At 41.8% G+C, this 142,698-nt stretch overlaps 2 protein-coding genes across 6 annotated transcripts; both read right to left on the bottom strand.

The window, feature by feature from the left end:
• Positions 1-21,074: 21,074 nt before the first annotated feature.
• On the bottom strand, positions 21,075-48,244 carry TCAIM (T cell activation inhibitor, mitochondrial). Of its 5 annotated transcripts, XR_012672615.1 has the most exons (15): positions 48,070-48,243; positions 45,910-45,985; positions 45,718-45,780; positions 42,474-42,609; positions 41,764-41,917; positions 40,315-40,561; positions 38,593-38,715; positions 35,826-35,923; positions 34,082-34,173; positions 31,552-31,784; positions 30,866-30,997; positions 29,199-29,461; positions 27,068-27,761; positions 23,889-27,027; positions 21,075-21,804 (listed from the first exon to the last, which is right to left on the bottom strand). XR_012672615.1 is itself a non-coding variant. In XM_075143351.1 (12 exons), the coding sequence occupies exons 2-12, from the start codon at positions 45,936-45,938 to the stop codon at positions 29,236-29,238; spliced, it is 1,533 nt and encodes a 510-aa protein (XP_074999452.1). In that variant the 5' UTR covers positions 45,939-45,985; positions 48,070-48,243; the 3' UTR covers positions 28,855-29,235. The 5 variants fall into 5 exon arrangements, 4 of the variants coding, with proteins under 4 accessions (XP_074999452.1, XP_074999455.1, XP_074999454.1 ...); XM_075143351.1 differs by lacking the exons at positions 21,075-21,804; positions 23,889-27,027; positions 27,068-27,761 and having other exon boundaries at positions 28,855-29,461; XM_075143354.1 differs by lacking the exons at positions 21,075-21,804; positions 23,889-27,027; positions 27,068-27,761; positions 38,593-38,715 and having other exon boundaries at positions 28,855-29,461; positions 48,070-48,244.
• A 5,498-nt stretch (positions 48,245-53,742) lies between these two features.
• Positions 53,743-98,150, bottom strand: TOPAZ1 (testis and ovary specific TOPAZ 1). The gene is made up of 21 exons (XM_075143350.1): positions 98,082-98,150; positions 96,261-97,443; positions 92,257-94,726; positions 87,761-87,828; positions 85,349-85,479; positions 83,261-83,322; positions 80,800-80,912; positions 74,933-75,018; positions 74,071-74,208; positions 69,551-69,614; positions 68,279-68,430; positions 67,973-68,065; positions 67,584-67,699; positions 66,028-66,094; positions 64,828-65,002; positions 63,147-63,247; positions 58,880-59,045; positions 57,832-57,996; positions 56,595-56,798; positions 55,326-55,509; positions 53,743-54,041 (listed from the first exon to the last, which is right to left on the bottom strand). Exons 1-21 carry the CDS (start codon positions 98,148-98,150, stop codon positions 53,828-53,830), a joined length of 6,021 nt encoding a protein of 2,006 aa, XP_074999451.1. The 3' UTR covers positions 53,743-53,827.
• Positions 98,151-142,698: the final 44,548 nt, after the last annotated feature.

Below are 142,698 nucleotides of genomic sequence, written 5' to 3'. Positions count from 1 at the left end.
CACAAGCCTTCAAGAAACCCGAGGCCAGCCGTGGCTTGCCAGACATGCCGGGGACTCGGGGGTGAGCCGAGGTGGTGGGCGCAGCAGCATCTGGCGTGAGAAAAGGCACGGCTGGAGCCTGGAGCGTGTTGCAGCCTGCGCTGCCGCAGATGGCTTTGCCACTGGTGCTGCAGTCTCACAACCTCCTGCCACTCCCCCCAACGCTATTTTTATTTAATATTTGCATGATGGCAGTGCTAGGAGCCAGGACCTGCTTGTACCGTGCACCATATGAACATACCACAGAGACAATCCTTGTCCCAATGGTTTGCTCCCTATTACTGTGATTTTCTTATAAATTAATCTATCCTTAGATAGGAGAGGGCACTACTAAAGCAAGAATATGCTAATTCTCATCAGCAAATGCATATGGGTTTTTTATGGTTTGGCTCTGTTGACAATATTTGAAGTTTTTTATATCGGCCCCTTTTCCCTCCTTTCCAGCCTCCTCCATGTTTGGGGTTTTTGCTCTTCGTTTTAATTTTCCCATTCCTTGAAACTGTATCATGTGCTGATCATTAGGACTTCTGTTCAATGCATACTTATCCTTTATGGTCACCATTCAAGAGTTGGAGATTAGTGATCAAAGAAAGAGTGTACCTTATCTTCCAATGTTATTCTGAGAAAGACAAAGCAAGGAGATAAAAGTAGCCCGTTTGGACATGCAGCTCTGCTTAACAATACCTCCACATCAGTGTCAGACAGTCAGGATTGGGCACGTAGTTAAAATATAACTCGCTGGAGCAAAAATTCTGCTAGTGAGTTCTGATTCCATAACATGGCTGCTAAAAAATGAGAAGAGGTTCACAATTACACTTTCGACTGAGTGAGATGAGTTTGATTTGCAGGCATACATACATCATGGCATCCAGCATCCACAGGGTAGTCAGCAATCGCTGGAAATCTCTGAAAGTGTCTGTGAATACAGTCAGCTGAATATGTTTGTCCTTGAAACGCACTGTTTCTTATTCAGTATCCTGTGTTCATTTTTCCTCTCTTGCAAACATTTCAGTCATTCAGCCCAGGAACTGATTAAACCACCCAGTAAACACAGTACAGATGTCAAAGTGAAAAATTCACAAGCTATTCATAACAAGCCATCTGCTGAAAATAATTTGTCTAAACTATTTGGGGAAAATTTATGAAGTAATGAAAACGCTCAGAGATATTTGGGAAGATTCTAATTAACAAAAATCAAGAGAAGGCCTAATGATATGTTTTGGATACAACCAAAATCTTTACAGCTCATTGCAGGATTTGGGATAATAAATGCTCTTTGGCCTGTGGTGCTAAGTACTGGCTGCTCAATTTTGAAGCACGTAAACCTGTTTCACGTTCATGATTACCCTACAAGAACGAGCAGTTTGGGGGTAGTCCGTGGTCTGATTTATATTCCCAGGGCGATAAATGGCCAAACTCCCACTCAGGCTATATTTGGACTATATCGGAAATTCAACCTTCAGAAATTCAAACCACCCAAACAATAACAAACAGTCTTGCTCAAGAAAAGGCATACCTAACTTCCAACAATTTTTCATTCAGGTAAATCATTGTTTCTTTGGCCATTCAAACTGTTTCGCTAGTGCTGTATCCTGGTTTTCAGAGCTCCTGCTGAGTCCTGGAGACAGACTCTTTCATCTGCCGTGCCTCCAGGAGCACGTGTCTCCATTCACTGCATCTCTTCTTTACCTTGGTTTACACGCTGGTGCTTTGACAGACGTCTGAACTGGCTAAAGTGGTTTTTGTGTATGAAATGCAGATTCGGGCCCCTGGGAGATGTATTTGCTGATAGATCAGAGATCTCACCTTTAAACCGCAAGCAATTTCCTGGAGAAGGCTTAAAGTGAAATGAGAAAGAAGGGGAAAAAATTAGTATCTTCAGGGGACATTTTCCAGCACATCACTTAAATCCTCCTCCCCAGCATGCAGGCTGAGTAAAGGTTAATCCTACAGCATATAAAATCCCATACAATCCACACTCTCTCAATATACACATTTCCAGGAGGCATTCCTCTGGCTGAGCATAGTTGGCAGCCACACAGAAAGGTATCTCAGATCTTAATAGCCACAAGTCAGTGGAGATCTAGGTCCATCAATCTCCAGTGGATCTAGAAGTCACACGGGGACATTGCTGCTCTGCACATGCGGGATGGGGGGCTTCCTTTGTGGGGGAACCACGTAGACCAAGAAGAAAGACCTCTCCGACAGCCCACACCAAGAGGGAGTTGTCAGGGCTTTCACTCTGGGATTAATGGGCCTGGGGTCAAACTCATAGGTAGGTACCTAATGAATTTTTCAGTAGATGTTACATCTGAAGTCTGTACTTACTGAGTCATTCCCATGTCCTGTTTTTTCTTTTCTTTGGAAACTGTCGGTGTAAATATTCCAAATAGACTGAAACATCCATGAGTACAGCGGGTACTCATGAGTACATTGCTGAACTTCACCAATGATGAACACAGGAAAATTTGTTTGATGTTTGCAGTAAGAACTTGCTTCCCATTTTTAAGTCACTTCTGATATTGAAGTCCCAATTATCTACTTTTAAACAGACATGAGCTAATGCATTGTCCAGCTGCTCTTGCCACTACCCTGTTCTTGTTGATAGTTGCCCATCTGCTCTTTGCCAGCTTAAAAATAAACATTCACAAGTAATATGAAAAGATGTTAGAGTATTATCCTGATGCTACACAATTTAGCATTTTCCATCTAAAAGTTCATTCCATTCAATAAAAAACATGAAAAAATGCGTTAGCCTACTTCTCTTTTATTGGTGTCATCTAACACTCAGATCCACAAAGATATCTGTGTGTCAAACTCTTATTGAATCCCATGGGAGTAAAGCACCTAAATACTATTATAAAAGCTTGGTCTGAGGGTCTCCAGCTTTGCATTGCGCATAACCCTGATAGGGCTTCGGCACATGGTTTGACACCTACGCCTGGTCAGCATTGCCTAGTGCCATAGCCTGCGTTTCGATGGGGAAACGGTGGGTAAAGGGGGACCACCGCCGCGGGTCTTTGGGCAGACCCACCTGTACCTCGCGGTGGGGCTGGGAGACCACGGACTCCACCGCGGTGCAGGTCAGTGACCGCAGAGTGCTCAGGCTGGTTTCGGAGGCCGAAATCGGACGTACAAAGAGGAAACACCAGGCGTGAACCCGGCAGCGTGCCGATGCCCGCCGCGTCGCCGGACGGCCGGCGGGAATATCTGCCTGCACCGCAAGCGCTCGTCTGTGCACCCTTTCGAGGAGAGGGGCTGCTTTTGTCCCCAGTTCCGCAGGTTTGCTTGCTGAGGTGGAGGCGGGCGGGGAGCCGGAGGTGAGGGCGGGCGGGATCGGCTCCCGCAGCCCGCCGGGCAGGGCGGCCCCGGCAGCGGCTGCTGGCGGCTGCCTCCTCGGCGGCGGTTTCGGCGGGGTTTGGCAGGACAAGAGTGGCACCCAGCGGCTGGTGACTCCATCACAGGGATGATCCCCCTCGCCCCGGTCCCGGGCTGCGGAGAGGGGCCGGCGGCCAGCGCTGCCCGGGTTTGGCCCGGCGGGGAGCGGGACACCGCCGGGGACAGCGGCGGGCTGGAGGTGGGTCTCCAGCCGAGAACTCCCAGCCTCGGGAAGGACTTGTAAACTGCTTTTTTTTTTTTTTTTTTTAAATAAAAAAAACACACACGAAGGAGTGACAGAGGCCTGGGGAAGCCAAGTCTGGGCTTGCTGCTGCTGTGCTGAGGGGGAGAAAGGGAGCTACGCGCTTTGGGACCTTTCTCTTGCTATTACAAATATCAGAGAGCAGGGTTTCTCCACCCTCCAGTTTTGCCCGGAGGGAGTCCTCCCAACATGGGGACAGCGGTGCCCCAGGGCTGGATTGCATGAGGCAAACCTCAACTTTCTCTGCCAACAAGGGAAATGGAAGAGGAGATGAAAATCTGTCAGACTTAAGCCCAATCCCAGTCAGTGGCATTTCGGTGGAGTTGCTGAGCCTGCCAGAGCGCCTGGGTTGGGAGTACTGCACTTAAGAACAGATTTTTGGCAAAAATAATTTAATCCATTGCCTTAACAAAGACCACATTAATCGTGCCTAGCAAGTAATGGTCTGCATGCTCATGTGAACCAGCCCCAGAGCCCACAACAAGCACGGGTGGTGTTTGCTGTAGATGGGGAAAGCAGCCGGAGCAGTGCAGCTGTGGGAACCCATGGGCCACCAAGCCCAGCCAGGAGAGAGCAAACTGGAGAGTGGGAGGCAGCCCGTCACTCAGCTTCCTCCTCTGGGTCTGATCCAGAAGACAGCTCCAACAAAAATGGTGCCAGGCTCTGCCGGTTCTGCTCTGGCTGAACTCCTAGGGCGAGCCGATCTTAACCCTACCCCTGTTTAGAGCACTGAACATCACTGTCTTTGTAAGAAGAGACTGTTGATAAGGATGATCCAACTGCGGTTTTGAAAATGTGCTAAATAAATGGTGCTCAAATGGCTGCATTTCAATAGAAGTGGAGTTTGGTGGAAAGAATATTTTAAGAAAAAATTGTATTTATTATTGTTTTTAATCTTTTTAGCATGATTACAGAGCAGGCAGACAATCTACTTTTCTTGTGGTGTAAAAGAATCCTCCTAAATGAATAAAATATGGGTATGTTAGAGCTCAGCTTAAAACCTAGAAAAAAGAGAAAAGAAAAAAGCAGAGAGAACACAGGCAAGTCCCCGTCTCAGCTCTCATTGCCATCTGAGATTTCGTGGTTGGGATCCTATGAAAGAACAACCCCTGGTGGGACAAGAATTAAAATTAGAAGAAGAAGAAAAAAATAAAAACCAAAGTGACCCATGAAACCTAGCCCAGAAAGAAGGAGGGCCACCAGAGGAAATGAAGTTAAGGATATGTTTGGAGGGAGTTTGTTTTCTCAAAGCCTTCCGTTTCACTGCAGCTGATTTAAAACAAGGGTTGTGTTTCAGCAGCAGCAGCTGTAGGAGTGCAAGAGGGGAGCCTGCCGCCTCGGCCTCTGCCGGCACGCTTTCGCACGGAGCTGTTCCTGGGACCAGACCTGGAGGAAAAGATGCCGTTTCGCTCCTGTGGACCACATGACGCTGTGCAGAGGCATAAAAGGGGTCCCTTAGCCTGTTGCAGACAAACATGCAAGTTTGTTGTCCAGCAGTTTTCCCTGCTTGCAGAAATGGTCAGCAGTGATGCAGGCCAGTGCCTACCAACACAGTGGTTTGAGCAGTGCAAGAACTGAACCAGATTTTGTGTGCTGAGGAGCTAGTGCCATGCCATTAAACTCTTTCACATGATAAACGCTTGCGGAATCATCATTCCCCCATCAGCTCAACTTCTTCCCTCTCAGATTAATGGCCTCACAAATATGCCTATTTGCTTATTTTATTTACTTCTTGCCTTCATTGTAAAGACAGCAAATCACCAAAGAACAATTTTTTTTCAGGAGAATTTACCTATTCAGCTCACTTAGTGTCTTGAAAACATCTCTGGAGGACACCTGAGGAAGCCATCACAGAGCAGAACTGACCCTGAGACCTCATGCCAAAAAATTACCCCCAAGCTGGTGTTCAATACAGCAAATTCCCACAAGGAGATTGGGGATGGATGCAGGAGCAGAGAAGGGTTTTGCCCTGGAGGAGATGGGGTCCCGGGGCGGAAAGCCAAGCATGCCGTGTGGTGGTGGTGGGGAGACAGCTCTACTCCTGGTAGTAACTTCAGTGCAGATGAGATTTTCATGTTGTGGCTAAAGTAGTTTTTTCCTCATGGCCAAGTGTTTGTTAAGCAATGCCCTGACTGCCTGTTGCCTGCCTTTCCTAAACACACCAGGCAATGGGACAGGCAGGACATCAAGCCAGGCTCAAAAATCATGTTTTAGCAACTTCAGTGAAAATTTCACTCCTTCTGCAAGCGTACCTGGCCATGCAATGCACTCCATTCCCCCGGGCTGGCTGTTTTCCAAAGCCTGGGGAGTCATAAACCGCTAACTGCAGCACTTTTCATCTCAAACTGCTTCTCCAAGCAGGCCACATCTGGACTGCCCTCCACCTCCAGGCACGGTCTGGATGCCCATCACAGCCCTGCTCTCCTCAGGGCAATCCCACTCCAGCCGGAGAAGCCTCGCTCCTCCGCACGCTCTCCCTTTTACCTTCTTCTTAGCCGCAAAATGCTTCCCTTCTCTCCCCTCATCGAGAAACTCTGTGGGGACCATGGCAGATCTCGTGGCCTTCGGAGATTTTGTAGCTCTTTGCTGGGTCAGGAGGCTTGGACTGAGAGATGGTCCTGCAGTGGCAGGTGGATGACGGTGTGGTGGTCCCTGCTGCTCCATCTTTCCCAGTTGATGGCAGGAGCAGCCACCTTTGTCTCCCAGTGCCCCACGCTCCAGCCCTCCTTGAGGGCATGATGGGGTTCCATGATGTCCAGTGATGTCAGCTGGAGGTTGCTGACACCGTTAAGCAAACACATTTCAAGGGATGGTTTAAATATTAGATAAATTACGGGGAAGTTTCTGCTTAGCAAGGAACTTTACACTTGAAATACTAATACTAACTGTGTCTGAAAATAGCAGTGTGAATGGGGAAAAATAAATTACATTGTCAAAGCTGAGCTGAGTAAATGCTGCAGCAGAGATATTTCAAGTTCATTAGCTCTTTACAAAGCCATACTTATACCGAATCGAATAGAAAAATATCTCCAGCGAAGGGATGCAATCCTGCCATCATGGTCCAGGGACCGAAGAGCCCGGTCGTCCCTCGCCGCAGTGCAGGTGCCTGGGTGCTGAGCCTCACTTCGGAGCGCAATGTCTAACTGCTCGTCATGGCTGAGGACACTTTATTGCTTTCTGTCAACACCCTCGCACCGAGCTAGGAAGTAATATGTGCTTCTAGTGATGTGATCCCTCAGATGACATTTTAAATCAAGCTTCTGTCTGCGGGGAGGCATGAAAGATCCCATGACACCATTTTTATTTCAAGAAGAATAAAGGCATTCATCTCCGCAACATTGGCTAGATTCACTGCCTTATCCCAATAGGGCATCTTCACATAAGCAGCTGAATTAAACTGCAGTCTGGAATAGCAGTCAGGGGTAGGAAACTCAGGCCAGAAGCTCAGGAACTAATTTTACTTCTTCACTAAAACTATCCGTGTTTTATCGCTCTGAAGGAGGGTAGCCGGCAGTTTGTAGTATGGCTTCCAAATAACGGTACCATTTTTCCTTGGACTCCAGAGCCATTTTTATTTGAATGCTGATGGCTGGTATTCATGTTTTCAAGCCCAGTCATGGCCAGGAGTGTGAGAAGAAAATAAAAAGCAAGCTCCAACCCTATTTTCAAGGAATCTGGGCAAGCTGTAGAGGTCAAATTGCAGTTTAAAGCTTTAAAAAGCAGTTTTAGTTCTCAAAGGAGAAAGATTGCACCAAGGCAGCCAAAAGACGAACGGTGATAACAATTTTAATACCAGTGGAGACAGCTGATTTTAATTAAGCCTTTTCTCTCAAGAGGGAGACAGCAGCCCTTATAAGGTCCACATCTCTGCCATGGTGGAGCTTCTCATGACCATTAATAGTCACGACCCTCCCAAAAGCCGTGCAAGCTTTGAAAACATTATCCCCATTTTACAGATGTGGGACTGTGGCCCAGGACTCGGCCCAGGACCTCCCCCAGAGCACTCCGCAATCCTGCAGTTGAGCCAGTACCCAAAATTGTGGGAGTCACTCCCATGCCCTGCTCACCTTCTTTGCCCTACACAAGCGTCCTCCAGGCTGAACCTCACCCTCTGCCCCTTGGGCTGATCAGAGCCCCCAGATGGTTGTTCATGCCCTGGTGAAGACTGGCCCAGCCACTTTGTGCAAGGGCAGAAGAACCAGAAAGCTTCTTTGGCCAGGCTGATTTCATTCTCCAAGCAGCAGAAAATAAAGACACGGAGAAAAAAAATCCGTGTGAAGGGTAGAAAGCAAAGTCAATGAAGGATATAGATATGTATACTCACCACAGTCTATGGTGTACTTAAACGACGTAGCAAGGGTTTTAAAAATCCAATCTTGATCCTTTTATTTTAAAAGTAAGGATCACTTGTGAGTATATGGCTGGATGAGTTAATAATTTTGTGTTATTTTTAGATCTTTGATTTTTTTTCTGCATTTTGAAAGTTGCTTCAGCCTCAGTAGGTCTAACAACCCAAGAGGACAGGGAAATGTGAAACACGTTGTTCTTATACCTTTTCTTTTCTTTTAGGTTTTGCATCAATTTGACTGAATTTTTTTCAGGTCAGTTTATATTACTGTTAGTTTGGATCTGGGTGTGTGCGTTGCCACATTGTAAAGATCCAAAGCTGGAAAGCCACGATTCACAGATCGTTGCTACTTTATAAGCATACATTTAAGAACCACTTTGAGTTTTTTCATCTCACCTTTTCACAGACTCAACAATTTCTCCTGTTGTTGGCAGCAACTGGGGATAAAATGTCTGGATGAACTGCTTACAACATGACCTGCCCTGTTGCCCCCATGGGATAGGACTTCCCTGCCTTCTCCCTGCCTGCCCTTTGCAGGGTTTTCCATACAGCATCCGTGTTTCTCCTGGCCCCCAGCAGGTCAAACTACTGGGGTAAGGGGAGAGCTCTGCTCCGTGCAACCACTTCTCCCTCCGGCCAAGCAACGCTACTGGGGAGACACAGAGGTTTAGCATGTCCCACCCGGCTCCAGAGATGTTGATGTGAAATACCCCCTCTCCTTTTGTCCAGAGAGCTGCATCCCTCCCTCCCCAGGTCTGGGGTGACTCCTGAGGAGCAGAAATCCAAGCCTGGGGCGTTCATCCCGCAGAAACCATACGTTGCTGGAGACAAGCAGCTGATGGCTGCAGCTGCTCGAGCCAACTGGGACGGCAGCCACCGGCCCCCACGCGCCAGCCCCGCGGCTCAGGTGTCCTCAGGAAGGAGAGAATTAGTGAGGACTTTAATGCTGGATTAGGCTGCCCCAAGTTTTCCCTTTCTCTCCTGCCACCAGCTCAGCCCATGGAAGCGAGCAGGCGGTCTCCGGTGTGAGTTACAGCCTGGGACTGCCCCTTGGGGTGGCCACGTCCTCTCCTTGACCCGCAGCCCTGCTGCCTCTCTAAGCGGCTCGAGGGTGCCGATGCCACCGATGCCTGGGGGTGCACCCCGGAACGCCCCGAGGGCACGGGGACGGGAGCTCCTTGGGGTTACGACTCAGAACCTGCCCTGTTCTCTGCTGTGCAAAGCCTGGGGCCGAAATGGAGCATTTTGCAAAGGGGTCCTCCCCGCTCCGTGTGCTGGGTGAACATTAACTGGCTCCCAGGAGCCCATTTTATTCAAAACCCATCCACCAGACCATGGGTAGAGATCCCCTGCAGACAAAATGTTCTTTCCTATGTTTTTAGGCATTTTACTTTTCCACAAAACCTTTGGGATGTTCAACCAAGCTGCAGCCATCCCGGCAGACCTTAACATCCCTTTAGCCCTGGAGGACTGAGCAACACAAGATTGTGGCCTTGCTTTCACGCCGCAGAGCAATACGCACCATTCCTCCTGTGGTCAGAGTTGCAACCATTAATGTAACCACTAGGAAACTGGAGTTGACGTGACTTGTTGAGTGGTATTTGGTAGGCTTCCTGGCTGGATTTAGATAGCCTGGCAGGCTGCCCTTCCACAGCAGTCATGTGGAAAGCCGCGCAGAAGATCTGGCTATTGCGATAATGCCATCTTTCTGAAAAGCCTGTTCAGTGGCTGAATGAGCTCATGTGGATTCAGGACAAAAATCCCATAGTTATGCATCGCAGAAATAAGAATTAAAAAAGATCTCATATATGATTTTTCCCTGGGACTTGCAGATTTGTCCAAACCACTGTGTGCCGAAAGCTGGGAGGACGTATAAGGAGAAGGTCACTTTGCATTAAGCCTGTTTCTCATCTTTCTTTGAACATCTGCTACTCATTGTTGCTAGAGGGAGGTTTGGGGTGAGGAGACACACCAGATCTGACCCACTGTTGCCATTCTTTTACTTTCTGCTACGTATTGTTCACTTTTTAACCCCAGTTGACTTTGAACAGCTCAGCAAGGCTCGTCCGCCACCCTCCTTGGGCGCTGCTCTGCACCTTCTGAGAACGCCCAGTTGAGAAGTTTTCCTTCTCATAATTAACCAGTATTTCCTGAACGGTAATTAAAAAGCTTTTGTTAAAATATGTCAGGTCTGTTTTGCTGGATTGGACACACCTTGGAGGCATTGGTTTGCTGCATTGTGGATTACAAATGTGTCCATGTCAAAAGGCCAGAGCATGATGACCCTGCTTTGGCTCTCAATTTCAGCAAAGGTGCCAGGTCCTGGGGAATCATACCTCGAGAGAGTAGACCCCTCCACTGATTATACAGTCTCAGGTAACCAGTGCTGTCCTCTGGGTGCCTGTTTAACAGAGATAATCCCACTTCTGCAGACTGGAAGAAAGTCCCCTCGTTCTAAGCCAAATGGCAAAGCAGCAGAAAGAGATGTGAGCTCCGTGTTTCAGAGGTATCGCGCTCCCCCCGTCAAGCATTGGGAAGTTACCCATGCAAAATGGATATTTCTCCCTGGTTCTTCTCTTAAGCACAACTCACTACCAGATCCTTTCCAGCCTCCGACCAGTTCCAACATGAGGAACTAAATACACCAAGTCACATTTTAATTTGCTGAGCAAGGGTCTGCATACATGAGAAAGCCGTATCGCCTTCGGGAGGGCATGGAAACATGGCCAAACTACCTGAGCGGGCATCGCTTCGTGGTAACTGCCCATGGTCATGCCTCATACACCCCCCCGCCCCCGAGAAAACCAGTCTAGCCAGGGACTGGGAAGAACGATACCTTATATTTGCTATGGGTAAAACCAGGCATAGAGGGATCAGCAGGATGATTGACAAGCCAGGAGGAATTCAACTGGTGACCGCTCTTTGTGTGGACACAGCTTCTAATTTGCTGCTCTACAAGTGCAAACCATTCATTAGGGAAACTGCACCCAGGCTGATGGCTCCCGACCCTCCTGCTCGAGGTGCCAGGCAGCAGGAGCCTGAAAATCCTGGTTGCAACACATCAACTAGTAGAACTCCATCTGCCACAGCAACGGCTGTACTCTGTGCAGCACCACTCGGCTGCTGGGATATGAAGTTTCTCAAGGACAGCTGATGCAAAACTCATAGCTTGGAAAGCTGGTGGAGCTTAAGGAGTTCATGCCAAAATGGCATGAGGAATCAGTGTTTTTCACAAGAAATATTTTGAAGTGAGCTCAATTCTCCTTTAGCCAATGTGATTTATCCCTCAGTATTTTCAGTCTTGTCTAAACCAGGCTTCTCTCAGGAAGTTTTCATTTCCAGCACACATTTTTCTCCATAGGATGAGTAAAAGGAGGTGGGACAATCTCATGGTATAGCCCTGGGCTGAGTCAAGTCATAGCTCAGGCCACAGACCCTGTCTGCGTATAATTGTGCCACTTGGAACAGAAATTCAAAGCAGATGGGGCACAAGCATGTTGGGCTTCTCCTGAATGTGTCAGAAGCACTGACACAGGATTTACACTGGTGCACGCCGTGGGCACGTGGTCCATGTACCAGAACCCCCTGCACCGCATGCTGCCATGTTCTTGTTCCCCTGCCGTATGCTCTGCAGTGCTGCTGCTGCTGCTTGTGGGTAAATGCCTGAGGGTCTGGCCAAGGTCATCCAATACTGTGGAAAAAAACCTCAAGAAAAACATCCGGAGCTCGGCTCGCCAGCGTGGCTCTTCGTCTGCCTGGAGAGGTCACGCCGCGCATCACGAGGTTTGGGTCCAGCCTCCTCAGGTAGGCTCGGTGCCCGTGTTCAAGCTGCTCAGCTAGGACACCTGTAGAGGGAAGTTTTCCTTGCACAAGCAAGCCAGCTTTTTGGAAAAATTTTCGTCAACTTTCAGGAGAAGTTGCGATCTATGCTCATACAAATTCATAGATTTTTTTTTGGACCAGACACAAGGTAATCCTGTGACTCCCAGCACTGACACAGCCCCATGCAATTCGGCAGTCACATGGCAGACAAGACACAGTTTGGCGGACAACCCCCTCCGACTCCGAGAGTCAGCAAGAGTGAGCCTGTGACAGCCCCCCCAGCTCGGTAAGAGGAAGATTTCGATCCCCAAAATAGCATTCCCCGCTCACCAGCAACACGGGGCTGCTGTGCCAGGGCGTGCTAAGCCAGCACACGCAGTGCTCAAGACCATAAAACCAGTTGTCAAAGTCTTTGGGGTGCTGCTCCCTGGGGGGTCCCGGGAGCCCGCAGGGGTCTTGCTGCTGACGTCCCCATCAGCTGAGGCATGGTGTGTGGGAGCCCCGCGGGAACGGCACCCCCTGAGCCCCCACGTCCTTCCCTGGGACTGCACCTGCTCTGGCATCGAGTGGTTTTATTTCTGATGTCCCAGAGGTGGATCTGGGGGAGCGAGGGGGAGGTGCATTGGCATCTATAGTTCTAGCAAGAATTGATCGGTATGAAGAATAAAAAAAAATATTCAATGGATCCCATTTTACAAACCTCCAGTCAAGAGGGTGCGAGTGCATTAAACCTGCGGTCTCACAACACTGCCTCGCCTTTCCTCCTCCGGGTCACGTAGCACGTTTCGTAGACGATGGCCCACACACATCCTTTTGGACCCCGAGCAGGCGTACCTGCTGCCTGGAGACACCTCACAGGTCTGAGGATGCCCATGGCCATCGATTTTCTTGTGCTTAACTGGGATTGCCAAGAGCTCGTGCAACACCCGATGTCTCCAGGTACCACTTGGCACCACCCGCCGGGCTGAGACAGTCTCCTAAAGAAGTGTTTTCATCAGTTTGCACGGCAGATCCCATCTGGGACAGGGAAATTTCATACTGTAAAGGCTTGGTTTTAATTTTTTTAAAGCAGCTCTTTGGTTTTTTTGCTGAACTAAAGTTTTCTAAGGATCCTGAGGCAAATCCTGCCTCGGATGGCGGATCCTGGTGTTGCAGATGAAGCAAATAACCAGTAAAATGACATGCACCAGGTTTTCCACACGTCATTATAGAGGAAGGCATGTGCCCAGAATAGATTTACAATGTACAGAAGCAGAAAAATGCAGAAGTAATGAACATTTTAAAGCAGAGAATATGCCTGTTTAGTAGATATTTCTTCTTGTGTAAAGAAAAAGGGGGTATTATTCTGAATATATCCTTTCAGAGTGATTTTCTAGTATTAACATTTTGGATTTTAAACAAGTATCAACTATATTGTTAATATATAATATATGATATTTATATTTATGTATTGATCTATTGTATCAATATAGTAAAAATATTTAGTTGAAAAGCAGAACAAAGCAATCCTGTCTCATCAGATGCAAATTCAGTTCTAACTTGTCAGCTTCTTCACTGTTTTTAATTCTTGTTTTCCACTGCCTCTTCTCATACGAGATAACTGTTTTATTTAGTTATTTTCATGATAAACTTATGCAGATTTTCATTCAACTTCAGCACATGGCGGGAGAGGATGGGGGCAGCTGTGTAGGATGCAAAAGTGGAGCCGAGGCCTCGCCGGGAGGAAAGGGGTTTATGTGGGGAGCTGAGCCCTGGCAGGAGCAAGCAAAAGGGGAAATTTGGCGAGACCCCCGTGCATCTGTCCGGGACACTATCTGCTGGCAGGACGGCTTGTGCAAAGTGCGCGCACGGCTACTCGCTGCTCCTGGAAAACAGTTATTTTCTGTACAATAGCCACCACCTCCCTGTGTGCCATGGTTATTTTGGGCAAGGTTGGGTGGACTGGTATGGAGGCAACCGGCTTTGAAATCCTCCGCTGCACTTTATAAGGAAGGATCCCAGGTATGCAGGGTGCAGGAGGAGGGCTGAGGCGCAGGCAAGCCAGAGGGAAGCGCTGGGAACGCGGCGGCTGGACCTTTTTAGGATAAAAGCAGGGGACAAGGACAAAGCGAGGGGACAGCAAGGCGCTGAAGGCAGAGTGCTACAGTGCTGAATATTTAAAGTGGTTATAATAACCATTCACACCTCAGAAATGTTTATTTAATATGCCATCTTTTTGCCCTCTTGCTCCCAGCCCTGCAGAGGAGGGAGCAGCAGCGCTTTGCACGTCTGGCGGAGAGCGAGGGGCTCTCCTCCCACGCCGATGCTGCGTGGCATCCTCAGAAACCCAGACACCCCCCCTCCCCTCTGCAGAAGAAATATGTTATTGGAGCTTTGCCTGCAGCAATTGCGCTTCACAAGCTCCTGCATCCGCAGGCACCGGCCAGGATGCGGTGCAGATTTTGTCTGCCCCTGGGATGCACTGAGCTGAAAGCACCCGAAGATTGGTTTTGCTGTGCTATTACATTCTTCTGCTGCAACAAAAATCAAACCATTGAGTAAAATGCTCCCAATACGAAACACAAAGATCTGCAAATGGAAAAAACAGGAAAAGTTTTTGTTACCGTGCCAGCCCAGTACACCGATAAACGGTGAAATATGGTGTCTTCTGCTGCAGCTTTCATAAATGCAGACTGCTGGGGCAGACTCGCTGCTGGCGGAGGCAGAGGATGGTCTACGTGGCTCTTTGGTTGGACCTGGAGGGACTGTGTGCTCCTCACTGCACCAAAAGGAAAGAGAAGGCAAAGCATGAGTCCTGACTCATACCTGCACAGAGCACATACACACCAAAAACAATTATCCAAAATTTTCAGACGTTATTTGAGCAGGGAAAAAGCAAAGGAGGATGGAGGGATTTCTCACTAGCTGGGAAAAATGAGACCATAATTGCAAAGACACCGTATCCTCTGCCTTCCCCGCTCTGCGTCTTGAGTTCCCAGCATGAAATGCACCACGTTATTCTATTACGATTTGAACAAAATCAGACGGAGCAGCGCAGCCACGTGGGCCGGCCATGGAAACCCAACGCTTGTGGGCTCGCAAAGGGAACACGCTGGGTGACTCCCTGCGCCCACCCGGCACGAAGCGGGGCTCAAGCACCCCAAAATCAATGTGGCTCTGGCAGGAGCCCCGGTGGAGCAGGTCGGCCCCATGAGGCGACCGCAGCAAGGAGCCGGGGATGGAGCCCCGGGCGCCCGCTGGTGCTTTTCCCCAGGCGAGGAAGGAGCCGGTCGCAGGCGGCAGGAAGGTGGACGGGGAGGGATAAAAAGGAAGAACCCCCCGACCAGAGGCCACAGCTGATGGCCGTGCCCAGGGCGCGCGCCCCGGCCGCTTCTGGTCCGGAAACGCCGGCGGGAGGCCCAGCGAAGGCGAGCCGCGCGGGGAAAAAAGCAGCCTCGGAGCATGTCTAAGGTCATGACACTCGACCTTTTCATTTCTTTTCCTCTTTGAAACCTGATTACGTCTATTTTTAGGCCCGTGCTTGGGGAAGGGAGGGGGGCAGGGGTGGCCTGACCCTGCCCGATAGCGCGGCTCTGCTGCTTTCCCTCCCCTGCCCGTGCCCCTGGTTGCACGTCGCAGCAATGGCCCCACGTGCCCGCGCACGCTCCGAGTCCCTCAGCAGGCCGGGTTTGGCACCGGGGCGCTTTCACCACCCCAAATCCCCTGCAGACCGACGTCCGCCCCGTCCGCTCAGCGTGTGCGAGGAGAAGGAGCACGTGCCGCGGCTGGTTCGGACAGGGAGCGGCGCTCGGCCGGGAGCAGCTTCCAAGGGGATTCGCTCTGGGTGGCGGGGGGAAAGACAAGGTTTGGTGCAAAGGAGTGCGGCCGCTTCCAGATGTTTGTTCCATGTTGAGATAACCCTCTGTGCGCTGCTGGTGAGCGAGGGACTGCCGGGAAGGTACCGGAGTGGAGAAGGGACTTGGGGATGTCAGAGGCAGAAGACTGATTATTACAAACCAACCTAGGCTCTGGGTTTTTTCAATTTAAGATGGGCAAAATCACGCTTGCAGAAACAAGGAAAAGGGGGTAAAATAATCATGGGTGGTGATAGCAAGGCTGGCTCCCAAGACAACACCCCCTTCACCAAGCATAATGTCTATTTTATTTTACCATTTTAGCTTAGCTGAGCAATAAGAAAATAACAAAAAAACCCCATAACCTTCTGGCAGACTATTTTGCCAGGCAGACACCGGTTTTCTCCCACTCCAGCTAGCTGACTGCCAGGAACACAAAGGGGGAAAGCCGGCAGCTGAGCAGGACCTGTCAGCGTGGGAGGTGTCCCCAGGCAGGGGGGGGACAGCAGCGGGGGCTGCCGCGACCTGGTGAGTGGGTGTTACTTCACCCAGTATGAGTTTTGCGTCCTGCCTTTCCCACAGCTCCGGCCAAAAGCAAGCCGGGTGGGAATGAGGGGTGAGGGCTCTCCAGTGCTTTGCGCTGTTTTATACATTGGTGTTTTGAAAAAAATAACGCTGACGGCCACTTTGGTGACAGTGGCTGGGAGAGGAGGGACTTGGATCCCCAGGAATCCGTCCCTGTGACCATCAGCACGCAGCTTTTCAGGGGGAAGCAAGATCACGCCCTTAAAGGGACCCTTCAAAACCCAAGAAAGTGCTGCTTGGTCTTGCTGACATGGCAGAATCTCTCTCTCTCTCCCTCTTTCTTTTTGTTTTAAAGCAAAGGTTATCCTGTCCTCCCAAGGCCTGACTTGTTTCACATCACCCATGCAGCAGCATCTCACAAACACATTCAACAAAAAAAAATATTGGGGCTCTGTATGCTAATATGATATTTACACGTTATTTCATATACCCCTAACACACACACACACACAGAGAGCGCTTTCTGCTTTGTTGTTTTTTTTTTTAAAGGCCCAGGGTATGGTCAACCAATTCTCTTGGCTGCTTAGCAACAGGCAATTGAGAGTGCCTATCAATTCTCAGTTTATAATAACCTGAGGCAGACCTAGATTTTTGTTTTCCCTTGAGCTTTTGTCTTCCCTTCCCTCTATAATAAATACCAGAAATGTAGGGGCAGCGTGTGTCAGAAATCCCCCGGTGGAATATCTTTCATTGCGCTGGCGGGGCTGCTCCTCTGGCAGGACAGAGCTCCAGGTCTCACACACCCTCCTCCCCTTTGTTAAAACATTTTAGAGATTCATTCACCATTAGACCACACCTCGCAGTAGATTTATCTTTAAAATAGGTAAGTTAAAAACAGACATTTTCTGTTTTGTATTAAAAAGAAGACCCAAAGAGTTCACCTGGACAGACAGACTGAATGCAACCCTCCAGATATACAAATAACCTGGTTATTTCTGGTTTTGAATGTGCTATAAAACCAGACAGAATATAATTCATTTTACCGGCTAATGGAGCCCTAAACAGCGCGTTCTGCACTGCAACTTAAGGTGCTAGAGCCGAGGATCCCGGCCACGCTCCCGGGAGGACGTGGCGGTGGCAGTGCACGAAGGCGTTGGGAGCACGGTGCTGTGCCCCAGCCGGCGCTGGGGAGCTGCTGCCTCGTGTTCGAGGAGGGCAGCACTGGTGATGATGGAGAGGTGGGGTGTTCAGCCCGTCCTGAGAGGTCCTGATGGGCAGTGGAGAAGCGTGGCGGGGTCTCTATGGCCAGCTTTGCTGCCACAGCATGCTTTCTCTGAAACCCTTTTATCCTCCACTGGTAGCACCTTTGGGATGCTGCTTGCTGACGATCACTGCCCTTACTCAGGAAGGAAAAGCAACCCGTGAGGCCTGGAGATAAGGCAAACCTATGGAGATAAAGTGTGAGTGAACGGGGGGAGCCTGCTCACCCCCCTCTGCCCCACCAGCAGCCCCATCCCCAGAGCCTGGGGCAGCCTCAGGCTGGAGGGGACTGTGTGGTCTTTCCATGTGTGACCCCTCCATACTGGGATGACTACAATTCTCATAGTTATCCTGTACCAAACCTAAGCATTTCCATTATAAGAAGCATTTCCAGGAGACTGACATATGGTTTTTACCATATGCGGTGAGCAGGAAGAGCCCGGCCACCCCACATGCCCTGGATCACCCTAGCAAGGGACCGGCACCTCCGCAGCCCTCAGCTTCATCAGGGCCGCAGCTCTCCCGCTCACACAGCGCGGTGCAAAGCAGCTGCCTGCAGCCCTCCTGCCGGCAGCTGCCCGCAGCCGTGCTGCGCTCCCTGCCCGCAGTGGCCCTTACCCCATCTCCAGGCAGCCTCCAGCTCTCCTGGCAGGGCTCCCCGCAGAGGACAAGTGTTTTTCCCCATGTGGGGAGCCCCAGCTCTGGGCGAGAGGTTTTGCACCAGCCAGCCTCTCACCCTACCAAGACATACCTGCTCGCTGCTGGTCCCCGTGCTTCTGTGCTCCCCAGGCATCGCTGGCCCGCGACCCTCAGCAGCAGCAGCAGATGTAACATCAGGGGTAGCATCCTAATTGCAGATGATGTCCCTCACAGTCAGGCTGTCTGAAGGAGACCTGCAAACAAACCGCTGCAGGGATGACTGAAATGCTCTCCTTTCACTGAGGTCTCCACAAGTCCTGCAGACAGACTCTGATCCTTACCTGGTCACCACCATATGTACGTCACAGGACCAAGCACTGTTTCTCTGCAGAGCTCATGACCTGAATGATGGTCAGAAACTGCTGGCAATGCCTTTGCTTTCTTGATCTTTCTGTGCAGATCAATGGGTCCTCCAGACGCTGGTTCATGCTGTTCCCAGAGGTGGCAGAGATGATGGAGTCTGGGAAATCCAATAATATGCCTGAACCTCCTCCCACAAGGACCAGACTGAAGGATCGTCAAGACCTTCCCCTTGCAGCAAGAATGGAGGTGGTGCCGGGGAAGGAGGGCTGGGGGTCCCCATGGTCCCAGCGCAGCCTGTGTACTCACAGCCCTTCCCTCCGACTCTGGGCTGGAGGCCGCTGAACTGTTCTGAGCTGCCGTATCACATAATACCATCACTCATCTTCTGTTTGCTGGAAATTTAGCAGAGGATCCAGCTATTTAAAAATCAGAAGGTCTGGAAACGAATCATAGGCAGGGTATACGTGGGGACTGGCCTAGGTGTTCATTTAACCCAAGGGCCCTGTTGTCCCCACAGAGACTGCTCAGCAGCTTTCCTCACCTTGAGTGATAGGAGCATGCTGAATGCATGCGTTGCCCCAGTTGCATGGCTTTGTAAAGTAAAGATTAGCAAATAAATACACACATATTCCACGCATGCCTGGAATATAAAGGCACATCTGGAAAATGTGTGTGTGGAAAAGCAGTACTTTGGATGCTCCACTTAGTCTAAAAATGACGTTTTTGTCTCCAAATGAATTAGTCACAAGTAAAGTAAGTACAGGAACTATCATTAGCAGGACATTTACCATCCCAGGAGGTGATAAGTGCCCCTATACAAAGGGCAGGAGCATTTCTAAAGCTGGAAGGGACAGTCTGGCCAGAAAGATTAAAAACTCCTTCCCAATTTAAAGAGATCCCACATGGGAGGTGGTGGTGGGGGTTGTTTTGCATCATACCAATCTCAAATATGAATCTGGCTTATAAAAAAAATATGGGTCCAGAAATCCAGAGCTTCTCCCAGCAAATCCGCCTAAGCAAGTTAAGCAGGAACCACACCAGCGTTACCTCCAGCGTCTCAAGGTCCCCCCCCGGCTGCTGGGGGAGGCTGCACCCTGCCATTGACCCAGCCCTCCTGCCTTTGCGTCGATGAAGACAGCGGTCGATCAGCTCCCCTCAAGCCTGCAATACAGCGTCACCAGTCGCTCACCCTCCAGGTCACACATGTGCCACTGGGAAAGTGTTGGGTGCTGGGACGTGCCAGCAGGACTGCAGCAAAGCTGGTTTTGGAGGTCTCAGCGAGCAAACGCCCAGAGCAGACACAAAGGGAAAGGGCTGGGTTCAGTGTTCTTTGCAAGCTCTTCTGCCGCGGAAGCGGCACATCACTGGGAACGCGAGTGGCCAAGAGGAATCCTGCAGGAAAGCCACATCTCCACACGACAAAAACGCAGAGTCAAGTGACTGCCAAGGTTTCCAACACCAGTGCCTGCCTTCGCAGAGGGAGTTCGTCAGTGTGAAGTTTGTAGTATGCTATTCTCTTCTGAACCTTCTTACGGTTGGAGGGAAAAGTCACATTGCTTTTGTTAAAATTGAGTTATAATTGTGTTGAAAATTGTACCAGTCTATCTTCTCCCTACATACCTCTCCCTGTGCTCTGCCCTCCTGTTAGGGCAGTAAAATTACAGAGGAAAGCAAGCGCTGCCCTTCAAAACAAGATGTTGAGGAAAAAAATTTTTCACAAAAGCTGTGCATTTGACCTGTTCATAGCAGGAATTAAAAATCCACAAAAAGAACTCCAGGGCCCTTGGTGCACTATTGTTTGAACAGCGATTTCTGGATGCAAAGCATCCAACAGGGATTACAGAAACACCACACTCCAAAGCAATCCTTTAGGAATGGGGAAATATTTTAAAACACATCAGCTGCAGTGTAAATCAGAAACAGCTTCACCGAAGCCACACAAGGGTTTGTCATCACAAAAGTGATAGCATTATAAGCGTACATTTAACTTATGGTAACTCTGGTGTAATTCTCCACTGGGAACCCACTTCTGGAACAGTTCATGTACTTTTTAAAGTTTACTTATGGCTAAGAGTATATGTTTAAGGAAATACAACAACCAAAAGGAAAATGAAATACCGGACCAAGTATCCACACAAGAGGTTACACTATTTTAACCACCCTGAATTCAACTCTGGCTCTCAGGCTGGTGACATTTTCCCAGATACACCCTTCCCATAGACCCTTGTACATTTGTGCAACTGTACATCTGGTGCCCGGGGTGGAATGAGACCCTTTCCCAGAGTGAGGATGCAGCACTGGCAGCTCCGTAATTAAGCAGTTTCTTTGAGGAAAACAGGTTTGTTTTAAAAAAAAAGAATTGGCAACAACTACAAAGTCCAAACCAGAATAACATCGAAGAGAGAAGAAATGTAATCAGGAGTGCAAACTGCTGAGAAAACAGTTCTAATGTACAAGAAAATTATCCATACTGATGCTGTGTAATTTGTGTCTTAAACTATTATGCTCACAAACATGGTGATATATTAAAATTCTTGTTGGCAAAATGTCCATTCAAAATTAAATGATGCTTTAGCCTCACCACCAGGATTTTTCTCATAACAAGTCATGTTTTTAATAAACTTTATTAAATGCGATAAAATATTACACAGTTCAAACAGAGAAACCCAACAGGGAAATCATGTCCATTTCTGTTAAACTAAGTAGCAGAGCTTTGTTGCTGGCATTAGGAGAACAGCTTTGAGCGTCGCTAGAGATATGTTCTAGAAAATCCCCACAGTTCTTAATGAATAATTGAAGACAATATATAACCGAGACGCTTGTTTGCTACCTCCAGAGTTGGATCCTAGAGGACCATTAAATTAATTTTTAATAACGTATGCTATGGTTAAAGTTATAGGACACAAAATTTCACTCTAAATATGCCCATCGTATAAAGAATAATCCCAAGGTTATAACCCGGATAGCAGGAGGTTTACAATGACTAATAAAGCAGAAAGGGAAACATTAGGAGAGCTTACAGCTACTCCAATTTGTTTTTCACATAGAATTTGTTTATGCCTCTTACCTAAAGACATAGTCCGTGACTTCAACAGTGCACCGTGATGATAACGCTCGAATTCTCCAGCGCAGTTCTCCTCACTTACACGGTCACTTTTTCCCCCCTCCAGAAGCTAGGAATTGTGCAGGCTTTTCAAGTGTGCAGGGTCCGTGCAAGATCCTATCCATTTTAGTTATTTATCATGTGAGGAGGCAATTTCTGCTAGTGCCTCAGGGTGATGCTGAAAATGTTTCACAAATTCATTATCCAAGAAGAATTCAGTATAATAAGTTGTCTGCAAAATAAATTTGTACAGAAAGGAGTAATCATTAGGAAATCCGGCCCATTTTAAGTAATTGCTAACTGCACCTAGGCTTTCATCAATTGCTGCGTAATAGTGCTTCACCTAGTATTAACTCTGTCCTCAAGAAAGGCTGGTTTATCTTTGGAATAAAGGAACATAATAAAAGAAGGTAACAATGAAAGCATGACAAAACCAGCACAAACTTTAAACCAAAAAAGAACAGAGGAGTTACCAAACATCCCGTGCCATGGATGACTCAGTATTTTTACAGAATCTCAGGAGACTACCACCGAGAGGAGCAGCATGCCACAACGGATTTGAGTGCGAGTACATTTTGTACCTCTATGATGGAGCATGAGGGATTAAGACACAGAGTGACAGCCTGTACCCAGTGAAGCTTTTGTTTCGTCAGAAGCAGAAAGCAGTTTTGGAAACCCTGGTTTGTAATTTCTTGACCAACTCTTTGTCACCATTGCAGCCAATGGTCCGTGTTCACTCAAGGTGGAGAAGCCTTTGCCCAACGGCACTAATGCTCGAGACAACAAATGGAGGAGGGGAAGGAGGAAGACAGAGACATGCTCAACACCCAACCCCTTCATGGTCTCTTCTTAACCACTTTTGAACGCAGAGATTTAGAATAAACCCGCCTATCACGTGTACCTACCAAGAATAACCCGATGAAGGAGAAATTCAGGACACACGTACCTAGCCAGAACAGCAGCCCTTTTCTCCGAAAGAAACTTCTCGTGCTAATCAGCTATGCAGACATACTACACTCACTATACAGCCTTATACAGCTTTACTTGGATGAGAGATTATCTTTTCACAAGTGATTTTTCAAATTAAGCCATAATTGAGTTTCAAGGCTTTTAAGAGAGACCTGTGAGCTGAGAAGGTCTGTTAGGATCTGTTGACATCTGAAGATACCTGCAAAGGCAGTAAGGTCTTCATGGCTTTCAAGGGGCGGCCACCCAGGTAGTGATATGCTACTAAATTACACCTAGAAATCTCAGCTGGAACCTGCTCTTGAGATCTGCCATTCAGAGCTGGCCATGACAAACTGCATTAGGAAGGAGGTGGGCAAAAACTTAAGTGCCAAGCTGCAGCAATCCTAAACCTTGTTGTTCCTTTTCCTCATTTTTAGACCAGAGCATAAATTGTAGATGAAATGTGGTTCTTGCCAGATTACGGTTATGGTTTCCATACCCAGCAAAGATGGAAAGAACCGTACAGTAGCAAGAAAGATACATATATATATATATATAATTTTTTTTTTAAGTCCTGATCTTGGCCAGGAGGGGTTCAGACCTGCAGGGCCTTTTGTCCCACCCACTTTTCACCATCTCAAAATCAAGATAGGGGATCTTGGGCTTCCGGACAGATTTCTGGCTAAAACCGGAATGCATGTACATCCCCCAATTTACAGCACAGCTTTTTTTCCCCTCCAAAGTCTGTCATACCAGGACAGCAGTGAAAAAACATTTGCAACCATACATGCTTTTAAATTCTGATTCATTAATTTGACTTTTTTGGTGGCAATGCAGAGTACAAGAGGCCCAGCTACTCCAGGACAAATACTGACCAAGACAAGATTCCCTGTTGCTAAAACCTTCGTGAACTGGTTAGTCACATTTAGATTAATGCTTTGTGACCTTTGGAGAAAGGTCTCACAAGCTCAGAGATTCAACAGAGAAGAATGTGCATCTGATCATGCAATATACTAAACGCTCTGTGTTTAAATATCACCTGGCTACAGGGATTGTCCATTTTGAAGACAGCAGCATCATCCTCCAAGAATCTTCCCTTATCCAAAATGTGCAAAACTGCACCAGAGAATTGGCTCATAACACCATGAGCTGTTGCCCTCTCAACACTGCTACAAAACCAGGTAGCAGTTTCAGAAAGGCCATTCCTCACTTTTGTTTTTGTGGAGGTTTTTTTCTGGTTGGTTGGTTGGTTTGGTTTTGGGTTTTTTCTGTTTTTAAAATGAGCAGGGCTCCTCAGGCCACCCCACCAGAGAGGTTGCTGCGATCAGATGTCCTCTCCTGGGGCTGATGAAGACAGCATTGACTCACCCTTGGTAGCTCTGCTTCTCCGAGCCAGCATCACCTTCGCAGATCCCTGCTAGCAGGGTGAGCCCCAAACCATGCGGACTCTGTACAACGCTGCCCTGGCCGCAGATCGGTGACAGAAATCAAATTAAAGTTAGATGTAGTGCTCCTTGTTAAGTACTTTCTAGCAATTTTAATTAAGTGTGAAATTGAAGGATTTGCATTTACTCTAAGATTTTTTTTTTGAGCATTGTGTGATTGTGTAGAAGCTACAGCTCTCTCTCGATGGACTGTCTGAAATAAACGCGAGCTGAAAACAGCAGTTACCCATCCCCTTGGATTGCAACACAAGCAGGATTCAAAAACTCAGTCTACAACTGTGACCCACTGACTCCATGAACTTGAAACATCCCATTAAAAAAAACAACCCAGAACGAGAGGTTCCCAGGAGCATGACAAACTGATGGGTAAAATAACGTGTGGGTTGGACAAAGCACTATCAAGGAAACGCCTTGATCTTGAACTGTGGCCGCCAGATCACAGAGCAGTCGTGAGGGAGGACATCAGGTTCTCATCCGATTGCTGCTTTTAGTAAATGGTCCCAGAATATCCCATTACAGAGAGAGGGTGCACACAGCTACCACAGGCATTAGCTGACTGCTCAACTATGCAACATATAAAAATCAAATGACAAAGCAGATGATTAAAGAGAAACAATCAAAAAGAAATTAAAGCTGACTGGTATCTTAAGCTACATCAAATTGCCTTTTGTTCTCCTGAGCAGCTAGGTAGGGATGTTGGAACTAAATTAAGAAGAAAATTATAACCCTGCTCTTTTTATCTAACCTCGATGTTAAACACCATTTCATGTTGTCGTTGCAGCCGTTACATTTGGCACAAACTTGGCCACTCTCACTTTTCCGAAACCTTATTCCCTGTTAAAATCCAAGAAAAGTTTACAAGGAGGTTAAGCAGAGTCCACAGTATAGATGGGGCCAATTTAAACCTGTGTTCTTTTGGTAAACTTGTTAGGAAAAGCAAAAGGGTTAAAAATATTTAAACTTACTAAAATATGGAGCCACATAATAGCCAAAAGCTATGGAAATAGAAGATCACAGAAAAGACACTTTTAGAATATAAAAGCTGGCAAGAAAATATTAAATTTCAGCCCTACTAAATAAAATATCTTCAAAAGGTTTTTTGTTTTAAAGACATCACTGAGATCATAATCAATCAGTCTGGCTACTTAGACACGCAGCGCCCCATCGGAGGATTTAGCAAAAATGAAGTACTAAATTATTCAGCATTTAAGCAATCGTGTAAGGAATACGTAGCTGAAAAGGACAAACTGCAAAACAAGATTATTTTTCTGTTACTTCAGTATGTACTGCAGTCTTAACAGGGCCTTCCAGGGAGATATCTAAACATTTTTTCCATGCACAGAATCGACATCCCAGCTTTGAATCTCGTATTTTTAAGTCAAATTATTCTAGTATTTATATGCAACAGAAAAGCATGATCTCCATCTCTGATCTTTTTAAATTAACATTTTTACTGTATTTATAGCTATGTTTTCTCTTTCTCAGCTAGGCTGGTGTTTGTTTTTTTTTTTTTTTAAAAACTGCCCTGCTCTGTTACAAATCTGTATACTGTTAAGCTTATAAAGAAATACTAGGAAAGTCTCATCTTTACATATATGTACTACAAACACACAGTACACGGATATGTCCAAGGGATCACAGAGATAGCCCTGTTCAGACAAATACTATATATTCTCAGAAAGGCAATTTTAAATTAATAGGCTTTAAAGTTTCACAGTTTCCTCAGAAAGTTTTTTTTAGTTATAATGTACACAAACTAGGTGAGATTTTTGTTCTCCATGAAAAGTTCTGATGAATTTTGGATATGCTTTAATAGATCAGCTCTAATCTTCTAGAAGATTTTCCCATTTTAAGTCTTTCTCAAGATTCATTATCAACATTTCGAATGTCTTACAAAACATGAATACAAGCCTATTAGTCCCTGAGACTGTATCACAGCAGTTAATAGCCAAAAGAACAATGACAAAATGGGCATTATTTCACACAATTTCATACAATTTTCATACACAGCTCTAAGAATAAAAATCACATACCAAGCTGTTAAAACACAGGCAGGAGCCCGTAACACTGGTATTCATACAGAATTGATACTGTAAAACATTATGCCAACACCTGACAAAATGGAAATTGCTGTTTGCCAATGCGTGCATCTCAAGGTCACAGTATTAAACAGCATCAAAATAACTCGTTAAGGTGATAAATTTTGTCTTAAGTCCCCATCTCTTTTATTCTAGCATTGAATCTAGCATTGAATTCCCTTCTGGCAGCTGCACTAAAATACTAAACCATTCCCAGAGGCTGAATGACACGATCTGGGCATCACGGTTTATTGACTCATGACGGATGACCAGTACACGTTTCAAGTCTTTGATCACTAGTAGAGATTCTCACTTATCTTTCACAGGTTTGTTGCAAATCTCTAAACAGGACGAGAAAAATTCAAATCTAAGCCGAACAATAATGATTAAAACAGCAAGATATCAACTCCACCTAATTTAATATTAACGTTTGTTTTTAAAGAGAACACTTTTTGAAACTTATACCAAGCATGTTTTTGGTTGTTGGCCACAGAGCAAGCAGGAGTTCTGTACTGAATAAAACTACAGTAGATGTTAATATTAATTCAAATCTATTTCTACAGTGAGCTGATAGCACAGTCTGTTGAACAGAATTTGAGGTGTTCTGCGCAGTTTAAAAACAGACAAAAGTTTCAAATCGTTGTCCATTTCCATCCTGCCATTGTGACAAAAGGCTTTCAGAGTTCTAAACCTTTTTTTTTCCCCCACCTCATAAAATGTTGGAAAGCAAAATATAATTCTGACAGATATAACCCATACACATCTACCTAAATGGACAATGCCCTGTTACTTTTGGGACAGTCTTCACAGTAAGTCAAACTTGTCAAAACAAATACCTACAACATGAACATTAGGTTTATCCTTTTGGGTTTTTCCACTGCTTTTCTAGATATGTTAAAAAATCTTGGGAGGACCGTAAAGGCTACTCGACCATTCTGCAGTAAAACCAATTTACAGAAAGGCCACTACAAAATAACTCTAAGACTCAGACCTTACCATGCTGAATTACTGACCTATATGCAACCTTAATTTTTATATTGCTCAACTTTTAAACAGTTTTAGAAATTGTGACATGCATCACCTTCAGAACTCAGGAAAAACCCAAAACCTAACAGAAAAGGGAAGGACCTCCCCCATGGCACCTGAGCTGACCACCTCTCTGGTGGGATAGCAGCAGGACTGGAACTCTTTGGCTTATTGCACAGACCTGAGACCCCAGCCTGGAGGTAACCGTCAGAAAAGCAGGCTGCCACGCCACCCTTTGAGGGCTGACACATTTTGCCAGAGGATTTTGGCTACTCCCCCTTAGAAGGAATGGCGAGAATCTTCAGATCTATCCCAGACTGGAAATGTTTGACAGCAACTATTTTCACTGCTTTCACATTTAAGCTCAGTCCCATTCCCTCTTGCCTGCCCTGGCCTGCTCCGATCCGCATTCCAGGTCACGGTCTCCACTGCCCCATTTTACTTGCCCAAACATCCCATGCTCTGTTTCATAAAGGCTCTTTCTTTACAGCTTACATCTCCTGCTCCAGCCAGTTCTAGTGTTCTTCTCCATGCCGCAAAGGGAAGGTCCCTAGGTCTAGTCACTGCTTTCTGTGACATTAGCGTCAGTCCTCACAGAATCGCATCAGGCTCTTGATCGAGTCTACTCACCTTCCCTCAGACTTTTTATCTCCTCTACAGTCAAACTGGATAGCTGCTCCTTGCCTGAAGGCCTGCAAGGGGTCATTCAATTCAAGCAAGAAAAAAAAATGACTACATTCAGCTTTTATTCCTGAAGACACCCTACTTTCAGAGAGCTTACAGGGAATATTGCCGGGCTACAACTGATGGGACTGGCTCACTTGCTTAGCACAACTGGGACACGGACAGTATCATCAACGCTAGATGGAACGAGGAGAAGTAAGGTGCAATGGAAGTTAACTACTTAAAAGAAACTTAAAAGAAACTATCAGTATCATCAACTGATCTTCAGAACCTATACAGGAATTGCTAGTAATTCAGCTGAATTAAAGGCCTGAGAAAGTCACAGCTGCTGTCTCGATGTTTTAAAACGGACATGTTTGAGATCACAGTGGGGGTTTTTAAGTTTGGCAACATAATAAACAACTTGACATTGAGCCTTTTAACAGGAGAAGGCAGAGAACCACAACAATTTCCCTGCTCAATACAAATATAAATACAAGTCAAGTAAGCATCTGACAATTCCTTTTTTTTTTGCCAGTTGTTATAGGTGAATTCAAGTCCAGAAATGTTAAGCAGTTGGTTCTTCTCAAAAGATATTTTGCAAAGTAGCAACCCAAATATAAAAGGCATCTTGGCATGTATTACAATGAAAAAGTGTTGACATATATTCACACTTTATTTCATTCTTTTTAAGGAATAAAGTACCAGTAAAGATCCCTGTGTTTGCCTTACTGCAAACTCCTTGCTCTCACTTAGAAGTACTTACTCTTGCAGACAATCCCACACAAATCAAGGCTTCCTTTCCTTAGATGTCACATTAAACTACTCAGGTTTTAAGTGTTGTGAATGGGATTTGCATCTGTTATAGTGTACGTAAAGAGGATTGTCTGTATTTATGGAGCAAATGCCAGAAAACAGAGAATGACATCTCCTTTAAAGTAACTGCAGACACTACAACTGGCATATTTTGAAATTCTAAGGCAACAACATTGGACCAGCCCATGGAACTCTACTGTAGAGACCAAGTTAATATACTGCTTTCTTCTGCAAAGCAGAAATACTCTGATGTTTTTTCCCTTGTCTTTTTTTTTTATTCAGTAATAGGTAGCATGTAACGTCTGGTTTGAGTAGTACACTCTTTATTTAAGATGATCTATCTGGCAATATTTGTGTGTATTAAAAACACACATGCACATTTTTGCAGACTTGCAATTTAATGTATTTTCATAATTCACTACAAAAACGCGGTTTCACAACTGCTACCATACACTGGGACTCCTACAGTAGTATGGAGAATGTACAGATGTCTTTCCCAGAACTGGCAATACTGTGCATTGTGCAAATTATCTAGGACTCCAATCCTTTTTGAGCAGCAGTTAGAAGAAAATTTGTGGATTGAATACTGATATCAAAATACAGATTTAAATAATTTACTCTTAAAAACATTCATATTTATAGCCTCTTACAGAAAATAAACAATTCATCTGATTATCAGATATGTCCTCAGTTTTTCCAGTTCCAAGGTATACACAGGTCTCCATCGTGCAGCACAGAGTAGAAATGCGAAATGCAAAGGTGCATGCCTTGTAGATATGGCAACGATTCTTCTAGCAGCCGCTTACAACAATCTATCATCTGTGCACTGGAAACACTGGGTTCCTTATACAGCCGATCCAAAGAAAATTTTTCAGTGGAAGTATCGATTAGCTCTTTTTCTGAAATCATCATCCTAGCAAATGAAGACAATGTACAGTGACAAAATTAGAACGTAATCTCTTAAAAAAAAACCCTTGAAATAAGTATATTTGTAGGTTATATTCATGTAAACAAAGGTTTCACTTCATGTACAGCTATGGTACAGCTGAGATTTTTGTGCAGGTTGATACCCATGTCTAGCTCAGAGGCTAGACTGAACATGCTTCTGTGACTATGGGCAACAGCATGCCTACAGAGTCACATTTGAAAGCTTGCACCATGGTATTTGTTTGCTCACCAGGTAACAGGGAAAAATACCAAACTAAAAATCCTATGAGGCTCCATTTTTAATGTAATGATGAAATTAAATAACCTTGAAAGTGTTAAGAATAAAAGAAGCTTTAAGAATAAAATCATGTTAATAACTACTCTGTCTTCTTAATTAAGACCAGTACTCTGCATGTCATAAAAAACAACAGATGACAGGTACAATCACCTGATGCATATTAAATGCTAAAACCATAAAGCCTTCAGCAAGACCCATGCCTAAAATAACCTTCACAAAAAAAATCTGGATCTATACATCATGTATACATTCACAACAGTGTGATATTTCAACAATTCATTAAAAGCTTTCCGAAGCAGAAAAATAAACTTGCAGTAACAACCTCTAGAAGGACAGTAATAGCCAGTTACCTATCACAGTATTTATCTAAAAATAAAACCAGTATCTCCACTTCATGCTCTTGATCCTCAAAGACATATACAACATACAAATTCAAGAACAAAATTTACAGTTCTGATGGATATTGCAAGTCATGGACTTAATTATGGTACTATGACTCACTGTTGTCATCTCTCTCATCTCACTCGCATCTGTGAGAGAGTACCAAGGAGGTATTTCTCGTCATTCTATCTCAATTTTTTTTCTTCCCCTTGTTAGGTGCTAACTAATCTTTTCCTCAACTAACTGACAAACAACTAGAAAGAATAATTCTCTAGTCGGTCTCAGTAATTTTTAGTTTAGATTTTACTGCTTTCTTGTCACAATGTAAATAACATTAATAGAAGTTTGTTGTCTTCTTATTCAATAAAAAGGTCTCTTCCTTACAAAAAACCCACCTCTCCTTTGGGGAAGTAATTGTAAAAACACTATGTAATTTTGTCTTGTAAGCAAAGATCTTTTATTTCTGAATAAAATACAACTGTTTCTACAAGGTGAAGGATGGGTATTTTCTAACAACTGTTTGTGTTCACTGAATGCTGAAATTTTTGACTTAGTAAAGCTGATGGGTAAAGTTCTATTTTATAAGCAAAAGTTTTTTCTCACCAAAAGAGGATGAATACATTCTTTAAAGTTCTCCTCCTCCTCCAAATAAAACATATGACACGCAAAGATTTTCATGAGCTAAATATATTGAGTAACGTGAACACTTACTCCTCCTTTCTTTTCAGATTCTCTCTTGCTTCCTGTGCTTTGGCAAAAATAAACCATTGAAGGGTTGCTGGATCACAGACTGTTGGGATCATAAAGTGTCCAAATTCATGTAAGCTTGGTGCGTATCTGTCACTAATGAAACATGATGGAAGTAAAAAACAAGGCATCTTTTTTTTTTACGCAAGTATATACGTTAATTACTTTCAGAATGAATTCTGAAGATAAAAGAATATAAATTAATCACAATCAGAATAATTGGTAAAAAATTAATAAAGTTTGGCTCATGAGAATACAGAAGCATCATACATAAAGCTTTTTAAAATTACATTTCAAAAGCAACTGTCAACAATACTCAAAATATATAAACAGCAGCACCACCATACACAGCTGAGTGTTGACCTGACAGCACAAAGCCTTTGATTTTACCCAGCACAACACTGTAAGATAAAGACAGAACTTTGACTCTAACTTGAATGAAATTAAGCAGGATTTTCTTCAATCTGATTCCTTCTTAACCCATAAAAAGGCACTTAAAACCTTTAGAAACAAAAAGACTTCGACATAATGAAAATCTGAGATTTTATTACTTTTCTTCTCAGTGAGAGCAATAATCAGTGTAACAAAAAAAAAAAAAAAAAAAAGAGTAAAAGCTCTAAAAGGAAGAAGCCTTTCCTGCAAATACCTACCTTTCCAGAATCATTTGCAAGCCTCGCAGACTGCGAGGATGAAAAGGTAGTCTACTGTCACGCAATTTATTATAGAAAGAGTCCAGAGTCTCGTAGTACTCTTCTAGAGTCAACAGGGGTTGCAGTTCTTCAACATATATTACTTGTATGCCTCCCAGAAGTTGGCTTATCCGATCTTCCAAGAACAGCAGCCTTTTTTGAAGTTTATAATAATTTGGCAATCTCTCAAAAATCTGTGCACACACACAAACAAACATTTCCTGTGTTACAAAGCATAAAACTTAATTTTAAGAAATGAAAAAAATAACAAGAAACTATAAAAGAAGAGACACTTAACAACGCAAACATGGAACCCAAGGGAAAAAAAATAATCAAAGAATAAAAAAAAATCAGAAATATCAAGTATATACATTTTGGGGCAAGATATAATGGAATAAGCTCATAAGTATTTTCAGTATGTACACTATAAAGGCACCAAAAGGCCTTAACAAGATTGATTGATGTCCTCTTTCTCTATATATACAGAAATTAATAGTCCCAGATTAAAAAAAAATTATAATCTGAGGCCTACATAAAATGTCTATCACCACAGTTATATAGTGGTAGAACTATTCCAGATACAGTCAAAAGTGCTTTTGCCAGCCTAATTTATACCAATTCTCAAAAAAGAGAAGTCTCTGTTGCTGGAACTAGTTCTTTCCAAGGATTTGGATAATAACCTAGCTTGTCTTGAGTCTGAAGGGAGAGGAGAAAGGAGGAAGGTACCAGATCTCTAATCTACAAAACCTATACCAGAAAAGGTTAAGAAGTGATCAGACTTGTGAGTCGAGACATAGAAGGTGTGATAGGGAGAAGGCTGGAATAGGGCAACAAGTAAAAAGGGAAAGTCTGCAGCAGTAGTCACTACTTACCATCTACCCAGTTATTACTAGAACATAGTTTTCCATACAAAAAAATACTGCTGCTGGAACAAGTCAAGTGATTTCAGAATAATCTCTTTAGAAATCCCAGAGAGTAGTAGAATCAGAACAGCTTTTGGCACAATAAAATCCATTGGTTGAGCATTTGTATTCGTTATAGAGAAAACCAGCAAAAATCCTCTAAATATTGTACCTCTGACGAAGCATTCTACAGACTGATTTGAACACTATTCTACTGCTTCCCTTTTCTAATAATTAGTGACAAAAGTAATAGCACTTGGGACTGCTTTCTCAAATGGGTTAGAATTGGACAAAAAAATTCAGCTCTCTATAAACCAAGCAGCTAACCAACCTCATGAAGACTTTCACTGACTTTTTCTCTGTATCATTTAACATGATCTTCAGTGCATTTTAAAATAAAAAGCCTTTGATTTCAGCTTCAAATACATACTTCTCCTTTGTCTTCCAAAGCAAATACCATCACCACAACTAACTACACACATTGCCCCATCTGCAAAATACTTTTTGCGGATATATGACCCCTTCAGAAAACCTCTCAGCAAAGTTTAGAAAGAGAAAGCTTTCTCTTTTCAAGGAAGACAGTGTTTATTTTAGTATTAATCAGAAGAACACTTTTATTCCAATGACTATCAACACTCTCAAATCTCAGAGTAGAAAGTTTTGCATTAAATTATTTTTTCTCAGTTTAAGTTCTTTGTAAATCATTCACGTTAACAAACCATGGTTTGTCTTCTCCCTCAGCGGAACATATACAGGCAAAAATTTAAACTACCACCAGAGAAAGCTTTGGATTGAGTGCTAAATTTTCATATTATTCATTGATTGGAATACACAAATAGAATATTCTGATATTCTAGCTGGGTGAAATTCCCAACTATGAAATTCCACCAATTATCTCCTTGACAAAGAAATATTTTTGATAGAACTATCAATAATATTTCAGCAACCAAGATTCAACAAAATTTCCTTAACTGACTCGCTGATATCTCTATATATTTTAATTGTGTTCCTTTGCATATAAAACTTTATCATTTAGGATGCTAGAAAGCTTGTCAACTCTGAACTTTACACAAGCAGCAGCAGAATTCGCATAGTCACTAAAGATAAATTTCTGCAACATCCACATTATCTGCCTAAAAGAACAAAGTGGAGTGACAAGGTTGGTTAGCAGCCATTGAGTGAAATGATCACTTCACAACTCCCTTTAAGTCCCATTTTTACAAAAAATCTGAATAAAATTCCTAAATTATTCATAGGAATGAGTTCTTTATGGATCGTGAAATATTATGCCAAAGCTCATTGCATAGACTGGAACGCTGCATAACAAGTTAGTTTTCTTTATATCTAATCAGGGGTAGGACTCATTTGTTAGTGAAAGCAGCAGTAAAGATCTGACAAAGATTGTTGTTAGTAACAGTGTATCACAGGATTAAATTTAGAATGCAATGTACACAGTTATGCTAAACATAGTAGCTATGTGTTTGCTTGAAATTACTCATCAGTTATCTGCATCAATTAATTTTTTGGTTATAGTTTAAAAAAGGACGTCATAACAAGAGGCATTATCATTTACTTGAAAAGCTTCTTACTTTGGTCCAGTGATGGTGAACATCCATGGTCCCAAGCATTATGTGGCCTGCTGCACTCATACCTGAACGGTCTGTAAATACCACCGTGCGTCCTAAAGATTGAACAAAGCTCTTTACTAATTTGGGTTACTGCAATTATTCCCACAATTATTTAAGGCTTAACTATGCTACTAACACGTTACAAGCAACACACTTCTGCAGCACAGACACACATGAGTAGGTGCTTTCGTTATTCTCAAAATCTGAAAGAGTGATTCTTGAAAACTCCAGTTCAAGAACTTTTTTCATACAAACCTTACCTAGCATTTGCCTTTTCCTTGTTTAAACTCAATAGATTTTCGTTAACTGGACTTTTTTTCTCACAAAGACTACTTTTAAAATAAGAGAAAATCTCAGCAGACAGCATATTCAAAGAATCTGTACAAATCACGTATACAGAAGGAAATATATGCTATATGCTTAAAGTATATATAAATAAAGTAAAGGTTGGTCAAAGAACTATTAGCACAGCCATTCAAACACTACTTCCACAGAACTCCCTGCAACATGCAAGCTGTAAGAAATGCTTTCACATTAAATTTTTGCTCTTTTTTTAAAGAAAGAATACAGACAACATAAAAGGGTAACAACTAGGTTTACTTTTGGGGTGACAAACCAGTTTTGAGTCTGAGTATGGCTTTTAAGTGAAGTACAAAACTCCTCGAGAATTCTTTAGGGTAAAAGCACAGGCAACTATTTATCAAAATAAGCTTCCACAAAAGTCTTCAGTATGATGTACAAGACAAGGCTTAAATAGAAGCTCTGGCTCTCAGAAATCAGTTTTCCAAAATCCTTAAGAAAGAGCAACACTGACTTTAAGACATCTAGTCGATCCTTGTACCCCAAGGCAGTATCAATTGTACTTGTATAATTACTGACAGGTATTTGTCCAGTGTATTATTAAAGATCTTCAATGATGAGACTACAACAGGTTCACAAAACAGACTTCTCTAGCACTTCAAATCTTTAGCACGCTTAGGTAAAGAAACTAATTTGAAACCTGATACTATTTAAAACTACTACTTATTGTCCTACCCACTCTGTCTTTTGACAAAGGATTAGGTGAACCCTCAAATGAAAGCCACTCAAAACTGAGTATCTGCAGACAGGCATAAAATGTGGAGTTACAATTAAAGGCAACAGCTATTGCCACAGGTCAAACAGCTGTATGAGAAGAAAGGTAGGTCAGGTTTACAGAATATTTTAGTTTTTCGTGAGAAAATACAGACTTTAATATAGATATTCTATGGAACATGCACGATAAGAGAAGACGATACGATTTTAAAGGTATTCTAGTAAGGCCTCCTTATATTGACACTTCAGAGAGCTACTCGCATTTTTGTCTTTAATCTACCATGGGTAACAATCTATCGCTACCTCCACCCTTTCAGAGGTTCAGTCTGGATTTTTTTCTTTCATTGTTAGTACTAAGTCTAGTGCCTTCAACTCGCTCAGTTTGCATTTATTAAGAAGTAAAATAGAAGCTGAGTGTAGCGAATACACTATAAGGAAAGGTCACTTTAAAAAAACACTCAGTAGCTTAAAATGTAAGTTCTCACCAGCTTTTCAGTAAGCCTGGCAGGTTTGTTTTTGCAGTTATCAAAAGCATTTGTGAAAAGAACTAGAGCTCCCTTGTCACAGAAGACTCACGCTTATCTTTGAATCAATCCTATATTAGGATATATGAAACAAGCAACAGAAATACCTTTAACATTCTTTAATACTTCAGGTCTCTGTTGGACTAAGCGACCTAGACTGTGTAGTTGGCTACAGCGGTGAGCAATACCCCAGCTTCTCTGCCACCTAAATAAAAATATAATTGAAAGCATTTCATTCTCAACATTATTTAAAAAAAAAAAAAGAAATTGCAGAAGTTGAGATGCAGCTGAAAGCCTTATAACACAAATAATTCAAAATAGCACTCCAACAGCAATAAAAGCAAAGGCCTACTGAAAAGCTGTCTGTGTCATATGCTATTTGAACAGATAAAAAGCCTAAATAAAATTTCAGTCTTTCTTAAAGCGAGTGCCAAAAAAAAAAAAAAAAGGAATAAAACCAGATACAGGAAAGATACAGGAAAAATAAATATAAAACCTGGTAGACAAAACTTGCAAATCTCTCCCTCAACAAGGGGGTTAGTAAGTAAATAGCAACAGACAACCCAGTATTTGTTTCAGTCATGTGACATGCAGTTTCTATTTGTACACTGTGTAATGTTTGTCTAGAGGAGCAAATACTGTCCATAAGGACATTGCCTCTGTTTGTTTGTTTTTTTTTTTTAAATCTTTTGAGTTGCTAGCTCAAAACATTACTATGATTCCAGTGGTAACTTGCTTGTTAAACCATACAGGAGCCAGGTGTTACATTGGTGACTTTAATACACATAGTTTTGACATCTCTTCTATCAAAGACAGATCAGACAAACTCCTAAATAAATTTCAAAAAGCATTTAAATTGTAAAGTTGTCTCAGTGTATTGAAAAATTACATCCTTTTACAAACTTCTAGCTGATATAAAACTGTCTCAAAATGTGAAATTACCATTCCCTTATTGTACTGGGTCTGTCTGGGATGGAGTTAATTTTCTTCCTAGCAGCCCTGTGTTTTGTATTTTTTACTGAAACAGTGTTTTACTGAAACACCACTGTTTTGGCTATTGTGCAATGCTGGCAGAGTGTCCAGGCTTCCGCTTTTTCTTCCCACTCTGCCCCCCTCCATCAGTGAGTAGGCTGGGGTGGGCAAGAAGCTGGGAGGGGACACAGCCAGGACAGGTGACTCCAACTGACCAAAGGGATATTCCAGACCACGTGGTGTCATTCTCAGCAATAAATGCTCAGGGAAAGGAGAAGGGAGGACCCTCGGGGTTCTGGCATTTGTCTTCCCAAGCAAGCATCACACATGCTGAGGCCCTGCTTTCCAGAAGGGGCTAAACACCTGCCTGCTGATGGGGAGTAGTGAATTAATTCCTCTTTTTGCTTTGCTTGAACGCACAGCTTTGCTTCACTTCACCTATTAAACTTCTACCTTGATCCACGAGTTTTCGTGCTTTTGCTTTTCCTATTCTCTTCCCCCCATCCTGTTGGGGGTGTATGAGCGAGTGGCTGTGTGGGTGCTTAGCTGCTGGCTGGGGTCAACCCACATGATCTCATTTAAGGGAAACCTAACTGGCAAAACCGCATCCTTTGGGATGCAAAGAATGGCACTATGCCACAGCACTCACGAGGCAATTCAATCTATTATAATGCAAGTCATTCTAATAACTATTTACTGTTACCTAGCAATATCACTTTGCTTTCAGTAGCACCAGACAGGAATGTAAAAAGGTGGCTTATATACCCTACTTTCTCTTCAGTTGTCATAAACTTATACATGGAATAAAGGCAGTGACCCTGTTATTTTTTCAAACCTCTGTGAACACTAGCACCAGGCTGCAGGATCACAAGTTGTAGTTTCCTATTAAGATACTTGTCAGATTTCTGACACTCACATTCTTTTCTGAATCATGACAATGTAACTCTTCGAAGGTTAATAACTCTTCATGGAACACAATAGTTCTAGTGTATTTTAAAAGCACAAACTATAGGAAAATTAAATATAAGCCATGAAAAAAACCAAATCTACGCATTTAATACTGAAGACTGTTTCAGAAACTTAAAAACCCCCACCACAGCACAGTTGCAAAGGATTAGAAATTGTGTTCAAAAAACCTGGTTTCAGCTTAAAGGAAGCCAGGGTCTTTTACACGGTGAAAGGAACAAAAGCGTGATTTCAGAAGCTCCAACTCTCTTTTTCCTGGTTAAAAGAAGAACTTAACAGACTAGCCCTTGAAATAATCACCCAAAGTTTATTTTTCCATTGCTGAATACCCTCACTGCCATTTTCCCATCCTGAATATCCCACTTCAGAACATCCTCATTCGAAGGCAGAAAATTTAAAAAAGGATCGTAAATTATTTTCTGGAAAATATTCTGAAGAATCAAGATCACCAACTGCACTCAGCTCTTTCAAGCAAACAAATATCCTCCTCTGGAGTGTGGGAAACGACACTAGAAAGAACAACACTTTTATTAAGCCTTCACAGGATGTCAATATGTACCATATGTAAAGTTGCATTTCACTGCCAGTCTGGTTACCTTTGTAGATATTCACTTGAATTCAGGAAGAGCAATTTTATCCAGCAAAACACCCAAACTAATGCATACACGCAGGTCCTCGTTCAAGCGCTTACGTTTGTCTCAACTGGAGCCTATGTTATTAGTTACAAATACTAGGTCTTTTTGAGCAGATTGTACAGGAAACTTTTGTCCCAACAGAATTCTTCTAGAAAAATATTAATCAGTGCAATAACACTTTTACATACATAAAATATTACTGTTTTACTGGAATAAGCCTTTAAAGCTCATGACACAGTATTACACAACACTTCCTTGCTTTGACTGTCTTAAAGCAAGTCCTACTGATCTAGTTTATTACCTGATATCTGAGAGCTGGAGTTGATGAGAGAGTTCAAATTTTAAACGTTCTAGTTCTTTTCTAAGTGGCAAACTCTTTTTCAGCTTTTTTACTGCACTTGCTTCATTATAATCTAGCCAGGATCTGAAAGAAGAGGAGGGAAAAAACCCAACAGTAGAGGCATGCTATGTTACCTTTCATGCAAACAGTACAACTAACTTAATTCTTACCGTTAACATTAATGTTTTATTTCAAGTTACCAGGTAAAGGGATTTTTTAAAAGTAGAGGACAGAAACTGAAATTGCTAAATGCTTCACCTTAAGATATTTACAAAGGAAAACCTGGCGCTTAATGTCTTTGGGGGGGACTAGGGAATCAAACTGAACCAAAAGACACTGACAGTGTTACAACTGTAAGACTTAAGAGGTGTGAAAGGTGTAGAGCAGCAGATTACTGCGATTTAGTGGGGCTGCTTCAGAACTTAGTGCTTTAATGAAAGAAGTTCCCACACATCTGCCTTTTAAAAAAAATCAAACACAATCAAAGTGATCATAGTAGACTATCAAATAAGGGAGGTAGTACTAAAGGGCTAAGTTAAATAAGTCTTACAGAGCTGGGATGAACACAGATTAAGCAGGTCAAGGTTTTACAGTTCTTTCATCAATAATCACAACCAGGCTCATGGAGTTCATCTAAAACTTTCAACAAATAGATCATTCTATTTCCAGGAAAAAGCTACTCTCTAAGAGATTTAGCTTTTGTTCATAGCATAAACTTATTTTCATATTCTTGTTTTTACAATCAAATACTTCCATTCTCATACTGTATTCTAAGCAAAAAAATTCAAACTCAGAAGCAAAAAGAGAGGCCCAACGCCAAATGGCTAGGTATTAAAACCAGACTGTTAATACGTAACTGTTCATGGCATTTCTTGTAAATGTGTAAAAATAAGTAAAAATATTCTCTAGTATGTTAAATCTCAGTTAAGTGTTTTACAGTAGCATGTATTATAGCAGTTTTATTTGTGAGGTGCTAGGCAGGATGAAGGGTATTCTTTGCTCTGAAGATACTACCACCACAGTTCTGCATTTATTCTCATTGTTACAAAAAGTTTTTCAAGGCAGTATTTTTAACCCTTCCCCAAAATGAGCACATACAGATTTTACAATCAACTTTAATACAGCATTAACACGCTGTATTTAATGCAAGTTCAGTATTTATAATTGCCTCAATTTAAATATTAAGGTTGGTATGCTGAACAACAAATCAGAAGCACAACACTAAGATATCTGGCAAATTAAAACATTCTAACCTTAGTTTTCATGTATTATCTCCACCCCACTCCCAACAGAATGTGATAATGAAAAACTAACAATAAAGTTAATAGCCGTATATTTTTGCATTACAGAAGTCCTGTAAGAGGTAAGGAGCTATATGGAGCAAGTGCAACCTCTGCCTCCTGAGTCACCACCAATATTCCACAAAACTGAAAAACTAGATCAACCAAAACTAGATTGACCAAACATGACCCTGGGCAGAAATGCCTCAGCTTAGCTGGCACTGTAGTTATCCCAGGAGCTCATCTGAACTCTCTTTAATTATAAAAAGCATGACAGAATTACATGTTGGACAGTAAAGTTTTGTATTGTTCAGAATGTTTATTGATTGCCTTTAAAAAACTCAGCATTAGAATAAGACCAATTTAGGTTACAAAATACCAGTTAAATAAAAGCCTTACATACATTAAAGTTGTTTCCACTCTCTGGGCTTGTTCTAGTTCCTCCTCAGGATCCTTGAATCCAGTAAATGAATAATAAGTCTTATCCCATTTGATAGGTCTGTTCACCGTGCTTTTTGCTTCCTTGTGGGGCTGAGAGTTCACATTCAAACTTTGAACATGCTCTGTAGATAAACTGCAGGAGTTGAGAATATCTAATACTGTGCTCAGGAGATCCCTAGTATGTAATGTAAAACTGACTGCTCGAAACCCTGTAAAATACAAGTCCCACAAAATTAGTATTATTTAATTAAAATTATTAAAAATGCATTCACATTTCTCTCATCTTACAAGAAGCCAAACAAGGCATACATAGTTGGAAATTATGATGATATTGTTATTTCAATACTCACTGCAAAATTCACGTGCAGTTTAACCTTTAACACTGTTATGTGTCCAAAAATATAAATAGGGCTGTTTTAACTATCTGAATCATTGGGCAAATTGGAAACCTAGTTACAGATGCAGCATAACCCAAAAAAGGATACTTTTGCTTTAGCAGTGGCAGTTTTGTCCAACAGCTCTACACAATTCATGTTATTACTGATCATCACTTTGGATATAATTTACTATAGAAATGCAGAACTACAACAGCTCTTCACAGGTTATGAACACAAGCTTCAGAACAAAACATTACACTTGCACGCTGGCTAAAACTAAGTTCCATCACAGCTATTGGGCCTAATTGCACCATTAGAAAAGCAAGCAAGTATTAGACTCAAGAGCAGAACACAGCTGCCAGTTCAACTGTTATTTTAAGTAGACTGGACATAACACTACTATTTTCTTGAAAAACAGAATGATTTTGTTTTCTAGCACTAGAGTCCCTCACAATTTGCTCAAGTGTTTTGACTAGCAGGAACATAAAACTCATCTGTTAGATAAGGCATATTTGTACATCAGAGACAAATACATAGAATAAAATTAATTAAAACCAATATTCCAAACTCAGCAGTATTTTCTGTAGTCTCAAGGCTAAGAGACAACGTGGTAAAATGAAGCCTCAGATATTATACAACTTCTGCTTACGAATAAGTTCCTACTGACCCTACAAGCAACCTGACACTGTGTACTACACACTATCTGCAATGAAAACAAGGACCCAACTGTTGTTCCAGTTAAACATGACAATGATATTAAAAGCAGAAAAAATTATCATTTACATCAACCTATGTTTTTTACTTCCTCCTACTGTAACCTGACCTCAACTTTGTAATCTCTCATTCTTTCAATGCTTTTTAAAGCTTAAGATATTTAATTACTTGGGATAGTCCTAGCTGTCTGATCTAATACATATTTTCATGGTTTGACAGGATTTTATTCAGTTGAAAAGTCATTATGACTGCACAAGGTTAAGCAATGGTTTGAAAGAATTTAAATACAGGAAGATACATTCTGCACAATATAAAAGCACCTGAAGCACTGAAGGATTCTTGAACATTAGAAGAGTTTGGTTCTCTTTCTCTTACATAAAAAGTAAGTGGAGTTGGCTTAAAGGAACGAAATCCTGGTTTCTGTAGATTCTCCAAGTAGCCATTTAACCTCTTCAGAGAGTTTTCATTTACTTCCTGTTTAAAAAAAGAAAAAAAACCCACGTTACAGATGATGAATTTGGCCATTTTTCATCTAAACCTTTTTGATCTTACATGCAGAATTAATTTTTACAAACTGCCAGCTGCTCTTAACAAGTAGTGATATAGTTCATATTCTCAGCATAAATGAATAATTATCTTGGATGAATAAATTGCATGATGTACATACTTGTACATTCTTGTACATTCCAAAACACCACTTCTAAGGTTTTCAAGCTTAAAGAAATCCATTGATTAAAATATAATGCACAGCATTTCAAAGTGATAAAGCAAGTAACATGTATTATAAATTAGACTGGAAGGATTCAGTATTTTCTTTATAACAATTGAACAGAAAATATGACTAATAAATAACGGATGTTTAAGGGATCTATCCTTGTTAAAAATACAGAAAGTGCATCTTTTTGTTCTCTGGTAACAACCACATTAAATTCTAATACTACTTTTGTTTCTCTGACAGCAGGAAAACCAGAAAATTTCTATCCTTGATATATGACAGATTTACAAAGAAAGCACACTGAAAGATTTTTACCCTCTCTTTGGGATGCTGGCCAAAGAAATCTGGATGCACAGCAAAATAGAAAGGTCTGAGAGCATTGATGGCATCAGCTCCTGACAAAGTTCTTGACTGAAGAATGCATTGTAGCAATATCTTCTCCAGACATAACCTAATAAAGTAATAAAATGTTTATGTATGATGCAACCAATCAAGTGACGAACTGATATAAATTACATGAGAATGTGACAGAATGGAGTAAACATTCACAGTTGCAAATATAATCATTTAGAACTAGTATTAGAAGTCTGAGTGCTGAATTTTTCCCCTTGGGACTCACAAAGCTGTATTTATACGGAGCAAATCCAACAGGTTCAAGAGATGGTGGATGTTAATGGCTGATTAAAGACATGTAAATAAGTACAGTAACTTTTTCCTCTGCTTTTTCAAAGCAGGCTCAAATAAAAATTCCCCAGTCAAGCCAGCCAAGACTGGCTTTAGTGGTATTTTTTGTAGCTATTGCTGAACTGCTCTTAAAAGCCAACCCTTACATACTTTCGAACCTCCAAGTTAAAAAGCCAAACCCAATATTCTTCAAGCAGTGCCAAAAGAATATTAAATTCTACCCAGGAGTAATAATCACAATTCAATCAAAAGAAGTCCTGCATTAGTTTCTGAGGTCCACATACTTGTGCCTATTTTTTAAAAAAAAAAAAAAAAATCTACTTTCCCAAACATACTCTCTTATAGAGGACATCAAGTAAAAAGACAGTACTTTTTTGCCCTTTGATCTTCATTGAAAGAGAAGAAAACAAGGACTAAAAGAAATTTCAGTGGTAGGAAAAGAAGATTGTTTCACCTAAGATCAGAAGGAAAAGTTAAGTTGAAGAAGTTCTAGGAAGTTCAGAAAGTACAAAAAATTGAATACCTCCAATTACACACAAATTAAACAACAGTCCTGCAAAGAGCACACTTGTGTAACAGAAGACTGAAATGGAAGGAAAAACAAGTTCTCAATTAAAGACCACCAAAATTTCCTGCCATGGCTCAAAGCTGATATTCAGGTTAGCAAACTAACTATCCAGAGACAGTCTATATAAAGGTGGCAAGAAAATGTGAATTGGTAAATATTTAGTAACAGATTTCTCCTTTAGCTGGTTTCACAGGCTAACAAATTCAATCGGCCAACCATCTTCTCTGCGATTAATGTTCATTTTAGTTTGCAAGTCAGAAGGGTAGGATTCTGCTCTGTTAAGCAATACAATGCTGTTTCACTCCTCACAGCATCATTCATCCAAACTGCAAATCCCTAATAGGAAAATATATGGCGGATTGGAGGCAAAGCTGCTTCCAATTCACATAAAACTAATAACTTTATTAATAAAAAACTGTTTTATAAAGAGCTATTTGTTCAGCATCCTAGACCAAATAATTGTCCTGGACACAGAAACATGTGAGACTATTTCCTGACTGCTTTCATTAATAATAAAAATTTAAAAAAAATTGTAAAAAATCGAAAAAATCCCCAAATTTGTGCTCAGACAATAAGCAATATTTTTCATTTTGGGAAATGGTAGAGTAAATAACAACAGTTGAGTTGTCAAGCAGATGCAATGACCCTTATTTTACCTTCAGCTCTTCAATTAGAAACATGAAAGCAGTTAAAGCTAATGTTTTCTGCCCAAGAGGTGGGCAAATATTTGACTAGTAGGTCTTAAAAGTCAGCTTGCTGAAAACAGGAGACATTTTTCTAGAAACGTGGAATAGAAAAATCTGCAATGTAAGACGACTGATGGAATTTCAAACTGTTATGACTAAAAACAATTTTCATGCATGTGGATTAAATGGCAAATTAAAAAAAGACAAAATGTATTACTGGCAAACACTGCTACCTCCTTGCTGGCTGCATCTGAGAAAAACTCTAAGACTAGGCATCACTATAGCCCATGATCATACTCAAAATAGCAGGAGATGGTGAAGCACCACAGCAATATCATGTTTTTATGGAGAGCAAATGCTCTCCATGACAAGAACGTGCCAGAGTTGCTCGGTGATGCAGGGAAAAAACCTCTACCTGACCTGGCAAGAAAGAAAGCAAAGCACACTGGATAAAGTCCACTTGGTCATATGCTTTACCATTTTGCATCTGGAAACACCAAAATAGTCGTCTCACTGAGGAAAAAAATAGCAGAAATTTTCTTTTTCTTTTTTTTTTTTTTTGGTAGCAAGTGGCCACAAAGTGGTAAAAAGGAAGAAAATTCTTTCCAGCAAAGGAAAAAAAAATAGTAAATTAACCAGCTACCTATCTGATCGCAGTTTTGATTAACAGCCATGCAAGAAACCCACATCCTCCTAGACCCAGCTGCTAGGAGGAAGGAAGGACCTCAGTTCTCTCTTCACCTTATTCGTGCACCATTTCTCACATCCACTCTCGAGCTACATTGCATGCCGTTTCCAGTAATTAGGAAAAAAGTTCCAACACACCTGGAAACTATTAATCATACTTCCAAGTTTATTAATCATAAACTTCCATCTGGTATTCTACAAGAAAAATGGCCAAGTATGGTTAACTTCAGTTCCCTTGTTTTGTATTTAAACAACACTGTCATGCTAGTAGGAAGGCTCAGGATTCCAGCCAAAAGTCTATTTTGAACTTGCTTAAAAGAGAAACGCTCAAAGGCCAAAATTAGTCTGCGTGACAGAAGGAAGAATTCATTCACTGAAGGTGAAAGACAGAACTCTGAGGCATCCTTCAAGTGAAGTGACAAAATAAATGAATTAAAATGAAATCAGAGAGAGAAAATGCAAGAAAGATGCTTATGGCTTCGCTCACAAGGAGCAAGGATTGTTCCAAGAACTTCATTCGGATTTGAAGAGCAGAGAAAGGCTTCGTGTTAAAATCAAGGTCATAACCACTTCGAGGACAGTCGTCTCCACTTCATGAAAGATATGAAACACAATCTCCACTAGAACACATTATGCAATCGTACTCTAGGACAGATTTAATTTATCGATTAAATAATTCCCTCCAGCTTTCTTTTTACTTTTTCTTCACATCTCTCTGACGTTTAACTTTTTGGCTTACAGCTTTGGCACTGAAAAGCTCTGTTAAATTAAGCTCATTATTACAGATATATTCACTCATTTTGAAACACTGAGCTTTAATAACTCAATAATGCAGTAATATATTGGATATCACATTCAGATTTCGAGTATCACTTTCTCATAATTAAGCTATTTTAAAACCCTTGTTTTGTTGAGAGCCTTTTTAATATCTCACTCGAGGACAAGCATGTGGCTTTGGGGGATTTTCAACTGTGGATGCTCTGCTGAAAGCTTCAAGCTGTAAAGATGAGAAAGCCAAAGAAATAAGCATTAAACAAAACTACCAAACCAGTTTTACATATATGCAAGTCATAAGCAAACATTTAAACATATGCTAAAGGTAAATTAGGTCAGCAACATGCCATACCTTCTCACGGCTCTCAAGCAGCAAAACATTTCAGCCACTCAATGGTCAAGCTAACTTTCAGCCATCCACTAACTCACTTAAAAAAAAAAGAAAAAATCCTGTTTAGTAATGGACATGAGTATTTTCCCCTGTTACTTATCAGCGCATTCTCCAAATCCTAGGTGATAACTTTTAATAGTAATACAAAATTGAGAAATCACACATAAAACCTAAAGTTTTGCATAAGAATGTTTTCAGTTTCTTCTACAAACAGCGAGTCTTACAAATATCAAGAGTTGTTACCATATTTTGATTTGAAGATGAGTCTTTAAAGATGTTTCAGTTAGGGAAAAAAACCTAAAAAATTATTATCGCAAAATCTTTCCCACTCTTCCTGATGTTTAGTTTTTGTCTTAAGTATAGAAACAAAAAACCAGAGGCTTTCTTTAAGCACTAACATATACCAGCTCGTGGAATTCCACGTAAATTTTTATTCTGCTAAGTCCAAAACTATCAAACAAATGGTAATACTTGAAAATTTATATGCCAACTATTTTATGGGGGCACAATATAAAACCAAAGGGAAAGACCCTGTCATACAACAATGCCTGGAAATCTTTACCAAAAGTTTGCTGGCATTCATAAAAATGAATCAGCAACTTTTACCAGTAACTTCTGCACTATGCAACTGTAATTGAGCGTTTTCCAACAGGAGATAAACCAGTTGGCATATCAGAGTGCAAACATATACCTAATTATTAGGGATTATGAGAGAAGCTCCCTGTTGGCAATGTTTTTTCACATGTTTTCATGCACTTTTTTTTTAAGAATATACTTTTCTTTGCATGTTTCAAAATAAGATGTTCCCACTAAGTATGCCATTTTAAAGCATCTGGGATGAGCAATTACCAGAGAAATACCATCCCTGTTCCAATACAGCATGATAGTTCCTAATACTATTTTGCAAAACACTTACAGTTTTAGAAGTGCATCTTACTAATACAAATATACTTAACCAAGAATATAAATTGTTTACCAAATATTTTACTAGAGGTAAATCGGGGGAGAAAAAAATATGCTGAGCTAAAATATCCCCAACATACTTTACAATTTTTGTCTTCTGATTTTCAACTACATGGAGAAGACAATAATAATTTCATTTTTAGTGTCCTAAAAAAACCAGTCTTAATCATAAACTAACTTAAATACACTAACAAGCTCTCTGGTAATAAAACATCTTTCTCCCTCTGTAATTTTAGCTTCAGGGATTCAGACAGAGGATGGAAAAAACCAAGAATCTTACTAATCTGTGGTGACACTTTATATAACCAGACAAAAACATCATTGTTTCTTGTTTTAAATGCTCTATTAACTGCTTAGAAATTGTCACATTGCTTAGCTAAAAAATAAAATCGCCTGTTTTTTGGTGGAATTGATTGACACATTGCTTGAAAGAAAGTAAGCTCTAGTAATCCAACCACTAATAGTTTTAACTATTTAAAGCAGAACCCTGATAAAATTCAGTTTAAAATTCACTAACGGTAAGGACGTCGGTCCTTCCTACAGCTACTTGACAGCACAACCGTCAGGGAGGTGTGTCACGGGCCTTCCCCCCGCCGATTAGACGGCACGGCATAACGAGCCATCTCGCCCGCCTGCCTGCCGGCAGCAGCCCTCAGGCACGTCGATGCTGACCACCCCGGGCCGCACGCTGCGCCCGGGCAGGTGCCTCAGGACTCGGCTACCGGAGAACGGCGGCACCGACCCCCGGTCGCACGAGCCGGCGCCTGCCACACCGCTTTCCCAAGGCAGCCTGCGGAGGCTCCGCCACCGGAGGAGCCGAGCGAGGCGGCCCCGTCACCCGGCCCCCGCCGGCCACCTGCCGGGCCCGCACCGCCGCCGCCAACGGCCGCCCCAGGGCGGCGGCGGGGAGCTGCCCCTCGCCCGGCCCCGGCACCCACCCCGCCGGCGGGGGGCTGCGACAGTGCCCGGCCCCGTTTCAGCGCAGCGCAGCCCAGCGCCCCCCCTCCCCCGCCGGGGCTCGGCCTCGCACCGTCCTCCGGCTGCCGACGGCCGAGCCAGCCCCCCGCGGGGTCTCCCTGCCCCCCCCCGCTCTTTCCCTCCCCTCTTCCCCGGTGTCCCCCCTCACGGAGAAGCCCGAAGCTCCCGGCCCCCCCTTACCGCCACGGCCGGACAAGCGCCCGCCGGGGCTCGGCCCCCATCGCCTGGCGCAGTCACCCCCGCCGACGGCCCCGGGAGGGGGCGGGGCAGCGCCGCGGCGGGCGAGGGACTTCCCCGCACGCCCGGGGACGGCGGGGACACCGCGCGCCTGCGCTCCCGGCCCCGGCGCTTCTGCGTGAGCGGCCGCTCCGCCACCGCCTCCCCGCGCCCCGCCCCCGGCGCTCACGTGGCGGCCGCGTGCCCTCCCCCGCGCAGGCGCGGTCGGCCGCCGTCAGTCGCGCGCAGGGCGTCCCTGAGGGCCGCGGGGGCTTCCCCCGCCCTGGAGCGCGGTGGGTCGGGGGCGAAAATGGCGTCTGGGGCTGGCCGGGGGGCTCGCGGGCGTGCGAGCGCTTTCGCAAAATGTTAGGCGTCGGGAACGGGGGGATTAGGTGAAACAAACACTTACTAGCCATTGATTTCGTGCTTTAGGTGTTGCGGCTGCCCTTGGTTACAAACTGCCCCCCATTTTGTAGATGGGAATGATGCTACCGCAGCCGTTTCTCGAGGAGCGGTAACCCAGGATGCAGAGAAGCGGTCCCTTTTCCTGCCGGTGACTACCGCTTCTGGCAGCAGAGCGTCCCCACCGTTGTTACTTGGGGACATGGAAGGGAAATCCCGACGCAAACCCCTCCTCTCTTGCGAAGAGGCGGGAAGGGGTTGTCCAGGTGCTCGCGCGCGCTTGGCGTTTCCTTTGTTCTGCAGAAATGAGATGCCAAACCGGCAAAGAACCAACCGCGAGCTCTGCAGTCCCAGGGGGAAAAGCAAAAGCTATTTTCCTGCAATTAATAATGCTTGAGGTATACGTGCGTTTATACACCTGCTTTTCTTCCGAGGTAGTTGGTGCGAAGCAGCAGCTGGTGCAGAGACCTGCACCCTCAGAGCAAAGATGTCTATTGCTGACGAGTTTCAGAACAAAAAGAGATTAAGTGTTAGGGATTGGAGTTATTTGCATAGAATCTATTGCATTTCCAGGCAGAAAAGGTTAAAAAGAGGACTGACAAGGTTTAGGAACTATCTGTAGTTCGATGAAGCTTTAAATCAAGCTAACACTCACAACCCTTGGGGGATTTGCATAATTTCCATAACGTGCAGCATGGTTTTTGCCTCCTGATAGAAGCCATCAGTTATGTAAGCAAATTGGTTGCATAATTATGCAGATGGGAAAATAAATTTAATTGATTCAACAGAAAAGCGTGCTGTTCATTTCACCAAAGATTTCTTTTAACTCAGAGAGGAAGGAAATAAACTGGGAGAGGTAATCAGCAGGTGACACTGCCGACACCAGCTCCATTGCGGAGGGTACCCGTTTTCAAACAGAGCCAGAACAACCCGCCCCCGAGCACAGGAATGAATTCCTACTTTTTAGCTAAAGGTCACAATGCTTATTGCTTATGAACATCACCACAATATTCCATGGCAGTAGTACTGTGGCTTTATCTGGTCTCATTACTCTCTATCAGTTCCCAGGATACATCCTGCTGGCTCAGCAAGAGCGGCACAGACATTTCCGAATGGAAAGCTTGTTTTATACCAGAAAAAATTAACATCTGAAGAAGTTTGTATTTTGACTACCTCTTGTCCCCTAACAGGAGGAGAATTTTAAGCATCACAATAAAGTTGCTACAAGCAGCAACTGTGCCATTCTCTCCTTGCTCCTTTGTTTCTGTTCTGGTCCTCGCTCTGCAGATGGTAAAAAAGTGGCATCAGTTTCTCCAGTCCCATCACAGGCGATGGCACAGAAGCTCCAAGGCCAATAATGTCAGCATTGATTTTTTATACTAGTTGTCATACTAGTCATCTTAGAAAAGAGTTATGCAGAAGGGGTTAAGACTGAAAAATGTAGACCTGGCATTTGCCAAAAAACCTCCGCAAAGATGCAAGATGCATCCGGAGAATGTGAAAGGACAAAAATGTGTAATTGCTCTTAATGTGGCCATTTTACAAAGCTGAGGAGTATGGCATTAAGATTTTGGTAATTAAAAGTTTGATTACTACACCAGGGGCATTTAATTTTGCTATTTCTCCTCCTGTAAAACTCTCACTAACATCCATTAGAATTCTTCAGCGAATTGAGCACAACCCACAGGCTGTGGCTGTAGCCTCCACTCGAGTCCGTAGTTAAAACTGGAAGCTGGCCATGTCCACAGCTGGGAGCTTCAGCCCAATTTATTCATGAGCATTTGCTACATTATGTGCTATGGCGTGGTGCAAAACTGCATAGTCTGACTGATTTCACACATTCTTAACCTCCTCATGCAGCATATCATACTCTAGATTCTTGTAGTAGTTATGAGATATCAAACTCTCCATGTCGGCTTTGCCATTTGCCTATCCTCCTGCACACCGAAGAATATTAATTACAGGGATCTGAAAAGAATTAAATAATTTAATGACAATACTGACTCACAGATATTTTGCATACTTCATAGAAAGAATAAAAAATGTTTATTAACATCGTAACAACTCCTCCAAAATGATCCCCCCAATTGCTCTCTATAAAACATCATAAAACTATCAAGCTTCTATTTCCAGCTTCTCACCTCCATCCCCGATGTGGGTTAAGAAACTCTCAAAACTATCAATGCTTTGAAACAAAATTGAGGTAAGTCTTCCAAACAACATTATTCTGGTTTAGTTACAAGAAACTGTCCATACCTAACAAAAGTAATCTTTCCAAGAACATATCTTGTAATCAGTGAAAACTGAAGAAAGATTTTCACAAAGGGAATTTCTCCTGCATCTAATAACATACTGAAGGAGCACAGCATTGTGTAGCTACTGAGCGCAGCACAGTAATGTTTTATTTGCACATTTTCTGTCTCTGCAAACAGGTAAGCATACATTTTATTTCCTATATGAAAAATTAAATATATCAAACGAGTTGCTAAATCTCAAACACAGAAGTTCTTTCAGTTACTAAGAAACAGTAACTTATACATGGGAAAAAGCAAAAATATGGATTATTGTCTACTAAGTGGCTGGCTCTGCAAAACTGCATTGTCTCTGTTTTAACTTAACTTTATTCTTTGGAACATTTTTTCATTTTTCCAGGCTCGTTGGAGTTTTGTCCTGTTTAGCACATGGAATTTCTGTCACCAAAATGGTACTGAGAATGTTGCTCAAGAAACCTTCCTGGCATTTTGATACACATCAAAATGACCAGATTTGTATGGTATTTCAAGTGGACCCAGACAGTACAAAAATGGGAAAACCAGGACTTAACAGTAAAGTTGTTTAAATTGCCTACTGGTTTATCATGGTGACAGGGAGAAACACTGTATTGACAGAAACACCAGATGCACCAGCTGTAACAAAACTTCTGAGCAATGATGTGGGGAGCTTGCTTTGCTTGTTAATATAAAACATGACTGAGATTGCATGCCATCAGCTGAAGATGATACTCAGGAGATGGAACCAAAACATTGCACAAATTTTACACAGTTCCAAGTTAAGCTAGAAGGTCAATGATTAACCTCTGTCTGAAAAATAAAGCAACATTTGGAATTTTTTTCTGGAGATGATCTAAGTGAAAAATTCAAGGTTGCTGATAATGGAAAAAATAATGTTGTGTCTAGAACATTCCAGGCTTTGAAGCCATACAGATTACTAAGAGAATTTTGTCCTTCTGCGTCTCTCACCGTATTAGCCACATCTGGTACTGCTTACAGAAATGTGGGATTTAGCTGAGGTTCAGATAGCCTCTGTCTAATTCCAAGGGAGATTAAGCTACAAAGGGTCTTACAAAAAGTAATTAGCAAAAATGACTTAGTTTCTCACTGCCAGTTTTAGTTCGTTAAAACCTTCCAAAATTGCTTTCGCCACTAATGCTGGCGTGGCTGGAAAAACATCAGTTTAGATCTCTCATCTGAAACCTGATCACTTCTTATCCAGTCTTTCAGCTACTGGGAAACAAAAGCAGCAGAATGCTACTGGATTTGACCAGGTGGATAGCCTTACAAATGGCAGAGCCATCTTGGTGAATACCAAGTAGTGGAACCCAAAGGCTGTCTGAACTAGTGCCAACTGTTCTTCAAGAGAAATTTTGAGGTAAGGGGCTTTTACAGAAATGACATCTGATTGCTAGTACTAAATCTACCATTTTTTAGAAGGAAAGCAGATGAGATCCCTACAAAAGAATGATACCCTGTGAAAACACAAGAGCCTCTATCCTTGCATTTTTCTGTGCAGGTGGCACAGGAGGAAGGCAGTGATCTTGGTGGTCATAAGGTTCAATCCTCTCTTCCAGTAGTAACTCCCAGACAAACTGGATGAGCAGTGGTATCGAAAAGGGTCAGGACCTGACCCTGAAGAGGGTCAGGAATCTAACAACTGTTGATCAGATTAATGACATCAGATTAATGGTATGAACCTCAAGACTAGAATAGCAACATCCCCAAACAAAAAAACACCGACACCCCTCCAAAACCCTCCAGTGCTAAGATCATGATGGCTTTCATGATTCAAAGAACACTTGCAATAATGCTCTGGAACTAGGAAGAGACTCATGCTGCCCCAAAGGAGGGAAAGATTTTTCAAATATTGAGGGCTTATGCCACCATCTTGATCTCACTTACGATGGAACAACCTTAAAAAACCCATGAATTTCTATACCGAAAAAAGCAGAAATTTTCAGCACAAAAAGCTCTAAAGGGGATGGAGAGCAGGACCAAAAGAGCTGTATTATTGGCATGTTTGTGTAGGGTGGTACCGGAGATCTAAACTAACACTACAGAAGTGGGGAGCTCAGGCAAGTCTCAACTTTGTCAGAGGTCCCATTGATTTGCCACAAGAGTTTTCCGATATGAAATGTTTGGTTCTTCTTACTCAGGCTGCAGATCAGTAGATGAAGTGTGACTTAAGCAATTCATGTTCCAAATCTGATTCGGGATTTGCAGAAAAAAGAACAATTCCTGAAGAACCAGGAATGCTACAATCAGCTTGCTAGAAGCCTCCATCTCATCATGCAGTTGGCAGAAACTAAAAAATGGGCAGTAACACTTCCCTCTAAGAGCACAATCACGGGAGAAAGCAAGTTTTCCTTTTCAGTGGAAGTATGCATATATACAAATGTGAAGCCATATACAAGTTATTATCAAGACACAAATAAACCTTCAGCTGTGAGCAACTTGTGTAGACTCTCTCAGTTGTGTGAAGGAAGGTATGTCTCAAGTGATTTTGAAGTTATTTTATTCTCAGTGCTTTTTACTGGGTTTTTGGAGAAAGGAAATTAAGATCTAAGGGGCACACAGATGGGACAATATCCTCACAAGATACTGTGAGGAAGACAAAAGGAAACATTACTTCTACAGACTATGAAGCAATGTGGAAAACGTCTCACTCAAGAACGGTAGATACACTCAATCAATGCACTTATATACTGTCATCTGCTGGGACAAGAGTAACAGTTAGTGCTAGATTCTCCGTAAAAAAGGAGAATATAGGTTCTGAGGCTGCAGCTTCCTCATTATCTGATGTTGCCATTACAAAACATCTACGTAAGTCAGTGTGACAATCTATATAGTTAGGGAAAAAATTACTCTTTCTGAGCTATCTGCATTATCATCAATATAAGTATTTAAAAACACAACTTGAGTTTGAAGCCTTGCTGTAAATCAGTAAGGCACAGTCTGAACACAGTGGGAACTGCCTTTATTAATTTGTATTATTTTTAACAATGATTGCTTTAACCATTAAAAACTATGACTTTACTATTTAATGACTACTGAAACAGCCAGACCTTCCCAGCCCATTTCATATTCTCCTGAAGCCATTTTAGAGCAGATGTAAGCTCCAAGCTGTAAACTTCTTCCATATTAACATTCATTGTCATATGCTTAAGAAAAAGCTTTGGATCAGATACACGAGCAGCCAGGATCAGTCTCTCCACTGCCGCTTGATAGTCACTGTTATTCTGAACAGTCTGATCTTCACATCTGTAAGTGAATTTTCACAAATACAAAATTAGGTACCATACAGGCCCCGAGTCACTTGCCTGATGCTTTATAGTGGCAAGAAGATTACAAAAACATTAAAATAATGCCTTGTGTTCACTTCACTTATAATAGATTATGTTAATTTCTAGACAAATTTTAGCTGATTATTCTGAAGAATTAAAAAGTTAGAAAAAGTGTATTTTTAACGTATTTTACGGTAATGAAAAGTAATACGATTTAATGCCAGTGCAAAGTAGGTCTGCAATATTCACAGCACATTTCATGAAGAAATGTTCAACTCTGGGCTGGAAAATTCAGTAAAGGAATGTAAACCATTTTATAAACTGGATATAGCAAGAATTCATGTACATGCTAGAATCCAAAGGGATTACTGATTTTTGGCATGTCATCACTTTTGGAATAAGGATGTGCCTAACTGACATGCCTACATTTTTGCAAGAGCAGAACTTACTCTTTAAGCAAACAAGCAGAACTACAATAGCATACACATGAAAACAAGAGATAAAAACCTTCTCATTTATCAAAAGAACAAAATGAAGAGATGTATTCCTTGGGAAGGGTAGAGGGGAAGGAAGACAGGGTGCTCAAGTTTGAGATGCCTCTGTTAATCCTTCTTAACAAATGTAGCTTTTCTATGCAGTTTCACATTTTGATGCTGAGCCTGTCAATCTCAGAGAAAATGGGGTCTTGAAAAATAAATTATACGTATCATCTAGTGATGTGGTTGGTAGTTTATGGACAAAAGGCAAAAGCAACAAAACACATTTTTATCTGAAGGTATTAAGACTCCCAGAAAAGGGAAAAAAATCTAACAAATTTAATATTGAGATATCCCCTATAAAGGGAATCAAGTAAAATGGCTTCATGCCCCTTCCAAAAAACAGCCAAGAAATGTTAGAGTTGCTTTTTGAAAGGAGTAACGTTTTAACTGTACCCTTCTACTCCACTGCTTAACCACAACATAAGAATCTATATACCAAGATATCAAGCTATCCTGTTTTTGAAAATACAGTACACTCTTAGTGCGGTAGACACACAGGCCAGTATCACTCTCTAACAATTACTTTTCTGCTACACACATGTAAAAATAATAATAAAAAAACCCCAAACATTTAGTGTTCTATAACCAGTTTAGAAACAAGAATTAAAAACAAGTTTAAAACCAAGCATTCTCTTTCCCAGCCAATGGAAAATAAGATCTCTCATTAACTACATGATCACATGGATAAATACAATCAAAATGGTACATATCTGACAACAAACCTTTTCAGTATTATTTGAAGAGTCTGACTAGCAGCCATTGGACTTTGAATATCACTGGCATTTGAAACAAGAAATATTTCAATGGCCAACAGCATCTCAACCTCAGACAGATAAGATGGAATTGTCAAAAGTTTGTGATATAAATTTCCCTGCAGTGGTGGGTAGCAACCCAATGATAAAGCACCTGAGAGTAAATGCAGAAACATAAGGAATTAGGATTACCAACATGGAACATAGATCTGTTTTCTTCGGTATGTGGCTAAGAATGTGGGAAAAAAACCCCCAAACTCTTAATGGATTTTACTATTTCACCTGTGAAATGGCCTGATTTGAGAACACAGCAAATAGTATTCACTCATAATATTCACTGTTGTAAAATGTTATTTTTATCAATGAACAGCATCAGCGATGATTAAAAAGCTCTGTCAGAAATCCGGGACTCCAAGTGCATAATAACGCAACCACAATTTAGGACAGGTCAGACAGAAGCTTTATTAGCTATGATCACAGTGAGAGGACATTTGAACAGCATCTCCCCCTTTGCTCCCCTGTCCTCTGCCAAGTGATCCCAGAGACCCAACCTACATAGCATTTCAGAAAAAAAAAAAGAGGCGAGTGAAAACAATCACTTCAATGTTAACAAAGCTAAGCATCCATCTTGGGAGGGATGGACTCCTTACGTAGCTTGCTAACTGCCACAATTCTAACACGGAATCAAACAGCAAATAACGTGACAATATGGAGAGATGGCTCTTGGTGGCCCCTATCAGAGTGGCACACCCAGTATTATCTTAGCTCAGAAGTGGGGAGTTGAAAACAATCATAGACTATTAGCTTTTTGAAAGGAATTTTCTTTTAGTTAGCACAAACTTCTTAGCCAGACCTCTCAAATATTAATAATTTTACCACCACAGCTCTAAACAGAAGTATAAAGAAATCTAATTTGCCTAGATAAAAAAGTGAAGATGACACACTTTTTAACCATTTCAGGGTTCACGTTTTTGAAATTCTGAAATTGAATGTAAAAAAATAATTTTATCAGAACTACATTTATTTCATGCCAGGTAGTATGCACTGATTCATATTTTCAACTGTCACTATTTCCGGTTAAACATTTTGGTTACAAATAAATTCCTGATAGTGACATAAAGCACTGTTTTCTTCTTACAAAGTATACTCTTACCGATTTCTCCCTAATATACTGAGCTGTTACGAGCATACGTTATCCAAAGAACATAAGGGAAGGAAATTGTTTAAGAAGCAACTTACTTTTGTAATAGGTCCTAGCTTTAGACCACAAAGAACTTCTTCCCAAAGCTGTGATTAATCGTCTAAGTAAAAAAAAATCAATAGCTATGTTTTTTGAAAGCATGAAGTCTACTGCAGAAGATGAGACCCCAAGATTCTTGCTCTCAAAACAGGCATTTATCAGCTTGTTAAAAAGGCAGCTGTACTGAGAAACATCTAGAATATCTGAAATGAAATGAAGAATATTAACTACTGAATTAAGTCAAATGCAAATCTAATTGAAGAACTGCTTCCCAATCAGTACCTAAATCAGGACTCTTGCTTCTATCAGCAAAATGGAACAAGGTTGAGATAACTTATGATAATGCTTTATTCATCAATAGTCTTTTCATTCAGTTAGTTCATTCATGCTGTGAAAGAGAAGTGTTAAGGTCCAAGAAATAATTTGAAGCCAAAACCAACAGGATCAGATAAAAATATACTCACTTGCCCAAGCCCATAAATACAATCTTCACCTGATCTCTCAGACTTAAAATCTGCACCAATAAAAAACACCTTGGTGCTTCAAGTTCTGCTTCTACTCTTACTCTGAACTGTCCACTTCCTCTCAGCTGTCCTCTTCTTGGCCAGACTGAGCAGCCTTGCATCCACCTCATGCCTCAAAGGACTAGATCCTTTTAGGATTCTCTAATAGATGGTCTTCCAACTAAGCTCTCTTCGCATACCTAAAAGCACACACTGGCAATAGGACTGAGACCTACACACAGGAATCAGCTGAGGTTTCCTCAGTGGAGCCTAAGTAACTACACATCTTATCTTGAAGTACACATCCAAAATTTGTCAGATAAATTGAGCCCAAAAGAGCACTCCGTTCTTAACATGATATGTAAAAGAAGCCTAGGTTAGCTAGCTCAGTTATAGAAAAAAACAATGCATTCATCTGAAGTTAAGATAAAATGAATCGCCCCAATGATATCCCTATTTTATCTTATTGTATAGACTGTGTATGACCCTTAAAAATTTAGTGGGTCTTTCCTATTGCCCTGTGTAAGTGAGCCAATTGGAAAAAGACAACAGGTGTATAAACTCTGCGTGTGCGTAGAGTATGTATTTTAACTGACACTACACTCTTTGGAAAAAAAAAATGGGCTTGTCTTACTTCTTCAACAAATTTTAGCCAGAAAACAAACAAAAAGAACAGTACAGAATCATTTGTTAAATTTTTAGCTCTTAACACAGTACCTTTTTCTTTACTTACCAGAATGATTTTGAAAACCTGGTAGGTTCTGCAGAACTTCAAATGCCTGCCTATATAAACTCTTCCTCAAGTATTTGTGCACTAGTGTACGTAACAGATTATGTCGACTGAGGATGTCCACTTTATCACAGGGCCACAACGGTGCATTTGTGGTCCACTCTGACTCTGTGGCAAACAACAGTGCAGTGTTATTTTTATGAACTGAAACTGCTGGACACTGAGACTTTTGGTCACTAAGAATGTACTGTAAACTGTAGCAGAAAACAAATTTCAGAGTTTCACAGAAAATGCAGTTCTAGTTATTAATAGTTCGTCCCTTATCACCAGTACTTCTCAGATGGATTCTCTGAACCTTTATATTACAAATAACTCCTTTTATTAAATATCATGGTAGTAAAATGGACTGCAGTGGCATGTATAAATATATGTGTGTATGTAAATATGTATATATCTATGTACATACATAAAATTGAATAGCAAATTTTAGATCCTCAGTATTACTTTCTAGAACACCTTCTATTCTTGTTCTATTCTATTCTATACTTCTGAGTTTCTTCTGTTTTCAGCAGATCAGAATTCCAAAAAGCCAGTAATTATGCATTGTTTAATTGCAGAAATATGGTACTATTCTAAAGCTATTTTACTCAATGTGTATACTGTGAGGGGTAAAGAAACACTGCATTGACCCAAGCCTGAAAATTTTTTGACACTGAATGTCACCTGGCTCAAAGGAAATCTACATGGGGCAGGGTCACTTTCCAAGCTGCACCCCTCCCTTATTATGGTAAGCTTTTGAGTGGAATGGTGTTGATGGCAGACTATTGTGAAAACTTTTCTGAAAAAAATTTGGTATTAGTCATAGTATTTCTTATAAATATTAAGGAGAATATTAACCAGTGAGATGGATCGCATTTTATTTTTGTTGTCCCAGTATTATCAACTTTATTTAATAACATAGACCAGCTTGTAACTTTTATCTGAAATCTGTCATAGAAGGGGACTGTTCAAATTTAAGTCAAAACTCAGTTTTTTTATAAGACAAGCTTACCTCTCAATACCCATGTCGCTCCATCCAAACTTCCAGTTTTAAGAAAAATTTCTGCAGCTTTATTAACAATTTGACATCTTGATGCTAACCTCTCTGCACCTATAAGTCCTTTCAAGACTGTAAAATGTATCTGTAGCTCATGCAATTTATCCAAAACCTTCCTTCCCTAGCATAAGAGGGAGAAGGGAAAGGGGAAAGGTCAGAGAAAGCAATGGTATCAGTGAACACAGAGTATATTTACAAAAAATACAGCAGATTTAATTCAGTGATACAGATTTATAGGCATCAGTTTAGTTATCCAAACTGAGTCAGGAAAAAAAAAAAAAGTACAGTAAAATTTCTAATGAATAATAAGGTTTTTTTTGACTGTGTAAGCAAAAAAACCCCACCAACCCACTGTTGAACAGTTCCCAGCACACTATTCCCCATAACATTATTTCTACTATGTAATGTTCCTCTACAGTATTTTTAATACACTTTGTAATTAATTTGTATTTGCTTACTTTACTATATTAATATTTTTAGTCTTTTGATTCCATTCAGCACTACACAGTCTATAAAATTCTAAAAAGATCATACAGAGAGTTTTCATTTTGCAGCAGAGGCATAATTATTAAACCGAAATAATTACTCCAGTATAAGCCAAAGAAAACACTGATAGTTGTACCCAGCAGGACAATAAACTGGCAAAAATTGGGCCTATCCGGCCAACAGTATAACAACCAACAACTTTTATTATCATATTCCAGGTTGATATTTAGACTGGTTTCCTACAGAGGCTTCCTCTTAACTTTTTCGTTGGCCTTTTCAGTCAAAGATGGAAGAAAGGTAGCAGTCTCAAAGATAGTTAAGATCTGACCAATCTAAAAAAGATGATGATTGAGTCAAGGTGGGGCATCAAATTAATGCCCCCAGCAAGGCAAGGACAGGCAGCATTCGGCACTTGTCCTGTCTGGCTGCACCTTGCTGGCCAAGCAACACGAACAAAACTCCAAACTAGACACGTTTCAGCTCTTGCTTAGTGGGTGCATCAACAAGGAGGTGGCTTATTAAAAATCATGGTGATGTGTGTGCGTGCATTGTGGTGGCGGAACACGGGTAATGGATGTAGAGGGAAATGAAGGTTTAGGAGAACAGAGAAGTTGACGGAAAATGAAACTTACTTATTAAGAAGCTCATTTTTTGAAAATGCTTTGTGCATATGCACATACATACTATGGACTGGCATATGCTCAAAACTGGAGACTTTTGAAGGCCTACAGGTATCTGCAATGGTTTATCTCAGCATAACCCATAAAAGAATATTAACTACATCATTGCAGTTAATACTAAAGGTGTAAAGAACCCATTCAACTGTAGATGTATGTGGTTGAAGGGAAAAAATACATACCAGAAAGTTTCAGGTGAAACTTTGACAGCAGAATAGAAACTTGAAATCTAAGTGCAAACCAGAGACAAAATACAAAATTAAGGAGGATCTGCATCTATTCCATCCTTCTAGCAAAAGGAAGGGCCACTAAGAAGTGGGTCTTTCCATAAAGATGGTAAGCATGCAGCTATAAGCACAAATGATCTATAAAGGAAGGGCACCCAATTAAAATGCAGTTGTGGAATGAGAACCTTAATTGGACAAGAACCTCTGACCAATCCTCTGAAGTAATAAAAAGCTGGGTGAAAATAAACCTCAGCAAAGTCCTTCAAGATAGGAAGTAGCTGAAACAGGAAGTGGATGAAATAGTTGCCAAAGGAGCATTAATGTTGCAGGATTCTCTACAAGTAAATATCCAGAAAGTAGTCTAGTGTTGCTTGAAGAGCTGTCTCCATGGAAGACGTATTCACATTTCAAATCTGCACGTTTTTTCAAAGTACATTTGTTTTACGAATTTCCTTAGCTCTTACAAAGAATATTCTCTTCAGGACCAAGTAGCATACATATTTTACCCCTGAGAGCCACCAAGCATCAAAGCTATGTGATAAAGAGGTTTGATGTTCATGAAGGGAAAGTGATCTGAAAAGCACATCTAGAGCTTTAGGCAGTCCAACATATTCATAAAATGGCATAAGGCATGTCCTAAAGCCAAAATTACTTTGGGCACAGCAGGAAGAACAAATCCATCACTATCTTGTTTTCTGTACCACTTTTTGGAAGAAACAAGACATGGGATCAAGCAGATACTAGCCCATAACCACAGGATTAGGGACTTATCCGATACATATAATGGAGTTAAACTGGTTGGAGAGAGGTAGGAATGACAGTTCTAGTTCACCCCTGAAGCAGAGATCAATTTGGGATCTGCCAGTTCTGATAAAAATCAGTCAGAGCACAGCCTCATTCACACTCCCATATGGTCAACACAGGTTGTCTACAAGGCTACTTGAGGATCTTGGTGAGCAGTCTGTTAAGAGGTGTGTTTGATATCTAACACAACATTCTCAAAGAAGCAATGATCTTTTGCTCTAGACATGAAAAAAATCATAGTATCATAAGAACTGTCTATTTTTAGTAACTCCTATTATACAAGAGAAACACTACACATGCTTTTGACACCTTGCACCTCTGAAATTAGGACATGAAGATGAACCTCCTTGGAATATCAGAGGTCCTGCAACCCAAATATCAGGATCTCCCTCAAGATGGATCTGGAAAATAGCTAAAATGTATGAAGGCATTTCCAAGGCATTACAAACACTGAATATATGCTGTCTCTGCTGAAGAAGACAACCAAAACCCAAGCCAAACTAAGCTCTTTGATGGGCATGTGAGCACTGACCACTCCTCAATGCCAAAAATTTAGACTACCTCTTCTAGGGCCAGGAATATCTTAAATGTTCTAACTGCTGAGTTTTCTGGAACAAAAATGCTTCAAAAAGTTCTAGTGCAGTACTACAAAAGTGCTAATGCAAAGACTCTCTCTCCTTCTCTTTACTCCTAAACAGTACCACACTGTGCTGCAGCTTGATAGGGATTTGCTAAAGACCATTCAACTCAAGGAGCTGATGCTGCAAAATTAATGATTCATCAAAACAGGTGTATTACCTCTAGACTAAGCACCTCTATCAATTATCTCCTGGGACTTGGGTTGACCCTGGAAACAGACTGAGCAGTGCACAGGTTTTACATAACAGAATTCCTGAAGGTCATCCCCTAGAGACAATAGTACAAAAGACATTTCAATCCTTTGATGCAAACTAGAAAGGGTTTCTTGATGATAATTCACAAAAAATCCCCAAGAGACAAAAGGGGACAAGGAGATGTTTGCTTTTCTTCATAAAAATACATGCTGGAAATCATCTTGTATGGGATGAGGAACATCCCAGTACAGCATAATTATTAGTTGTAAGGATCAGGCCCATTGACACAAAGGTAAGTTCAGAATGTGATCACCGGCCAAAATACACCCCAAAATCATTGGTGGTTTATACTATTTCTTATGTTGTCACTGATCATGTTGCATTGTATAGGAGATCCAGCTTGGTATACGCTGCTTCCTTCCAGGAAATAAAAGACGAATTTAACATTGAAACGGACCTTGCTGCAGTGATCAATACTGCATGAGGCCTAAAGAGTGTAAAACATCCAGTGAAAGGTCTAGTCTCTTAACCCCAGCCCTTTGTAATATTTGACAGCAAAGAAAGGACTGTAAAGGGTATTTCCTTGTGAGGTCTGAGTCTTTGCAAGATTCACAGAATTTAGAACCCTAGATTCAATGGAAGAAAAGCACTTCTAGTGATGTTCCGGGGAATGAGCAGTTCACCAAGTGCAGTAGCAGCCTTGCTATGCTTCTCTTCTGTCTTCCTGGCCTTGTCCATTACATTTGAAGTCAGGTTCAGAAGCATCAGTGCAGGAAAGGGCCCACTCAAACTTCTGTAAATATTGCTTGAGTTGGGAGGTCTCAGAATACAACAGTATGGCCAGACAGAAGAAAGTGGAATTTCTGGGAAACAATCCCACCAGCGCCTCACCCCAGAATCTCAGGAAGACCTGTCTCCTAATCCAGATTCACCCTTAGCTCAGGAAAGTCAAAAGCTGAACCTGAACAATCAAGTTTCTAGGTTGCAAGTCAAAGTTATGATGGGCTCCATAGAAGACTACTGCTCAGAAAGGCACAATAAAATGCTTTGATCCAGCTAGACAATTAAGAAGTACTATGACGGTGGGGAGGCAGGTGGCACATCCAGCCATTCAACTAGAGAAATACAGTTTAACATCTAGAAAAGAAATGACTCATTCTTTTTCTTCCAGTCAGGTTCCTATAGTCGGGTATACCTTTATCCACTGCAGTACTTTGTGATAAGAACACATGACACTTATCCCAATTCTTCCAATGTAAATTCTGTCTGCTTCATTATGTTGTGAATTTTTTATTACTGGAAAGAAAAAAACCAATATTTTTTAAATTTTACATGTAAATGCAGTTTTAAAGAAATTACACACTTGAAAAACATGGTCATTGTGAAAATATTAAATATAGTTTCTGAAATATTTGCTATTAAAAGTAGTAACTTCCTAAGCCTTAACACCAGAAGTAGGGTAAATAACTATGGTTTATTCAGACACTATTTCATAGTAGTCTAATTCATCCGTAAGATGCTTGGACATGTAATGGAATAATTTAGTAACATCATTATTTGTAGAGTAAGCTTTGCATTTTCTGGCACCATGAAGAAATGTTGGCAATTATGGAGCTGAGTAATTACAAGTTTTTCCAACCATATTATACAACACTTTGGAAGCACTGTTGGTATTCTAGAGCAGTGGTCTCCAAAGTGGAGTGTGAGCACAACAATCCATTCAGATGTGGGGAGAAAGTATTTTTTGTACCATTCAAAAATAAAAATGAATAAAATAAAGTATTTCTAAAAGTAGTGTTTATTTCATCTTTATCTCATCTTTTTAATTTCTATTTTTGTGTATGTTTTATAATGTACTTAATATATTAGTGCAGTAGTACATGTATATAATTTATAATAAATAAATAAACAAATAAATTGGGGGTGAGTGCTCAAAAATTTTCCACTGATAGAGGTGCCTATCAGTTTGGAGACCACTGCTCTAGGTAAGACAGACTAAGTTCCAAGCCCCACCAAAATCTTCTGTCTGTGTCACAACTGGAAGCTGTGATAGCTGTTTTATAATATGAAAGTCTGTGGTCAGAAAGGTCATGCCACATATCCGGAATAAATATTCATCACGTTTCAGTAGGTAATACAAGTTGAAAGAGACCTGAGTCATCCATTATAAAACGCTTTAACATCCCACTGACATTTCACTGAGTCTCAGTTTTCTGCAAACTTATTAGGAAGAATGATACAGATATGTAAATGAAGGGGCATAGGGAGGAAAGGGGTAAGAAAACCTGCCAGAACTATTAAAAAACTAGAAGGTGTTTTGTGGATGCAGCCCTGGCAGAAATCCTTGGTTCTTTAGAGAATGAAATAATTCTGAAAATCCAAATTACTAAAAAAACCCAACCAAACAAAAAACAACAAAACAAATGATATACATGATGTAACCCTGTTCAATGTGTTTTGAAATATACAAAAATATATATATAGCTGTATTTACAGCTCTAAAGTTTATTTATGCTATTAAGAGTGTGACACTTCACATGACAATACTTAAATACCTTTGCCTTTGTCCTGAGAATAGGACATTCTTATTAAAAGATCAGCAGTTTTGGTTTCTCTTCTTAATTTCATTTCATTCTCAACTGTTCTTCTTTCAGCACTTTCTTTGACTGTAAGTGTGGATTTTACTTCTACTAGAAAATGGCTTCTATTGAGCATTTTAGCTGATTGTATTTGCACCTCAAGAAATTCTGAATATTGTAACATATAAAATTAACTAATATTCAGAAAACAGTATATGAATTTGGTTTTTTACCTCTTTTAAAAACTCTACAAAGAATAGGAATGAACACAAAGCATTTCTTGTGTCTTAATTTTACCTGCATCAGCAAAATCACAAAAAGGAACTCCTGGTCTGTCTGTCTCAGAATCTCTGGTTAGTGTTTCAGCAATACATAAAGACAATTTCTGAAGATCATCAAAATGTTCACACCCAGTTCTCGCATTAACATACAAAGCTCCCAGCTTGGTCCAATCACTTTTTTCCTTGCAATGCTGCGAAGAAGGCAAGGGATAAATATAAGCAAACCTGCTTCCAGAACACCAAACAGAAAATATATTGAAATTCAAGAGATACACCTGCGATAGACTTAAAGCAGAAAAAAGATGCAGATGAAACGCTACTGCCAAGCACCTCCATGTTCAATATGGCACAGTTACATTTTGCCTAACTTGCATGGACTGCTAATCGCTTTTGTACCTCAAGAAATTAAAAAACTTTTTCCATTTACATCATGACCCCAACTGGGGAAGCTCATAACTTATTCATCCAATTTAAGAACTGGCATTCATCCAGTATTTTACTATCTTTTTTTTTGCACGATGCATGCCAAATTGATGGTTATTTTCTATATGAATTAGTCTTTTGCTTGCCAGATCACTTGATGACTTTGGTGTTAAACGAGTAAAAAAATCAGTCCTGGTTCTTCCCTTCTTAAATTTTGGTCTCAGGATCTGTGTAGTAAGTGTAATAATATGTAAACTATATTATAATTGTGCATAAGTAATCTGTCCTTGCATATGAAAGATGCAATTGTCCAATTAAATCATTTTTTAATAATATTTTCTTATTCTTTAAAATACCTGCTTAGTGTTGCTAATTACAGCCTTTTACAATTGTGCCTTCTTATACTAGATATGAATTCTATCTGCTAAATAATATATTAAATAATTATTTGGTGAGGAATGATGTACCACTACCGATTACAAGCACAACAAATGTAAGGCATAGGAAATAATTGCTTAAAATTATAAAATCTTTGAATTAGGTGCAAAACCAAGATAAAAACCACAAATATAAATTAAAATACTGACATCACAGAAAAGCCAAAGACAGTTTTCCCCTGCACATTAATCTTTCCCAAACATGGCTTTGCATAAAAATATTTTATCATAATCTCAATATACTTAATAATAAAGCCCACTAAGTTTAAATGATGTAGAAATTGCTATTTCTTGTAGGTTTAAAAGAAGTCATGGTTTAAGTACTCCAACAGGCTTGAAGAATGCACATACTGTACCTGAATTTCAGCCACTGCCAAGTTGAAGTCAAACAGCCAGTTCTTTTCAAAATGTCTTTCCTGAAATCTTCCATAAGAAAAAAACATTAATACTTAATTTTAACACATCCTGTTGAACTAAACTATGCAGTAGCAGAAGGTGATCAACAAATTATCACATATGAACTAAAAACTGGTGTGATTTTTGATGCTATTTACTACATGCTATGCAAACTGGACACGGAAAACAGACATTTACAATCATGCCAAGGGAAGTCAGCACATGTATTAAGCAAATAATTGAGCAGAGCTATTCTCAAGAAAATATTCCCTTGTCTCAGTAGAAATGTAACTGAAAAGGTATGAAAAAGACTTGCAATCCATTAAGTAAATGCAGAACTGTATTGTATGTATTTCTGACATAAAGGTAAAAAAAAAAAAGTTAATTACAGGAAAGAAAGTGCTATGCAGCTTCAGACACCTAGGAGCGTAACACTTTATTCTGATGCCACCACTGAAACAATGGATACATCTACCCAGTGCGACGCTATCATGTAGACATACATAACCGACACATGAATGAGCTAACACATGTAACTGAAGTAGCACAGCTGCTCAGTCTTCATAGATACAGACTGTTTCTCTGTGCTGAAAACACATACATACTGAGGCAACCTGGAAGGGGTCATTCCTTTGTGAACCAGATTCCTGATCTGAAAATGATAAAAATTACCTCCAACATGTGTGGTAAGTTGCACTGGTACAACACTGAGATCCGTGGCTGAAAGGTACTCTATGGGAAAAGTATGAAAAGCAGCAAGTAATTTCTACAGTGCTTTCACTTGAAACAGTGGTGGTTTGTTTTCACACAGTAGATGCTGCATATTTGGTTTCCTCTAAGAATCAAAGGTTGCTTTATGAATCGCAAATTTAGTTTCTCAACTTGTGTGTGCGTGTATGATGCAGATGATACAAAAAAAAAAAAAGGATCACAATCTTATGCAAGTGATGGGGAGACATCAACAGTTTTGGAACAGATTTGGGCTGTGATTTCATGTTTTGCCCAGCATAATCCAGCAGTACTTAAAAAATGACCCTCCTACCTAGTTGTGCTGGCACAAGTGTTTATGCAGTCGCACAGTAAACGAAACCAGAAAACTACTTCAGATTATAACTAACAGTCTTATTGCCTAGAAGAGTTGTTTATTGCAGGAGTACTGTTTGCTTATGCAGGCCTAAATGGTATATTAAACCATGATGTTTCTAATTTGACTACAGTTATATAAACTTGTAGCACAGCTGGGAACAGATTGTACAGTGATGATCAGTATGGAAAAAACTAATCATAACTGTGGTCAGAATCTAAGTTTTTGCTTAACAATCCTTGATCTTTGAAGCACAGCAGATTGACAGCACTTTAAAATATAATTAGGCATAATATGATAGTATTTTCATCCAAAACACTAACTTTGCATTTTCTAATTGCCTTTTAAAGTTTTTACATAAATTTATAAAAATAGAACCTGAAGAAGAAACTAGACAGATATAATTAATAAAACAGCTCTTTAAAGACATACCTGGATTTTATGTTCAAAACAGTATTTATTTCCTGACTGGAAACTTGCAATTGGTGAAGGACCTTAATAATATAGTCAAAATGTTCAAACTCAAGGAACATACCAGCATCAATAAGCTGTAATATCAAGCAGGGGGAAGAAAAGTAAGCATACAAAAAATTGTGATTACTTATGTGTTTCCAGAGGCAAGTGGCAAACCACATGTTCACAGTGAATCTCAGTCAAAAAAAAGGGGATAAACGGAAACCCGTGCCACAAATTCAGCTAGTCACAATTTAACTTTTAAAAAATAGTACCAAAATAATATTAAAGTGATATGTTTGAGTTTTAAAACAGGCAAGGTATTTCAGAAATTCCAACAAGTAGCAGTAGTACAATCAAACTCATACCTTACAAAAAGTACTGATTAATGTAGGCACAGCGTCTCTTATATTCAAAGAAGCCACATGCTCAAAAACTTTCAGAAGAACATCTACAGCTGGCTAATTTAGACAAAAAAGCACAATCAGTTTTCCAACTCTGTTCAATTAGAAAGCTTAGAGTTTTTATAATAGGAACTTTTGAATTGCTCTCCCCACCTCCCCCAAGATTTGAGTACCAGAGTAAAAACAAACTTATTACTACAAATGGCATAGTACTCAAAAAACCAAGAAACTATGGATCAAAGATTTTAAAAATATTACAAGGTCACCTACCAGTGTATTGATTCGTACAGTTACATTCAATATCTGAAATACTTCCCGCAACAAACAGTTCTTGAGCAAAGAAACGAGAAGATCATTCAGCACTTGAGAAGCAAAATCCACACCAGGAGTAACTTCTTTGTAATATTTCACAAATATTTGGACTGAAAAAGCAATTAAATTAATTTCACTTTGGGGTAACTGACAATAACTATTTAAACAAGTTATTTCCTTAAATTTTAAATGCAGTGTAACAACCCTTAATTACCCAGGCTATTATGGGACAGGGATATGGAGAAAAATGGGTGAAAGGATCCAATCTGAATACAGTGTTAACTTTACTAGACCCAGACTGACTATTCTGAAATATCTCATGTCATTGAGCTGAACACCATAAGCCCTGTAGGTTTCAAAAAAGCTTGGCTGATTTGGTGCAGCACAAGAAAAATGCACAAAACCAGGTTAGATTTGATAAGCACATCAAGGTAGTAAGGCCTTTCCAGACATGAAGCTCTAGGAAATGCAGTGGTGGATGGTCTTACAATCTGTCCCAGTGCTAGCCTTGATAGATGTGTACTGTAGCCTGCTGGTTCCCAGTGTTATCTGCATTACAGTGCTCAGTATTTCAGCATGGGAACATTACTACACAGGGTGCAACTGGATCCCACGTTCACATTGTGCTACACTCTAATAAGCTTTTAAAAACTTAAAGACTGCTCCGGACAGGTACAAAAGGAATGACTCTGCAGAGTAAAATTTAGCCCTTTCTGACTGAACTCAAAAGCTCAGATGGATCCAAATCAACTACAGTCCCTAAAATGTGTTAATCGTAATTGTTTGCATATATGGTAATATAAAAGGACTAAACTAAAGCTGTTTGGGCGCTGTAACAGCACTTCATATCAAGAGCTTAATTATAAAGTTTTTGGATTTGTGATGTTTGGCTAGGGTGTTCAAAAGTGCCTTAACAAAATTTTGGTTCTGTTAAACCTCCACCCTGCTGCAGTTACTCATTTCTACTCTCAAATCTAGTTCCATTGAGGCTAAATTCATTTTCTGTGGAAGTACTATTTATAACAACACCCTGAGATAACTGCCTATCTAAATACCTAGTCTCAATGGGAAACTGGAACATGAAAACGCAAGAATTGGATGTATTCTTTTGAAATCAGAACTTCTTATTCACTGTTGAAGTGGCACCCATTTCTCTCCTGACAGCCTACTTAATTTGCTTTAAATAAGCTAAGTAGCAAAGATACATCAAAAGTTACTACTATATCATACCTGCACGTTTTAGAAGGCCTGATTCTTTGATACTAATGTATGTCCTAAGTATTGCCATGCAAATCTAGAAAAAGAGGTAAAAAAATCCATAGTAAAATGTTACCTCAGTTTATACCAAACAAAAGAACTACCCACAAACATGAGTTCTATAAGGAAACAAGCTTTACATTGCTTCTATTTAACCCATACATACTGACAAATGTGTGGGAAGGTAATGGGGTCTGTAGGCAAAAGCACTGTCAAAAGTGCAAAAAAAGCAAATCAAATAGAAAAATAATGTAGATGAAACGTTTGGGAAAGGAGCTGCTGGGACCACAAGTGCATGCATGTGTGTTTATATTCCCACAGCAAACAAAAAAAAGAATTTGAAAATACAGTTACTTTGGAATTAGTATAAATGTGGCAGACTGTAAACAGAGGAAGGGACGCAAAAAGGTGAAAGCAAAAACATGATAAACAAAAATTACATGAATGTACCAACTAAGAAGTCAAAAAATCATCTAGAAATGAAGTTGGTAACACTGATTGTCACAAAGAATCACTCATAAGGACATAGAAGAAAAAACTCAGAGCTACTCGATTTAATGAACTGTTTCACCCAAGACCCACTCGATTTAAAAAAAAAAAAATCCACACCTAGATATTTTAATATATTATTTGGTATTGGAACATTCTTGTCTTAACATCTTAAGCTGTCAGCTTTGTGATACTTACACATTTTGCTCCATCTCTGCAGATGAAGAAATAAAGACTACCGAGATTAAATCTCAGAATTCCAAGCTAGGAAAAAAACCACCCACCCTTTCAAATACCCTTTGTCACTTTGGGAACATTTACAGTCTTTCTGCACAACAATGTAAATGGGTCATATTTAATACTATTTTGTGAAATAATGAAAAATCAAGAGACAGAAAATGCCCTGAATTAGTAGTCATGTTATTACAGAATTGAGTCGGATTTATTTTTACATGCAACTTCAAAATTAGACAGGATCCACTCTGGAGTTTGTAACACAGCAAATGAATTATCATCAAAGCAGAAGATACTGGCTTGTGGCCAAGATATCCTTTGTTTTTTTTAAAACCATTAACCTGTTCAGATCATCAAGTCAAACAACACATAAACTGTACATGTTAAGTATGCTGAATAGAAATAAAGCTTATTGGTTTTTTTTGAAACAGTGTCATAATGTTGTTGAACTATAGTCTAAGATACACCTTTCAGAAAATCATGCAGAATCTTTGATCATTAATATACATGCAGTGTCACTTGGTAATGGGTTAACTCATTTAATCCAAATCTACAATCCCAAGTGGCTGAGGGCATTTCCAAAACAAACTTTAGCACGTGCTTACAGCATGTAAATTAGTTTGCTTTCTTTTGGAATCTGTTTTCCTCCTTCTTTGGACTGACTCCCAAAAAAAGCCAAGACTGCATCTGGAGGTCTGACTGTTCCAAGTATTAGTGAAATTGCTTGGAAAATCCAGTTGTAGTAGTATTTAATCATGGGACATGTTACATTACATTCATAAAGAAACTAAATGTGTTATTCATTTACAGCTTCCAGAAGACTTCAGTTGATTTAGTTGTTTCAATTTTAAAAGGTGTAACTGAACCTACAGACCATGTAAAAATGTGAGAATCTCTAAATTTTGAGTTAACCAGAACAGATTTCGAATGAAAATACATGAAACAGACAATTCCCATTTTCAAAAGGTAGTACAGATCACACTATTCTGTCACCTATCAGTTGATTCCACAATTCATTTAACATGACAATTTCATAAAAACCATAACAAAGGGCTGTGTATCTTATAGAAGCAACCAAGTGTCCAGTAAAACATAGTTTTACTACGGTAACACAGAGGTGCTTAAATCAGAAGAACAAGCACCAGAATTTATGAAATCCTTCAGCATCTCCCAGTCAGTGTGCACTATGATGTTTAATCAGGAGGAAAACCCCATGCTGCAGCCCTTCGCTCAGTGAGATCAAAACTAGGATTCTTTTTACAAGAGATTCTGTTTATGAACCCTGTGGCATCTTTGAGACACACATTCCATATTAAATGTGGCTGAAACTGACCAAAAGGTTCAAAAATTATTTAAAAGCCGTTAGAGACAGGAATAAAAGGACAGTGCAATTTTAAGTCTCATTTCTTTTGGAAGCCAGATTAAAAAAAACAAACCACAACACAAGCATACACCCAAGGCCCTGAAGTTGCAAGATGACATTAATGAAGACAGAAATCTTCCTATTTTATATCCTGTTTGTTTCCAGTTAGAGGTTCATAGGATCAAGTAAAAAGAGAGTAAGAAGTCACAAAATGTAAACATTTCTTTAGAGGATATGAGTCCAAAAAAGTTAATGAGTAAGATGCACAAAGCTAAAATAAAATCAGACAGAGAAATACAGTTTGCATAAAGACATGTTTTCAAACCGCTTACTTAACTGTGAAATTATTATCTGTGCTACAGTCTGAAGTGTCACTCAAGCCAAACTGAATTTCCTGTAATTTCAATTTATGCCCACTGTCTCTTGTCCTTTCACTGGGCACCACTGAGAAGAGTCTGGCTTCATCTTCTTTACCCCCCCCCCAATCAGATACTGACATGCATTGTTAAGATCCTCCCCCCCTTTAAATACTTTGGAGACTATTTAAAACACAGTCTTAACAGTTTTGTTTACATTGCCTAATACAAAAGAGATTTCACGGTTTGAAATTAAAGACATCTTTTAAAAAAAATAAAAACTGGTAACTTGTAGAACTTGCTGAGCTCAAGGGTATGCTGATTTTCAAAACATACGATGTTTTTATGAATTAAATCACTGCTGTGTTGTGTGATCAACCACAACTGTGAAGAGTTTTAAATCCTAGTAAGTTATGCCTTAAAGCACCAACCAGTTACTTAATGAAAAAGAAGGAATATCCATTATGGGGAAAGGTATTTCTCTTCAAAAATTCTGGTAATAATCATCACTGAAAACAGTACTAAGCAAGTGGACTATCAGTCTATGTAACAGTTCCTAAAGAGATTTATTTACCCTGTATTTGACTAGATGACTTTGTTGCTGCTTTACCTGTCTTCCATTTATGTACTTTGGTGCCACCATGAGGTGCTTGGCCTATTATCATTTTTAAATGGACAGTTCTAAAAAAATAAATAAATACACAAACAAACAAAATTCAAAGTATACTTCCAGACTACCAAGAAAGTTAGGCTAGGTTTGGTGAGCAGAACAGTAAGTGTGCTGGAGTGCTGCACCACAAGTAAAATAAATGGAATGGATTTTTAATAGTTTTAGGCAAGTAATTTAATTCTTTAATGTCCCTGTATATAACGAAAAACTACAAACCATGGTAATTCATACAAACTAGCTGAAAATTACTGATATTCACTATAGCCTGCCAAAGATATTTCACAATTGAGGAAAGGGAAAACGTCCCATACAAAATTACTCTCAAATGATCTTAGTATTTTTAAACTGTCACGTAAATTTTCAAAGGTGTTACAAAGCTTTAGGAAAAAAAAAAACCCAGCTCTTTTTTGAGACATAAAAAGGAAAAGAGAAAACATTAAGAAAAAATAAAACCAAATTACACTGATGTATTTTAAAAATTCTGGCACAGCATATTTAAGACATCAAGGGGGTGGATACGCTCCTTTAGATGCTACTTTTTTTTTACTATTTATGTCTAACAGGTTCATCACAAGTTATTTTTTACATTTTCACCCTGTAATTTCTTACTTACTGACACCAATGATAAAATTGTACTCATACCAATAAGATGGTAGATAAGAAATAAATCTTTTATGACCTGATGAGGACAAGTTTAGGCATTTGTCTTTGTTTAGTTGTTTTAATGTTTTTGTTTGCTTCCAAGTGACTTACAGAACCACGTAAGTCTTTGTTTCATGCAGCCAATTCCAAAATCTTATTACATGACAGCACAATTAACTTGCCTTGCACAGTTCTTGGAAGTATTACAGACTCATAATTTCTTTGTAAATGGTTTGAAAACACATCTACTTTGCCCACCACTGGAAAAGTATTTTTGCTTGCAAATATTATGAGAATTGTTGCTTGTTGCTCCATTTAAGGAGATTACAGCATCTTTAAACAAACATGCCCCTGTTGCACAAAACTTGCAGAAAGTAACATATTTTAGATGGCTTTTAACTTTAAGAATATATACAAAGTCTGGGTTTGCTTACAGGTCTCCGATGCTTGGAATAGAAATGTCTCAGAATCTCCCCATTGTACTACTCTATATTTGTACAGCCTAATTCTTGCTCTTTTGCTGATGTCTGTTCTCTTAAAAAGTCTAACAGTTCAAAATTCTACCATTTTTTCAAAAAAAAAGAACTTTAAAAGACCTTGAGAGGAAGAATTTCTGAACCTTTTTTTGATCCACCAATCTCTGAAATTTACTCCCTTTCCATATATAAATGAACAAAGTTTTGCATATAAAACCTGTTCACACTTACAATCTGTTCTTTTCTTCAATAAATCTCTTTACCTTTTCATCCCCTTGCTCAGGAACATGCCAAAACCAACATTTTGCTCTTTCACACCCACGCAAAGTCATGAAATAAAATCTGCAATATTTACGGGGCAATTCAATCATCTCGAGGATCTGCTGGACTGAGTGAGAAGCCTAAAATAAAATAAAATTAAAACAAGCAGAAAAAACCCAACATAATATGTTTTGAAAGCAAACATGCTAATATTTTTGAGAACTTCAAAATACCTACAAATTATAAACAAAAGCAAAAAATATGTGATCTACAATTAAACCTTTGAAACAACCCTCATCTCTATACTGTATTTGCAGCATTTCAAAGCAGACCAAGATCAATCCCTTGTCCTGTAGTGTTTGTGTCTAACACAACAAAAGTCTGTCTTGAAGACCACAGACAGAGAGAATGCAAGAACTGCTAAATGAGGCAAACAATGAGTAGAGAGGAGGAAGAAAGGTGACAAACTCCTGCATGGCTCTGGAAAACAGTCTGAGAATTCTGGGGCATCAATTTCCTTTACCCTTTTTCAGTGCCCAGCATAATGGACAATGCAGTCTATCTTAAACATGTGAAACCTTGTCTGCTTTTCAGTTCTACAAAAACAATAAAGCAAAAAGCATTATTTGATTTTGCTTAAGCTGGAAATGGAAATCAACAAAGCTCCACTGTGAATAGCTGTCTCCTCATCATTGATCTTGTTCTCAGAAATTGTATTTACTCAGTCATAACATCTTTAGAGGAGTAGAAACATAAACATACATAGATTCATAATTTCTGACTAGATATATGGAGAACTGTCTGAATATCCGTAACAAAATTAGTGCCAAAGGATCAGAAATCATTAAGGATTTAACAACTCACAACTGCATTTTTTTCCATCTTCCATGGCTCAAGATCTCCGTAATTTTGCAATGGCAGTAAAGGACTTTTTCCTGAAAATCTGTAATCTAAAAATTAGGATGAGGGCAATAAATGGATGATGTAATAAAACGAATCATACTGAAACCACTCTCATTTATCTTATTTTCCTTATATTTATAGTTCCTTCAAGTCACAGCAATGATTAATGAAAATTTGATTAATACAATCTAAAGCCAGTAATTTAAGTTACAGTTTTCTTAATTATCCTAAAACTGAGACTTCACACAAACTTCAAAAGCAAGCACATTTAAATTAAAAACTTCACTATTTTATCCAAGGTTTCTAATCTAACTTACAGAGATAAGAAAAGAAATGAAATAAAAATATCCAGAAGTTTTAATTTCAAAAGGAAAAAAAACCCACAATACTTTATCAGTAATCTTTGCATTCCCCAATCACTAGCCATAAATTTGAACTATTTTTCCAGAATTGAAATAAAACCTTTCATACTCTATGTTTTAAGCAGTGCAATATCAAGCTTAAGCCCAATGTAAGTTACTGGTTTCTTAACCATGAAACTTGGTTTTAGAACTTTAATTATTATTGATAACAGATTTCTTTCTCTGAAAAATGAATAATGTTAGTGGAAGATAAAAGTTCAAATTTTCAAATTCGTATCTAGAGAAATAAGAGCTTTTGAATGCCTTGCTTTGTAGAGTTCTCATCTGGCCCCTTGAAAGAACTGGGTATTCAAAAGGCAAGGTGCTTAGCCCTTTCTGACAAACTATAGTTACTAAAGAGCATCCAATAATGATGCATGTTCTACTAGAGACTTCCACTAGGTACATGGTTCTTAATCTGCATGTCTTTCTAAACAGATAAGACTATCACAGGATAGGAAGGAGAAATATAATGAACAATTAAATATCTAAATGTTATGTACTGTCACAGCTGCATAATTTTGTGCAGTGATGGTGGGCAATTTGATAAATTCAGGATTGGATAAATTTAGTGACAGCAAAAAGACTGAGAAAACTGTCAACCACTAGCTGCAGAGAAATGCTACTGAGAGCTTGAGCTCAGAAGTCTTTCCTCCAGATTCTTGCCATCCCCACAGCACAGAGTTTGTGACCAGGTCCTTTCAACAGTTTGTACTCTCCCTGCTGACTGTATGTCAAATTTGTAAGGGAGCAGGCAGTAAAGTGAAATAGCCAATCCTGCCAGCACAGTTCTGGGGGAAAAAAAGGCTGTTTTGCCCTCTCCTAGCACAGAAACTCTTGCTTTGGCAACCTTTTCAAATGATTTTAAGAAGGAAGATTTAGAAAAACTCTTCAGAAGGTTTATACGCTTTTAAGGCCAAAGACAGCAATTTCAAACTACCGTAGTCTAGAGATATTTCACAATTGCTTTTTATAGCATTTATGTTTCTTGCACTTACTGAAAATATTCGCAGAATCATAGAACCATTAAGGTTGGAAAAGGCCTCTAAGATCATCAAACACCAACACCACCCAACAACCCAACACCACCATGCCCACTAAACCACATCCCTAAGCACCTCATCCACACGTCTTTTAAATACTTCCAGGGATGGTAACTCAACCACTTCCCTGGGCAGCCTGTTCCAATGTTTAACCACTTTTTCAGTAAAGAAATTTTTCCCAATATCCAATCTAAATCTCCCTTGGCACAACTTGAGGCCATTTCCTCTCGTCCTGTCGCTAGTTACTTGGGAGAAGAGACCAACACCCACCTCGCTACAACCTCCTTTCAGGTAGTTGTAGAGTGCGATGAGGTCTCCCCTCAGACTCCCCTTCTCCAGACTAAACAATCCCAGTTCCCTCAGCCGCTCTGAGGAGGGCTTGCTCTCCAGTCCGTTCACCAGCTTCGTTGCCCTTCTCTGGGCACGCTCCAGCAACCCAATGTCCTTCTTGTAGTGAGGGGCCCAAAACTGAACACAGTATTTGAGGTGTAGTCTCACCAGTGCTGAGTACAGGGGCACGATCACCTCCCTGCTCCTGCTGGCCACACTATTTCTGATACAGGCCAGGATGCTGTTGGCCTTCTTGGCCACCTGGGCACACTGCCGGCTCATGTTCAGCCGGTTGTCAACCAGCACCCCCAGGTCCTTTTCCTCTGGGCAGCTTTCCAGCTGCTCTTCCCCAAGCCTGTAGCGTTGCATGGGGTTGTTGTGACTGAAGTGCAGGACCCGGCACTTGGCCTTGTTGAACCTCATACAGTTGGCCTCAGCCCATCGATCCAGCCTGTCCAGGTCCCTCTGCAGAGCCTTCCTATCCTTGAGCAGATCAACACTCCCGCCCAACTTGGTGTCATCTGCAAACTCACTGAGGGAGCACTCAATCCCCTCGTCCAGATCATTGATAAAGATATTGAACAGGACCGGCCCCAGTACTGAGCCCTGGGGAACACCGCTCATGACCAGCCGCCAACTGGATTTAACTCCGTTGACCACAACTCTCTGGGCTCGGCCGTCCAGCCAGTTTTTTACCCAGCGAAGAGTGTACCTGTCTAAGCTGTGAGACGCCAGCTTCTCTAGGAGAATGCTGTGGGAGACAGTGTCAAAGGCTTTACTAAAGTCCAGGTAGACCACATCCACAGCCTTTCCCTCATCCACGAGGCGGGTCACCTGGTCATAGAAGGAGATCAGGTTGGTCAAGCTTCCATGAACCTGCCTTCCATGAACCCGTGCTGGCTGGGCCTGATCCCCTGGTTGTCCCACACATGCCTTGTGAGGGCCCTCAAGATGAACCACTCCATAATCTTGCTCAGCACCAGGGTCAGGCTGACAGGCCTGTAGTTCCCCAGATCCTCCTTCTGGCCCTTCTTGTAGATATTGTTAAATAGCTGCTTGGTAGAGTCATGGGATAAAGCCCTGGAGGGAAGAGGTGCCCAAGAAAGCTGGCTAATATTCAAGGATTACCTCCTCCAAGCTCAGGAGAGATGCATCCTAACAAAGAGGAAGTCAGGCGAAAATGGCAGGAGGCCTGCACGGATGAACAAGGAGCTCCTGAATAAACTCAAACACAAAAAGGAAGCCTGCGGAGGGTGGAAGCAAGGACAGGTAGCCTGGGAGGAATACAGAGAAATTGTTCGAGCGGCCAGGGATCAGGTTAGGAAAGCTAAAGCCCTGATAGAATTAAATCTGGCCAGGGACGTCAAGGGCAACAAGAAAAGCTTCTATAGGTACGCTGATGATAAAAGGAAGACTAGGAAAAATCTGGGCCTGCTCCGGAATGAAATGGGAGACCTGGTTACCCGGGATACGGAGAAGGCGGAGGTACTCAGGGACTTTTTTGCCTCAGTCTTCACCAGCAAGTGCTCAAGCCACACCGCCCAAGTGGCAGAAGGCAAAGGCAGGGACTGGCAGAATGAAGAACTGTCCACTGTAGAAGATCAGGTTTGAGACCATCTAAGGAACCTGAAGGTGCACAAGCCCATGGGACCTGATGAGATGCATCCGCCGGTGCTGAGGGAACTGGCGGATGAAGTTGTTAAGCCACAATCCGTATTTGAAAGTCGTGGCAGTCCGGTGAAGTCTCCACCGACTGGAAAAGGGGAAACATGACTCCCATTTTTAAAAAGGGAAAAAAGGAAGACCTGGGGAACTACAGGCCAGTCAGTCTCACCTCTGTGCCTGGCAAGATCATGGAGCTCCTGGAAACTATGCTAAGGCACATGGAAAATAAGGGGATTGGTGACAGCCAACATGGCTTCACTAAGGGCAAATTGTGCCTGACAAATTTGGTGGCCTTCTAAAACAGGGTTACAGTGTTGGTGGATAAAGGAAGAGCAACTGATGTCATCTACTTGGACTTGAGCAAAGCATTTGACACTGTCCTGCACAACATCCTTGTCTCTGAATTGGAGACATGGATTTGATGGATGGACCACTTGGTGGATAATGAATTGGCTGGATAGTCGCTCTCAAAGAGTTGTGGTCAACGGCTCAATGTCCAAGTAGAGACCAGTGACGAGTGGCGTTGCTCAGGGGTTGGTATTGGGACTGGTGCTGTTTAACATCTTTGTCAGCGACATGGACAGTGGGATTGAGTGCACCCTCAGCAAGTTTGCTGATGACACCAAGCTGTGTGGTGCGGTTGACATGCTGGAGGGAAGGGATGCCATCCAGAGGGACTTTAACAGGCTTGAGAGGTGAGCCCACGTGAACCTCATCAAGTTCAACACGGCCAAGTGCATGGTCCTGCACATGGGTTGGGGCAATCCCAAACACGAATACAGGCTGGGTGGAGAATGGATTGAGAGCAGCCCTGAGGAGAAGGACTTGGGGGTGTTGGTTGATGAGAAGCTCAACCTGACCCGGCAATGTGCGCTTGCAGCCCAGAAAGCCAACCGTATCCTCGGCTGCATCAAAAGAACTGTGACCAGCAGGTTGAGGGAGGTGATTCTCCCCCTCTACTCTGCTCTCGTGAGACCCCACCTGGAGTACTGTGTCTAGCTCTGGAGCCCCCAACATAAGAAGGACAATGGACCTGTTGAGCCAAGTCCAGAAGAGGGCCACAAAGATGATCAAAGTGCTGGAGCACCTCTTCTATGAAGACAGGCTGAGAGAGTTGGGGTTGTTCAGCCTGGAGAAGAGAAGGCTCTGAGGAGACCTTATAGCAGCCTTCCAGTACCTGAAGGGGGCCTACAAGAAAGCTGGAGAGGGACTTTTTACAAGGGCATGTAGTGACAGGACAAGGGGTAATGGCTTTAAACCGAAAGAGGGTAGATTTAGATTAGATGAGGGTGATGAGGAACAGGTTGCCCAGAGACGCTGTGGATGCCCCATCCCTGGAAGTGTTCAAGACCAGGTTGGATGGTGTTTGAGCAACCTGGTCTAGTGGAAGGTGTCCCTGCCCATTGCAGGGGGGTTGGAACTAGATGATCTTTAAGGTCCCCTCCAACCCAAACCATTCTATGATTCTATGACATGATGATAAAATCGTTCTACAAGCTCAGACTGGCAGTATAATTTGAAACTAAGCAAGACCCTCTGCCACTGATCTCAATTCAGGAAATCCATGTTTATAAACATCCATATTAACCAATAATTCTAAAAACATTAATTCCCAAAACAGCTGTTGCAAAGAAACAGAATGCAATATCTATCCGTAAGTAATCAATTCCTGTTTTTCTCTATCTTGTACACCAAATAAAAATATGCATTTATGGAAGGCTAAATGTCAGAGTTGTTATGTGCAGAGAGAAAGAGAAGGAAACTTTGACTACAGTTCCATGACATTACGATTTCTCTGGCAGCAGAGATACTTAAGAGGTACCTGTCCTAGGTGTGAAATATACCAGGTCAAAATAAAGTGCTGCTTATTAAATCTAGATAATTTCCTTGATCCAGTCTTGTGAATGCCTCACAAACATTTGAATCAGGATAAACAACAAAGTTCTGGCCTTCGGCAAGGTGGGCAAATCCCTTAGCCAAGTTTTGCCAATAGATAACAACGAACCAAGAAAATCTGCAGTCACGTTCTCTGACCACAAATAAAGAAAAACAAGTTACTTGCCAATAACATGGCTTAAACATAATATGTCAAAATATTAAAAATGCAAGCATTGCTGTACCATTATAGTATCTGAGAACCATAAATACCAAGATAGAATGATTGCTATTTGACCCTACCAAATAGGATTCTGCTAAAAAACCCAACCCAACCCAAAAAAACTCACTACCCTATCATATGAGAGCTTGCATTTTTGCTTCTATGTATACAAACTAAAACAAATTTCAGCCAATGCCTTCAGGAATTGAGGAAATTCCTTAAGATTTTATAGGTAAATAAAACACATGTAAAAATAAATTCCGAAGGGTTCACCAATACAGCATACGATACCATTTGTCCGGGGTTTCATCACTGTAGCTTCACCGAGGACATTTACTTTCGGGGCATGCAATGGCAATCCTGATAGCAATTCACAGTTCACAAGATCTTTGTATTTACAGTCACTGTTGAGTATTAAAAAGACCAAAAATTTGTTTAACCAAATTAAACAGGTGCTTCTCCCATATACTAAATGCCTAAAAAGGGGGATTAAGTGTATAAAAGATGAGAATTTCTTCAACAATTTACACAACACTTAAAAACTTGTTGTAAATTTAAATAGCTAGCAGTCCCAACAACGTTACTTTCATTGTTCTCATTGCCTGGTCCAATCTGATTACGATCTTAGCTGAGATTATTCTGTCCTGAAGTGTAACTATATGAAATTCAATCAATAAGTAGAAAAGGCATCCGTGAACCACTTTGATTTTTTTTCACTATGCTGACAGGAAGACTGAGATGGTTTCTGTCAGCTCTGAAGAAGCATCTACTTTTCAGTAGTCTGTTTTGTAATGTCTGCCAAAGAAGTAATCCACAAAGCTTTTGAAACTACATTTGAAGAGACAACTGTTTTCTTTCCTTATAACTGATTCTACTCAGAGGAAGATTTAGGTGATTTCAAAGGGAACTCCAATTAAAGACTGTTCTGCTTTTAACTATTCCCAAATATGTACATTCCAGATAATTAAACTACTAAAATGTGATGTTTTCCAAAATAAGCTACAAATATTGCTAGCAAAATACTTATGATCTCTTTCTTATTTGTAAATAAAGCCACAGAAAAAAAAAAATACTCTCTCATGAGATCCTCCTCCCCTCCCCCCTTCAATTAAGAATCTAGGTTCAGTACAAAGGACATTTCATCCTGCTTGCTGTTTCGAGACTAAAACAGACTTGCTATCCTCCAAGAGGGGCACATTCTAGCTATATAATAGCCAGGATAATTCAAATCTTTCCTAAATTGCAGCTGGTTTTAATACAGTTTGAAATAAAAATGCTACGGCAGAGAAGAATAAATTCTATCTAATAAACCCAAATTCTTCAATATCAATCTTTTATTTTTATTCTAGTCAATGTATTGTATTGATCTCCACAGGAAAAAAATCTGCAGATCTAGTTACTCAGAATTTTCAAGTTACCATGTAAAATTTTTTTTATGCTTCCTTGTGATGCCAGCCTCAGATCTGACACAACAGGATTTTCATAGCAGCTTATCTTCAGGATAACAATCTCAACTCTCTTTTTAATCTAGACATGAAACTACACGCAATTTTGCCAGGAATGGTAAACTATATAGCTCTACAATCAATTTATTTTTTTAAGTGGCAGCATCACTAGAAGCGGAGTTTGCCAAATAAGAACAGTAACTGTGTTTTCTTCTAAATGAAACTTTGCAATAGTAACATTTTTGAGTAAAACTAGAGAAAGTAGTTTGACTCCAAATGAAGGAATAAATGTCTCTTCTCTAACCACAGTGTGTGCTGCATTTCAACTAAGGAAATGAAGCAATGCAGTATCACTTGCACAAACATATTTTATCCAGTATAATCTACTTATTCTATAGCATAAAGAACTATTTATGCTACTAAGGTAAATTTAAATATGGGTATTTCACCAGAAGGAGGAGCTTGGAGCTCTCTAGTGGATTAATGAAAAGATGCAATATTCTCCATTTAATGGACTTCTGGTACACTTCAAGTCTGTCACAGAAATGTGACTGGTGCTGGAAAAAAGCAATGCTCTCTTCTACGTCTGCTAAGGTTTCTTGATTATTGTGAAAATGACTCTGAAATATCATTATTTCTCTTCTAATTACTTAAGTATTCCATCAGTTAAGTACACTTTTTCTACAAAGTCTTATTCTGCTTCATTTTTGGGCTGATGTTGAATGGAATTTTCTTAGTCTGATACTTTAAGTCGTACGTGCAATAAACACTGTAAGCACAGCTTGAAGCTAGCAGAACAGTAAAGCATGTGCTTAATTCCACATGCCATGTTTTTAAGTGCCTTTTTCTACTGCTGTTCAAATATTTGTCAGCCTGAATTTGAATGAGATCTTTCAATTCTTTCATCAGTTTAGAAAGTCCCAAGAGGCAGAAAAGAAAGCTGAAAGTTTCATTGATTTTTTTTTTTTTTTTAAGTTCTGGTAAGTGCTATTGTGGCTGGAAATGTATCTTATGCTATACTCACATTGAGATGCCAAGGTGAGACACTGGCATAAAGTGGATATATTTCCTCACCAGCCAGAGGACAAAATAACCTGTATTGTCCTGTCAGGCTATGACTATACTTGTCTTGTACTTTGCACAGTGAAATTATATTATTTCACGTATTTATTTTCTTCATCACATAGTCACAATAACATAGAAAAAATAAATTAAAATGCTGATGGTGTTTCAGTAAAAACATCACATTTCATTTGTACCGTAACTGGGGAACATCACAGGTTACATGAAGGACACAGTATATATACCTTTTTTCAGCTTCACCCTTTTTTTCTTGTTTAACATCCGGCACTCCATCTGCAAACCTGAACTGTGAAGATATTTAAAATGTACTTTCAGATACAGCAAAGCACTACTAAGCCTGTTACACTTTACACTACAGACGTAAAACTGTTAGTGATCGTTGGAAGGTGTGATAATATAGTCGACTGTAAAAACTGTAATTTGGACTGTAGGGTTACTCTTACACCATCTTTTTAAATGGACAAACTGCCATTATACTCTGTGATCTTTAAAACCGTGATTTTTAATTGGAAAAAAGGTAACATGATTGTCTTCACTTCTCTTTGCTCCCACCGATAATCCTAGCAATTTTTAGGGCCACTGCCCAATTTTAACTGCACCTGACAGATGTGTAGAAACCCACAAAAGACATTCCATCAAGTTTAATGAAAATTTAAAGTGGTATTGAGGAGAAATCTAAGGCTTCTGCTCAGCTGTGGACCACGGTGTATAGGTGAAAAATCCCCAAAGATATGGAGAAAAAAGACAGCACCTAACATATTTGGGGGCGAGAATCTGAAAGGACTGATATAGAACAAAGCCATGGAATCCTGGCTTTGTTTTATCCATTATTCATAAAGTAACTTGAACTTCACATTATATCACAAATTTATGATAGCCAAATAGTTAGAGATGGATATGCTCTCATCGGACTTCCAAACTTCATTTTACCAGTTCCCCAAATATTTTTAGGGTTTTCTCCATGGGTAGTTTTTGTCCTTCTCACAGCATTATTAGTTGGAAAAGCTATCAGAAAAACAAAACCTCAAAATCACCCCAAATAGTACAATACTTGCAACAAGTGTTTTGCCATTCCACTCCCTCCCCAGGTCTGCACAGCTAGTTTTCCATCCACATACAGGAATAGGCTTAGCTCTGTAGCATGTATTTTGTGGCTTAAGTTTGGTTAAGTCTGAGGTTTGTGTGAGATTAGTTGTACATATTTACTGTTGTCCAACACAGCGCAGAAGATCAAACATTAGGACACTGATTTTATAAAGCCACACCAATACGAAGTAGCCCAACTGGGACTGACCTGGCAACAGTGCAAGAAGTACTATACCGCCAGTAACCGATACTACTTGACAGACCCTTTTACCCTCTGTAAGAGGTCAGGGAACAAAACGGCCCTGTTCACCTTGTGAATCAGATGTTAGCAGCCCAAATTCCATTTGCTGAAGGAAATGTTTCTATTCTGCTTTCAAATAATGATTTTGCCAGGAAACTGATTCCCTAGTGTTTGATTACCTTATCTATTACTTACCAGTTTTTAGCCACGTGAATTTTACAGTTTAACTTATCCAGTTAAAACCATTATCCACTCTTGAAGTAGTGGAAAACAGTAAATGCTATCAGCAGCTATGTCTGAGTGGCAGAGAGATGTAAATTCCAATCCATTATCAAAGAAGTAAATAGTATAAAACTTCAGCAAGTCTTAAAAGACCTAGACTTATTATCTAGAGGAAGGAGGACAGAGAGAGTAGAAAGGTCAGATAAAGTCAGTGTGCATGAAAATGGCTTAATGTTCCCTCTGAACTGCCAGGAATTCAGTATGTTAATGTAATGGCCCTTCTGCCCAAGTAATGAGCCACTGAATGATCCTCCTCAGATGCATGATGTCTGTGCAGCTCCTCAGCTTTCTAACACCACCCCATCCTTCTGAGACTGTGTGGTGAGAAGTATGTAACACCAACTTTTAAAACAAGGTATGTTATGTAAAAATGTCACATATGCACAGCAGTACTCTTAGGTGTTCACTGGAACAGTAATTTTCATACAACTGGTAATACAAAATTACTGTAACAACTGACATAACAGTATCTTGTTTCATTTCAAATTTGAAGATGAATTATTAGTGACAAGGTAAAAACAACAAGTTCTGTCAAGCAAAACCTACATTGTCAATAGCACAGTAATCTATGAAATGCTAATATTCTTTTTACTAAAGGAAATTAAAAATGTTGATAAAACAGAATTAGTAACTAAAATTATCCAATTACATGGACTATCATTTCTTAAACTATTTGGTGACAAACAGCATGATTTCTCAGTACCTTTTCATCCACGTCAAAACTCTTTAAAAGTTCATCTAGTTCTCTCAGTTGCCCATCTTCAAGAAAGTCCTCAGGAACACCTCCCAAAGGACTGCTTCCTCTGGAGGAGTTGTGGGTTTTAATATCTTTAGCTGCAAATGTATAAACACATTACTTTGCGTTTCCCATGCTACAAGACAACAAAGCTTTTATTTCCTAAATATTACAAAGCCTTAATATTAATGACATTTAAGAACTCCTAGGACTTCCTAAATGTGAAATTTGTATGTAAAATTATTTCACCTTTAAAGCACGAACCATTTCAAATAAATATTAAACTGAATCTGCAATTAAAATTCTATCCAGGCTGTATGTTCTGTAACAGTCCCTGTAGAACAGTACAACAGGTTTATTTATATAATATTGAATTCAATATTTTAGAAATAAATTCAGTTAAGCTTTGTTATTAAAACACAGCCAAAGATACGTATGGTAATTTGCTAAGCAAATAAAGACTTAGTCTTTGCTGGAGAAGGGGATAAGTTAATCGTAATGACATGATGCAACCCTGAACTAAATATAGACAGCTCTAAGGAACTCCAAATTCCTGTAATACAGTAAACTCAATGAGAATCCCGTGTCAGGAAATTTCGGCACCTTTTGCAGATGCCACAGGAAATGAACAGAACACCTGACTGCAGCTTTCTGAAGCAGCTGTTTATGCACAGTAGAAGAGCTCTGCATAGAAAAGAAATTCACTGTTTCATTGGATCACATGAATGAATTTCAACTGCACTGCGTTGTCCAGATACAGGAAGAAAGAATCAGATTATTATTGGAAAGGCTTTTATCTTATAGTCACTGGTCTCTGTATGATCATCAGTGCAAGACACATCTGCTTGAAGACAAGGTACATAAGATTTCCACTTGAAAGATGAAGAGGATTGATGTAATCCAGAATACCTTAACTGTAGCATTTGTTGCCCTGCTTAGACTGTGAAGCCACTGAAACAAGCAGCCATGACCTCACTACATAAGACAAGACACCAAAGCAGTAATACGCATTTCTAAATAAATACATAAATTGTCAGTAATTACCAAAAGCAGGCACCTTTCTTTTGTTCTGTACAGGTCTTTTTTAAGCATCACAAAAAGACCCAAAGACTTTTAGCCTCAAACTTCGTTAGAACATGAAGTAAAACAACGAACAGTCTAAGAAAATGCAGAAGTTACTAAATAGTACAGGACTTGCTCCCAGGTTTGGTTTCAATCACCTCAGTACTGCAGATGCCATGGCACGGGCCCCTCTGGCTCTTTATATCACCGGAGGCCTAACTGTGCATTTCCTCCCTACTCCTCCTCGGGGAACTTGGGTCTATTTCTTGGTGTCTGAGCTCTTAAACCCTCATCACCTTTTATTTTGCCTTCTAATCACTGAAGCCTGAAACTTTCTCTCTCCCAAATAGTTACTATTCACTCCTTTTTCTCCAGGAGGCTACATCTGCCCAAACCACTCACTCTTTCTACATGAACATAACACATTAATATGAAAAAACAGCACAAGAGGTACTGTCACAGACACTTGTCAAGCCTGCAGCAAAATCAATACATAATGGTAGAGTGCCAGATCAACAGCAAGCTGGCAAACTGACACCAGAAAGGGCAACACCAAGAACCTTCAAAACCAATCTCAGCACTCCGTGCGTTCTCCAATAACGGGCTTCTGTTCAAAGTCAAAATCCTGTTCCTCCAACCTATCTAAGAGAAATTTCCACATCAGACATACCTTGCATAGTAGGTCTGCATGCAAGCTGTAGAAAACAAAACAAATCACATTCAGATGCTGCCTAGTTGGACTATTCTGCTTAAAATAGGAAGAAAAAACCATTAAGTCAGAAGTACCCTTCTCTAAAAAAAATAAGCATCCTTAAAAAACAAAACAGTTTGTCAGAGGAATGGGCATAGCATCTGCAAAAAACAAAAGTACAACCTGGCAAAAAAAAAAAAATTATATAATTCTGTTTGCTGATGCACACACGAGAACAAACAAGTGAGATTATAAGTCAGGCTCCAAAGCAGTATCAGAGTACTATCTATCTATCATCTCATCAACTAACAGAATTCCTTGCCTAAAGTATCAGAGAGATGTCAAAAAAACCACAACCAAAAACAAACGAAAAAGCCCAGTACTACCAACAAATAAATACTACAGAGTAGTAGATGTTCCCTGCAAGGCTCAGGTTTGTACCATTTCAAAAGACATCCCTTTTATATGCATTAGGAAACAAATCGCTGTTACAATAAAAAGGTATTACTGAACTGTCAAGTTCTCATTTTATGTGGGAAGTAGAAAGCCTAGGTTTTGCCACTGAACATCTTTGTGGTTACTTTCCTCTCTTGATTACGCATGCAAAAATCTCCAAAGACTCTTACCTGTTAGGACCCAATCACAGGAATTTTCAGTATCATTTGACATTTCAGATTCTTGTATGGTAATGTGTCTGTTTTGAACAAAAAGTGTATTTAAGATTTCCGTCTTGCACAAAAGCAGAATTAATCTAACCAGTTACGTAAAATGAAAGTTCTCAGTAATACTTTTATCTATGGACAGAATCTTTACGTACAATACGCTGTTGTAAGACTGTTCTTAACTCTCTCTTTTGGCTTTCTTATGTCCATCCCTACAGATATACACCCAAACACATTAAGTAAAACCAAATGTCAAATCCCAAAATTTGTCAGTAAAAGCTCAATATCTCATTTCACCTTTGCCTAAAATACTGAGACGGGAAATCTCCTCTGTATAGCAGATTATGGAAATACTGTGCTAATGAGCGAATTAATCAGTTTCTACAAACTGTGATTTATAGTAATTTTATAGTCAAGACAATCTGCATAACAATGAATCTCAAAGAGTAACAAAAACATTTGTTCATAGAAAGATACTTATTTCACCTATTTTAAAGGTAAGTTTGGAAAAAAATGAGTATTTCTCCTTAGAAAAACTCAGAAGGTAAAAAAACATATTAAAATATTATATATAGAATATATAAAACAACAACGTCATCATCACAGATTTTGGAAGCTCGTACCTGGTGAATGATACCAAGTATAATGACAGCAAGTTGCCTAGTAAAATGGAACAATGAAAATTTGCAACAACCTAGTGAAAACGAAAAAGTTCTCCAGTATGCGTAACTTAGAACTATACAAACATGCGGGCACAGGTATCTATATATATACATGAGATACATTAAGAAGCAGAGTTTAATAAGTTACAGCAAGTTGCAGAGACAAGAGGGATTTTTATTACAGGCAGGCGCTCTGTAGGCTTATTTCCTCTCTCCCCCACATTTTATGTGAAAGGCAAAGTTTGAGTGACTCTGCCTACAACAACAATTAACTTTCTTTTTTGTAAAATTGCAGTGCTGTTTCCAGAAAGCTGTCATCTTCATAAACATTGCTTAAAACTGAAAATATTTAACAGCATCAAGAGATTGAAATCTTTGTGTTCAGTTCAAAAGCCACTTCCAAATCTTTACCAGATTCTGCCCTACTTATCCTAAATGTCAGAGCACACTAACTGAATCAAACCATTCAAGACATACACACACAGAGCCTTTTTTGAATCTTCCTGGATTAAGAGAGAGCACCTGCTTGTCCTTCTTAAGCCTACTTGTTGAGAGACATCAGTTCTGGGCACACGCACCATTACAGTAGTTAGGAAACTTTAAATCAGAGATGTGTAGCAATGTTAGATGCCTGTTTGGTTGTTGGGTGCCTTGTTAGTTTGCTTGGGGGGAAAAAAAAAAAAGAAACAAGCCTTATTTGAATTTGAACCTCAATCACTGTTGTGACCAGTATGTTCTGCTTTTGAAAGACATGTGCCCTCATTGTCTGAAATTTGGAAGCCAAAAATTATTATCCTTGAATTTTCTAAATAATAGAATAACTAAAATATAACTAAAATAGAATAACTAAAAATACCCCTCTGGCTTTTAAGGTCACAAACAGTCAAAGATGAAAACACGTCTTGGTGTTTAAATTCAAAGCTCAAACAAAATGGATCCACTAATAGTTACACATCCACAGTGGCTAATAGTTGTCACTGAACATTTGTCAGTTACTGAATCAACCTGGTACATCCTTCACACAGTTTCAGTGCTTTGGCTTCACAATGAAACTTGAATAAAAAGTATTACTTCATTATAGCAACTGTCATTTTGACAAGCTATTAGATCTGAGATTTTTGTAATTGGAAGAAAATCACAAATTAAGGCACCAATCGTTTTCTTTACAATTACAATTTAAATGCTATTAAACTCGTAAGTAACACTCAACACATTTTTAAAAGCTTTTTTTCAGAGTAACTTGCTGCTAGCAGAAATACAGTTCTTACTGCTCTGTACCAATGCCAGACTGAAAAATCAGTACACAAGAAGTAATGTACTGAAGTCCACCCCCATGCATACATGCACTAAAACAGTTTTAGCAAAGACCCAGATTCTTTCTATCATCATCTGCCTGCTCTTATTAATCTGAAGGGAAATAATAACAAAAGCTATGTATTGATACAGTTAAAGAAAACATTCAGCAACAATCACCGTGTGCAGCCATTAAGCCCTGGCATTGCTCTTCTACCTAAAATCACCTAATTACATTCATCTAGAGTGTAATGGCTAACATTAACCAAATGTTAAACAAAACATGCATATAAACTAACACTTATACAAGTTAGAGATGGTTTACAATAGTGCAGTTCCGACTTGCTGTTCTACGTGGACAGACTGAAGTGGCGTTACAAACTAATATTGCAATGAAGCAAAACTGAATATGCGTAAAATTAGAAGCCAAACAAGAAAACACAGACAATACTCTAGAATATCTCTAAAGAAAAAAAAAAAAGACATTAACGGACACAGTATTTTATTTTAAAATACGTAGTATGATGTGAGCATAACTCTACCAGCATAATCACTTTTTTTGGTTGGCCAAACAATGTTGAAGTGCCAGTCGTATCTGGTAAATACCAACAAAATAAAAAACAACAGTATGAACCGGCTATTATCTGGTATTATCTGGTGATATCATAAACTACCTGATAAAACTGTGGTAAGGTCTATTGCCTTATTTTAGTATTCTGATATTCAGTTCATTAATATGTTCCTGACTGTTACCAACTATGATTAGCCACTGTCTAATGATCTTTGCATCGAATTATGAAGGTAAAAAACAAGACAATTTTGTCTGCTTCTTTAGCAAATTAAGGGGAAATTCTAAGAAATAAGAGCGCTACATTTTTATTTTCCGTGGCTAATGGCAAGCAAATTCAGCAGATACCAGGAAGAAAGTTGAAATATGACTTCAAACAAGTTCAATTTTCATCTGTCTAATGGTTGTGATAAAGATACTCTAACTCAATGTCATTACTAATTAAAGGGAATATTTGTCCTCCCTACAAAGTACTTACAAGATCCAATAAAATTTTCAGTTAGTATTTATATAAATAGCAAACTTTACTACCATAACCAATACACGAGTGTAAAGTGCTCAGAAGTTCTGGTCTTCCATTCTGTGCAACAGCCGTCTGGACAGTCAGTTGGAAACCATCTCTGAACAGCCATTATTACCCTGAGGTAATATACAGCAACTACTTATTCTGTTACACAGTGTATATAAGACATAATATACACTGTACACAAAATGAATACTCATTCTCATAAATTTACTATGATACAGACTAGCTGCTTCTTAAGAAGTTGGATGCTCCTACTAAAGACTTGTCCTGTTCTTCAGAGGCTGGTTTTGGCAGAAGTTTTATTCTATTAACGTCTGAAAGTTTTATATTCTTATGTCTAAAAAACTGTTCAGCACCTCAAAGAGGATTCCCTTCCTCTTTTACACATGGGTTTAATGAAAGGGAAAGGATAAGGAGAGCAAAGGGTTAAAAAAATGAATGCAGTCATAAGATGGTAACACATTATTTAAAATAAGGATAACATAAAGCCACCCAGAAAGAGCAGAGAAAGAAAATTAAAACACTCCTCCAAATAAAAAAAACTAATCTTCAGAGGAAAATCTTGTACTATTTCTATCTAAGCTTTATGTTTTTCTTCTTAAGATGAAAAATTTAATCTTAAAACTCATTTATCAAACACAAGTATTGAAGCTTAGAGAGAAAACAGACTAGACAGTTGATGAGTTCATCTATCCCACGAAGGACTACTACCTCTTTTACAAAAGTTTGTCTCTACTTTAAACTTCTCTTCCCCCTTCACTGACTTTTACTATCATCTCAAAACCCAGAAAAACATTAATGCCTACTAATTTACGCCAGGAACTTGCTGAACGAAGATGCAGGATCATTAACATCTATAACGTGTTAGCCAAATTACAGATCTGAAAACTATTCACATGCCTGGGGATAGGAGAAAAGCAGGGAAGGAGAATAGCAGAACGGAATACTACTGTAGAGACCATTTACTCATACAGATCCAGCAAAAGAATAAGCTACACCTAGAAAGTAAAAAACATTTCTAAGTATTCTACTACTTTACAACTAAAAAAACTACCCTCAAAGGGCTATCTGCTATCTCAAATCGTCACATATTTAAAAATATTAAGTTATTTATTAAGAATATGACTCTTAATTAGCTTTTTTTATACTTTCATATTTCACTTCACTTGGTCTAAATCAATTCTTTAGGACTACGTTCTCCTTCGATTCAGAGTTTATCCTAGTTCTTATGAAGAACAAATTAATTTATTTGCATTCACAATACTGTCATACCTCAATCAAATTTTGACACTTAAAATCAACGCAAAAATTAGTGAAATTCTGTAACGAAGTCTAACCACTACAACTGAAGTATACTGATATGAGAACAAAGTACTTAGGATTATTGTAATAAAAAGAATTATATGCATACCTAAAATTATCATCTACTGAATCTCTATTTTCTGAGGTAACAGGATACTCAGGCTTAAGATCCTGCTTTTTGTCTTTAATGCAGATGCTAGTATAGGATGCCTTCACAGGACAATTTTCACAGTCTGCAAGTGCAAGCTCCTCTTCATTATTGGTTCCAAAAAGGTCAGGATCATCCTGAATCACATCAATGACAAGAACATCTTCTTTGTAAGCTTCCAGAAGATCTGGAAAATTTTGACTTTTACGTTGTGAAAGATTCCCTCTTGATTTGCTATCATCATTTATTTCTAATGCAACAGGGTGGTCAACTGCATTCCAAGAAAGATCAGGAAAATTAGGTTTTAGTACACATTCAGTACCACGGAAATCAGGCACAGATGACTCTATTTGTCTGTCAAGAAAAGGATGTGGATATAAAGAAAAATGTTCAGGGAGCGCAGACATCTCATTTGAAAGGTTTTCAGAACCATCATGCTGAAAGTCCTTACTGTCGATCTCATCCGCTTTTTTCTTCATGGAAGCTGTAGACGTAGCATCACTCGTGATAGAAAGAGGCTGCTGCTTGGAATTTACCAAAAAAGTCTCTTCACCTGTTTTCTGCCTTCTTGAAACACTAGTGCTGTCAAGAAGCTCCAGGGGACTACAGGATTTTCTTTCCAATGAACGGACAGATTCCAATTTCCTGGATTCAGGTTTGTTTCTGCATAAAGGAATTTTGAATTTTGTCAGGTTTCCCGTGTTTAATACTTTCATTAGCTTTAAATCAGAAAATGTCCGGTTCACTAATGATGCTTTACAGCTGAAGTTTATTCTGTTTGGGTTACCTGTAGATGTACCATTCTGGACTGTCACAGACAGGTTTCTTTTTGTTACAGCTCCTTTATTTTTATCTTCTTGTTTTGTTGTAAAATTCAAGGTTGCTTTAACTTCTTGCACATCGTCATGGCTAAAATCCATGGCACTTCTATCCATATTCACTGGTGATTCCACATTTTCATTGCTCATTCTCAAAGTCTCATAAGTATCCATGGAAGAGGATTCTGGTGTTTCAAGTGAAGCCAGACATTCAGCATTTGGATCCATTATTTTATGTGTAGATTCTTTGTTAATTTCTGCCAATGATGTATGCAAATCCAACCGTCTCAAATTCCCAGTCACAGCACTGCTTCCTACAGCTTTAACACTGCTTTTATCAGACGATTCCTCAAAGGCAGCCCTTAAAAGTCTTTTTCCTTCTGAGATAGACCCGTGATTTTTATGAACCCATTCAGAAGTCCTGGCACAAGATTCAAAGAGCCAAACATTTTTACCAGTCATAGGTATTGTTCTTTGACAGGTAAACTGCTGCAATTTCTTATTAATTTTGTTCAATTTTTCATCTGTCTTGCTTTTGTGACAATTAGAAACATCATGGACCTGAGCTAGCACCCCCAGGCTACCTGAGACAGCAGAATGATGTGCCACGCTGCTTGAAATTTCTCCTTTTGTTATTACAGAGAGCTGAGATGGCTTCTCAAAGCCATCTTCAAATGCAAGTAATTTGGTACTATTCTTTTTCCAGACTGATATATTTTGTGCTTCGTGAGTATTTTTTCCTATATGAAGATCTGATGTATGACCACATGAAGCTGACAGAGTAATCTCTTTACGATTTAGTCCCAAGACTGCAAAGGAGCTTGACACGGCAACTGCTGCTTCTGTTTGTAACTCACACTCACTGCATTCATTAGCCATGTCTGTGAAAGTATCCTGCACTGCTGATTTCTCTGTGATTTTCATCTTTTTTCTAGGCTTTCTACCAATATTCCACTTTTTTCCCCTTAAACATTTATTGTTTTCACTCTGACAGAATGAAAAATACCCTTCTCCGCTTTGAGTTTTTTCTTTATTAAATAATAAGCCACCTGTTGTGGGTGATCTCTCATTTTGCATTCTACTAGTGCTGCAATTCGTATCACACTGTTCTACAGTACCATCAGGAAAAACATGCTTTCTTTTATCCTGGGCTACATGGAAGAATCCACTTAATTTATAACTGCTGGTAGTTCCACTAGCTGAAGACTTCACAAATGTATTTATGTAACTACAGGCCTCTAATCTCACAAATGGATTCTTTTCTGTTGCACAGAGTAAGCCGTTACAATGATTTAGGGCATTTCTGCAATATTCAGCATGACATTTTGCAGGTACATTTCTCATTTTTTCAGCTGTAGGCACACTAAAACTTTGCAAGCACTTGATTTGATCAATTCTGGGTTTCCTTTTTTTATACTGCACATCAGACTTTTTTGTTACAGGTTGGCTTAGAAAGCTCTTGCTTTGAGTTCCACCTAAAGTAGCAACCATAGGAGATTGAGAGTAGTGAGGTTCCTTTTCCTTGGAATCTTCTGATCTGTTTCGATTTGTCTTAAGCTTCTTCACAGCCTGTGTACCGGAGTCTTGCTCAATTGCTTTCCATTTTTCCTTTGCTGATTTTAAAAAAAAAAAAAAGTGTCATTGAAGAATAAGCTAAGGGAAAAAGACTACCCTATTGCAATATTTTATAAAGAGAACAAAAAACATTTGAGGCTACTAAAGAACATGATACTGTGTAAGGCTAAAACATTTCTGTAAAGTTTTACCATTTTTTTTTTTAAAATGAGCACTATTAGCAGACTACAGTAACAAATGACATTTTGTCTTCAGAAACAAATGCGAAGAACAACAGAACCTTGAGGTGTCATAAGGACATTGGAAGTTGTATATTTAAAACACAGGTGGAAACCAAATGAGAGCAAGTCTGGCAAGAAAATGCAGATGCTGTTTGCATACTCGGCCTTAAAATCTTTTGTTTACACAGTAGATTCTCTGTAATAGGAAAGCTTGTTTATAAAAATAGAGTGATTTATTTCAGATATATAGTCCAACCAAATGCATCAGACTGCTCAAGATGATCCAGGAAAACTGCAGGACTTGCATTTTTATAAAGTACTACTTTTTATTTAAAAGCAAATACAGATTATGTAAAAAAATATACACCTGAAAATTTCGTTTGGAGAATGGACTCAAGAATGTACTAGTAGAATGTTGGATTTTTTAGATCTTAGTTTTCAAAGTACGTAAGATACAATTTTAATACATCAGTTTTTCAGAATATGGTTTCTAGTTACAATATTTATTAATAATAACCTAGAGCAAATATTTGTCATTTGAATGTACCCACTTTGAAAGTAAAAAGAATGTCTTTTAGACAATTGTCCTGAAAAAAACTTTAAAAATCCTCTTTCACAATTGTTCCAGTTTGATACCACACTCTCTTAAAACACCAAAAACCAATCTTTGTTTCTACATCTTTTAGGATCTTCCAGAGAACAGCAACTGAAAATCAAAAAGTTCTGAAAACAAAACCCAGCATCCTATAAAGGCAAGCACTAAAACAAGGCAGCATGATACATTATTCAAAAATAATCAAATAATATACAGATGAATGAAGAATTGACTATCTTTTATTTTGGCTTTGCTGAAACTACTACCTCCTTTCCTGCTTGTGCCTGACCTTCTACGCATAAATGAACTGACTGCTTTTGAGGGGGGAAAAAAAAAAAATTCTTACGTGGGGCCTGTTGCTGCTGATACCCCTTCTTCCCCCCAGCCCCCAAAAGGGTATCTGGTCTCCTCTCCTTTGTGCTAAAGAACTGCTTTTCTCCTTCAGGAAAAGCCTTTCTCTTCCTAAAAATCTGTTTTCTTCTAAGACTGGTATTCACAGTACTGTAAAGCAGACCCTAGTTCTTATCTCTACACTTCTTGAGTTAAGTTAGCAGCCACACACCAAGAGTCACTTTGAGATAGGGTACAGGCCACTCTTTCCTGCCCCCATGACTTTGTCCCACACAGACAATCTGCAAAAGAAAAAGTATCTCCTGTTTTTTCACTTTTTAATGGGGTCTTACTGCAGCACTAGTCCCTTGTCCTGGGAGCCCAAATTCTGCACCTGTATTTCTACGATGGGGCACAAGTGCTTACCACTTTCCCCCAAGCTGTCTGCTCCTTTCTGAGGGTTTGAGCTCTGCTGCTCCTCTTTCATACAACGCTTGCGCATCTTTCCTCTGGTTGTTAGTTCTTCTTGGCCACTTAGACTCTGTAGTTGCTGTGACACCAGTGTGTTTCTGTCCCTCTTCCTCAGACTTACAGCTCCTTTCTTGGACTCTTGACACTGGGTATGCAGATCTAGCAAGGCAGATCTACCTCTCTCTCTGGGACCTTGTAGATTTGGTTTTATCAAAGATGTCCCGCCTTTCTTGCTCAAGCATCTCTTTCCTTTCTGTGTCCCTGGCTTTCTTGATCCAATTAAAGAACACCCATGCAACTTCTCTGGCGTATCTACCTCTTCCTGAGGTTTTGGTTCAGATAAGGACTCCTGAGTCCCCAAATTCTTCTTAAGATCAGGGATTTGCATTTTCAGTACCGTTATGGAGTCAGTGCTTTTCATTGCAGTACTACATGTGCCCTTTCTGGGTTGCAGCACCTCTGGTTCTGGCAAACAGGAAATGCCATGTCTCTCTGTGCTCTCAATTTCCTCTTCTGAGGATGGGATTTGTAATTTTATTTCCATAAAGGAATATTTGCCTTTTTTCTCTGAGCTCCCTGAACCCTCCTGGAAACCTGAGAGGTTCAGTCTTTCTGAGCTATGTTCTTTCCTTTCAATCCCTGCTGAGAATTTATTTTGCAAAGTAGTTCCTGAGAAAAATAGCTGTTGACCTTGTTCTGTCCCTCTCCTTACAGTCTCTTCCCAGCACATTGCTGCAGCCGTGGTCGCTGCCTGCCAATCTTCACATACATCAGTGTCTGAAATTGGCAGAGCTACACCCTTGTTGCTTCTGGCAGCCCTCCTGCACTGTATCCCCTTGGTTTTTTTACCTGGGAGTCTCTGGCTGCTCTCACCTTGCTCCTTCTGCATGGGCACAAGAGGAGCAAATTGCTCACTGGAAACGCTGGAGAGCACGGCAGGTTGCAGACAGGAAGATAAGGGCTGCTCAGGTTTTCTCTTTGGTGATAGGTGAGGACTCTGCTTGACTACCAACTTTTTCCCTGGCTCATGTCCTACCCCCACACCCAGAGAGCTTGGGCTGGTGACCATCCTGTCAGCCGGCTTCACCTCGCTGGCAGTTACTACTTTCCCTGACCTTAACTGCGGCATCACAGGAGCCTAGAGACAGCAACAAAATCCACAAAATCCACTCACCAGTGAACCTTCAACAGCACCCCGGCTAGCCTGGCACCCCAGGCGGGCACAGGCCTGACCAGGAGGGGAGCACAACCTCCCTTGGGCTTCTGCTTCAGCGGTCACCCTGGGGGAGCCCAGCCTGACAGAAAGCAAGCCCAGGCCGCCTGGGGAAAGCCCACGGCCACCAGTGAGGCCCCACCACCGCCCCCCCAGCCTGGAGCAGCCCCTCACCGCGGAGGGGGGAGGATGAAGCAGCCCCGCGCCTCCCCCGCCTCAAGGACAGCGCCGCGGCCGCTCATGCCACGCAGCCCGCCGCCTCCCGTGCCACCCCCGCGGCCACAGCAGCCGCCCAAGCCGCCCCCGCGCCACCCTCCCTCTCCCCTCGCCCGCGTCTGTCGTCCACCGATCCGTCTCTCGACGCTTCGTCTAAGCCCCGCCAGCGCCGCCTGCCCGCAACGCGCCGCTCGCAGAGAGAGGCGGGCGCCTGCCGCAAGGGGGTGGTAATGGCGGCGCGGCCGGCGCAGGCGCAGGGCGGGAGGTGACCGAGGGCGGTGGCGTGAGGGAGGCTCCGAGGCGGGGCGAAGGGGGAAACCTGCCCGGCCGGGACTGCCGATACCCACGGGCAGGAGGAAGGGAGTCGGCGCCGCCTGGCTGTGCTCTTCTTGCCGGGTCAACGGTGCCACCTTCATGGCGGAAACCCCTCTCCTGAGGTGGGGCCGAGCACGGGGGTGGCAAACGCTGCTTCTCTGGGTGGCAGAGCTCAGCTGGGCGGTGTTTCTTGCTTTCGGCTGGGGAGCTGTCTTGCTGCTCCCTTGTTGCCCAGAGCCCTGTGCTGCAGTGGCCAGGGGTGAGAGGGCAGCAGGCCCGGCTGCAGCCGTGGGCTCACGGGTGGCCCAAGGTACCGGGGCCCTGTGTGGAACTACCAACCCTGCAAAGCGCCAAATGGCGGCAAACATTCAGCTTGCCCAGAGCTGAGAGTAAGGTAGAAAAAGACCCAGACTGCCTGGCTCGCCAGTTTCTTCAGGTGTTTCGTCCACCTCAATGAAGCAACATTACCTCCTTTGTCCACAGCACTTCAAAAGCTTTCCAAAATTGAGAGGCGATACACTTGTTTCTGTAACCGTAGTTTATGTAAACCTTGTATTTTAAATAACACAGTTTCTCAGGACTGGAGTTAGGAAAAAAATAGTTGAAATAGTTAGACTATATAGTCAGAAAACGGCCAAAGTTGGTGTTTGGGCTTCAAATGAAGGGCACCAAAGCTTCAGGACCATTCACTGAATGATAACGTGAACATGTAGAAGTTAGCTTGCAAAAACAATATTGTACAGAGATTGAATCTAAATGGCGAGTGCTATGAAAATCATAAATGATTAAACTTAATAAGGTGATACTTTAATGCCAACAATGTGGTCAGCAAAATCACACATGGTTGATAAATGACTGTGTCCTACAAGCGGTCCCTTTCTGTTCACAGGTGGTCTCTGAGGGATGAATTGCCTTATTCATATTCATTTCACCCTGACTTGGTGCTTGGCGGTGTTCACATTTCATGTGTCATAGCTTGAGACCTGTGCACAGAAATAAAGCTTTTTGTGTCTCTACTTTCTGGAAGTGCAGTACTGTGGATGTAAAAGAGTAGTTGAAGAGTAAAGGCATATTTTACCAACTGATATTGGCTCACTATGTGACTTCAACTCATGTTACTTACTTTATCTCTGTTTCTCCATTTATAGGTGGAGATAATACATCGTTGTCCACATAAAGACAGAGAACACAGGATTTTTGGCAAAAGCTCTCCATAGATGAGGAAAGAACAGGCAGGCTGGGAAGCCGTGAACTTTCTTTTGCTTGTCATCTTCTTAGGTTGCACGTATGTGCTTAAGTACAACAAAAATGTCAGCTAGTGGCTAACTAAAGCTAATCAAAGCAGAAAATACAGATTTCTTAGGCAGTTTCTCCCCCGGCTCAGTAATGTGCTTCAGGTCCTTGGGACAGAAAGGAGCCAATAAAAGGGAGTTAACTGCACAGCATTTATCGTCATCAGTGTTCTGCAAGGCTAGTATTACATAAAACATTCAGCTCTGGCAAAATTTAACCTCCTCCAGTTCAAATATAACCTTCTCCAGTGTGTAACATAGTCTTTTAAGTTTGATAGCAAGACAGGAAAGAAAAAGGTATGCTGAAAAGCAGTAGTAAAGGAAATCTGGAAGAACGGCATATGAATTGTCCTACTGCTTTCCAGTATAATTTTTAAGATTTGAGTATTTAATCAGTTATTTACAATGATGAGAACTCTACTCAGACCAGATTTTTATGAAATGAATAAAAAATGTACTTGAAATGAATACTAATTAAAGACATTCTTCGTGAAAGTCCTTTGAAAAAAGGGCTAGAGCCTCAGAAAGGACATTTTGAAGCAGCTGTGGATTATGTTAAAAAACAGATTGTGTTCAGCTTACAATACTGCTAAAAAGAGGTAGTATAAACATTGTCTAGCAAAGTGGATCAATTTAACCATGTTTTAAAAATACTTGAAAGGAGAGAGAATTTTAATACATAGACATATTATTTGAAGAAATTCTGTGTCAAGTGTTTATTAAAACTGTAGGTTATTAAAGTGGAAATAACTTTAAAAAATCATATAAACAGCTTAAGGGGGAAAAATGAGTTATTTTCACATTCCAACAACATTTGAATTAGTAATACTACAAGGAAATGTTTGAACTTTATTTTAAAATTATATCTTGTTTGGAACTAAAGATAAATGCTTGTTTCTCCTGAGTTTTTTAAGTCCTGTATCTCAATGCCATATCTAAATTTTAGAACTAATTCAGCTTTTTCTGATCTGTTGCTTTGTTTCACTGGTTTCTTGTTCATCCTAGATACTTAAACACAGTAATAGAAATAGTGAGATACCAAGTGTCTGAAAGTAAAAAGGTAATCCTGGTGCCTAAAACCATTTTTTTCCAGAATAACCAGTACACTCAGAGATGTCTGGCAATTTCCAAAGGGGAAAAAGGAACTCGTGTGACTACATTTATGTAAAGTCCATGAAATTATTATTTCTTTCTTCTTCCAGAGGAGTGTGTGCACTTAGCCCCCCAACTAAAGTAGTTTACATTACTAGTGTGGAGAAATCGTGGCTGCAGATCTAACAACGATACATTTGAGTAAACTTCCAAAAGTTTTTGAAGGGTTGAAATTTATAAACAGATAAACCAGCTACATAGGTGAGCAAATAAGATAAATTTTTTACTGGGCTGTATTTTAGACTTTGCTAATACATTCAACTAGCAACAGGAATTAAGTCTTCTTTTTTAGCTAGGGAACTGAAAAGAAATAACTTGAAAATGAATTGGGTTTTTTGTGAGGCAATGTGAAAAATGTCCCCCTGGACCACTTCTTTTTGCACTGCTTACATCTTCATGCTTGGCTGAGGGATAGATTTGTTATCTCTAGCAAACCTTAGTGGAAAACGTTTGGCTGTGCTGTAATAACTGAGACTAAACTCTGAAGAATATGTGTAGTCTGTTACATTCTTAGAACGCGCCAAATTAATCCCTTAAGTGATACAACTAAAATGAAACGGTGAAGTGTTTTATTTATTTATTAACAGTTCTGAGCTATTGGTTTTGCAAAGGTAGCATGCAAAGATTGCAAACATAGATATGATTTTTAGGTAACTTCTTTACCCCCTGCCTTCTGTTCCGAACTAAGGAGTTTTGTCTCATGCCATTCATGTATATCCCTCTAAAACTGCCTTTGCTTTCCATTCCCAGGCACTTAATGCAGGAGCCAACTTTGACATGACATCTAATGAGAAGCGCGCTAACTGCCCTTGTTAGGCTTGAGGTACAATGTACGCATTCGACTCATGTCCTTGGTAGCTCAACTGTATAGGTGTTGATCCAGTTTATACTAACAGCTGTTTGTCTGCTTGTCTACCCTGACACTGTGAACTCTGTTAGACAAGGGCCGGTATGGTGTTGAGAGCAGAGGTACCTCAGTGGAAATACATGATCTGTGTTGTGAAGCAGCTGAGTGATTACACTACATGGCATCATGATGGTAGACTAGGTGAATCCAGTGAGTAGCTGGATTTCAACCTTTATTTTGGTGTCTGTTTTTATTATAGAGCTGTACAGGGTAGATTAAAGTAACTTCATTTTTCACCAGTTTGAAATGAGACGTTGGAGGAAAAAGGACAGCTGGTGTATTTTATAATGAACCATCTGGCATTTCTTGGTAGAACCTCTGATTCCTAATTTACTACTGAATTGTGACAGCATGAAAATCAAAATTATTGATTGTGTGGAATCAGTGTTTCCCTCTGGCACATTTTATGCTCCTTCAGTTTCTGTCAAAGGATAGTCATAGGAGGGATGAGGACCTCTCACACTGAGCTTTGCAAAACTTGAAAGTCATCTATACCATTTGCCTTTTTTTTTGGTAATCATGCTGCTTGACATTTATTCTGGAACACCGACTGTCCAGATAATCACGTCTGATTATCTTACAGAAAGTGGTACTAATCGGTTTTAAGGTTCCATGAGGGAACTCCTGTGTTAGGTTTGTATTCTGTTATATTCCCTTTCATTTATGGCTCTTTTTTTAACTTCCACTGCTAGGAGTTTAAGAAATAAACTAACTCACTAGCTGGAATTTGAGATTCAAAAAATACAGATGCAGTAGAGGATTAACTAGTCAAATAGGAGACTACACATTCAGTCTCAATTTATTTTAAAATTCTCTAAATAAAGCATATATTTGCTTTAACTAGATAGTACATAACCATGTACCTACCACTAAGTTTGCCTTTAGAATCAACTTCTTTTAGTGGCTGGATGAAAAAGATGTTAGACTTACGAGGAAAACATCTGCACACCAGCAAGTACATGACACCTCCATCTCACTGCCAAAAAGGATTACAAAATGTGATTTCTAAATGAGAAAATGAAAAAAGAAAGGAAAAGAGGAAATGGAAGTTGAATAAATCAGAGCTAGAAAAGGCATAGGATTAGAAACGGTAGGGGTGGGGTAAGGTATAGACAGAATGCAATGAAACAGTAGATAAACAGGGAAAACAGTGCTAGACAGAAATCAGACCCAAAAAATTGGCAAATTGCTTCAGAAAATTGCCCTTAAAAAAATAAAGGAGAGGTGAAGACAAAACACAGTAATGGGAAACTTCTCTGTGGTTCAGACTGACTGAAGAAACAGTGGAGAATCATCTTCAGCAGTGCTCCTAGGAAAAGTAAAGAGAGCCTTGAACTTTGAATGGTGACAGTGATCAATCGCAAACTAGAATCCAAATCTGAATCCTAATTAATCTTGCTGTTGGGCATTGAAAGTGACTGGCTTCTAGGTTCAATTTCTTGTGCTGTGGTCATCCATTAAGGCCTTGCCTCTCTGCTTAATAGTGTCAAGGTGGGTGACATACAAAGTGTGGAGCCTCAGAATAACTTGCTGTGTCTTTTCTTCCTTGGATGATTCATCCACAAGCATCAGATCACTCCACATCCCCCAATATATTATATAGTTTGTATATATAGTTTTAACCTGAGGAGTGTATTTGCAGTTACTCTATGTTTTCAGAACTTCAATGTGCAGATCTAGGAGATGGCTGCTGCTTACCTCTTTTTTTTTTTTTTTGAGACAGTATTACTTTCTAGCAATGAAAGTACCTTTTACAGTTGATAAAACATAGTTGTTTCAGATCATGCTGACTGTATTGGAATGGCCTGACTATAAATCTTCCCCTAACCAAAGCGGCATACAACCGTTTTAAAACATACGCTGACTTTACCACTGAGCATTTTCCCACTGGCATATCTAGGGTAATCTATGGGAAGAATTGCATGAAAGTTGACGTTATTGGTTCATGTGTGCAACAAATTGCTGTGTAGGAAAAGGGAGAGGAGACTAGAGATTCACCTACTTTTGCATTCATCTGTTTACTTCCTCAAGTGTAATTAATTATGCTATTTGAAAACAACAGAAAATGATCTTCAAATAAGCCAGGCACATACTAGGTGCTGTAGTGAGGGTTTGAGGTAAAATTCTTTGATGCTTAGTCAAAGCAAGGCTCCCTCCATTCAGCAGGGAGTTGCATCCAGCATAAATTCTTCAGTTAATATCGACATCACTTGCATATCTTCATACTTTGATGAACTGAGTGGCTGGGTCATAACCTCTAAGTGGTATCTCAGCTATTTGTATTCTGCATATGAGAAGATAGCTTCATTTAAAATCTAAATACTCCTTGCCTGTGTGCTCTGCTGCTTAACCAGCATTTAGGGATGGATAATTTCTTTCTCATCTCTTCACCTAGATAAATATTTTTCTAATCAGCGAGAGGATTGTTGATGTGTTTGTGATGGCCCAGGTTCCACACTGTGTTAACTGCAAGAGTGTCCACTATTCTGCTTGGCTGTCATCCGGTGGGTCAGACTGAGCACGTAAGTAATTATGGAAGGTGTTATTTCTGGAGTCAGTGTCCCACAAACAGCAACTCTGTGACTGCAGACAGCTGATCAGAATGTCTCTGTACCTGTCAGGTGTAGACAAATATGTAATTACTGAAGAAATTAGATGTTTCACCGTTAAAGGAGGAATTATTTGCTGGACTGCCCTTCAGCCTTCCCACTTTCTAAAGGAATTCCTTTGACTCTAAATAAAGAAAAACTCCTTTAATGATACAATACTCACAACAGCTCTGAAACCCCATTATGAGTCATGGCTCACTGTAGGCTTTCTGCATAATATTACTATTACTATACATCGGTAGAATCCTAAAGTGAGTAATTACGTTCCTGGTGCCCAGGCCAGTCAGCCGAGGATGGTTGAATGAGCCATCTCAAGTGCTAATTTCGTGAAGACTTTCTGAGCAGAGACTCTATATGGATGGTTTAAAGACTTTTATTCATGATGATAATTAAAACTGTAGTTTCACTTCTTGTTTGGCATGTTGCTCAACATGACAATTGGAGTGCTTTGCATTAATCATATTGTGATGATCAGGTGAGAAGTAAGGTTACTCATTTGCACGGTGTAGGGTACAGAAATCAAGAAGAGTAGGTCTTCTCTGATGTTACTGTATCTATGCAGAAGTACCTTCCTTGCAGGAGCCTCTCTTTCAAAAGCTTACTCACCTGTAATAAGGCTGGCAGTAAGAGATAATTCTCAATTAATAGCAATGTTGTTGTCACCTTTCAACAGACAAGTCAGAACAGCAAGGCAGTCTATTTTCTTCTTGGCTGCAATGATAGTGTTGCACTCACTATTTGTGTGCCTGTTTATGTCAGTCATTCCTTCCTGGCCTCTGACTAAGTATCAAACATTGGGCAGTTTTGTCTAAATTTGACTGTGACGGGATAGAGACCACAGAGCTGTCAAGTTCCTGCATATTTCATGAAAATGGACATCCACATACATGAGAAATTGTCCATGAAAAGAAAGGCTCGCCCTTTGTTAAACATCAGAGAATCCACAGAAAAGAGAGATGTCAGTTACCAGGTCTTGTCCTATTGCTTACGGAGCTACTGATTATAAGCTCTTGAACAGGGTTTCAGGCAGGACTTGCTGTCAGGGGACAGCTTATGAGAAGATCTGCTGGAGGGGAGAGAGCTTCCATGGGAATTACACTCGCTAGCAGAGCTTCATGACCAGAAGGCCCTAACCGTTGTTTCTTGAGGGTTTCCTAAAGTTGCGACACACAGGCTGGTAGCTGCAAAGCAGTATTAATCCATATGATAATTAATATGTTTCCATACGTGACACATCTGAATGATTTTTCAGGATTGTTCCAATAAATTAACCTCTTCCTTGGTCCATGTGAATTTACAGCAAAATCATTTTTATATATCATTTATGTTGTGTAATAGAGCTGTAAATAAATGTAAACAAACAATATCTTTGTTTACATTAAAATTTACATATAAGTTGCTCTATGCAAATAGTTATTTACCTTTGCAGCCAATGTTTGAGTTTTCTATTCTGTTTTGAACCTTGAAAAGAGCCAGGTAATAATTTGTATTCATTTTGCATGCTCAACAGTCTGAAAAGAGACAAGTGAAATCAGTCAGTTGCCTTATCTGGGCTAAGAATGATGCCTTCAGGGATTCAGGTGATCAGGGCTAGGCAAATGCTGAAGTGAAACCTCTACCAGTGGCGCAGGCTACACTTGGTACCTTGTCTTTTCCTCATCATCCCATAACATTTACATTTCATCTTCAGGTAGTAGTTTGTCACATAAATCTACATTGCAGTCTTCCTGGGGCATGTTATCTTGTTGTTCCTGGCCATTGAGGAAATTAAAAGATGTAACCAAAGACAAATAATTATTTCTAATCGGGAATCTGTTTGGATATTTTTAACTAACATCTTTCCTTTGGTGTAGTTACAGACTTCTGTGGATACAGTATGTTCCCTTACTTTATAGGCCATATTTATTAAAACAGAAAGATGAATTAGCAAATCACTGCCTCATTAAAAAAGTCAGGCACTATGTACAGCATTTATTTTTGATGGTGCTTTTTCAGAAACCTGTTTTCTTATACCCTCATCTTCCTCTTTTCTTTGCCTAAATAAATGTTTTCTATGGAGTGAAATGGGAAGGAGGTTATTGTAAATAGTTCAGGGTCTCCGCTGAGTCCTTGCGTAGCCGAGAGGCTATGCTTGGGGTCGTGTAGAACTCTGCGATGGGGTTTTTTGGTATTGCTTAACTCCAGAGAAATCGCAATGAAATGGTCCCATGCAAGTAGCTGCCTGATCTCTTAGTAAAACACTCTTGCACTCCAGTATGCCCTTTGTCCCCAGCAGTCCTGAGCAGTGAATGCTAAGCAGAGACTGTAATTTCAGTTGGATTCAACTGGATATTATTAGCAGGACAAAAACCAACACGAGCGTTGCTAAAATGTGAAAATGAGGCAGGACCTTCCAGCACCTGTTTCTGGCAGGCACAGCCCTCTGGTGCTAGTCTGGGGGCTGCTAGGAAGCTCTGCTCTCGCTTCTGCGGAGCACTGGCCTTGGGCTTTGAAGCCTTAGCCGATGTTTTAGCTGACCCTTCATTTTTAATGACTGCCCACATTCCTGGCATTTGACCACATATTTCTCTCAATAAAGTGATGTAAGGATTTAAAGATGGCCTGAAAGCTGTTTGAAATCAATGGCCGGCCAGCAATTTCCCTGACACCTATGTCGTCCTCTTTTATGTGCGAGTAGATGCTAGGGGCATGCCTCAGTATGAATGAAAACTAGTATTCATACAACAAATCCCTCCATGCCAGAACCGGTACGCTTGAACCCTCACCTCAGGTTTTGTATCTGTTGTTCTCTTTCAGAGTGACAGCTCACCTCCTCGACCAGCGTGTGCTGGCCCCGTGAGCTGGAGTTTGTGCTCTGCCACCACGGCCAGACTTCACACATGTACAAACCTCTGCGTTTTGGGCGAAGAAGAAAAAGGAGGAGCAGGAGACTTTGGAGAGAGAAATACTGGCATGCTCTGTGGGGAAACTGCCATTTCTTTTCCCTCCTCTACTTGCTGCTCCACCATGCATGAAGGCTTCAGGCTATATAATATAAATTAGTACATAGCCTATGTGAAATAAAAGCAAACTAAAACAGCACGCCTCATTAGAGGGGTGGAGATTCAGAGATACTGTTCTGAAAAGGAATTTTATGTACTGCAATAGTATTCACTAGAATGCACAACCTATAAATTTTTATTATCCCCTCTCACATAACCCCTCTTTTATGTCGCTCTTTGGGGAGACTTGCCTTTGAAATTGCAGGCTTTTGGGTCAGGGACCATTATTCTGCGTGTCTTTGATTCGCAGAGTGAGGCACCAGTTGGAGCCTCAAAGTTGCCGCTGTGCCCTGTATGCATGAGATAACAGCAATAATGTTTGCAGGGCCAACCGAATGAAAAATTTTATCATATATGGCCTTTAAATATTGACTAATTGATTTAGCACTTGAAAAATATTTGGGGCTTGTGGATTTGTCTACTAAAACTGTAAATAGCTACTGCTAGCAGTCTCCAGCTGGATTCGAAGAACACTGTTGGTCACAGTGACCTTCCCTCCTGTTCATTTTTTCTTACTAAAAGTAGTTGGAAAAAAGAATGAATCAGGAATGTCATTCAGATTATTCAAACTATAGTAATCTTTATGTTAAAATGTACCTTTTGTGAAATTAAACCATTTTTGTGAGGAGGAAACTAAACTATGTTGAATTAAAGTGCCAGAGGTTGTTACAGTTAGCTATTTATATAGATTTATACGCTCAATTTTCCCTGCTATTTTATGAAATTCTCATGATAGAAATTGTTTTCCAGAATCAAAAAATGTTTTAGGAGAAATATAGGTTTTGGGTAGTAGACTGGATTTTTCAGGAGTGATTGGCTGCTCTGCTTGCAAATACCATCATGGGGCAAATGACACAGTAGCGTAGTGACACAGCAAAGCTGTAGACACATAGTGATGAAAACCTAGTAATATTTTGATACATTAATAACTGTAAACAGGAAGCATTTATTTGAAAAACATAATGGATGGCCCTTTCTTGATTGTTAATCTATGATGATATTCTCAGTGAATAAAAAGTTAGTTCTCGCTGAAAGTCTGAACACACAAGCAGACTTGCCTGTGCTAACTCTGGGATTACCAATAAGAGTGGAAAAGAGTTTCTTTAACAAACTAGATGAATTGGCTCTTCTAAGTGCATCTGGTCTCTAAATCTCTGATATATTTTGTCATCTTGAACTATTTTATGGCATGCACAACTGGTTAGCTGCTACTGAATAATGCCTACAACTCTGTCAGGGGTTCCTGGGTGCCTTTCCTATATCTTTTATTCAATGTAAAGTTTATACCTTAAGATAATATCATTTAGTTCAACTCATTCTTACCTACATCTTACTAAGGGATCCTTAGCTCTTGGAGGTTTTGTTTTGCTTTTAAAGGAGGTCCAAGAATTAAGGTTTTACCAAAAAAGCCCCACCCCAAAACCGCAAAACCCTCCAGAGTATCACTGAATAGAATCATAGAATCATAGAATCATTAAGGTTGGAAAAGACCTCTAAGATCATCGAGTCCAACCGTCAACCCAACACCACCATGCCCACTACACCATGTCCCTAAGCGCCTCATCTACACGTCTTTTAAATACTTCCAGGGATGGTGACTCAACCACTTCCCTGGGCAGCCTGTTCCAAGGCCTGACCACTCTTTCAGTAAAGAAATTTCTCCTAATGTCCAGTCTAAACCTCCCCTGGTGCAACTTGAGGCCATTTCCTCTCATCCTATCGCTAGTTACTTGGGAGAAGAGACCAACACCCACCTCGCTACAACCTCCTTCCAGGTAGTTGTAGAGTGCGATGAGGTCTCCCCTCAGCCTCCTCTTCTCCAGACGAAACAACCCCAGTTCCCTCAGCCGCTTCTCATAAGATTTGTGCTCCAGGCCCTTCACCAGCTTCGTTGCCCTCCTCTGGACACGCTCCAGCACCTCCATGTCCTTCTTGTAGTGAGGGGCCCAAAACTGAACACAGGATTCGAGGTGCGGCCTCACCAGTGCCAAGTACAGGGGCACAATCACCTCCCTGCTCCTGCTGGCCACACTATTTCTGATTCAGGCCAGGATGCTGTTGGCCTTCTTGGCCACCTGGGCACACTGCCGGCTCATGTTCAGCCGGTTGTCGACCAGCACCCCCAGGTCCTTTTCCTCCGGGCAGCTTTCCAGCCACTCTTCCCCAAGCCTGTAGCGTTGCATGGGGTTGTTGTGACCCAAGTGCAGGATCCGGCACTTGGCCTTGTTGAACCTCATACAGTTGGCCTTGGCCCATCGATCCAGCCTGTCCAGGTCCCTCTGCAGAGCCTTCCTACCCTCGAGCAGATCAACACTCCCGCCCAACTTGGTGTCATCTGCAAACTCACTGAGGGAGCACTCAATCCCCTCGTCCAGATCATTGATAAAGATATTGAACAGGACCGGCCCCAGTACTGAGCCCTGGGGAACACCGCTCGTGACCGGCCGCCAACTGGATTTAACTCCATTGACCACAACTCTCTGGGCTCGGCCGTCCAGCCAGTTTTTTACCCAGCGAAGAGTGCACCTGTCTAAGCCGTGAGTCGCCAGCTTCTCTAGGAGAATGCCGTGGGAGACAGTGTCAAAGGCTTTACTGAAGTCTAGGTAGACCATATCTACAGCCTTTCCCTCATCCACGAGGTGGGTCACCTAGTCATGGAAGGAGATCAGGTTGGTCAAGCAGGACCTGCCTTCCATGAACCCGTGCTGGCTGGGCCTGATCCCCTGGTTGTCCCGGACATGGCTCGTGAGCGCCCTCAAAACCAACCGCTCCATGATCTTCCCCGGCACCGAGGTCAGGCTGACCGGCCTGTAGTTCCCCGGATCCTCCCTCCGGCCCTTCTTGTAGATGGGTGTCACACTGGCGAGCCTCCAGTCATCCGGGACCTCCCCAGTTAACCAGGACTGCTGGTAAATGATGGAGAGCAGCTCGGCAAGCTCCTCCGCCAGCTCCCTCAGTACCCTCGGGTGGATCCCATCCAGCCCCATAGGCTTGTGAACATCCAGGTGGCGTAGCAGGTCGTTAAGTTCTTCCTCTTGGATTATGGGGGGTTTATCCTGCTCGCCGTCCCTGTCTTCCAGCTCAGGGGGTTGAGTACCCTGAGGATAACTGCTCTGACTATTAAAGACTGAGGCAAAGAAGGCGTTGAGTACCTCAGCCTTATCCTCGTCCTTGGTGGCAACGTTCCCCCCGCATCCAATAGAGGATGGAGATTCTCCTTGGCTCTCCTTTTGTCATTAATATACTTGTAAAAGCATTTTTTGTTTGACAGTGGCCAGGTTGAGTTCTGGCTGGGCTTTTGCCTTTCTAATTTCCTCTCTGCACGACCTAACGAGATCCCTGTACTCTTCTTGAGTTGCCTGCCCCTTCTTCCAAAGGTGATAAACTCTCCTTTTTTTCCTGAGTCCCAGCCAGAGCTCCCCATTCAGCCAGGCCGGTCGTCTTCCCCGCCCGTTCTTCTTGTGGCACATGGGGACAACCCGCTCCTGTGCATTTAAGACTTCCTTCTTGAAGAACGTCCAGCCTTCCTGGACCCCTTTGCCCTTCAGGACTGTCTCCCAAGGGACCCTCTCGACCAGTGTCCTGAGCAGGCCAAAGTCCGCCCTCCGGAAGTCCATGGTAGCGGTTTTGTTGGCCCCCCTCCTTACTTCACTAAGTATTGAGTATTCTATCATTTCATGGTCGCTAAGCCCCAGCCGGCCTCCAACCACCACATCTCCCACCAGCCCTTCTCTGTTTGTGAACAGCAGGTCAAGCGAGGCACCTCCCCTAGTGGGCTTGCTTACCAGCTGTGTCAGGAAGTTATATCTTCTACACACTCCAGGAATAGAGTATTTCCTTCTGCAAGCAAAAAGTTCGGACATTTTTCAGTAATGTCTTTCTGGCCCTGCCTGTGCCACACAACAGGATGGGGCGAGGAGATCCCTGAGGAAGGACAAATTGAAGTATTTCCCGCAGCAGCAGCAGTACGGTTGTCTCAGTATGTTGCCCACACCCCTAACCAGCCCTTCTGAGGTTGCAGAAATTCTGTCCTGGAGTACCCTTTCAGGGTGAAAGCTTTCTGATTTCCATCAAAGGTTCAGATTCCTCCAATGTTTTTCTGAAAAAATTTCTGAGAGGAAAAAAAAAGCCTGCCAAAATTTTCCAGCTGGCTCTTGCTGTTAATGTGGGGAGGATGCATGGTGTTTTTCATAGCTAATAAAGATGTTGATGTCCTACTTTATAATGAAGCTTAGTTTTGACTGTGGAAATGTGACTTAATTCTTCCACAGATTTAACGCTGGCAAAATAACACAGTCAGTGCTGTGCTCAGTAGCTTAGGTCTCTCACCTAGCAGCACCTTCTGCTGAATTAACCCTTGCCTTTTCTGTCTCACTTTTGAATGTCTGAAACCAAGTCTCCTTGCAAGGGTTGAACACCCAAAATCGTTGCTCAGTGCAAGGGGCCCTGCCTCAGGTTCCCGCCTTCATTTTGGCATCACTAGCCTGTACCGGTCCATTGCAAATGTCTGCCTGTGAAGTTAGCCTGCAGAGATTAGGGGCCACTTTATTGAAATGACGTCTTGGATAGGGCCTTAAAATGCAAACTTTCTGCAGGCTGCACCGTGCTTTTTGCCAAGCCCTCCGAGCTGCCAATTGCTCAAGTAACAATCTGATTAACTTGCAGTGATTAATCACTTCATCTTTGCTGAAAAGATGGGCGAAGAACGAGAGAGGTGGAAATTTTCGGGGCGTCTTGTGTTTAGGAAGACGGGTGGTGACAAACGCTGGTGCTGGAAAGATTTGTCCGAAGCGTCTGTTCCCAGCAGATGGTGCTGCGCTGGTGGCCGTGAGCGAGGGATGCTCCTAGGATTGCTCCTCGTCCCGGTACCAGCTCTTGTCCAGCACTTTGTGAGACGCAACTTGAGATGCAACATTTATTGAGGGAAGGGGATCCGGGGGACGCTGGAAATTGCCAACGTGCAATGTGGGAGTGGTCTGTTTACGCATATGCGTAGGTGCGGCACAATCTGAATTTCCCCTTGTGGCGTTTTGTTATGTTCATTTATCATTTGCACTATTGGCTTTGTATTGTCTTGCCTCAAGGTTTGCATAATTTGGATAAATCTACAGCATACTTCTGGGGCTAGAAATAATGTGCACCCTCATTTCGTTAGTCCTCTTAGATGGGCCGGGGCAGTGCTCCTTTTCCATTCTTAATTAAAGAATTACTGAGCCTTTTGGTAAAAAAGAAAAAAAAAATCTTTGGACCACCTCAAATTCTACTATTTTCGAGTGACTTGTAAATGTGAAAAGCACTTAGCAGTTAGGTAAGCAAAACTGCAATTTTTATATTTGTTTTATAAAATCACAGTTTTGCTATTGTAATCGCAAGCATTGTACTCAGGAATTCACACTAAAAAATGTGAGTGTTCACTAAGCTCTGGCTTGCGTTTCTTGATCAGGAAGACACTGGCAGCAGTCAGAAACAATTTTGCTGACGTCCTCCTGCCTTATGGAGGACCAGTTGCCTGTGGCCCATGGAGTTACGAATAGGGGATCAAGGTTCCTGAGAAATGGGGAAGGGACCCCATAAAGTGACCTCATGACTGATAAGACCAGCCCTGGCAATAGTAATTTTTTAATATAAATTCTTCCCACAGAATTTGTCTAATTATCTCTGAGCAGACAAACTTTTTAGGGCAGCCTTCATATCATTGGTGTATTTTGTGCCTCATCTAAATATATTTCGTAGTGTTTAAATGCTGTATTGTAAGTATGTGGGAGCCACACAAAGTATATGCAAAATGCTATGGATTACCCTATGCTTTGACATACCACCTGATTTTTAAAGACCTTATTACAAAGGTCATAGTAACAATATATTAGAACCTTTAACATTATTTAGTAGGAAATTTTTAACCCTGGAGTCAAAAGACCTTGTTATCAACGTTTAGTGTAATCAAGTAGAATGAGCATATAAGAAATCTTCTACAAGAAACACAACAAAGCAGCTCAATGTTGTTTCCCTTGCAAGGCCATGGCCTTTTCATCACGTTGACTGCGCAGATATAGCAGGGCTTGCAGTATTTTCTTCCCTGCCTTTGTGATTATCACTAAGCAACTGGCCCCTCACTGTTTCTCTGCTCAGAACTGGTTTAGAGAGATTTGCATCATTTCGAACTTTTTCTTTTTTAGAAACTGTATCACAAATTAATGGACTAAAAGGGAAGTGCCTTGGATGAGTGACATTTCTTTGTTGAAGAATTGTGGATTACATTATCTTTTCTAGCCCTCTATGGAGAGAACATGAAAAGCATCTCTGCAGCCCCCACAGCATCCTACTGCTGTTGAAATCTTGCGGGTTTGGAGAAGGTGAATTTTGGAGGTGCCTACAAACAATATATCAAATGTATGTGCTTGCACATAAATGTCCTAGTTCAGCAGTTGAATAAATCATATGCTGTCAATGCAATTTAGATTGTTTGCTACATTGCAGCACAAGACACAAGGTATTTCTATGCAGAGATCCGATTTATATAACCTGTTTCCCCTATGAAGGTGAAATCTACTGCAAAAAATCTTTCTCTACTGCTTCTTGTAGATCATTTCATGGGAGAGGGGAGCTCTCTATAATCACAGAGGTTGAACTGGGCTGGTACCTAACCAATATACCTTTCTGGCCCACTCCCAGCATGTGTTGCAGACACTGGAACATCACACATTAGCTACGGGCAAAATAATTTTTAGAGGTATGTCTAAATTTTCATTTTAAACACTGGGCATGAAAATGAGTGCAACAAGAAGTGTGTGTCCATACGCTAGCTCTGTCCTATGCTCACTGAATCTGCTTAAAAAGAGTGGTAGCTTTTTCCAGAGATGGTAAGCTCTTAAAAACTGCATCACAGATTGTTTAGGATATCATCTGAGTAAAGCCTTTTGTTAGCCTCAATTTAGTATCAACAAAGAGAGACAAGAGAAAAGGATGTCCTGGAGATTCTCCAGTGCAGACTTCGTCCCTTTTTATTCCACCATGAAATGAAGAGACATCCCTGAAGGTACCACACATTTCTGATACAGGAAGCATTGAGACGCTTTATAGTAAAGCAGCAAGATGCAAAAAATTATGTGCAACCCTGTCATTAAGAAATGACAAACACGTGGTGTTTATAAAATGGCTGTTGCTAACATGAGTTACCTGGTTAGTTCCTGGGTGAAGCTGACCACCCTCAGTGTCAAATATCTTCAGGGAACAAAGGAAAATCAAGTGACTCTCAGCTCCTCCTTTTTTTGTGCTTTAATGCACTTCTGAATGTCATGGAAATATGGGTTGGTGTGTAGCGAAAGTCTGTATTTTTAATTCAGGTTTTAATTCCGTAAATGATGGGGATTTTCGGTTCATCCTTATAGAGAACTTTCATTAATAAGTAGTAGGAAATTATCTAAGAAACTCCGTTGCTTGATACAGATGATTATGGCGAGTTAATCGCTGGTTCAAAATTTCCCCCCTATGATTAAAGTTTCAGAGAGCCTGATGACACAGTTATGGGACAATGCTTTTCGTCGAGATTAGTTGTCTTTCATTAAATACTCGTTTTACAACTTCTGCTATTGGATGTTTCATTTGAAGAAACCTCATTTTTCCATGCGGATAAAAGCCATTCTGCTCTCTCCATTGAGGCTCTATGGAAGGGGGCCATACTGTCTTGTGAAGATGGTATGAAAAATCCCATTTCTGGACTACAAGGCATAATAGGAAACTCCATTCCCACACGCCTCAGAAACACCAGGGCAAGCGTGCTCCTGCCCCAGACAATCAAACCTTTAATCATAAGGCTAATGATGATTTATTGCAGCCTACAATGTGATTTTTTTCCCCTGGCACTTACTCAGAATAGCTAGGTTTCTCCCCTTTCCTTCTTGCCGTTCCCCGTGCATGGCATACGCAGTGGACTAAGGTAGCTGCGCTCATGCCTGGAGTCGCAAAACTTCCCCTTACAGCAGCGCAGCAAGCTACCATTTATTTTTAATTGCTCCCCACCGTGTAGGCCAATTAAGGATGAAGCCAGCAGGGCAAGGATCACTGGCAAAGCCTTTGAAGGGAGCAGACCCAGCATTTGCTTCGCCGGAAGGCTGCCATTCACACATTTGTGCAAGAATGCAAACAATTGGGCTCACTCAGTGGGATCAAGTGCTATCTAGTTCAGTCTGAACCACTTTCTAGTGCAGATGGCAGTGAGAGTGGCAGCACCACTGAATATTATCCCCGGGGTTAGAAACTTTCCAAATGAGATTTACATTCGTGACCCTCCCCGTTTCAGCAGGAAACACCTGCTAAAGCAGCTTTAGGAAATGCCTCTCATTAGCAGCTTCTGTTTGAGCTCAAGTTTTCGTAGCCATTGGAGTTCAGCAGGCTTAAGAACTTCATCTTTTGATAGTATGAAAGGGAAAATATTAGAGGACAGTAGGTACAGGCTCCATTTTTGGCTCATGTTTCCTGCTACCTTAATTATTCCTTTAAAATCCTCATTTGACACATTTATTTTCCTAGCTTTTGAACCTCCCAGAAAAGAGGGTTGCTGGGTATCCTAAATAACTTGGTCATTTCCAGGAAATCCTGGATGGAGGGTTTCCTGGGTAGGTTGGAATTAGCTTTGGGAAAGGAGTGAGTCTGCAAATTTGGTCAGGAGTGGTGTGAGCAGTCTGTGCTTTCCTGCTTCTGTGGAAGAGAGCTGGCATTTCTGTCCAGTCTCACTCAGCGCCGGGAAATGTCAGTGTGCATAAAACCAAAAGGTAATGAGGAAAAGTAGAAACTGAAATGGAGTAAACCCAGTTTTATCCTGGGAAAAGTTTTGTACTGACTCATTCCAGGATGACTCGCTGTTCCTTGCAGTGGGCTTGTACAAACTGCCGGCCGTGGCTCACATGTCGGTGTCATGTCTGCTCAGCGTTAGGGACACACAGACGCTGGGCTCAGGAGAGGTTTGGTGTCTCCTGATGTCTGAACACACATCATGCAGGTAAATTTTAGTCAAAATGAGCCCAAGTTCTGGCTTTGTTGTTCTTCTGTGCATTGTGTGAGGAACCTGCTGGTGTTTCCATGAGCTAGTCCCCCAGGGAAGCCTCCCAGTTACACACTGGTCAGGATGGTGAAGGCAGCTGGTGCAGCCAATCTTTCTGATTAGAGACACTGGCCTTCCCTGCTGTTTGTCCACGCATCTCAGTGATGCCAATTCCACAGTTTTCAATCTTTTTTTAAAAAATATATTTAATTTGTAAATTCCTCAGCTTTTCCGGTGGAGCGGAAGACCCTATATGGGAAACCTTGGCCTTTTGTGAATCGCTTAAAAATTCTGGCCACAGCTCATATCTGTGCACAGGGATCTTTTCTAGACAAAGATAGTCTCGAAAATACTCATTCCACCCCTTGCCTGGGCATTTATTTAGTCATCTGTCTGGGGAAGCCCTGTATGTCTAAAAGGACTGATGTCAGGTGTTAAATGCTATTCTTTATACAGCAGCAATGTAAAACGATGCAGCTGAACTGAGACTGCAATTCCACTGCGTGTAGGCAGGTTTAATTTCACATGTATCCATGCAGCATCATTCTCACACATTCTAGAAAACGGACGCTCTCTGGCTTGTCTGTAAATCAGATTTTCCCCACAGAAACTCCTGCAAAAGCCTGTAAGGCAGAAAGCCAGTGTGGCTTGAGTTATTCCCAGGTGCTCCCCACCTCCCCGGGCCTCCCTCCTCTGCTCCCCGAGCTGCGCCGCCAGCGCAGGAGCTGCAGCCCAGCCCGCGGAGCAGAGGAGGAATTTCCTGACACCCGCCGAGCCCCAGGAGCGCCCGCTCCCCGAGCTGCCCAGCTCTCGCTGACGCGGCTCCGCGAGGAAACGTTGATGCTGCGGATGAGAAAAGGACTGGCACGCCCCTACTGCTAAAAAAAATGGAGCTTCTGGGGTTACTTTTGTTCTGATCCTGGTTTCTCTCTCGCTGTGTGACTGCTTTTTAAAATGTCCCTGCATGTAGACTTGTGGGGATACTGCGGCTTTCTGTGCCACATGAAGTCATTGTGAGGATCAGTTATTGATGGCTGTTAAAGCAAGCTAGCTATTAACGTTACTAAGGGTATTTTTTTTTTTTTTACATTAAACGTATTTCAGCAGTAATGTAAAATTTTAATTAAATTTTATCCTTCGTGTCACCAAGAAAAGCACTTTTATTTTACAAAATGTTCACATCTCTGACGGGTGTAACTTTGTCCTCATTTTTAAGAAGCTGATCATTCTAAACAAAATACGTATAAAATGAATTGCCATATTTGTTTATTTCCTTTAGATACCTGTAACATTACTATATTATAAAGATGGAAATTCTGAAACAGTCTTTTCTGGAAAGAAATGCAGCTTCTTAGAACCGTATAAATAATATCTGGAAGGAGACGTATTTGTGCTCTCCTGATAATGGAATAATCTGGTGCCTATGTATATTTTAATCTGGCATTCAGTGATTGTACGGCACGGTGATATAACAGTCTTCAGATTCAGAGCCTGGATTTAGCAGTAGATGCAAAAATTTTTTCAACATGGCAGAGAATTGTAGCGAGGGAAGAGACAAAGCTGTTCAGAGTTAGACAAGGGTTTATCTCTCCGATTGCCAGTGGTGTATGTTTTGTAAGTTAGGGTATGACTGAGTATCTATTTATATGGCTGTTAAAGAAATATATGTGTGTGTGTTTGGAATGCGATTTTTCAAAAGCAAGCTGGATGTGCACTCCTGTATGTAGTTAATCATTTTACTATGATGCTTATATCATGAAAGCTCAACAATTGTGTTACAAAAACCCCCAATATTATGATCGTTTGTCTTGTTTTCCCCATGGTTGATAAATCCTTGGTGCATCAATACATCAAAAGCAAGTTTATATACTAAAACAGGAGCCTGTCATATCAAGGAAAACAAAAACACTAGATAAAAGGAAACTGCTAACTTACATTCATGAGCACCTATCAGCATTTAATAAGACAGCATCCAATTCAGACCAAAAGCCACATTCTGCCTTGTATCGACTGTTATCTCAGGCTGGGGATTTTACTTGTTATATTTGCTTCCCACGTTTTTGCAGTCAGAAAGTCTTTGAAAGAAAACTTTTGTTCTGATTTCTTACTGAGATGAGAATCACATTTCAATCGACAGAGAGTGGCTGGGTCTGCAGTCGCTGCAGTAGTTTGGGTATTTTTAGTAAGAGAAAAAACCTTGTGCCTGTGGTCTAGAAAGTGCTCTATTGCTTCTCCGTAGCCTGAATATTTGTTGGAGCAGCTGAAATGAGAAGGCAGAAGAGTCAGCCTACCATGACTACCCATGCTGCTAAAACGGCGTGCAGAAAACACACCAGGCGTTGGAGGCATTAGGCATTGCACCCCTAACGATTGAGTCACCGCTTGCTAGGGAGGGAGGAGTACAGGCAGGGGTCGGCAGGGCGAGAGGGTAACCAAGCTGCAGCAAAGCTGGTGCAGATGGAAAGAACAGACTTTGGAAAGGAGTAATGGGACGAAAAGATGGCTTTAGCTGAAATTGTGAGCTGAGACCCCAAGGACCTGGGTTCAGTATTCGCTTTGGCTTGGGCTCCCTGTGTCATAGTGGGTAAAACAACTGCGGTATTTCTGTCTTTCAGTCACCCGTGGGCGCCTGAGGGTTGCAGTGTGTCTGCATGCAATACCAAATGGATGAGGAGTTACGTGTAGTTGCAAATACAAGTCAAGGTGCCCCTCAAGACCATCTCTCCTTAAGATGATCATAATGTAGAAAGACTTTTGGTCAACAAGCTCCAAACACCGTAGTGCAGTTCTTTGTTTAGAGATATTTCCCTGGGGGTTTCCCCGGCAGGATTCTGGCCAGTTCAAGCCTCTACCACCTTTCCCAGAAGCTGTCTGTTGCTTTCAAAAGAGAGGTTAGTCCTGCCCAGGCACAAATATTTGTCCTTCAGTTTTCATCTGATTTCAGTGTATGGGCAACACCCACTATTCAAGAAATGTATGTTTTCTCTTGCTAGAGGGATTGCTTTTCTTTCCCCTATTGACATCAATCACAGGAGCAAACATCTTCCTGACCCCGTGCTTGGGTTATGAAGCTGCAAAACCGGCACTGCAAAGGAGCTAGCACCAACCTAAGCCTGTGTTGACTCAAACAACCAGAAAAGCAGTCTTCCACCTCTGTTTTGAGTCCATACGGAGGAGAGAGAGCACAAAACTGGAATTACTGCATCTCAGCAACTGCCTGGAATAGCACGAATGAGGACGTGTGTTTCAGAGGGGATGTGGACACCTAAAGCTCCAGTTTGTTTGAGGTGTATGGATCTTTCGCGGTCATACTGAGAAACAGTCATACAAGGGATGGGCTCATGTCAATGGTATGCTACAAGAAGAGTCTTGTAAGACTTTTTTGTCTGTGTATTTCAAATCCCCACTTTTATCGTGAAAACACTAAAATTACAAATGTCCTCTCAAAAATCATTATGCCCAAAACATTAGCAAAAATTACTTTTTTACCAAAATTATGGTGCATTTCATTCTCCTAGTGTAGCCTAGTGTCTGTCTTATTAACCCAAATTTGCATTTGATGAAACTGCATGCCACGGATTTTGTCACCAATTATCATTCTTTTCAAGGGAGGGTGTTTGTGATTTGGGCTGAAATATGCTAATTACTGAAAACCGTCGACACGTGAAGAGCTCAGTATTTCAGCCTACTCCCTATACCGCCAAGAGCAGTGAATGTGAAATACCACCTGTCAAGCACTTGCAGCAGATTCAGTATACGTTCTGCAGCGTCCTATGGAGTAAGAGAGATGTGGGAAATAAAAGTGCTGGAGGATGCAATGCTATTGCTTGCCTCTGCGATTTGTACTCGGAGCAGCCCGGCAGCGTGGCGTGGCAGGAATTCCTCAGCTGAGTACAAAAGGCAGCATCGCAGCGAGCCGCTGAGCTTGGTAATGTTTCCCATATCAAAGGGGAAAAAGTTTGCATGGGGATTTTTTTGTTTCTTTAAAAATCCATACTTGCAAACCAGCAACTTACACACAAGAATAACACCGAGGATTATTTTGAAAGTGCTTTAAAAAGATTGCAAGGGAAGGGGACTGCTGATTGTTCAGAGCAACGCAAAGCTGTTGCTGCCTATTCATTTCATTCATCCCAGTCACAGTTTAATTCCTAGATGTACTGTATGCCCTTTCGTATATAATCAGCCTAATTTGTCTTCAGCTGCAAGCAAGTGAACCAAGATTCATTTAGTTAAGCAAGCTAAGCAAAAACATTCTTTGCTCACAGATGGGTAAGCCAGCCAATATCCTAAGATAAATGAAGGGAATTTTGTTTTCTTTTCTTAGCTACTGTAAGGAGTCCTACGGACAGAAGAATGACAAAACAAATTCTGTCCCCCCATGTTTTTAATTAGTTAAACAGGGAAAGACTAATAGATCTCATCCTGGAATCTGGAATCCTAATTTGCAATATTGGACGTTGTTTTGACTTCAACTGGCACTTTTAACAAATAGACTTTTCACTAGAGGTTTTCAGAAAGACCGCGTGTAATATTAGATGAGAGGTATTTAATTAATGTAGGAAAGCGCCAACAAACTATCAGCCAGCGCTGACTTGTCTTGGATTTGAAATAAAAGGTATTTGCTCTGTGCTGCCTGCCTAGCAATTACCATTAAATGTGTGTGGATTTAGGCCAATTCTTAATGAAAAAGGGGCCAGCTCGCAACAAATGTCACCCATGTTGTCTTGGGTTACGCTGATAGTGTGGTGAATGAATAAAACAAAATGCAAACATTATATCTGGCTGACCCGAGCCCAGTCCAACCAGGGGAAGGCAGAGATCGGCTATGACCCTCCTTATCCTTGTGCCCTATCTGAGGGCAGAAGGCAATAGCCAAACCTGTCCGTCACACCTCTCTCCCAGATAGCTAAAAGATTTGCAAAATAGCTGCAATAGAACATCGGGTTGTCAAAAGAGAGTGCACACAGAGGAAAGTGCTGAAAATGGAAACCCTTTTAATCCCAGCAATCATGCTGAATAGTAGCAGGACTTGCTACTAAGAGAACTGTACAACCATTTTTCAGATATAGCCTTCCTCCTGACGGCATGCAGGTGAAAGCAGAGGGGAAGGGGAGAAAAGTGCACCTCCCCAGGCTCTGGCATTTTCTTGGTAGAGGAGCAAAGTTCAGGACAAGTTGCAAGTGTCTCAGCCCTGCATCTCAGTGTTGCACCCTCACAGGGTCAGAGAAGAAGTGAGCACGAACAACTCTTGCTGCTCATCTCCATCTTCTTGGGAGAAATGGTGCACCGAGAAGGTGCAAGGAGCAAGGGAGGACGTGTCCCGTTCTGCCCTCTGGCACCGAGGGGCCAGTGACCCCCTCCAACTCCTGCTGCAGGGGGAAGAGGCACGGTTTGCTCTACAGCCAGTGGAGAAGGAGACTTTGCAGTGAAGAGGTTAGTTTAGGAAAGAGGAGACTAGATCTCCCCAAGACTATATAGGGAACCCAAAGATTGTAAAAAACGCGGAAATCCTGCCAGCCCTCGGTGAAAGGATTTTGCTTGTTAGAGGGCAGGGTGATTGCCTTGAGACCGGTAAGAAACCAGGGAGCTTGATCCCCCTTTTTTGTCTCCCACTCCCTATCATCATGAACTGCCACCATGAAGGTCCCCTCCCCGATTTCTCACCTGTGTGGCCCAACGGGCAGCAGGGAGCAGGCTGGCAGCTCCCATGAGCTTCAACATACAGCAGAGGTAAAAAATCTACTAATTCCCTGGCCTGAGGTCTCATGTCATCATCACCTTCCTTCTCTTTGTTTTGAACAGTTTCCCCATGGCAGCTTAAGGTAAGGATTTTCTCCGCCGCTCTCCTACCATCTTTCCCCTGTCCTCTTCCTGCCTCCACCTGCTCTTGGCCAATCTCTACAAGAGACACTTTGTGCACATGCATATTTATTTTTCTAATTCCAGCACTGTGAAAAATGGATTTTAACCCTGCCTGGGGCCAGGTCTCCGCATGCCCCGCCAGTGGATAGACCCTCTTCTCCATTTCAAGCTCCTTCAGGTCTTTGAGCTCCTCTTGGAGCACCCGAAAGCCAAAGCGTGCCCTGTGTATTGCTCCCCCACAAAATACCAGCACTACTCGAGCCTGCTTAGAAGGGAATTCAAGGAGGTAGCGGTGGGCTGGCAGTGCACATCCCGAGAGCCAGTGCGGAAAAGCGTGGCCCTAGCTCCCCAAGCAGCGACTCGTGCGACGGTTGCATCATTTTGGTTTGGCTGTTCTGTGGGACCGCTGCCTCTTCTTCTTGTCTCTCTTTTGTCTGAGTCTGTTTCTGCGATAACCACTGGCAAGTCACATCACCGGCCCCAAACGAGAGCAAAGTGAACTATGAGTTTCTGCTTTGGGATGCAAAAGGGAACTTCTGGCTCCTTGCAAGACATTCGCACTATGCTTCTGTAGGTACCCTCTGAAATCTAGAGGTCTCATCAAGAGAAAGTTAGTGCCCCAGGAAGAACAGCGGGTGCTTAGCGCTTCCCTTTCTCCCGTCTGTTTCTTTTGGGGATATCAGGTTGCTCCGAGGCGGGTGGGCTCTTGGAGGAGATGGTGAGTGAGTCCACCTTGCTTGCAGTCCGTGGGAATTGACTGGGCTCATCCTGAAGCAGGTCAAGGTATCTGCTTGGAAAATAAATTCTGTTTAGAGAACTTGTTATTTCTTTAGGTTAGCCGGGCACAGCAGCCAAATGAGGATTTTCCTCATAATCTTCAGAGCAGAAGTGTGGAGTAAGCTGCAGTTATCTGGGAAGCGACGATCATATTTTGCACTGGGCCGCTCATCGGTGTAATCACACCTTCAGCCTTGCAGCCCTCAGCTTTTCTGTGGCAGTGGTGCTCAGCCAGCCTTTCTCTTCCCAACCAACTTCAGATGCACCCAAGGAGCAACCTTCGGTACCCACCCGCAGCACTGGTTGCCTCCCATTCATCCCCTCTGCCCCCCACCATTTGGATGGGCAAACTGCTGTTCTTTCTGTTATTACCTTTTTTTTTTTCCCCAAAAAAGCAATCAAACTCTTAATATATTGAATGACTTTTTCAGCTACCTGGTTGTGTGTGTAATTGAAGGAAGTGGTTAATTTTTGAGCACAGTGGGTTATTCACAGCACTAAAATTAGTTTTGCTTTTGTTAGACCAGGGATCCATTTGCCGCTAACACAGTTAAGGCACAAACCAGTATTTATATGAGAGATGAAGAATGCATTGATTGACCAAAATCTTCTGTGCCACTGAACATTGTGCAGCGATCTAACTAGCGGTGAAACAAATAACTTATCACAGCATTGGAATTACATGCACGTAGCGGGAAATTCTCTTTTTTTTTTGTTCACAAAAGGACTTGATCACATGCCATTATTCAGAGAGTAACTGAAATCTCTGCAGGCCTTTGCTCTGTAATCTAAAAAGCCCTTTGCTTTTTACTGTCGTAGGCTTTGGCAGCTACAAGAAAATGCAAAATGATGGTTGTGCTTGTATCGATTATCATCCTAATTCTGCTTCCAGTGAAGTCCATCACAAACCTGCCACAGCCTCCCGTGGGAGTGAGTGCAGGCTGTGTATAATTGCAGTTACTTTAATACAAATTTACTTACTTGACACTTGAAATTCTGCATTCTTGCTGCAGTTATGCTGTGAGCAGCATTAAATTAACTGACTCCCAGAAAAAGGCTCTTGCTCACCTGTACTCCTGTTTTCTGCTGGAGGAGTGACAGCCCCCTGCCTGGAGCTGCGCAGGGCTTTTTTCCGCTTCCCCTGGTCACCTGTGAGATTCCTCCAACGTACTATGTCTTTGTGATGGATGCGCTGCCCACTGGCAATTGCTCATTTTGATGCTCAGCATGACGTCTCTGCTTCATGCCTGGCTCCTTCTCTCGCTACTTATTTTATGACCTCTCTACCCATTCTGATCTTCAGTCAGTCCAAATTCTCTTTGCTGCCTACTTCTCCTGCTTGATTTGCTCAGATAGTAGCCCTGAGTCTGGTTTTTGGGTCACAGGGAATGAAGAGGCTCTGGCTGAATGCCTCCTTCTTCAGGTGGAGAAGAAGGTGACATCTTCTAATAGTTCTAAAGCTGTTCAGTGCCTTTTATTCGTTCTTTGCATTGTCCAAACGCAGTACTTGCAGCCATTTAGCTTTGCCAATAGCGCACCTTCAGCAATAGCTTTAATTCAGTCTGCACAAGAGGAGGTTACGAGGCCATGGCTTTATCCAGAGTCTATTTTAAGTTTGTGGGTTGGGTGGAGAAACATAAATCGAGCAGTTTCTACCATCTCTTTAAGAGGTGCGGTGTAAACCTGGACAACCCTGATGCTGTGTTATGCAGAGGAGCCAGCACCGGGGAAGATTCGCCCCCTTCCAGCTGCTCTATCAGTTTCCGCCTGGAGCAAAACCTCTTGACAATAATAACCCTTGAATTACCTGCTTCTGCTGTAAGCCTGGGCAAGGACCCCGATTTAACCTCATGTTAGATCCCAGGTGCCTCTATGCACCTACTTTTTGCATATTGGAATTGGCAACCTATGCTACTTAAAAACTGGCTGTTACTTCTGCCTGCGGTTCACCAGCTGCCTGTCAGTGCAACGTCCAGATTCTGCAGAGAGCTGCTAAGGGAAGAGGCAGAGCTCTCTCTCTACGTATCATAGCTGTCTTGGTTTTCCTTTCAGAGAAATCTCGCTGCCCTAAAAGAACTGGAACGCTTCAAAGCATCATTTACAAATGTTAATATGGAGAATGCTGGGTACTGGGTGGATGCAGGCATCCAGATAAGTCTTTAGAAAATGTCTGTCCCAAAAAGTGGAGATTTGTGTTTTAGTATCTGCCCTATTTCACTTCTGACCTGTTGCAAATAAATAAATACGTTAAAGATTTCCAGCTAAATATCAGCAAGTTACAGCCACCCCTGCAAAATCTTAGGAACTCCATGACTGCTTTGGGGGAGGACTGTGCAAGCCCAGCTGGTAAGACTGTTCAAAACTGTGACCACGCGATGGGCCTCTGGTTCCCGGGTCAAGTCCGTACCACATGGGCTTGGTAGATGTAACCGAAGACGAGGACTGTTCATATAGCTGATCTTTTCATGGCCCACATATGGATGGACCTGATCCCATACATCAAAGCCCCAATGGTCCTCTCCACAGAAATCCTCCGTACTCTCACACCGATGGGATGTGGCTATACTCCATATAATCCTTTTGCCTTTTGCTGAAGAATTTGTGAATCGGAGCCAAGGTGATCGCGTTGCCTCCTGGGAGCTTCCTGTGTGACTGGAGCAAAGAGCAAGGCTTGGGAGGAGTTTAGAAATGATGCTCGCACAGGGACGTTACTTTGCCGCATCTCCTCCAGCCTGGGAACAAAGACCACTGGCTAGTTATGCTGGAGGCAGCTCTGTAGTAGGAGTTGTGCTAAAAACCAGTTTAAACGGGAGAACACGGGGCATAATTTGCACCAAACTCTTTTTATCTCCTATGATGGTATGCTCAATCATCCTACAAAACAGAGCTTCCAACTTTGCAGGTTCAGAAGCAGAGCCCCATGAAGACCCAGAACACAGCTGGTTTGCACCCTGGGCTGGTCCTGATGTGTGTTACACCAGCGCACGCTGACATACACTTCATGGTAGTCTATGAAAACGAACCTAGAGATGTCTTTTCCTTCCGATCCCCTTATTCTCCCCTTGCAGGTGATCAAATACACGTATTCATTTGACAAGACACCGCTTAAATCTGACAGGAGAAAAGAGAGTTTGAGAGCGGGTACCAGCCTTACCGGGGCAAGTTACAGGCAGCTTCTGGTCGGTGGCTGAGCCCTGGAGACTGCAGGAGGGTTATGACGACACGCCGCAGGGCTCCGTCCCTGCGGACAACCCATCATGAAATAATATTAAGGAAGTGGCAAAAGACATTAGCTTTAGCATTAGAAATACTGTGGAAAAGACATGGCCACTGGCTGCCTGCACTAAGGAATGAGGCGAGGGGTCGGGGCCGCGTGGGCTTATAGGAGCACTGGTCCCCGGTTCCTGCTCAGCTGAGACGTCTACAGGCTCGCAGTTGAGCACCGTAGAAACTACGGATGCTTCTGTGGTGGTTCGCTAGGCAGCACGTTTTATTCCTCTCTGAAAATGGGCTACAGAATTCACTCTTACTTAGAATTCAATTGCCAATTTCTACTTAGAATTCAATTGTGCATAGGCAGGGAATTTAATTTGAGAGAACAAACTCCAGGTCGTGAGTTTTTCCCCCCCTCCCAAAGCAGCGTGCTTGAGGACCAGTGTCCCAAGCCCTCTCTTCCCCAAAGCTCAGGCACCGACTCGACCGCAGAGGCTGAGGCTGGAAGCGCAGCTGATCATCTGTTGAGTCTGCAGAAACTTTTTGTGGTTGAGACTTTTGGGTTTTGTTCAGCTGACAAACAGGAGTTATTCGAAACGCATTTGCATTGCAAGTGTGCATTAAAATGCATGAGGCGTGTAACGCTGGGGCTGGTGGAAGAAAAATGCGTGCAATTTGTGGAAACTGTGGATTGTTATGACTCCTGAATTGGCATATTTATATGCTCCATTGTTCTTAGATTTGGGGTTTTCTGTTTGTCAAATCTAGCGTGTGTGACATACATACCATGACAGACTTTTCTTCGTTTTTCTTTCACTGAAGACCTTTCAATGCAACTGATGTCATAGCATTGGTTTTTAAAGAAATGACTACTGGGCAGTAGGCTAGATGACCCAAGAGAGATCCCATCCAGCCTGAATCATTCTTTTGCAGGAATACACTTGCCAAGCTAAGATATTTCTTGAGAATTCATCGCACTACAAATCACAGTTGGGGAATGAATACAAATCCTGTGTGACGTCTCCAACTGAGACAGTATTTTTAATCCTCCTTTCTCAGTTGTCTAAATGCAGTAAAATTGAAGGCAAGATTAAGACCTGTTACGCAAAGGATCAAAAAATGTTTCTTGAGACATAACATTAAGAGGTGTTTTTTGATTTGGGGATCCCAAATGTTTTCCAGCAGAGGTGCAGAGCCGTTTGGAAATGTAATATATGCAGACATGTACTGAATAACAGACAAGCTCATTTATCTTAGTCCTCTTTGGCAGGACACTTGGAGGAACCTCATAGATCCTGCAAAAGCTTCAGCCTCTTGCAGGTGGAAAAATCACTGGTGTTAAGAGGACAGATTTTAAACTCTTAACCACTTTTCATACACTGCTGTATGGGACCAAGAAGTCATAATAAGTCATAGCATGTAAAACGTTGTGTCACCGATTATATAAATTGCATTTCTTCTGGTCTAACAAATATAAAAGTGAGAGTTATGGGAATATATCACAAGCTGGATATTCCCACATAAGATATTACTTCTCTGTTAGATGCATTCAGCATTCCTCTCAGGGTACGGATTTACTAGACAAGGTCTTTTTGATCCCCAGAGTGACGCAGAGCAGCCTCACCGTTACCTCCATCAGCTCTGCAGACCTCCACTGTTCAAACGTGCCTGTGGCAAGTCACCCTGGTCATTGTCAAGACTCAAGCCACGGGGCCAGGAGGTGGGTTACAGCACACGTCTCTAGTCCCGTCCAGAGAACGAGCTTATTGGCAGCACGAGCGAAGCGTCAGTGGAAAACAAGAAAGAAATTTAACATCTTGTATTTTTTATCCTACAGCCAACGGGAGAAGCTGCCGAAGGACGGATTGATTGACCACTGCTGGTGCTGCCTAATGCTGGACTTGGACGTCAGTAGCCAGGAATATGGTAGGTGCGGGGAGCTGCGGATGGATGGGGAAAAGGGGGAGCCAGGGAAGATCCTTTTGTTCAGAGCTGCTCCGAAGGAAAGGCCAGAAAACTGGCATCTCGGGCGTGACAGAGGTGGCGACACAAAAGCCCCATTTCTCATGAGGGATAATACAAAGAGAAGTTGTACAGCTTCAGGCAAGAACAAGCTATCCCTGAAAAAAACAGGGGAAAATACAGTGTATTTTTAATGTTTGTGTGGCACTTCAAAGCTGGAAATTGTTATGAGTGCTAAATATTATGTTCCCTAATGTGTAAAACGGTGACTAATACTATTACATTCTGTCATACAGAAGCCCTTGGGATGCAAATTCAAAAAGGCACAATAAATAACCATAAAATAAAAAAAAAAAGGAGAACAAAACCCCCTCTTCCCATTTCAGTGCTAATGTGCTGATTGACAGCAGACTTGCAGAGACATTTCTCCTCCCCGCTGGGGCTGCAGAGCCCAGACCCAGGGCAGGTTGAAGAGGGCTGCTTGCTGAAGGGGTAGTGAGAAAAAGGGTCTGGCCGGCTGCCGCCTCGCAGAGCAGCTGCGGACGGGCGCTGCCCGACGGCGGGTACCCTCAGTCTGTGCCGAACTGATGGTTACAGGTCCGACTCTTCTCCCCTCATCCCTTTTGAATATAAAAGCAGCCGCGCTGCGCGAGCCGCACACCCCCGAGCCGTTAACACAAAGCTCTCGGTGGCTTCTTGAGAGCCCATCAGCAGCTTTTCCTACAACAGCTCTGCTTCAAAACTGCTGCTTGGGGAAAGTGGCATCTCGCTGCCACCCACCCTCCCGACTCCCGCTGGACACCGCCAGCGCTCTGCAGTCAAGGATGCGACCCTCCTTCCTCCTACGCTTTGCCTGCATTAATTTTTTTCCCTGAGTTTTTGCATCATTTGCGTGTGCCGTTGTCAAATCAAATTACTGATCTGTAATCAGTAAGGGAGGCGGGAAGCAGGATCGTGCCCGACAAGATTGCTTGCTGCGGGGAGATGACCGCCTTGGTGGCCGGGGGGATGGCGGCAGGTGCCATTTGTCCCTACATTAGCAGGATTTTTGCCACAATATCCTGTAGTATCCTTGTAGCCAAACTAGTGAGATGTGGTTTGGTTCTTAGGGGGTCCGTTCTGGGGCTGGCACAGTTTAATGTTTTTACCAGTGAGTTTGTACAAGTTCCCGATGGCAGTCTGGCAGCTGTCAATCTTTATAGGCTCTGCTGCAGGGACGGTCCCAGCTCAGCCACCGATGCCCCGCACCGATGGTGATGCCTTGCCGAAACCTCAAACCGGTCGCAGCCACGGACGTCCCTGCAGGTCCCGCTGGTCACTGCTGCCTGCTCCGCAGAGGGACAGGGTGCCGGAGGCAACGCGCGGTGGGAAAGCCCCACCCAGTAAGAGAGAAAAAAAGCCATGGGATTGTTTCCCTAACCCTAGATTTAATAAGCAGCACTTGATGAAATATGCTGGGTGAGTGCGTCTTGCGTGCGGCTGTTTCTAGGGGAGTGATTTTTTTCTTTTTGCTTTTAATTAGCCAGGCTTAAATTAGCAGCATCTACTGTTGATATTCCTCCGTGAACAGCTAGAACACTTTCAATCAGGAGCCCTATTAACATGCAAAAGAGTGATTTGTTTTGATTTCAATCTGGAAGGGTTCCCCCCCCCCCAAGTTTCCATTTCAGTATCTTCTGCTCTAAATGAAGGTGAAATTACTGTGTCGTGGCCATATAAGAGAGCTCGGGTTATCTGGGGAAAGAGGAAAGACTTGATGGAGAGTTTCAGAAACTCCCATCTGGGTTGGTGTTTGTTCTGCTGTATTTTACTACGCTGAAACAACTCCCTGCCGTGGGACAGCGGGAGACTCACCCAGGCTGCTGTGCTCCCTCATGGGGTGATTAAAATGAACACAATATAACTTTTTTGCTTCCCAAAGGCACTGGGACTCTGCTCAGCTATCTATCTCCTCCCCTCCCAACCTACCGTTTTGGATAGGAGGAAGGTACAAGTTTTTTTATTCCTTAATTCCTGAATCACTTCACCAGTATATTTGTATTATTATATCCATACTGCAGATGACTGATGCTGGTCTGTGCATAGAAACACGGCCCCAACGAGGGCGGAGGGTTTCATTCCGTCTTGCTAAGAACATCAGGTCCAAAGTCTGTTTCCTTGCTATGAGGTTTTTGGGCTGATGTGGCAGCAAACTTAATTTGTTCACTTCCCTAATCTGGAAGTCTTTGGAGAGGTGCGGACATCAAGATTGAAACTGGGCCAAAATGGCAATGCGGGTGGTCGAGACCCAGTTAGGGGCTGTAGAGCATCAGAGGTCTCCTCCCCACCTTCCAACAGGGCGGTGGGATTTCATCAGCATCTTTGTAAGCTCTGTCCCTGTCTGTAGGCCATGAGTTCTTTAAATCCATTTCTGTGAGACACCCAGATGGGGATGGTCGGGACTTTCTATTATTACTTTTTATTTTTACGAGTGTTTAGAAAACCCTGCTGTGTGTCATAACCCCACTGCGTTATGTGCGATGCATATATGGAGAAAGCTGGGGAAATGCTGAAAGAAAATCTGAAAGGGGCCGAATTTCTTGGCCTTTTAAGCCCCTTTGGCACAGCAGGAGAGGCAGGAGGAGAGAGCTGTGCCTGCCCACCCTGTGCCCTCGCAGGAGACACTCAGGGTGCCCAGACCCTTGCCACTGTGCTGTGGGGGGAGGCTGGTGTGGGCAGAAGTTTTGCTCCCCCACTTAATGCTGATTTTTATAGGAAAAATTTCATTTTAAAGTGGTTTGGATTTTTTCCCCCCTCTGAGAAAATCCTGGAGTTTGTCACTGTTAATCTGGGTTATGTTCAATAACGGAGTGTCTGACTTTTTCAATTATACTGTTTCCAAATATGGATTTTTCCTTCTATGAACGTATGGGAAAAATTAATTTTTTTTCCTGACCAGATCTAGTTATGAGACTCGGTGGATTCCATTCATGTGCTTAAATTAGAAGAAGAGACCCGATTCTTCAGATGTAGGTTAAACTGATTGTGTCGGGTTTGAACCAAGGAGATTGTGAAAAGCAGTGATTTGCACAGCATAAATCATCTGATCTGGCACTATTTGCCTTAGGCTGGTTGTGTAATTACAAGTGTTGAGTAACAGGAGCACCTCATGCCTTATCTGATGTTCATACCACCTCCCCAACCAGGTACCCCTCCCAGATGGGCACATGGGGATATAAACTCAAGAAGAGAAAGGAGGTTATCCCATATTAGAGTGAGAAGTGGACCTTAGCCGGGGATAAGCTCCCCATGCTCCCCAAGCAAGGGGTGATGCCTTCAGCTGGGGACCTGCTTGCGAGGCCACGAGCCAGACAGAAAGTCAGTCACCAAAGTGAGGTTTTGAGTAACTGGAGACAGGACTGATGGGGCAGACTGGTGGACTGATGGACAGATGGACAGAGGCTGTGGGACCAGCATGTAGAGAGCGAGCTGGGGTGCTACAGCCCTGCTGCGGTCTGTGCTCAGGGACCATGTCATCTTCAAAGTGAAGGAAGGGACTTAGATTCGCAAATATTGCCCTCAAAAGAAAGAGTCTTGTGACTGAGGGGGATAACAGCAATGCCTCTGAATGACATTTGCTTCTGCGGGTTGGAAGGACAGACTTTTGATGTGTGTTTTCAGCGTGCCTTTCTTCGACTGCAATTCCTCCTGTCTCCGGGGAATTGGAGCCCTGCGTGTCCCCGGAAATTAAAACAAAAACTGGCTTCAGTGGTATTTCCTGAAATGCGTTTTCATCTCATTGACTCTGTCCTAACAGCAGCCCCGAAGCATCCAAGATTTCATTTTCATCTAGTAGTCATCAAAAGCAACATCAGCAAGGAATAAATACACAAAGCCATGCTGCGGGGATATTAATTCACATGACAAGGCAGTGCAGTTTGCTTTATTAAAAAAGAAAGCTCATGTGAGGGTTTTCTTGGTCACTGAGTGTTTCAGTCACTATGAAACATCTGTATTTTGCAATCTGGTATTTTCCTAGGTCTTGGTTTTGAGGGGATAAGTCTTCAGCTCCTGTGAATGAAGCTGCAGCCCCAGGTGAAGGTGCCTGAATTTGTGACAAGCCTGGGGCACGGGCAGCCAAGGGCAGGGGCTGAGCGGGGAGCTCGTCTGCAGCGTGCCGGAGGCATCTGCGTTAACGTTGGAAAGCTGCTTGCTCATCCTGGCAGCGACGGGGAGCCTTTTTGGTGAACGTCTCCCTTTTCCCCAGCACAAGTATAACTACTTTGTTTACAAAGGCAAAACCCTCAACTAGGTGGGCTTTATTTCACATGGGTTAAGACAAGCCAACTCCACCCAAAGCTGCCCGTGACTGAGTCGCCTGTTGCAGTCCAGAGCATGGAAAACCTATTTTGGCTGCCCCAGCCCTGGGGTTATTCTTGCGGGGCGTGCACCACCTCCCACTGCAGGCAGCTGCCTGTACGCTCACTGCCGCATTGCCGGCGGGGGGGGGCAGGATTTCTAGGTTATTTTTCCCTGACAGCAGACACTTCTCCCTCATGACAGGCTGAGTGATGCTGTTCCCTCGGCACGTGCTGTTGGGAGCAGTCACCAGCTCCGCTTCCCTTCCCTTGTCATTAAGCAGCAAAGACATTGCCATTTTGAATTGAAGGCTTGAAGACAGTATGCTTTTAATTCAAGTAATAAAACTAGAAGGGCTTTTTCAGCAACGCAGTCGCCAGAATGTGATTTAATACTTTTGGATTTAGACTAACTGAAAGTGGGAAGAGATCAAAAAGCATTCCTGGAGGAAAAGAACTGCTGCTTCTCACCAGAGAGTTATCACATGCTGCAGCTGACGTGGGAGGTGCTGCCATTGTGTGACGGGTCTCTCTGGAGGTCCCTACGGTAGAACAACAACAGAAGTTTATTTGGAACAATAAAATAATAAACTAGATTTGTTGAAATCTAGCGAAGGGAGAGGTTGCAGGCTGCAGGAGTACTTTCCCTGGAAACACCCTGCGGATGTGCAGCGGTTTCCAGAGCACACAGGGATTTTTATTCTCTGAGAGTCTTCTGCAGCGTATCTCCAGAGTTGGGGTAAGTGCTGGCCCATGTGGCTGTTACTATGGAAACCAGTATTTTTACATCATAAAAAATAGTAATGTAAAACCCCTGTAGGTTGTCAGTGCTAAAGCCTTTTGCCATTCGGCAAGGCATACAGCCAGCTATCGGGCGTGCGGAGAGAGCGGTGCCTTTTCCAGAAGACTGTCCCACTCTGCATCAGCAGAGGGTGGCGGGCACCTACGTGTGTTTTGCCATCGGGGGAGGCTGTGAAGAGGGGAGCAGCTGGGTGGGTGCCCATCACTGCTGCCTCGCTGCCTTTCCTGGCCTGCCCAAGGACTTGCTCCACCAGCTCACGAGGCTTGTTTCCTGACACGATCCAAGCGCTCCTCGCTGTCGTCATGGGTGTGAGCTACAGGAATTTCTCCGCTTCTCCTGCAGAAATGTGCTTCAGCAGGGAGGGGTAAAACCAGCACGAAGTGCTGCCTCCTCAGAACTCTACCTGGTCTGGCATCTCTGTGGCTGCAAAATTCAGCCGGAGCTTTGGAAATGAAATGTAATTTGCAGTGTTGTCGGCTGCTTCAGTCCACGGCTGCTATTCACATGGAGGAGCTGCCGGCTCTTGCGGAGAGCCCAGGGACACGGTGTGCTACCACAGCTACGCATCCCAAATGGCAAGGTGGCAAGGAGACCAGGGTGGAAAGAGTTCAGGGCATGAGACCCCTGTGCCAAGGAAGGAATTAAAATACAGGTTTAGTCCTCTTAATAACCACTTCACTAAAGGCATACAGGGGACAATGTATTCGGATGTTGAGTTTTGATATACGCCAAAGAGTTCTCCTCTAGACTTGGGCTTTTCTTCCCAAACCAATGAAATTTTTACCCGAATCATTGAGACACCACTTACTCAAAATACTAATACACACCCCAGATCTCTTCCCAGTTCTGCTCTTCTGTGCTGTCCCAGCCCAGAAACAAACCAGCCCAGGCCCAGCCCCTGCCCTGGGCTCTGCGGACAGAGCTGCGGGGGGGACAAAGCTGCGGTGGCTCAGGGGTGGGCACCTGGTCCCAGCACTTGCCTCCTGGCACTTGCTACGGTGCCTGTGCCCCCAAGGGAGCTGAGGAGTTTTCCTGGCCTGAAGCGGGCATCGGAGAGCCGCAGACTGGGCTGTTTTGCACATCTTTTTCAAAATGGTCTCTGAGGCGGCGAGAGCTGCGTGCACTGAGCTTGCGCGTCTGGGCAGCTCCTTCCTGCTGATGCACGGTTGGAGGACTAGGTCTAATCAAATGCAACAAAAAACCTCATTTATTGAGGCACATGTAGTTAGTCTTGTTAAAGAATAGAGGCAACTGTTTGTCAAAGAAGCAGCATAATTTTTGGAATTTCCCACATAAATAAAGACAAGGAGTATGACACACTGAAGTCTCCATTGCTTTGGCTATTAAGCAGGGAGAATCTCCTTAGAGGATGGGTTATAAAACTTTTCCGAGTAGTTTATGTGATCTTCAGAGACTGCTTAGCCTCTTCTGTTGTTTACATCAACCTTTGAGTGAAATGGTTATTTAGCCTTACTTCGTGATTTTTATGCTCTTTGTGGTACCACTTCATTGCACAATGGGGATGTTTTGGCCCCTTTTATGTGCGTGCTTGAGGCCTGACTATATACTGGGAAGGCTCTGATTTTTTAAAAAATACATATCTAATATACATACTTGCATTTGTGAACTGTAAAAGCTGCTGTCAATCATTTACTACAGGGCAACAAAGCTGGGCATCGCCAGGCACGCTGCACTGCAGAGCAATCACCTTACAGCAGTGCATACAGGGCTATGGAAATCAAGTGCTGAGGTAGCACGACGTCTCTGCTGCCCAAGACCTGCATTTCACATCTGCCTCAACCACAGCGAGATCATCGTCCACTCGATGCCGTCAGCTGAGCGATGCTTGCTCTCCAGCTCGTGGTTTTGGCATTGCCTTGCCCGCTGCTGCTGCTGGTGGGGTGGGCGGCTGTGGTGAGGCAGACCGGCCTCACGGCCTCAATGTCTGCTGCAGGGACGCCGTCCCCTTCCCTCCCAACTCCTTTTTGATTGTTCATTTTGCCTTTTTTTCTGTTTTCCTGCTTTCTTTGCCACCGGCCATCTTTTTGCCATGTGCCGGATAAAGCACAAGTCCCACCGAAACGATTTCAAAGTACCAAGCACAGAATAAACAGATGGGAGTTTCATAGGTTATTTAAACTGATCAGCCTTCCTATCAAAATCCTACTTTGGTTTTTAAAACAGTAGCTGTGAACAAGCCCCTTTTCTTCCTCCTTAGCGTCACCTCTTGCTCACTGTGTCAAGATGCCTGAAGACTGTTTCTGTATTTTCTCCCTCCTGTTGAGATGCTGTTATAGCACTGAAATAAAACCTGACTCAGGTTTGTGGGTACCAAAATTCAGTCCCACCTACTGTTTGCTTTGCAATGCTGCCTGAAATACCATTTTAATTTCGTATTAGTTGTTTGCCAAAGAGGAAGCCCAATTAAAGAGACGAAAAGGAAATCTCTTAATGGTACTTTTCATGAGGAACCCCAGGATAACAAAGCAGCGTGCGTGCGAACGCACAAAGTGAGAGATGCTGAGCCCTACTGTGCCAGTCAGCTTGGCTTTTGCATGCAGGGGAAAGAGAACAAAATTTACAAGGATGCTACTCTCTGAAGTGCTACGTGCACTGCTGGTGAGCCCGGGAAGGAAACAAAGACAGCCATTCAGAATAACTGAAGAACAGCTGTAGTACTAAGTGGATGCAGTAAGAAAATCAACCCATCAGATTTAGATTTTAAAGGGTTCAAGGATGAAATGAAATATTATTTCCTTAAATATAAAAAGCACTTTAGGAATAACAACCCCTTAAAAATAAAAAAATCTCACAAGAGATTACAGCCCAGCATTTCAGCTTTGGTAGACTTTGCTCTTTTTTCCCCTCACCGCTGAGCACAGTGTTTTATTAAGATTATAAAATTAGGCCTTTCAACAATTCTAATGGGGTATTTTTGGGGGGTAAACTCTCATTTTGGTAACAGTACGCGAGTAGGAGAAAGGATCTGCAAAGCACCAGAAAGCTCTCCAGGCGTACCCCCAGGCTGCTCCCGTTTTGCGGGCTACCCAGAAACCCGGCAAGCCCCCGTTTTTCCAGCTCAGCAGCCAGAACTGGGGTTGACATAAACACGAACTGTAGGCGCGTATTTAAGAACAACACTCACACAAATTTAAAACCCATATTGAACTATTTATTTTGTGCATTCACCTTTCACTGCGGCACATGCTAACATCAAGTACTTCTAACTGCTGAAGGGAGCAAACAGAAATTGCTTCCATCACCTGAAGCTGACGGTCGGCTATTCAGCCTGCGATCCACCCTACGAGATGACACGATCAGGCTCCTTAATGCAAGCAGGAGTGCTTGATTTTCAGCAGCAGTGCTACGTTATGGCATGCATTAAGTTGCTAGGAAATCACTTTAGAAGAACATAAAATGTGATGGATTCAAGTTAGAAACAGGGAGTACAATAAATGCCCCAAAGGTACCTCTGAAGTGTGACGTTCCCGAGAAATTCTTTAACAAAGGGAACTGAAAATGGCCTGTCTTCACATACCACACTCGGAGAAGTATGGAGATAGTCTATCAGGTCACCCGCCAGCGGATATTAAGCATTAACCTATTTCAAATGTTATGCGTATTTACTGACAGAAGCTGAATAGGTCAAATGGGTTTCTGGTTCACAATAAAAGATGAAATGGTGTTTTGTTCTATATACAAATAGCTGCTCATGTAAATCAGTGTGTGTATGGAAGGGTTATTGGGGCTATTTCATTGTTGCCTCCTGTTTCTAAAGAATTGTGTATTCTACCCCATGAAACAAACCCTGGAGTGAAAGGTATCAAGCTTTAAAACAAGGTTATAATGAACAATGAGACTATCACACAGAGCACACGGTTTGTGTTAGCAGAGAACAAGTTTAATAAAACAGACTTCTCGGGTTGACAAATTCATACTCCTCCTTGCCATAGTGCCTGAACTAGAAACACGGTCTTGCTTTTCCTCTAATCAATGAAAAAAACCCAATGCTAGCCTGTGTCAACAGGTTGCCCTCTCCTAATGCCCTCTGCCATACATCTCTTACGTTGTTCATGGTGTTGGTTGTGGACTTTTTGCTATGAAAGGCATTCAGGGTTACTTCTCTAGGAAGCCCACCTGAACAGAAAGATTAGGATGGGTCTAATATAACCACCTTTGTCTCTTTTCACATGCAATTCCAGCTGTCCCATGCTATTTCTGATCTTGTGTATATCCTGACTGTCCCCTACGCCTATCTTCCTGCCAGAAATCACACATCCAGCATGGGATTTAAGTCATTTTTACTGCCGGCTTCAATCATCAGATGTGTGAGGATAACAAAGAAAACTTTCAAAAAACGCCTCATCAGTTCTATGTTACCCTGATTGTTTGCTCTCTACATTTCTCCACTCTTTGATTTAGACATATCCAGTGTCTTATGTCATACAAGAGAACCGCCAGCCAACACCTAAGAGCACATAGCCAGTTTATCTTGCAGGGTGGGAGCAAGGGAAAACCCCCTGGAGAAAACACCATCCTGACTCCAAGAGCAGCTGGCTGCTTTCAGAGATCAAAACTGAACAGCATTTCAGTTTGACTTATGGGATTATATTCGGCCATCAGCTTTGTGCTGACCTCCATGAACACGACCTGGCTTCGGGTGGAGAGCACTCTGCTGTAACCTGCTCCCCTCAAACTAACATCACACTGGCATTACGGTACGAGGGGGGAGGCAGCGAAGAGCTTGCATTTCAGACCCAAAACACGTGGTACATGTTACAGGGGCACTCCGGACAGGGTGGGTTTGAGTGTGCTTTGCTGTCCCTCTACACCTAATAATTTATGAGGGGTTGCTTAAGCAATGCAAAATCAAACATTTTCTCTATTTTAAGGACAGCAGTTGTTGGTACCACTTCTGGACAACCCCACTGTTTATTTTGGGGCCTTTTTCATTTATTACAACACACCTAGGGCTGTTTTAGTGTCATCTCCAAGGAGTCTGGCTTCTTCCCTGGTATACACAGCACCTTTTACAGATAACATGTCTACGTGTCTCGATAGGGAAGGGATCAGGACTAGTCATAGGCAAGGACCACAGACACGACTGTCAGAGAGAACTACACATTTTTTTTTTTTTCCGCTATTTTCCATGGCTTAATAAAAGTTACCCGTTCCTTAACATTCACACGGCATGCAAACAGGCAGTGACCGCCTGGCTGACAGCACTGCCCGGTGCCTGCCGGAGCACTGCTCTGCCCTGCACAGCAAGGCAGGGTCTCGGGGCCAGACCCACAGAGATATTTAGGGGCCTAACTTCTATTTCAGACTTCAGTGGGAGGCCGGTGCCTAAATAGGAGTTGAGCACCTGATTACCTTTGCAGGTCTGGGCTTGGGCGGAGGCAGCCAGGAGGTGCTCCACGTCCCCTGCCTGCCCACGGGAACCTCCGCTCCTCTCCGGCCGGCGGTCGAACCGTGGTGCGGTGCGACCCTGGTGTTGTGAAGTAGCCGTTCTCCGACTGGTGACGGCCTGATTCACAACACCAGCTGCTGCACGGCACCCGAGGGGGCCCCCTGGCTGGGCTCCCCGCCGCCGGGCTCCTCCACGCTCTGCCCTCCTCTGGGGTCCATCTTCCACACCGCCGCGTCCTGGAAAGCAAAGTGACAGCGTTAGGTCCATCGATACCATGGGTTATATACGTTAAAATATGAAAGCGTGAAGGGTGTATGTCTCCAAGAAAAAAAAAAAAGAAAGAAAAAGGGCAAAGTGGCTCTGTACTCAAGAGCTACTGCTTCATAGAGGTGGGCACTGCAGCACGATGCGGGTAACGCGTAGAGCTGCGTTCCTGCTATTCGTTCCTGCCCTCATCTCAGGGGGGGATGCAGGCTTGCAGGCAGGGGAAGCAACCTAGAAACTCCGCCAAGCCCTCAGAGACACAGGAAAAACAGGCGGCTTTTTCACAGATCCCAGGGCGCTGTCAGAAGGAGAGCAGTGCCCCAAGCTTGGCTTCCCAAGCACGAGCGTGGTCCGTTCCCAGAAGCTGCCCAGCGTGCTGGCATTCAGGCAGGTGCCCCCAGCCCACAGAAGTCCTGCTGGGACCTATGAATGTCCCAGTCTGCAAACCCTTCATTCCCCTCCGAGGCGCCCATCCCTCAGGAGGTCACAGAAGCTGAGGGACACAACCTGCTGCTGACCAGGAAAGCTGATCTGCTTTTAAAACCAAACAGGGAGTTATGGATTCTGGGACTTCCGTATTGCTCAAGGGAAAAAAGAAATCTCCCTCGCCTGTGCAGGGCTGCCGCTGGTGAACATGCTGACCGTCGTAGCCTGCACGCAGCGTGTATCTCTGGCAGCACGAGAGTTCAGTATTGCAACGCTGCAGCACTACAGGAACGGCCTTGGGGAGGGCATGGGTCCAGGTGGTCCTGCAGCTTTTCAAGCAGATGAAAAAAGGTAGAAACAGACATGCGCTTTGCCCCAGTTCCCCTCAAAATGCCACACCAGTGGTACAATGACTCACTTGACATGGTTGGGTTGTTCTTAAGGGGTTACCAACAACTTCTTATTGGGCTAATTCATCGAGGCACATGCGAAAAATAAACAAATAATAAACTTCATCTTGTGTATTACAGACTTTCCTCAGCAACCAAAACCCAAAAGAAAGCAGAGTTTCTGTGAATCAGCTCAGGACTATCCCTGGGATGAGGACCCATTCCAGGAGTCCTTAAGCAAACCCAGACAGAAAGAAAACGACGTGAAGCCTAGCAAACCTCCACGGAGAAACTGCTGGTTTTTAATAGTTCTCCTGAAATGGGTTAGATGTAGAGGCAAAACTTCTGACCCTGCTGACGAAGGAAGCGTCTGCCCCATCCAAGCCCACCACCCAATTTAATCCAAAGGAAACTTCATGCGTTGTCCTTCCCCTGCAGAGAAGGGAGACGTGGTCACGTTTAGTTCCTGGGCAGAAAAGCAATTAACACAGGCACTAACAGAAGATATCCCAGAGAGACAGATTACGCAATTTAGTCGCTGTAGGAAATGGAGCTACATTTCTTGACACCTGTGCATGTATGCACACTTGTAAAGTCTCAGTCATGTTGTACTAACAGAGCTTTTATTTAAAGAGCAGTTACTGGAATTTTAACACGTTGAAAAAAACCCAATGTATTTATATTTTATGCGTATCTATTATTCAGCCTTCAACCCTGAAAAGAAGAGCCTGAAAGCTGAACTTGTGTTGTGGCTGGTACTGATCGATGCTGACACGATAATGCCGGATGGAGGTGAATCGTCTCCCCTGAGCAGATCTTTCACCGCGTGTGGTGGCACTGAGCACACTTGATGAAGCACATTGCGTCACACACAATGCCAAATACTTTTTGTACGTTCTCTGTTTCCTGGGAACGCTGAAGTCTGCCACTAGTACTGTGGGTGGGAAAAGAAAAAACAAATGATATGAGCCTTTTTCAAGGCTGTTTAAATCCTTCTGAAACCTTTCATGCAATCTGCGCTGAAGTATATCAGACTACTTAAAAAAAGCAGCCTACTTGCATATGCATTGCTTGCTCCCCAAAGAAGCCAATTTAAAAGCCTTTTCAAGTAAAAACCAATATTGTATGTTGTACAAGTGAGAAATGAACACTTAATCTAAGACTTTCTCTCCCCTTAAATGTACCTGAGATGGAGGTTGGTTTTCTGCTTCTTTACCCCCTCGGTCAAATAGTCCAATGTAGTCTTAGAGTATGTCCGAGCAGAAATTTTAATATTCTCCCATTTTTACTTACTATGATTTTATTCACTCATCTATTGGCAATAGGTTTCATGTTCTTTAACACTATGTGGTTTGAAAGCTTTCTTATGATTTCAGCTAGGTTACACATATGTAAGTGTACAACCTCCTACCAGCAGCTAGGGAACTGCGTTCCCCCATGCTGTCCAGCCGGCTGGGTCTAGAAGCCCTGAGGAAAACCACCAAAGCCAAATATTTACGTTAGGATGACACTAGTGCATTACCAGAAGAATCTCATCTCCTATAAATAGGAAAATAAACTTCTCAGTTTGGGGAAAAAAACCCCCAACACAAAAAAACCAATACCACAGATAATCCTGCCTAGGAATTAGCATTTTTTTTATATTTAGAAACAGGAAAGTGTAATGAGAAACTGTGCCAACAAGCTGGTTTTTGTACGCCGCGTTTCCGGGCGGTGAGCAGGACTCGAGTGCGGGGTCAGCGCAGGACTGGGGGCAGCAACTGCAACCCCGTCCCACAAGGTTATTACCGCCCTTAATATCCCATACAAATAGATTTCCTTGCTTTGGTCACAGCAGTCTATTAATTCAGCCCTCTTGTCTGGTACATCTTTATCCTCTGCAGGTTAATCCTGCCAAATTCCTTTGCTGTAGTACATGTCACAGAGCATATAATATCCAACAATGCAATTTTGCTAATCCTGTTTTATCAGCTTTGTTGCCCTGTCTGGTCAATCCAATAGCAAAAAACCGCACATAAGGTTTTTGCCAAGATCTTCCTCTCTTTTGCCCCCCTCCCTTCCCCCTTTTGTATGGTTTCAATTAAATGGTTTGAGAGCAGAACATAGCATTTGGATATCCGCCAATGTCCTTCAGAAGCAGAATGTCAAGGCACTTAATTATATAGGTCTCCCAACTCTTTCAGGCGCCCCACCTACCCAGTCAGCTGAATTTACTAAATGCAAGTGTAAAAAATCAGCTCAAACCTCTCTTTAAAACACTCTCCACGCATTAAGGACTTGAAGATGGCTGAATAGCGACATATTTATCGCCCATTATCTTACTAAAAGATTAAACAAATGAGTAAAGACTGTCTCATTAACAGTTCTTTGTTGTCTTGTTTACTGTTTAGTGGACTCATTAACATTAATTATTAGAAGAGGAACATCAATTATTGCAATAACCTTTGTCAAGCCTAGCAGACTGACTGCTAAACAGCAAAGGGATCCACGTTTATCAGGCAGGATTTGCATGGACGGAAGGAAGAAAAAGAAGAGACCCCCGAAATCCTCGACGTTGCTGTAAGGCAGCAAAGATCCAGCGCTGCTTGTTAGTTCTGGCATCAGCAGAGCACCCTGCTCCAGCCCTCTAGACAGAGAATAAAAGGGTAAGTAAATTCTGAGCTTAACTCCGCAAGACTTGCTTACCCAGCTCTAAGTGGCGAGATGTGAACAAAAGGATCCCTACTTCCTCTGGCGCTTGCCAGGCTGTATTTATTACACTAATTATTTTAACGCAGGGAACGGCCCTTTCTCTCCCCCGTCATCAGCGCAGTGCATACGCTTGTATAAATATATCGCAGACTGCAGCATCGATTTCAGGATTCTCCGTCAACACGCTGCTGGAGCTGACTGCTTTACTACCTCGGGTGAAGGGCATTTTTACACTGTTACAAGATATTATGGCTTGCCCCCCCCCTCCTTCCTCCTCCTCCTCCTCCTCCTCCCTCTGATTTCTTTTTCCTGTTGAGAAAACCAATCCCAGGTGGAGATCTCCTCCTCTGCCTGAGCAGAGATTCGGTGTTGTATCAGCAATTTAAACACACCATATATTTCAGCAGCTCTGGCAGGAGTTAAGTATCAGCAGTAGCACATCCATTATTTAAAATACCGTGAGGAAGAAAGC

This window comes from Calonectris borealis, chromosome 2, assembly GCF_964195595.1.
Source record: "Calonectris borealis chromosome 2, bCalBor7.hap1.2, whole genome shotgun sequence".
NCBI classification, from domain to species: Eukaryota; Metazoa; Chordata; class Aves; order Procellariiformes; family Procellariidae; genus Calonectris; species Calonectris borealis.
Note: the sequence above shows the minus strand (reverse complement) of the source record. Positions and strands in the feature narration are given on the sequence as shown.

Coding starts and splice junctions, on each gene's coding strand:
- TCAIM (XM_075143351.1), bottom strand. CDS start 45,938: ATGTTTTGCTGCTTGAGAGCCGTGAGAAG. Junction 45,781..45,909: donor TGCTTGAGAGCCGTGAGAAG/GTATGGCATGTT, acceptor TCATCTTTACAG/CTTGAAGCTTTCAGCAGAGC. Junction 38,716..40,314: donor AGAGTGGAAACAACTTTAAT/GTATGTAAGGCT, acceptor CTCTTCTTTCAG/ATCCTGGCTAGATTATAATG.
- TOPAZ1 (XM_075143350.1), bottom strand. CDS start 98,150: ATGAAGGTGGCACCGTTGACCCGGCAAGAAGAGCACAGCCAGGCGGCG. Junction 87,829..92,256: donor TCAGTAGATGATAATTTTAG/GTATGCATATAA, acceptor TGTTCAAAACAG/ACACATTACCATACAAGAAT. Junction 83,323..85,348: donor GTTTTGACGTGGATGAAAAG/GTACTGAGAAAT, acceptor ATATCTTCACAG/TTCAGGTTTGCAGATGGAGT.